General features: G+C 44.1%; 1 protein-coding gene across 7 annotated transcripts; it reads left to right on the top strand.

Moving 5' to 3' along the window:
* Positions 1–39,694: 39,694 nt before the first annotated feature.
* insig1 (insulin induced gene 1) lies at positions 39,695–110,785 on the top strand. Of its 7 annotated transcripts, none has more exons than XM_069914782.1 (6): positions 93,682–93,781; positions 95,322–95,708; positions 99,828–99,952; positions 101,815–101,981; positions 105,806–105,905; positions 109,828–110,785. In XM_069914782.1, exons 1-6 carry the CDS (start codon positions 93,697–93,699, stop codon positions 109,879–109,881), a joined length of 918 nt encoding a protein of 305 aa, XP_069770883.1. In that variant the 5' UTR covers positions 93,682–93,696; the 3' UTR covers positions 109,882–110,785. The 7 variants fall into 7 exon arrangements, with proteins under 7 accessions (XP_069770887.1, XP_069770883.1, XP_069770885.1 ...); XM_069914783.1 differs by lacking the exon at positions 93,682–93,781 and adding an exon at positions 94,532–94,776; XM_069914785.1 differs by lacking the exon at positions 93,682–93,781 and adding an exon at positions 94,997–95,096.
* The last annotated feature ends 33,394 nt before the right edge of the window (positions 110,786–144,179 follow it).

Raw genomic sequence — 144,179 nt, 5'->3', positions numbered from 1 at the left:
CCTGCTCCGCCGTTGGGATCATCATCTAATGGTGTTTTCGCCCGCGAGCTGAAGCAGTTTTCAGAGTATGGCACGAGGAGCCAACAAGTGAGAGATTTAGGAGATGAGTGAGGTCCACTGGTGCCTACCATCCCCACCTTAGTGAAGTGCAGATCTCAGCACCAAGGGTACTCCCTCTCCTCAGAGCTCCCTGCACCCCATCTTGAAATGAGGTGCTTGACTTCAGTCTTTTGTACCTTCTGCCCGAAGGCAGCAGTGAGAAGAGGTTATGATTAGAAAAATGGGGGTCCTTTATGATGTTAGCAGTGCGTTCAGGCATAGACAGAAGCCGCAAAAATTAAACCATGAACATTTGATATCTATCTATTTTATGTGTTTTGTTGTCCATTTAAATTTAAATAATTTAGTTTACTATCATCATTTTTTTTACAAGTACCTGTTCGACTGCAGGGAATAAGAATTGTGCTGCATTGTGTTCATTGTGCAATGTGAATGAGATGGGGAGATCGAAAATGTTGTTTTTGCATCTGTATTTACTCAGTAAATTGGCACAGACTCTATGGAAGCGAGGCAAACAAACAGTGAGGTCATGGAACCTATACGGATTAAAGAGGGGAGGTAATTGTTGTTTTAAGGTAACTAAAGGTGGATAAATTCCCAGTGCCTGAATAGACCTTCCCTCAGACCCTCAGGGAAATGAGGAGCCCTGACAGATATATTTAATATCGCCTCAAACCGTGCATCTTGGCCCCTCACAGTTTGGCGGGCAGCAACCTCCTTTGAAGAAGACCGCAGAGCCCACCTCACTGACAAAAGGCAAAGGAGGAAAAACCCAACACCCAACCCCAACCCACCAATTTTCCCCTGCAGCCGCTGCAACCGTGTCTGCCTGTCCCGCATCGGACTTGTCAGCCACAAACGAGCCTGCAGCTGACGTGGACATTTTACCCCCTCTGTAAATCTTCGTCCGTGAAGCCAAGCCAAAGAAAGAAGAAGACAGGAGTAAGGTGTCAGAGGATTGTTGTTCCGTTGTTTAAAAAAGACTCTCAAAATAATTGTGTTAATTGTAAGCCGGTGATCCTGCCATCGGTCATGGGTAAGCTATTGGAAGGTGCTCTGAGAGATCATATGTACAAGTTTTTGGATAGACAGGGACTAATTAGGGATAGTCCACATGGCTTTGTGCGTGGTAGGTCATGTTTGACAAACCTTATGGAGGTTAGCAGGAAAGTTGATGAAAGAAAGGATATGGATATTGTCTACAAGGACTTTAGAAAGGCCTTTGACAAAACCCTGCATGAAAGAATAGTCAGGAAGGTTCAGTCGCTCAGTGCTCATGGTGAGGTAGTAAAATTGGAGTAGACTTTGGCCTTACAGTAGAAGCCAGGGAGTGGTAGAGGATGATTGGCTCTTTGACGGGAGATCTGTGATGAGTGGTGTGCTTCAAGGATCAGTGCTAGGTCCACTGTTTTTTTTGTCATCTCGAATATTGACCTGAATGATAATGTGGAAAATTGGATCAGCAGGTTTGCAGATGATACAAAGATTGGAGGTGTGGTAAACAATGAGGAAAACTTTAAAAGCTTGCAGAGGGTCCTGAACCAGCTGGGAAAATGAGCTGCAAAGTGGCAGATGGAATTTAATGCAGAAAAATATGACATGTGGCACTTTGGAAGGCCAAACCAAGGAAGGACATGCAGGTATATGATAAATGAGGTGTGGGGTAAAGCGTAGGGATCTGGGAATAGATACATAATTCCCAGCAAAGATGCATACATCAGGATGGTCTTCATTAACTACAGTTTAGCATTCACATTATCATCCCCTCAAATCTGATCAACAAATTCTAAGACCTGGGCTCAATACCCCATTGCATTTGGATCCTGGATTTCCTTTCCTCCAGAACCCAATCAGTGCAGATTGTCAAGAATATCTCCTCCACAATCTCCATCAGCACCAGAGCTTCACAAGGCCACATTCTCAGCTATCTGTTCTACTCACTTTACACCCTCGACTGCATGACTGAATACAACAACACCACCATTTCCAAATTTGCAGATGATACCACAGGAGGGGGTTGTATAAAAAGGGGAATGAGTTGGAATGCAGTGGGAGATTGAAAACTGGGATGAATCAAGCACCAATATCAATCTCTCACTCAATGACACCAAAACCAAAGAGCTGATTGTGGACTTCAAGAAAACGAGAGGCGTATGATCCAGTATTCATTAGGGGGATGAGAGGTGGAGAGGGTGACCAATTTTAAATTCCTGAGAGTCACTATCTTGGGTCAGACATACTAATGTCAAGTGAAGAAAGTGTCACAGGTAGATTGGGTCGTAAAGAGATCTTTTGTCACATTGGCCTTCATTAATTAAAGCACTGAGTCTAGGATTTGAGATGTTATGGTGAAATTATACAAGACATCGGTGAGGTGAAACTTTGAGTATTGTGTGCAGCTTTGGTCACTAAACTGCAGGAAATACGGTTGGCATCGTGGATAGCACAACGCCTTGTCAGTAACAGCAATTGGATCTGGGGTTCGCGTCCTGCACTGTCTGTAAAGACTTTGTATGTTCTTCCCATGTCTGCTTGAGTTTCCCCTGGGGGGTTCTGGTTTCCTCCCACCATTTGAAACATACTGGGGATGTAGGTTAATTTGGTGGAATGGGCTCGTGGGCCAAAAGGGCCTGTTATCGTGCTATAAATAAAACAGCCAGTTTTAAAACATGGTCTGAATAAAACATATCAATTGCAGAGAAGATTTTCAAGGATGTTGCTAGGACTTGAAGAATTGAATTAGAAGAAAAGGTTAAATAGGTTAGGACATTTTTCCCTGGAGCATAGAAGAATGAGGGGATATTGATCGAGATATTTAAAGTTATGAGGTTAGGTGACATAAAAGCTTGAGGACATGAGTTAAGGGTGAAAGGAAAAAATGTAAAGGGAACATTAGGAGGAACTTCTTCACATAGAGGGTAGTGGGAGCATGGAAAAACTCAGCAGGTCACGCAGCATCCATACGGGATAAAAGGTGACCAAAGTTTTGGGACTGAGCTCTTCGTCGAAAATAAGAGCCTGAATAAAAAGGTGGGGTAAGAGGGAGAAAGGACAAAGGTGAAGGGGGAGGAGCACAGGCCAACAGGTAAGAGGTAATAGGTGGATAAAAGTGGGAGGGGAGAGGAGAAAAAAGTTGAGATGTGAAGACAGAGGGTAACTCTTTGAAAGGAGGGAAAGGGGGTGGGGAGAGGGAGGAAAGGAGACAGCGGTATAGGGAAAGAGAAAACTCGGGGGGGGGGTTAATGGAATTTGCTGATGTTAATGCCATCTGTTGGAGACTGCCAAGATGCCACAGTTTGGCAGTACTCGAGGCCATAGGCCATTCATGTCAGTGTGGCAATGGTCTGTGGGGACAGAATGGTTGGCCAGAGATGCACAAAAGCTGCAAGTCCTGGAATCTTGAGTGGACAAAGAATGGCCGTGTGGACTCAGCAGGTCAGCCAGCACCCTTGGGGAGAAATGGTTAGTCAGCGTCTCAGATCTGGACCCTTTATCAGACACATGGACTGACCATTTCTATGCATGGATACTGCCTGGCTTACTCTGTTCCTGCATGAATGCTTTGTTTGCTTTTTGGGGTTGAGTTCTGTTTAACTTCTGATTCTCTAGAGATGGAGCATCCCTCAGTACATCCCTCAGCTGAGGTGAACAACGATCAAACACAGAAGATCCGCGACTATAGATTCCCATCTTATTGTTCTCAGTTCACACTTTTGCAGCTCGTGTTTTAATGTTCACTTTCCATTTGATTCTTTTGCTATCAGCCTGGCTCTTGTTGGTGTTTACCACCCAACATTTCTTGTTCGTAGCTTTTTAGTTAATGATTTAGATTTGTTTGTTCTTTCCTCACATCATGGGAAACAGATAGGATCTCAGCACGCAGTGAGCTTGGTGCCTGTGCACTGGAGCCGTACACAAGGCATCTTAAACCAGAGGACATTGGATTACGTGAAAATTTCAGATATCAGATTTATTGTCGGAGTACAATTCTTTTTTCTGCCAGCGCGGCAGAATTATTGGTAGTGCGGGGGAAAAAACTGACTCAATGTACACATGTAAACAAACTGACTGCTACAGAGAGAAAAAAAGAGGCATGGAAGGTTTAGGTCAAAAACAAGAATGTTTTCACCCAGTTAATATTTGTAATTTGGAATGTACTGCTTCAGAGGGTGGTGGAGGCAGAGAAGCTCACAAAATTTACAAAGCAACAGGACATTGTATTACCAAGGCAAACAAAGCCGGTAGCAAATATCATCGAGCTTGAAGAGATAAAGTATGGAAACAGACTCTTCAGACTACCATCAACCACCAATTTGAAATCAGTCCCACTTGTATTCATCCCCTTATCAACTCCTCCAAGATTCTACCAGTTACCTACAAACTCAAGGCAGGGTACAGTAACCTATCCAACTGCTGGATAAAATCAACAGCATCTAAGGGAGAAATTTCTTCTGATTTTGCTACTTCCCTTCCTCCACCTAAATAAGCCCTTAAGATTCTTAATCTTCCTCCTGCCTTTTCTTACATCCATACATTCCAATCCTCACCCCAGACGTCAGCATCACCACCCACATGGGCATCCTGGGATGTACTATAGAATTGCCGCTGATAGCGAAATGTAAGTTAATGTTAATTTAAGCAATATAAACCTATTATGAGTGTTGGAGTAATTTGTTTTTGGTGTTGCCCATGCTTCTTTGAGAACTGTGCTGACATTTTCATCCTGCAAAGGCTCGCTTTGCCTGACCTCGCCAAAGTGAATGGCATCCTTTTCTATTTGCGATGTTGAAGTGTTCGATGTATATGTGTGTAATTGGCTCTCTCACAATAGTAAGGCTGTCGCCACACAGTGATGTGGTTGAGGAGCTGTCAGCTGGTGAAGCATCTGAGGCACTCAAACACCTCACAGAATAAATAATTCCATGTGCCACTTCGCAAAGTTGCCTGTGTCAGCTGCAGTAAATTTAACCAGATAGTTTCACAACACTTGCTTTAATTGAAGGATTATGTCGGCTCTCATAGTGACATCCATGGACTCTTTAAATAGGAGAAGCCACACCGGACAGATTAGACCATTAGGATTTAGGAACTGAATTAGATCATTTGACCCATCGTCCCTGCTCTGCCATTTGAATTGTGGCTAATGTATTTTTACTTTCAACCCAATTCTCCAGTTTCTCTCCCTTGCTAATCAAGAACCCATCAAACCTCTGCTCTAAATATACCCAATAACTTGTCTTTCACATCCATCTGTAGCAACGAATTCCACAGAAGAAATTTCTCTTCATCCCTGTTCTAAAGGATGCCCTTTTATTCTGAGGTTGTGTCCTTCTGGTCCTATGCTCTACTATTGTTGGAAACTTCTTTTCGCATTCACTCTATCTAAGCTTTTCAATATTCGGTCTGTTTTGATAAGATCTCCCTTGGTCCTTCTAAACTCCAGTCTAGAGCCATCAAATGCTCCTCATACATTAACCCTCCCATCCCCAAGATCATTCTCATAAATTTCCTCTGGAAACTTTCTCCAACGCTGGCTCATACTTAGATACAGTTATATGCCCCAAAACTGCTCACAATATGCCAACTGTGGCCTGACCAATGCCTTGTAAAGCCTCAGCATCACAACTTTGTCACCCCCTGAAGCAGTACATTCCAGACTGCAATCTGCTAGTTAACTTTTACAGAATCATGCTCTTGGACCCCTAAGTCTCTGCTTTCTCAATTATCTCCCCATTTAGAAAATCGTCTATGCATTTATTCAAAGTTTAAAGTTCAAAGTTCGGATTGATTTGCCAGAGGACATACATGACATCATATACAACCTGTGGGAGAGGCAGAATTACCAGAATTGATAGTGCAAAAAAACTGACTCAACGTACACATGTAAACAAATAAAGAAATGTAAACAAACTGACTGTGCAATACAGAGAGAAAAAAATCAATATAGTGCAAAAGTAAGAATCCATAAATGAACCTCTGATCGATTCAGTGAGATCAGAGCATGTGTTGGGTCGTGTGGATCCTTGATGATTGCTGCCTGCTCCCTGAAAGCAGCGTTCCCTGTAGATGTTCTCAATGGTGGGGAGGGTTTTGTCTGTGGTGTCCTGGGCTGTGTCCACTACCATTTGCAGAGTTCTTCACTCAGGCGTATTGGTGTTCTCATACCAGACTGTAGTGCAGACAGTCAGCATTCCTTCCATCGCTTCAGATTTTAAACCTTTTTTCCTGAAATGCTGAAAAAGGAGCGGGTATTCCTGATGCAGTATCTGCAACAATTCCCGGCCAAGCGAGAGGTATCAAAGGATGGCAAATGTTGTTCTGCTACGAGCCCAAAGGACCCCAAAACCCAGCAGCAATAGACATTCACCAAGACAAGTAGTTACTTAAACAAAAGTTGTTTTTAATTATCTTTAAACATAAAAACAGAATCAAACTTTAACTTATCTCTATTAACTTAACTAACCCAACTTAATCCCCTTCTAATTCTAAGTGCACGTGTATGTAATGTCTGTGTAAATGTAAGAAAAATTCTTTGGTTCACAGTTCAATCTCACTTCTCATTCTTCCAAGTTCACTGGTTGCAGGCAATTCTTATACTGTGCACAGAATTTAACATGTATAAAGTTCATCAGGCTTTGGTGCTCAAAAGGTAAATGTTTACCACTCAGGAAGGTTCTTGTAGGTTTGCAGAGAGAGATGTATTGTTCCAGGATGTCCACAACTGAGGTACCACAATTGGTCACCTTATTGTCTTGCTGATGAAACTTTCCCCATCAGGGTTCTCCAGATGGTAACCTCTTTCTTTCAGGCTACCACAGAGTTCCTTTCCGTTCCACTTATTCCAAGAGAAACATCTGACAGATAGCACTTCCAGCCATCCGCCACTCTGGAGCTTCTGTTTCAGTTCCAACAAGCTTCTCCTGCTTGTTTCAGCTGCGACTTTCTCTCTCCGTCTCAGATTCCAAACTCCCAGCCACATGTCCTTCTTTCTCTCACTTGCAAAAACCCCCTCCTTTTCCAGCAAATAATAGAAGTCAGTCTTCTGCTCCTGTTTTTAGGTAAACAAGAACCCAGGAGTGACCTTGCTGTGCACTCTGTCAAAACCCTTGCAAAGAGGTTTCAACAGCCAGTGTCTCCAGTCCATTCATTTCATGACATCATTTCAATTAGCACTTACATTTGAAATGTGCATAGCATTCTCCATAGTTTCTGTAAAGTCACTGAATATGAATTCTTCAGTATTTCAAATAAGATCTGTTTTAAAGTGTGTGTATCTATGTAACCGACTCTAATTTTACCAATTTATCTCCAAAATACATCTACAAATATTCCATCACAGTTCCATTGTTCAAGATAAGTAATAAGGATAATCCTGGGAATTATAGACCTGAGAGTCTTAAATCAGTGGTGAGCAGATTTTTCAGGACAGGATTTATAAATTTATAAGCATTTGGAGAAGTATCGCTTTCAGAATCAGAATCAGAATTTATTGCCAAGAACAAGTCATGAAATTCAATGTCTTATGAGGGATATTCATGCCTCACAAGACTAATTGAGTTTGCAAGGAGGCAACACAACAAATTAATGATGGTTGAGCAGAGGACTCGGTGTATGTCCATTTTAGTAAGGCATTCCATTGAAACCTGGCTGCATGGATTGGAAATTGGCTTGCCCACGGAAGGCAGATGGTGATAGTAGTTGGATCATCTACTGCCTGGAGGTTGGTGACTCATGGTGTTCTGCAGAGATCTGTTCTGCCACCCCTGCTCTCTGTGATTCTCATAAATAATGGAGTAGGAAGTGGAGGGGTGGGTTAGTAAGTCTGCAAATGACGTGAAGGTGTTGTGGATAGTTTAGAAGGTTGTCAGAGCTTGCAACAGGATATAGGCAGGGGGCAGAGTTAGGTGAGAAGTGGCAGATGGGTAAGTGTGAAGCGATACACTTTGGAAGATCAAGAAGGAGGAGAAAGTGGTTAATGCAGGATTCTTAGCAGCGTGAAGGAACAGAGATATCCTGCGGTTCAAATAATGAATGGACCCCACTACTTTGTGCACCCTATGAGTTCATCTGCCATCTGAAGCCAGTCCTCTCTCCCTTGAAAGCTGATTCCATATCTATTAACTGTACTGGATTAATATAATTCTATTAGCTTTTATTTTCACTTCACTTTCCTTAAACTTTAGGCAATGCACCTGGCACAGTGTGCTTTCCTGTCCAAAAAATTCTTTGCTTTGATGTCCTGCACAGAATACCTTTGAACACCCACCCCACCCCCCCCCCCCACCTAGCCTTTTAAATAAAGACAATGTTAGGAACATAGGAACATAGGAAGTAGGAACAGGAGTAGGCCAAAAATGGCCCATCGAGCCTGCTCCGCCATCTAATTTGTGACCTAACTCCACCTACCTGCCTTCTCCCCATATCCCCTAATTCCTCTATCATGTAAAAATTGATCTAACCAAATTTTAAATATGTTTAATGAGACAGCCTCAACCACTTCCCTGGTTAGAGAATTCCAAACATTCACTACTCTCTGGGAAAAACTATTTTTCCTCATCTCTGTCCTAAATCTACTCCCCCGAATCTTAAGACTGTGTCCTCTCGTTTTAGTTTCCCCGGCCACCTCAAAAAACCTTCCTACATCTATCCTATCCATACCCTTCATAATCCTATATGTTTCTATAAGATCTCCTCTCATTCTTCTGAACTCCAGTGAATACAATCCTAGACGATTTAATCATTCATCATAAGTCAACCCCTTCATCCCAGGGATCAACCTAGTAAACCTCCTCTGGACCGTCTCCAAAGCCAGTATGTCCTTCCTCAAATATGGAGACCAGAACTGGACACAGTACTCCAGGTGCGGTCTTACCAGTACCTTATACAGTTGCAACATTACCTCCCTACTCCTGAACTCAATTCCTCTAGCGATGAAGGCCATCATTCCATTTTCCTTCTTAATAACCTGCTGCACCTGTAACCTAACGTTTTGCAATTCATGCACAAGCACTCCCAAGTCCCTCTGCACAACAGCATGCTGTAGTTTTTCACCCTTTAAATAATATTCAGCTCTTTTATTTTTCTTGCCAAAGTGGATAACCTCACACTTACTAACATTGTACTCCATCTGCCAGACCTTTGCCCAGCAAGAATGCTCCCCTGTAGAAGTTTACAAGAGTCTTCGGTGACATAGCAAATCTCCTCAGACACCTCATAAAGTATAGCCTCTGGTGAGCCTTCTTTGTGATTGCATCAACATGGAGGCACCAGAACAGATCCTCAGAGATTGACACACAGGAATTTGAAGTTCTTGGCCCTCTCTACTGGTGAGCCCTCATGAGGACTGGGTCGTGTTCCCCTGACTTCCTACTGAAATCTACAATCATCTCCTTGGTTTTGCTGATGTTGAGTACAAGGTTATTATCGTTACACCATTCAACGAACTGATCTATCTTCCTCCTGTACGCTTCCCCATTGCCGTTGTGATTCTGCTGACAACTGTGGTGTCATCAACAAACTTGTGCTTGGCCACACTGTCATGGGTGTATAATGAGTAAAGTAGTGGGCATCCTTGGGGTGCGCCTGTGTTGATGATCATTGAGGAGGAGATGTTGTTTACAATTTGTACTGACTGTGGTCTTCCGATGTGAAAGTCAAGGATCTAGTTGCAGAGGAGGGTACAGAGGCCAAGAGTTTGTAGCTTCTTGACCAGCACTAAGGGAATAATGATATTGAAGGCTGAACTGTAGTCGATGAAGAGCAGCCGTATGTATGAATTGTTCTTTTCGAGGTGATCGAGAGCTGAGTGGAGAGGCAGACTCCAACCAAGCTATTGCTGCACCTACCTGCTGGTTGATTTGGTGGAAAGCACATAGGACAATAACTTGAACTGGGGAGCAGGAGGAATAATGTTTTAAATGTATTTGTCTTCTCTCATTCTAAATCCTCCCATTTTGTATGTTTTATGTTTCTTTGCTAAGAACACTACAGCACAGAAACAGGCCCTTCGTCCCTTCTAGTCTGTGCCAAACTAGTATTTTGCCAAGTCCCACTGACCTGCACCCGGACCATATTCCTCCATGTATCTGTCTAAATGTTTCTTAAATGTCAAAATTTGGCTTGCATTTACCAATTTACACACTCCCACCGCTCCTGGAGTGAAGTTCCCCCTTTAAACTTTTCCCCTTTCACTCTTAACCCATGTCCTCTAGTTTTTTTTTAATCTCTCCTAACCTTCCACTGCCCTCATTCACTTATCAATGGATGGTCCCATCGACACCTTACCTTACCTCACCCCATTGGAGGTACTGTCTTTGCCCTGTCCAACAATTCTCCACTCTCTCTGTAGGTTAAAACTTTGTTCCCTCATACAAAGGAAAAGAAACTTGAAGAAGGATTTTCCACCTGAAACACTTTTTAAAAAAATATATTTTAAAGTATAATTTAGAGATACAGCATGTTAGCGGGCCTTCTGTCCCACGAGTCCATGAGCTCCAAATACACCAATGAACCTACTAACCTTGCACATTTTTGGAGAGTGGGAGGAAACCTGAGCACCCAGAGGAAAGTCACACGGTCACATTGGAGACCATAAAAACTCCTTAGAGACAATGGAGAATGCGAACCCAGGTTACTGGCGCTGTAATAGCGTGGTGCTAATTATGAAGCTAGCCACGTTGGCCCCACTCCACCGACCAGGCTACTGCTGTTTCTCTTGCTGCCTCACCCTCTGAGTGGATCCAGTCTATTGTTTATGTAACTGAGATTCTGCCTCCTTCGTACAAATTTCTGTTGTCTCACGTCCAGACATAGGCAGCATTCTGCAGCTGAGGACCAACTAGAATTAGGTTATGTTCATAAAACCAAAGTTAAAAACAGACACTTTTACCAACACCACACAGTGAGTAATAGGGATTTTGTTTGTGGTGGCAACTTGAATTTTCCCTAAGTCTTTCTATGATCAATGAATCCCACCAAGCCCTTAAAAATCTTCACCCAGCTTGGCAAGGTACAGTTCAAGTGAAGTCAGGTCAAGTCCAGTTTATTGACATTTGACTTCACCAATATAACCTAGCTAAACAGTGTTCTCTGGTACTCAGTGCAAAACACGCTGACACAAAACATACATGACAGGCATGCGGACAGACAATGCATATAGAACATAGAACATTAAAGCACAGTACCAGCCCTTCACCCTCAATGTTACATCAACTTATATATTCCTACCAAAAAAAGTACTAAACCCTTCCTACCTCATAACCCACAATTTTTATTTTATCCATGTGCTTGTCCAAGAGTCTCTTAAATGCCCCTAATGTTTCAGCCTTTACCATGACCCCCAGCAAGGCATTCCAGGCACACACAACTCTTTGAGTAAAAAACCTTCCCCTGATGTCTCCCCTAAACTTTCCTTCCTTCACTTTGTGGAGATGTCCCCTGGTGTTTGCTATTCCTGCCCTGGGAAAAAGGCCCTGGCTGTCCACTTTATCTACGCCTCTCAGAATCATATAGACCTCTATTAAGTCTCCTCCCATCCTTCAAAACTCCCAAAGAGAAAAGTCCCAGCACTGCTAACCTTGCGTCAGAAGACATGTTCCAATCCAGGCAACATCCTGGAAAATCTCCTCTGCACCCTCTCCATAGCTTCCACATTCTTCCTGTAATGAAGTGACCAGTACTGAACACAATAATCTAAATGTAGTCCCACCACCAGAGATGTGTAGAATTGCAACATGACCTCTCTACTCCTGAATAAAATCCCCCATTAATGAATCCCAACATCCAATAGGCCTTCTTAAATTCCTATCAACCTGCACAGCAATCTTGAGAGAAGTATGGAATTGGACCCAAAGGTCCCTCTGTTCCTCCACACTGACCATTAACTCTGTGCTCAGCCTTCTGGTTTGACCTTCCAAAATGCATCACCTCACACTTATCCGGATTGAATTCCATCTGCTACTTTTCCGCGCAACTCTGCATCTTGTAACGTACCATAACCTTCAGCACCATCCACAACTCCTCTCATCTTTGTATCATCTACAAACTTACTGGGCCACTTTTTGCTTCTTCATCCAGGTCACATTAAAAAAATCACCAAGAGCAGGGATCCCAGAAAAGATCCCTATGGAACCCACTAGACACTGACCTCCAGGCAGAATACTTTCCTTCCACTACTACCTCTCCTTTCTACATGTAAGCCAATTTCTAATCACACAGCCAAGGCTCCACTGATCCCTACCTCATGACTCTCATGAGGGACTTTGTCAAATGCCTTACTAAAATCCATATAGACCATAGATCCTCAAGGTGGTGTGTGGGAATATTTTAGTGGGGCACAGGAATATTTTGGGAAATAATTAAAAAGTTGTTTTGAAAAAATAAACTCGTTATGTCGGTGTGAAAGCTGTGACATGGCAACACTATCAGGACAGCACAATCGTGGTAACTTCCACACTTTGTTCTTTTTATTTTCATAATGTGTTTTTGCTCTTCCAATGTTTCTCTGCAGTTTCTCTTATTTTGACTGTTGTTATCCTTGGTTAACATTATAATTATATTTTTTCTGACCAATCTTATTATCATCCATTCCAAATTATCTCATTGGCAACGAGGTTTCCAAATTATCTCAACAAGTCTTTGTCCATACCCTTTTACTTTTTCAGTTCAGTGGTGAGTGAGACTGTATCTGTATGTATCTTTGTGCATTAGTGTATTGGGGGGGTCGGGGGGAGGGTCCACCCCAGGCGCTAGCCTGAGAGAGATGCCAAAATTGGAAAAGATTTTTGTGCATTAGTGTATTGGGGTGGGGGTCGAGGGGGGGGGGGTCCACCCCTGAAAGTAAAGAACAAGACTAGCACAGTTTTGATGCAGTTTCTACGAGAAAAAATGTCAGAAATCGCACTAGTATTTTTTTTCTCATTTTTTTTAGGGTCAATTTTATTCTTTTGATTCGATCATTACTTTTACTAAATTTCTCAATTCTAAGACATAATAAAATATTGATTAATCTGTTGCAGGGAGCTTGTGCTGTTGTATTTGTTTCAGGGAGCTCGTGCTGTTGTATATTCAAAATGAGCAGACCAAGCAAGCAAAAGGTTTGTCATTATTCAGTGGAGTTCTTGAAGTTTGGGTTTATACCTGCTGTACATGATGAACTATTATGCCAACAGACTTTGCCAAATTAATCAATGAAAGCAGGCCATCTTGAAGCTCTTTTGAGGGTAAAACATCCTAACCATGTCAATTCAAAATTGGAATAACTTAAATCACGGAAAGAGAAGTTTGAAAATAGATCAAAAATCACTTTATTATTTGCTGCACAAACTACAGCTCTGAATCATACCCTTGATCTGCTGATACAAAACATGGGAAGAATCATATGATTGGGGAGGAACTGAAAAAAACCCACAATATCATTGTTTCTCAAAACAGTTCTGCAAATTGATGACAAAGATGTCTGAATAATGCCATTGAGTAATTGTACTGCCTGCAACAGAATAGATGACATGGGTCAAGATGTTGAAAAACAGCTTATTGAGAAGCTGAAATCATGAAAGTTCTCAATACAACTGGGGCAGTGAGGCTCTGTTATTGGCATACATGAGATATATTGATCAGGAAGAAATTCAAGAAGAGATGTGGAATCTTTAGAAACGACCACTGCTGCAGTTGATAACTACAGCAAGCTCAAAAATTATTTGGAATGAAAATGAAATACCAAAAGGAAACATTATATCTTGAGCTGCAGATGGTGCACCTCTATGATGGGTTAAAAAACAGATTGTTTAAAATTAATGAAGGATTAAAATCCAAACATGTCGATTGTGCATTGTGTTATCCTCTGAGAAAACTTTGTTGCCAAGAAAGTTTCCCTGTTCTACACAAGACACTGCATTCTGAGATCAATGCCATCAAAGCTAATGCCAAATGTGAATGTCTGCTTAAGCAGTTTTGTGTCAATAAAAAGGCAGAACATGTGAAATTATTGTTTCACACTGAAGTAAGATGGTTGTCAAAGGGAAACTGCTTCAAAAGATATATGAAACTGTTTGATCTCCTCAGTGAGTTTTTGAAGGACAAACCTGAAATGAAGCTCTTGCTAACAACAGATGGCAAAGCTCATGTGAGTTACTTGATGGATATTTTTGAGAAAGTAAGTACATTGAACAAGTAATTTCAAGTAGCAAATCGGATGCCCATTGATGCAAAAACAAAGATATTTGGATTCATGACACTTCTCGAATTATGCCAGAGGAATATTTCTGCAAGTAATTTCAGTCAATTCTATTGGTTGAATAAGTGTGAGGTAACTAATGCTGCTAAAAAGGTCATTGTTGACTATTTGAAAATGTTGATCCAACTTCAATGATAGATTTTGTGCTTTAAAGGCAATGGATTTTCCCTCTTGGTTAACTCAGGTGGTGGTGGACTTATCTGAAGTTCCAGTGTAATTCCAAGAGGAGTTATCTGAGTTGCAACATGATGAATCTGTGATAACTCTGTTCAAAGTGAAAGGAACCATGATGTGGCTGACTAACGAGATCAAAAAGAAATACCCAAACTCAACTACTTTAGCAAGGGAACTATTGATACATTAGAACGCTTCCACCAGCGTTGTCTCTGCTCCATCCTCAACATCCATTGGAGCGCTTTCATCCCTAACGTCGAAGTACTCGAGATGGCAGAGGTCGACAGGATCGAGTCCACGCTGCTGAAGATCCAGCTGCGCTGGATGGGTCACGTCTCCAGAATGGAGGACCATCGCCTTCCCAAGATCGTGTTATATGGCGAGCTCTCCACTGGCCACCGTGACAGAGGTGCACCAAAGAAAAGGTACAAGGACTGCCTAAAGAAATCTCTTGGTGCCTGCCACATTGACCACCGCCAGTGGGCTGATAACGCCTCAAACCGTGCATCTTGGCGCCTCACAGTTTGGCGGGCAGCAACCTCCTTTGAAGAAGACCGCAGAGCCCACCTCACTGACAAAAGGCAAAGGAGGAAAAACCCAACACCCAACCCCAACCCACCAATTTTCCCCTGCAGCCGCTGCAACCGTGTCTGCCTGTCCCGCATCGGACTTGTCAGCCACAAACGAGCCTGCAGCTGACGTGGACTTTTTACCCCCTCCATAAATCTTCGTCCGCGAAGCCAAGCCAAAGAAAGAATTTAGTAGAATGTGGCTTCAGTACTGTTAGTGATTCGCTACAAGCTAAGGGAAACCAACTGGAAATTACAAAACGTGGAGATTTAAGGTTGAAACTAACAAAATTAATCCATCAAATTAAAAAAAAATCTGCAGCCAGTGTCGGGGACAAGGTTCCCACTGAAGTGACGACAATTGTTGAATATGTGTTGGAGATGGTTGACATATTGAAGTAGTAGTTGAATATAAAATGTGTTCCAGAGTATTCCCAATGTTAATTGCATTGAAGTACACTTGCGGTAAATGATTTAATTGAAACTTGTTTGAATATATAACTTTTTTCCCATAATAGTGGGGCGTATGATTTTTGAAAAATTAAAGTGGGGCCTAGGGCAAAAAAAGGCTGGGAACCACTATTAAAGACCACATCTACCACCCTACCCTCATCAATTTCTTTTGTTACCTCCACAAAATATTCAATTAGGCTCGTGAGGTACGACCTTCCCTTCACAAGTCCGTGCTGACTAGCCTTGAGTAGACTGTACTTCTCCAAATGATCATTGATCCTATCCATAAGATACTCTGGTATTTCTTTCCTGACAGGAGCAACTGAAAGCTGAAAAATTCAAACTGAATAAGAGAAGGTTGGAAGTTAGACTAAACTGTGCAGTAAGTTGTTTCAGAAACATTTCAGCAGGGAGAAAATAGAACCAATTATTAGATGCCTGCAACTTAATTAAGTCATCTGATGTTTCAAATAATAAAGCAATCAAATATTTTTAAAAGAGAATGCCCAACAGTCCCTTTGTTCAATTTAACTCAGCATACAGGAATTGCTTTTCCTTTCTCTCTGCTTTTGTGGGTAAAACATTTGCTTCAGGTCAGTATTTCTTTGCAGGATATAATGGCACGAAATGCTATGCTGATTTGCAATATAAATCAGCCTCTTAATGCATTGCGAGCATCTCTTTACCTATGTGCATGGGCTCCAGGCAAATTGTGCTGTTGCGTTCAGATATGGCCAGCACCAACTGGAAGTTTTAATATTTTTGTCTGAGATTGCATCCTGGCTGATCAGATCTCTGAAGAGATCTTTTGGCACATTGGCCTTTATAAATCAAAGTACAGGAGTTGGAATGATATGATGAGGTTGGTTTGGCCAAATTTTGAGTATTCTGTGCAGTTTTGGTCACCTAACTACAGGATAGATATCAATAAGATGGAAGAATGCAGAGAAGTGCACCTTCTGCCTCAATTGATTCCCAGAATTGTATTTGCATTATTAACTACCTTCTCAACTGACCCTGCCTCTTTGATTGATGTGTGCACTGATGCACCATCAATAACTTACATAAGAACTTAAGTAATAGGAGCAGGAATCAGCCATTCGGCCCAACAAGCCTCCTCTGCCATTCAATAATATCACAGCTTAACAGATCATTGATTCAACTCCACCTACCTGCCTTTTCCCCATATCCCTTAATTCCATTTTTTATGTAAAAATCTAACTGAATGTTAAATATGTTTAATGAAGTAGCCTCAACCACTTCAAAGACTAGAAATTGTAGAGAACTGATGGGCTTTTATTAACTACAGAATGGATGTCCGTCCATGCTGGTCGACCGCCCTGGACTGAGGAGGGCGCTGTGGCACAGTCGCCTTTATTCAGGGGTCAGTGGGAGGAGCCTCAGGCACCAACAGCAAGGGGCGTGTCCTAGTACATCCAAACATATATACAGGGTATACCACATGCAATTTTTCTCCTTTTATTGTCGTTTATTGTCATCTCTTTGTACTACCCCACAAAACAGAGTCCCCTGGTCCTCAATGCAACACAACCAGACATACAAACACCATAACACACATACAGACAAATAATACATATGCTTTGTGCAAATGGAATTCTCAGATGCCTCATGAGAGCAGTTCCTTTGGTCGTTCAGCATTCTCACTGCCCGTGGGAAGAAACTATTCCTCAGCCTGGTGGTGTTGGCTCTGATACTCCTGTGTCTCTTCCCTGATGGGAGCAGTTGAAAGATGATCTGTGCGGCCTCTTCAGACATGATCCCAGTAGATCACATCGATGGGGGGTGGGGGGGAGGAGGGAGACTCCAGTGATCCTCTCTGCCACTCTTATGTTCCTGTGGATTGACCTCTGAACTATATCTCTGCAGCAACTGTATCGCACTGTGATGTAGCCAGCCAGGACGCTCTCGATAAAGCTCCTAAGGAAGGTTGACATAATGGTGGCTGGTAGCCTTGCCCACTTCAGTCTTCTCAGGAAGTGCAGACCTTCTCAGGAAGTGTAGGCCTTGCTGACAAGTGAGGAGATGTGGAGTGTCCATGATAGGTCACTAGTTAAGTGAACTCCAAGGAACTTGGTGCTCTCCACTACAGAGTTGTTGATGTGTAGTGGAGGGTGATCATTCTTGGTCCTCCTGAAGTTCATGATCATCTCCTTTGCCTTGTCCACATTGAGACTCAGGTTGTTACTCTCGCACCATATCATGAGATTTTCCACCTCTTCTCTGTAGTGCGACTCATTATTGTTGCTGATGAGGCCGACTACTGTTGAGTCATCTGCAAACTTGATGTCACTGTTGGAGCTGGATCTAGCGGTGCAGTCATGGTCAGTAGCGTGAACAGGAGTGAGCTGAGCACACTGCCCTAAGGTGCGCCAGTGCTCAGCATGACAGCATTCAGACCCTAGCAGACTGTTGCCTTTCTGTTATGAAGTCCAGGATCAAATTACGGAGAGGAGTGTTGTATCCCAACGAGGACAACTTCTCCACCAGCCTCTGGAGAATGATCGTATTAAATACTGAGCTGGTCAAAGAACAGTACCCTGGCATATGATGTGTTGTTCTCCAGGTGGGACAGGACATCGTCTGTGGAACGGTCTCTTCTATAGGCGAATTGAAATGGATTCAGCAACTCTGGGGGCAGCATCCTTTATTTTATATTGTCTCTCCTCTTTCTTACCAACAAAATGCATTACAAGTATGTTGATAGGACCTGAGGAACTAAGTTACAGGTTAGGACTTCATTCCCTGAAACGTAGAAGAATGAGGGGAGATTTGATGGAGGTATACAAAATTATGAGTGGTATAGATAAAGTGAAACACAAAAGTCGACAGAGGCTGTGATTGTAGTAAAAACAGACAGAAATGCTGGAAGAGCTGAGCTGGTCTCACAGTGTCCATAAGAGATAAAGATATATTACTGATGATTCAGGCCTGAGCTCTCGCACAAGGAATAAGCAAAGAACAGGAAGGCATAACAATAAAGAGATTGAAGATTGGCCGGGGGGAGGAGTCCAGACCAACAAAAAGTGTTAACTGGATATGATAAGAGGAGAGATGAGAATTGATTTTGTCTCTGTGAAAGGGGACAGAACTGGGAGAAAGGCAGCAGGGGGAAGAAGAAAGGTGGTGGGGCGGGGCAGTTAACAGAAACCAGAGAAGTCAACGTTAATGCTATCCAGTTGGAGGGTGGTCAGATGAAAGATAAGGTGCTGTTCCTCCAATTTGCAGGTGATCTCGGTCTGGCAGTGCATGGGACCATGGACAGGCATGTTAGCAAAGGAATGAGATGGGAAAATGAAATAGTTGGCCACTGGGAGATCCACACTATTGCGTTGGACAGAGCTAAAACTTTTGTTGGTCTGGACTCCTCTCCTTCAGCCTCTTTATTCTTATGCCTTCTTGCTCTTTGCTTATTCCTTGAAAAAGAGCTCAGGCCCGAATCTTCGGTAATATATCGTTAACTCCTATGGACGCTGTGAGACCAGCTGAGTTCCTCCAGCATTTCTGTATATTGATAGAGTAAATATAATTAGGTTTTCTTTCCACTGAGTTTAGGTGAGACAAGAACTATAGGACTAGGTGAAATGTTTAAAGGGAACACAAGGGGAACTTCATACATAGAATGGTGAGAGGGTGGAACAAGCTGCCAGCTGAAGTGGTTACTGTAAGCTTGATTTTGCCATTGAAGAAAAAATTAGATAGGTGCATGAATTGAGGGCTTATGGTCTGGGTGCAGGTGAATGGGACGAGGTGGGATAATCCTAGCTGGGGCAAAGGGCCTGTTTACATGGTTCTATGATTTTAATGCAATCTTAACAAGGACCACATTGGTCAAACACAATGTAAACAAAATTAAAGATAGACTGTGAAAGCCCATTTTTAATTCACGCAAATGTCGCTGGAATTTATTATCAATCCTTTATTGCCCTTGAAATTATGCAATTAAGACCCTCTCTTAAATCACTGTAATTCTTGCTCATGAAGCTACTTCAATGGTCCTGCAGTGGAAAGGAGTTTACGGATGTAGATCCAGGCATTAGACAGGGCTGCGCGCTTACACCACTGCTGTTCGTTACGGTGCAGCTAAACGTAGCTCAACAAGTTCGCTGAGGGCATGACCGTGGTGGGCCTGATCAGCAAGAATGTGGAGTCAGCAATGCAGAGATGGGGTGCAGTCACTAACGGACTGGTGCAGAGCCAACAACCCGTATCTGAACGTTAATAAAACAAAAGAGATGGTTGTCGACCTCAGGAGGGCCCGGGGGACCATGCTCCGCAGATCATTGATGGTTCAAACATTGAGGTCGTCAAGATCATCAAGTTTCTTGGAATGTACTTGGCGGAGAATCTCACCTGGACCTTTCACGCCAGTTCCATAGCCAAGAAAGCCCAGCAGTGCTTTTACTTCCTGCGATAGCTGAGGAAAGTTCATCTCCCACCCTCCATCCTCACTACATTCTACAGAGCATGTATTGAGAACGTCCAATTGAAGCTGTACCACCTCAGACCACAAGACTCTGCAGAGGATGGTGAAATCAGCAGAAAGCACCATTGGGGGTCTTGACATCTACCACACTCAATGCCGGCGAAAGGCAATAAGCATTGTGAAGAATGCCACACTACCCTCATGAAAAACTGTTCTCCCTTCTCCCATCTGGTAGGAGGTACCATACCACTCAGGTCGTTATGTCCAGATTGCGAAGCAGTTTTTTTCACTCAAGCCATCAGCTCCTGAATTCCCAGAACAAATGTAGATTGTGTACCATGGACCTTTACTGTATACGTCTTAATATTTTAATGTTTCAATGTGTTTAACTTCTATTCTAACTTATATTTACATAAATATGCTCCATGATCCTGGAGAAATCCTACCTCATCTTTACTGTGCCAGCATGGTATGAACGATAAATAAAGGTGACTTTGCTTGACTTGACATCAGAGGTCATGGTGCCCGATTGTACTTCAGGTTGGAGGAAGGTACAATTGCATTCTACGGGGATCAACTTTTTTTTTATCAGCATTAGTAACTTGGACATAGGTAAAAGCCAGAATTTCTAAAATTGTGGACAATATAGCAGCAGCCGGTGGTGGGGGGAGGTGGGGGGTGGGGGATGGCGGTGGCAGCGGGTCTTATCGTTCCAATCATCTCTGTGATGCCGGCTGACTACGAGTCCCGGCAGCCCGTGCTGAGATGGCACTGGACCCCTTCCACCTCGGGGACGAAGCCCGCGGGCTGAGAAACGCATCGGGAGCGTCATGGTGTCATCTCTGGTTTTGGAACAGCTGAACCAGAAGTGACTTAAAAGTGGTCTAAAAAAGAGATTAAATCAGCTTTTTGCTGATTGTGTGAGTCAGTGTTTTCTTTTGCAGGCTCTGCCTTGAAAGGCACCACAATAATGACACCAACAAGTCATGTGAATTAAGAGGATAATTAGAAAACTGCAGCAGTTTTTAGCAGGCTGGTGCCATTGGCAGGTACACGGCAGATGAAGTTCAAGGTGGGGATATGTAATACAAAGTGTTTTGTTAGAATGAGCGAGAATATAGAAAAAAAGGATGCTTTTCTAAAAGGAGTACAAAAGGTAAAGATTCTATCATAGCCACATTGTGGCGGTGTACATAATTGATGGTCAGATGAACCTGTTCCGTGTGTCATGCACGTGCATCAGCGGTGCAGCCACATCAAAGATGGCGCTGTGGGTTCATCTCCTCCAGCGGAGGCTCCGGGTCCACATGAGCACGGGCCACGCTGTGGCATCACAAGGACGCAGTTTCCAGCGTAAGGGGTGGGACTTTCCTGTGGCCTTAAAACACAGCACGCGAAAGTAAAATAAACTTTAGAGTGAAGACAAGCCCCATGACTCCTGGTCTTTTTTGTTCGTTCAGCAAGCGCTCCGCTACAACATTATACTACCTTTTAAAATGTAGCAAGTAAGCCAGAGAGTCCCACTTTGTAGGTGCACAGGTCAATCAAAGAGGCAGGGTCAGTTGAGAAAGCAGTTAATAATGCAGTCACAATTCTGAGACATTAATTGATGCATAAGGTGTTAAAGTAGGAAAGTCATACAGAATAGATAAACAGTTTTTAAAAGCATATAATGTATGTACTTGTGCAATAGTTAATCCCTTATAATAGTCAACCCACCCACTTTCGCGGTCCAGAAATTGCTTGTTTATCATATGACCTGTGTAAAAGTCGACCCACCCCCCAATTTTGGCCCCGAGTTCCCGACACCCAGACACCCTGCCCACCAGAGCTCCCGATGCCCTGTTCACAGTTCCTTGCCTTGGCCACCCGCCCATCCGAGCTCCCGACACCCCAAAAGCAGATGCTCGCCCTGGCCGGCTGGCCACTGGTGCTCCCGACGCCCTGACCAAGGATGTACCACACAGTCCCAGCCATCTGAGCCCCTGATACCTTGAACGATGCAGGTACTTGCCACGGTCAAAAGTAAAAGTCAAATTTGACTTGAAAAATTGGTCCAAAAAACTCAGTCATTTCCTTTATTATCTGAGGCACTTTTTTCATTTCAAAATAAATTTTATTTTCAAAAAATACATAAAATTATCAAAAAAAATGCATGGCTTTCTTTACATTTGTCATGTCATTCAGTCTATACATTCATTCTCAAATTATTATCAAATCAATGTATTCGTAGTGTGACCATATTCTGCGTCTAGAACACCATCACACTGATGGCAGTGGTCAGGGAGGTTGTGTTAAAATGTCGCACACCATGGTACTGGATAGAGGGCAGAAGAGATTTGTTCGAAAATTGTCTGACCTGGAAATTTGTAGCTGTGAGGAAAGATGAGATAAGGTGGGGTTATCACCTCCCAAACACAGTTGCCTGGGGGTAAACTTCAGTGAGATGAGCATCAATAGGGTAACTTAGAAGGAAGAGGAAATTTGATGGAAGAATTGAAACGAAGTTGAGGAAACTTACATTCCATGAAGTTTCAGGAATGGAGGTGAGTCAGAATTCAACAGCACAGAGCCAGGGCCTTTGGCCTCTTTGGCTTGGCTTCGCGGATGAAGATTTATGGAGGGGTAATGTCCACGTCAGCTGCAGGCTCGTTTGTGGCTGACAAGTCCGATGCGAGACATGCAGACACAGTTGCAGCGGTTGCAAGGGAAAATTGGTTGGTTGGGGTTGGGTGTGGGGTTTTTCCTCCTTTGTCTTTTGTCAGTGAGGTGGGCTCTGCGGTCTTCTTCAAAGGAGGTTGCTGCCCACCGAACTGTGAGACACCAAGATGCACGGTTTGAGGCGATATCAGTCCACTGGCGGTGGTCAATGGGGCAGGCACCAAGAATTGAAACGAAGTTGAGGAAACTTACAATCCATGAAGTTTCAGGAATGGAGGTGAGTCAGAATTCAACAGCACAGAGCCAGGCCCTATGGCCCACTATATCTATGTTACACCTTTTAGCCCATCCCATTTGCCCACATCAGGGTTGTATCCTTCTATGCCTTGCCTACTTAAGAGTATATCTTAGTTGTTCTTAATCTTTTTTTCCCCCACTAACGTACCACCTAAAGTAATCCTTACTAACCAATAGGATACCATAGGTGTCTGTGATTAGTAAGGGATTACTTAAGGTAGTATATGAGAGTGAAAAGAAGATTGAGAACCGTTGGTCTATCCAATCACCTTTTCAACACATTAGCTATATCTGATTGCACCACCTCCTCTGGGAAAGTGTTTGAGATAACAATGACTCTCTGTGAGCATCCAAACCGCTTCAAGATTTTGACAGACTGATATCTAAAATATTCTTTCCCCAGAATGAAGGGGAAGAGGAGAGTGAGGTCACAACTGCCATCACCAAGGGAAGTTTTCTTTGAGGACTCAGTGATGGAAAATATGCACAATTGTTCACAAAAAAAGAAAGTAAAATTAAACTTGTCAACCCAACATATCCATACTCAACTAATGAGAGTGTCTGGTACAACATCGATGCACTCTCGAGGGTCGAATTTGAAGGTGAAGTATGTGTATAATGGCAGGATTCTTAACAGAGTGGAGGAACAGTGAGACCGTGGGCTCCAGGTTCATAGTGTCCTCAAGGTTGCCACGCAAGTTTTTAGGGGGAGAATTAAGAAGGCATATGTTGTGTAGGCCTTCATTATCTGGGGAAATGAGTTCAAGACCCGTGAGATAATGTTGGAGCTCTATAAAACTCTGGTTAGACCACAGTCCTGGTCACCTCATTACAGGAAAGATGCAGACCTTTTGAAGAGGATGCAGTGGAGATTTACTAGGATGTTGCTTGGAATGGAGAACAAGTCATATGAAGCACGGTTGACAGAGCCAGAGCTTTTCCTTTGGAGCGCCGAGGAGTGAAAGATGATTAACTAGTTTGATAGGGTGGACAGTCAGCACCTTTTTCCTGCAGAAACAGTAGCAAGTACCACAAGACACTGGTGTAACTTGAATGGAAGGAAGTTTAAGGGAGATATCAGAGTAATGTTTTGTTGTTCAGAGAGTGATGGGTGCCTGGAATGCATTGCTGGGGGTGGTAGTGGAGGCAGGTAGAATATGGACATTCAAAAGACTCTTAGATAGGCACAAAATGTAAGAAAAATAGAGGGCTGTGGGTGTGAGGTAGTGTGACAGATTTGTGCTAATATTAATCTTTAGGTATATATTACATATATTTCTTAGTAAGGGACACAGGAACACACACTCAGAGAATAATTTGAAATGGCAGCTGGCAGGTATCGGAGATCATTTAACTGCAAATCCATTGTTCAGTAAAAGCTGTATAAGCATGGCATGGAATCAAAAGAAAGGTTAATTGAAAACTAAAGTCACTTGGGTACACAAAAAGGATTGCTGGTCAAACAACAGGCCATCTATCTATTTGATTGCTCATGTTTTTAGAATTGAAACTTCAAACAAAACAGCCACTTGATTCTGGGTCTAAGTGGACGGAAATGAAATCATATGCTTTTAGCTAAAAAAAATAGCAATGAGGTCATGTCATGTGATGAGACATTTGCAGAGAACATATTACTGCAACGGAGACATTTTTAAATCAAAAGAAGCTGCTTGACCATCCTGTAAGTCACATGGAATTGAAATGGAGTAGCCTCCAGTCAGAGAGACACTGTATGTGTTGTATTCCCTTTGTCAAGGGAGGAACACAGAATTTCATTGGCTTCGGAAAGGACGGCCACTTTGCTGCTTCTCTTGGTCAAGAGGGTGAGCAGTGCTGTGGTGGCATTTTAAATGGCCACTTGTGACTGACCCAATTCTGGGTAAAAGAAAGCAAGATCATTCTTGTTTCTGGACTGTTAGGCGCTATCAGTAGGCCCAACAATTACTTGGACAAAGACTGAGGGGAACAACAGGTTTTATTGAATTAGAGACTGTTGGCCCGGGTCGAAGGCTAGGAATGAGCGGGAAGGAGAGGGGACTTGACATTTATGCCTCAAGGTCACAAGGGTAGGACTAAGGGAGGAGCCAAGGCAGAAGGACACCCGGAAGGATGGCCAGCCAGCATATGCATTCATATCACTACATTCACCCCCCTTTAAAAAAAATGGAACCCACTGGAAAACAATCAACATATAAATCAAAAATGATAAAAGTAATTCAAAAGGGTCCCCACAGTGTTTGAAAATTTGAATTCAAATCAGAAATTGAGCATCGAATCTCTAAATTTAAACATGACATAAAGTCACATAGACGTTGAGCATGTATTAGGCGGGGTAACCTTCCTCCATCTGAACAACACCAGCTGAGATGGAAGGATGCTACCCCACCTTATCATGCTCAATGGGTAGATAACATGGATGGCATGGAATGCCTGTTTTCATGATGTAAAATTCTGATTCTATAACGTAGACAGTTGAGAGGGGATTTGATAGAGGTGTTTAAAATTATGAAGGGAATAGATAGACTAGATGCAAGTAGACTCTTCCCCCTGAGAGCAGGGGAGGTTGAAACAAGAGGACACAAGTTGAGGGTAAGGGGGCAAAATTTTAGGAGAAACATTAGAGGATGATTCTTCACTCAGAGAGCGGTGACTGAATGGAATAATCTTCCGGAGGAAATAGTTGAGGCAGAGTCAATTCTTTCATTTAAGAGGAGGCTGGATATATACATGGATGAGAGGGGGGTTGAAGGGTTATGGGCGGAGAATAGGCAGGGGGATGTAGCGGAGTTGTTTGAGTGAACCGGCGTTGACTTGAAAGGCCGAGATGGCCTGTTTCCATGCCATAAACTGTTATATGGTTACAACTGGGGATGATACAACAACCATAACAGCAACAATACAGGAACACAACAACAGCAGAACAAAACACAGCAAACCAGGGGTGGGAAAAGCAGACACCTACCCCCCCCCACCCCCCACCCATTAGCTAGACATTAAGCCGCTCAGACGACCTCCTCTGTCTGCCGGACCGCCATAGGGCCGGCGTGTCCGTACGGTGCTCCTCCCAGGAGGGGGCCAACAGGGGAGTGACCACTGCAGGGACTGTCTGAAAAGGGGAGTCAGCGGTGGAATCCCAGAGTGCTGGGAGGCTCTCCGCTGCTGCATGGCGGGGTAGATGCCTGGACAACTGGTTGCAAGGCAGGCAGCTCAGGATCCGGGATCATGCTCTGATAAAGCACAATAAAGTCCGTGGCATGGTCAGTAGCCGGCAAGTAGGTCTCAGAATCTCCAGCTCTTGCCAGGTCTCATATTGGCACAGTGTCCTCGTGGCCATCCAGGTACCTCACAAATGCATATTGAAGGTTTGCATGTATGAGGTGCACCGCTTCAACGAGTGGGTCCATCTTATGGCCCCTGAGGTGCTTCTGAAGCAGAACTGGCCCTGGGGTGGTCAGGAACCATTCACCGATCTCCGAGGAAAAGCAAAGAGGCCTTCATGTGGGGTGGTGTTAGTAGCGGTGCATAGTAAAGACCAGATGGTGTGGATGGCTTCGGGCAAGATGTCCTGCCAGGGGGATATTGGCAAATTCTTAGATCTGAGGGCCAAGAGCATCGCCTTCCAGACTGGCCATTACCTCTGGGCTTATAGTTGATGGTCTTTCTGGTGGCTATGCCTCTAGCCAAAAAGTACTGTCACAGCTCCTCACTCATGAACGAGGTCCCCCAATCACTATGGATGTAGTCAGGGTACCCAAACAGAGTGAAGATACTGTTCAAGGCCTTGATGACTGTAGCCGAGGTCATATCCGGGCAGGGGATTGCAAAGGGGAACCTGGAGAATTCGAACACCACTGTCAAGAAGTAGGCATTCCTATTTGTGGCTGGAAGGGGGGCCTTGAAATCAACACTGAGTCATTCGAAAGGGCGGGTGGCCTTGATGAGGTGTGACTTTTCTGGCCAGTAGAACTGGGGTTTACACTCGGCGCAGATTTGGCAGCATCTGGTCGTGGACCGGACATCCTCTACGGAATACGGGAGGTTTCACGTTTTGACGAAATGATACAACCACATGACTCCGGGGTGACATATGGTGGTCATGTAGGATTTGGAGAGGGTCGAGATGCATGCTGGCGCACGTCCCTCAGGATAGGACATCTGGGGGGGAGGTCATTGAGCTTACCCAGCTGGTAAAAGATGTCATTGTTGTAGGTGGACAATTCAATCCTCCACCTCAGAATCTTGTCGTTCTTGATTTTAACATGTTGTTTGGCACTGAACATGAAGGCCACTGCTCTATGGTCTGTCAACACGGTAAATTTTTTACCGGCCAGGTAGTGCTGCTAGTAATGCACTGTATCAACGATAACTGGGGCCTCCTTCTCGATGGAGGAGTGCCGGATTTCAAGTGTGTAGAGTGTGGGAAGTAAATGCTACTGGCCTGCCTGCCTGGTTTAATGTGGCGGCCAGTGCGACATCGAAGGCATTACTCTCCACTTGAAAGGGGTCTTAGCGATGTCTCCTCTAATTTATTCAAAAGCAGCCTGGGCCTCCGCCAATAATGGGAAGGTGGTTGTACGAATTAGGAGGTGGGCCTTATCGGCGTAGCGGGGCACCCATTGAGCATAATACGAGAACAGCCCCAGGCATCTCTTAAGCACCTTCAGGGAGTTTGGGACAGGGAGCTCCATGAGGGGTCGCATTCGGTTTGGGTCGGGGTCACCATGTGCCACGACGCATCCAAGAAGGGACAGGTGCTCCATGTTGAACACACATTTGTCCTTGTTGTACGTCAAGTTGATGGACTTGGCCATATGCAAGAACTTTGCGAGGTTCGCGTCGTGGTCCTGCTGGTCATGACCACAGATGGTGACATCGTCAAGATAGGGGAACGTCGCAGTCAGCCAGTGTTCCTCCACCATCTGGTCCATCACTCTCTGAAAGGCAGAAACACACGCAGGAAGTGAAAGAGCTTCCCGCCCGCCTCAAAGCCTGTTTATATTCGATCACCTGGATGGAGGGGGAGTCGATGGTAGGCTGACTTGAGGTCAATGGTCAAAAGAATTCTGTACTTAGTGACCTTATTGACCAAGTCAGCTATATGGGGAAACGGGTACACATCCAAATGGGTGAAGCGGTTGATGGTCTGACTATAATCAATTGCCATCCAGGGCTTGCCCGCACCTCTGACCACGAGGACCTGTGCCCTCCAGGGACTGGTGCTAGTGACTATGATTCCCTCCGCTAGGAGTCGTTGAACTTCAATCAGATGAACTGCATGTCCTCCAATCTATAGGACCTACTTTTGGTGGTGATCGGTTTGCAATTCGGGGTGATGTTCACGAACAGTGACGGGGGTCACTGAAACCGTCCCGGTCATGGGTTGGACCAGGAAGGAGAGTCTCTGGACCACGTCGGGGTACACGAAGCTTTCCAAGATGCCACTATCGAAAATACAGCTTGTTTTATGCCCATTCACCTCAATCCGCATCATGGAGTTCGAGATTGGGTGAGAGCTGGCTTGATTCAGGGTGATTGATGCCAGGATAGGTATCCTTTCATCATCGTCACCGGAGGGGAGGCCATCCCAAGATGGCGACCTCCATGTTGACCACGCAGTGTTCGATGAAGAAGAAGGCAGAAGTGGTGTCGTGGCGGTCGGAAGTGACGTCATCAGGGCGGTGGGCCGAGGTGCTGAGGTTGGGAGCGATGGTCGACAAGATGGTTCTCCCCTTACCGCGCACGCGGTCAGCACCAGAAGTTCCTCTGGAACACGCGCCGTGCTGCTCCCGGACTGTGGTTGGGACCTGCAGACGTTCTGGTAATGGGCCCTCTTCCTGCAGCCTGAACATGTAGCCACCCTCGCGGGGCAGAGGCGTCTCAAATGCTTGGACTGCCCACAGAAGTTCCATCTTAACGATACCGTCAGCATGATTGCAGCCGTGGTCAGATCGGTAGCGCCCAATACGGAGTCCCAGGCTGAAGGCCCTCGTGGTGGAACATATGGAGATGGCCCGCTTCTGCCCGCGATCAACACCGCGTGGCGCTGGGCCGAGTCTAATGTTCTCATTAAGTCGATAGCCTTTTTGAGTGGGAGTGGGTCCTCCTCTAGGAGTCATTGCCGGATGTAAACCGACCTCAGACCCAACACACAGGCATCTTGAATCAGTTCTTCCATGCACTGGGTTAGGGTTATAGTGGCTGTGGGTTCTCCAAGACAGTCTTTTCCCAGTGTGAATAGGGACCAAGTGAACTCTTCAGTGGACTCACCTGGCAGTTTTCTGGATGCCAGCAGGTAACAGGAGTATACAACGTTTAATTTAGGCTTGTACAGTGGCCATAGCTCAGCCATCGCCTCAATCAAGGGCCTTGGATGGTCAGGAAGGCCCTCTAGCCGATTTGTGCCTGAAGGATTTTTAACTTCTCGTCGGAGTCGACCACCTCAGCAGCAGCATCGAGGAAGTTATTGAAGCAGTTCATCCACTGCTCAAAGAGCACCGAAGCACCTGGGGCTTGGGGGTCAACTTCTAACCGTTCTGGGCGCAGGAATTTCTCCATTACCGGAGACCTCCAAAATCTAGTACAATAAATTGTTGGGAGCTATCAGTAGGCCGAATAATGACTTGGACGAAGACTGAGGGGAACGATAGGCTTTATTGTACTAGAGACTGCTGGCCCAGGTCCAAGGCTAGGAATGAGCGGGAAAGAGAGGGGACTGATCTTTATGGCCCGGGGTCACAAGGATAGGACTAAGGGAGGAGCAAAGGTAGAAGGACACCCTGAGGGAGGGCCAGCCAGCACATGCATTCATATCACTACATGGATCATAACCATTGGAATGGTTACTTTGTCAGATGTATACCTAACTTTGTGAAATCCTTGTGGAAGAAAACACAAGTTATGTAACCTCCATGCAAGAGGGGGAAACCAGTTGTATGAAGAAACAATTCTCTGAAGACTACTCTACAAGAGGGAAGTCTGAGACCACACACCTACTCCATAATTGGTTTTGAGCAACAATTTAAAGAACCTGAGTTTCAAAACAAAACTGATTGAAATTTTAAATTATCACTTGAAATTATGCCTAAACTGCAGTGATTTTGGTTTTGGCCCACGTGCATATATACATTTACGCACAGTGGAGTTAAGTTGGAGCTAAGTTTAGAGTTAAATAAGAAGTGTTATATTATTGATGGTTATAAATCAAAATTATTATTTTGAAGATACTATTGATGAATTTCTATTGCTGCTGGTCTGGTATGTAACAGGTAGGTCAAAATTAGAAATTTGCAGAGTAGGTTTACATAGGTCAGCATAGCATTGTGGGGTGAAGGCCTGTATTGTGCTATGATGTTCTATTTTTTATCGTATGATACCCTCAGGTTATTGTATACAGATGTATATCCATGATTGAAAGGAAAACAGGTTTCCTCATCAGTGTAACACACATTCCAAGAACAAAAACTAAACTTTTAGATGACTAATTAATCCATTTTTTCTTTCAGTAAATTACATTTGATTTTGTACAATCAACATGAAGATACTGTCTTTTGCGAGTATGTTAGCCATAGTGTCATTCCCCTAGTGTTCTCCGATAAATTCACTAGCAGTTCCTGAGAGTGGATGGCCTTATGGACAGTTGTCTGGTTCACACATCAGAATACCTCTTGTATTCGTTGACATGAAGCAAACATACTTGTTGGTCATGGGGTGATTCATTATGTGCCAATGAGATTATGCTTTGCATAACACAGAACAAACACTCCAGGACACAGACACCACGTACTGAAGTTAAAAACAATCTACTGGAGGATCTCAACAGGTCAAGCAGCGCCAGTGGAAGGGAAATGAGTTTCGACATTTTGAGGCAGAAGATATCAGTCTTGAGGAAGGCCCGAAACACTGACAATTCCATTTATCCCATTGATGCTACAGATTCCAGCATCTGCGGATGCTTGTGTTAATGCAGTACTGAAGTTATCCCAGGATGCACGATTGACACAGACTTCCTCTGTTCTCTATGCAAAGGACCCCATCTGCTCTGGTCAATTCTGCAGCCGATGGAGCTTTTTTTCAATTTGAATCTAATCTGTAATATATCTATTGCACAGAGGGAATCCTTGAGAGCTACAGGTAGTGGTAGAGGGGATGCAGGGAATGTGAGGGAGTGAACGGGAAATTCAGAGGACATCAACTCTTAAAGGGCCACAGCAGTAAACCCAAGAGGAAGGCCATTGAAGGAAACAGAATCATGGAACGAACTGCAGAAAGAGACCATTCAACCCATCTTACCTCTGTTGAGCCTCTAGAAAACCGGCTTAATGCACCACAGTAACATGCTTAACTCCCTGTATTCTGCATCATTTTTCCCTTCAAGACCTTTCTCAGACCATTGTATCTGCTTCCTCTGCCCTTTCGGACAATGCATTCCAGATTTCAGTTATGTGGTCTGCAACAACATTTATCCTTGTGGCAAATTGCTATCATCTTTTTTTGTTTTGCTCGTCTGCCTCGGGAAAGCATTGCCCCATGTCTGCTCCTTCAAAACTATTCATGGTTTTAAAGATTTCAATAAATCTCCTCGACAATCGCTGTTTTAAGGAGGCAATGTTTAAGAGCATTTTGGACGGATACATTGACCAGATGGGTTGAGAGGGATGTGGGCCAAATGTAGACAGGTAGGACTATTGTGGGTGGGACATTTCAGTCGGTATGGGCAAGGTGGGCCAAAGAGCTTTCTATAACTCTGTATGACATTCGGAGCCCAAGATAAGGATGTGGCCAATAATCCAGTAGTGTGGGCCCATCAGTCAGAGAGAGAGAGAGAGAGAGAGAGAGAGAGAGAGAGAGAGAGAGAGAGAGAGAGAGAGAGAGAATTCAGTTGGAGTTCTGGTGACTTTCGAGTCTGCAACATGGCAAGCTGGCAGTCTTGGTTGAAAACCCCACTTTGAAGACGGGTTGTGAGTTCTGAGTTCAGCCTGTTGAAAAAGCCCTTGTAGTCCTTACAAGAGGAAATGGCTGGCTCGAGTGTTTCTCCTTAAATAAGGGAAACAAGAGGAACTCTGTAATGGCCTGGAAGAAGAGGTTATCACTTAGAAAACCCTGATGGGGCAAGTTTCTTCAGTAAGACACTGAAGTATTGATCATGGGAAATCAGTTTGTGTGTGTCCAACTAGCAAAAAATCTCATGCTGAAACCGACTAGAACCTTCCTGAGTGGTAAACATTTACCTTTTTACTAGAGCCCGGTGAAAATTCATAAATGTTAAATTCTGTGCACAGTATAAGAATTGCCTGATACCAGTGAACTTGGAGGAGTGAGAAGTGAGATTGGACTGTGAATCAAAGGACTTTCCTGATCATATACACACATTACATACACATGTGCTTAGAATTAGAAGGAGGTTAAGTTAGGTTAGTTAAGTTAGTGTGATTCTGTTTTCATGTTTAAAGATAATTAAAAGCAACTCTTGTTTAGGTAACCATTTGTCTTGGTGAACTTCTATTGCTGCTGGGTTTTGGGGTCCTCTGGGCTCGTAACAGTAGACTTTGAAATGAACAACAGGAGGCTGCATCACAGTCTGGTGTGGGGACACCAATACCCCTGAGCATAAAGCCCTGCAAAAGGTAATGGACACACCCCAGGGCATCACAGGCAAGCCCCTCTCCACCATCAAAGAACATTTACAGGGACCTGTTCTCACCGTTACCATCAGCAAGCAGGTATAGGTGCCACAAGACTCGCACCACCTGGTTCTGCAACATTTGCTATGCCTCCACCATCAGACAAACTCAATCAGGACATTTACTTTTGCACTTTATTGATTTTTTTTTTACCTATCTAAATTGCACAGTCAGTTTGTTTATATTTCTTTATTTGTTCACATGTAAAGAGAGTACTGTTTTTTTTTTCGTACTGCCAATAAGAGGCATTTCTGCCTCACCCTCAGGAAAAAGAATATTGGGTTTATATGTGATATCATGTATGTACTCTGACAAATAAGACAACAGGCTGTCACATCAGTGTATGAGTCAGTGGTAACATCTTTGATGCATTTACACCTGAGATTTACTGCAGTTGAACTTCCGTTCCTTGCTTCCGCATTCTCTGATTGCTGAAATATTTCAATGAACTCCCCTGAAATTATTGAATGTCCATTGGTTGATTCGGTTGACCACTCATTTTCCTTCATGTCTGACAACTTAAATGAATACTTTCCTACAGCTTTAATTATTTTAAAACTGGCATGCTTTGGAAACACTGGACAACAAACTTTTTCAAAAGATTTGCTTCCTGAAAAACATTGGGGATTATGACAGACAACTTCAAGCTGAACATAAAGATAATTTCAGATTTGCTGTATCACGTTAATGATGGAGAAATATTGGATTGACTTTTATTGAATTTAGGATGTTTAATCACATAATGATGGTGACACATTGCGTTAGTTCAACTGACCTTAAAATGTTTTGCTGCTGAGTTTCATTTGTACCCAGCATCTGATGCCTCTCCTGTCAGTGTCCAGCAATAATCGGCCATCATTGATGGATTCCAGTGGCCTTGATACCATTTTTCCATGGTCACAAAGTCCTTTCACCGTGTACAGCGCCAAGATCACCAGGGAAGAAGTCCAAGTGTGAATGCAGAAAATGAACTTTCAATGACATGTTTTACTTCATAGTTTTGTGTACTTGAAATAGACTTAAATATGACAGGAAATCACACAAATAGGTGATATCTAAAAGATAGTACATGATAGGAAAATGTTTTAGTGATTTCAACAGCCAAAAATCCATAAAATACTCCCAAATGTGTTCAGGAAGCAAATTCTTTCATTGCGCAATGAAATAGGAACAAGTCCATGAAAGCCCTCATTGCAGATTTAAGCCTGGATTTTAAGCACAGAACATTTAAAGGCAGCATCAAAAGTGGTGCCATGGTTAGCATAGTGGTTACTGCAACATCATTAAAGTCCCAGCAACCCAGGTTCAAATCTGGCACTGTCCGAAAGGAGTTTGTATGTTCTCCCCATGTCTGCATGGCTTTCCTCCGGGTGCTCCAGTTTCCTCAAAACTCTTGGGGGTTGTAGGTTAATTGGGGTATTTGGGAGCCACAGTCTCATGGGCTGGAAGGGATTTGTAGACCTGATTTTAATCCTGAACTTGGTTGCTCTCTGCGTGGAGATTAACTGTTCTTCCTGTAACCCTGTAAGGTTTCTCCTGGGTGCTGCAGTTTTCTCCCAGTCCACAAAGTTGATAAATTACTACAAATTTCCTCCATGGCGGGGTGTGAACTAGTGAGGTGAGTTGATGGGGATGTGAGAGAGAAAGTAGGATTAGTGTGGGCAGGTGTTTGATAGTTGCATCCACACCGTGGGCTGAAGGGCCTGTTTCAATGCTGTACGGCTCTGTGATCATTCAGGAAACATCATGTTTATGGTGGCACAGTTAGCGTCGAGGTTAGTGCAATGCAATTACAGCACCAGTGGCCCCGGTTCGAATGCACCACTTTCTGTAAGGAGTCCATTCATTCTACCCGTGGCCATGTGGGTTTCCTCCAGTTTCTTCCTTCGTTGCAAAGAAGTTTGTGGGTAGTAGGTCGTATGGGTGTATTTGTGCGGCGTGGGCTTGTGGGCCAGAGGGATCTATAACCATGGTGTATTTCTAAATTTAAAAAATAAAGATGCATTCTAAAGTTAACATAGTTTTGAGAAAGTCAAATCATTCTTGACTAATTTATTGAAGTTCCTTGAAGAAGCAACATGTGCAGTGTATAATGGATAACTGATGGATGAACTGCACTTAGATTTCCAGAAGGCAACTTTGTACTCCATCGATGGTGTTTGCAGAAATCAATCTGCGTGCATGAGGTAACACAAAGACATGGATTGATGTTGGCTGGTTAACAGAAGATAGAAGACAAAAAATAATAAGCATTTTGTGCTACAGGGGTTGTTGCTGAGGTCACATTTTACAGTTTATGTAAATTAATTGAACAAAAACATTGAAGGTATAATTGCTAAATTTGTGGATGATACTTCGAGTCACAAAGTCACACACCACAGAAACAGAATCGGTGGCTCTCAGCATTCATGCTGATTGCCTGGTACCCACTTTTAACCAAGAAAGCAAAGAATATAGAACAGTATAGCACAGGAGCAGGCCTTTTAGGCCACAACATTTGACCAAATACTGACCCATCTGCCTGAAAATGGTCCATCTGCCTCCATCCCTGCCTGGTCATCTGTGTGTCTAAATGCCTTTTAAACATTCCTATTACATCCTCGTCTATCATTTCTCCTGTCAGTCTTCTCCAGGTACCTACCATTCTTGGTGTAAAAAACTTACCTCTTAAATATCCTTTAAACTTTCCCCCCCATCATCTTAAAACTGTGCCCTCTCATATTTGACATTTCCACCTTGAGGAAAAGCATCTGACTATTTATCCTATTAAACCTCTCTTTAATTAGGTCGCTCTCAACTTCCCATGCTCCAGAAAAATAATCCAAGTTTGTCCAACGTCTCTTCATGGTTAATGAATCAGAATCAGGATTTATTGCCATGAACAAGTCATGAAATTCAGTGTTTTCCAGCAGCGTCACAGGGCAAAAGTACATATTATAACCATCTTTCAACATTACTATATAAAAAAGCAATAAAAATACACAAAAAGTAAGGCAGTGTTGTCTTTCGTTCATTGATTATTCAGGAATCCGATGCCAGCGGGGAAGAAGCTGTCCTTGTGTTGTTGAGTGCTTGTCTTTAGGCTCCTGCACCTTTTTCCTGATGGTAGCAGAGTGAAGAGGGCATGACCTGGGTGGTGGTGGGGTGGTTGGCGGGGGGGGGAATGGGGCTTTTGAGGATAGAAGCTGATTTTTTTAAGACACCTCTTCATGTAGATGTCCTCCATGGAGTGAAGTCTGGTGCCTGTGATGCCGCAGGCCAAGTTAACAGCCCTTTGTCTCTATGCTCTCTAATCCAGGCAATATCATAGGGAACCTCTCCAAAGTCTCCTGTACCTGAACTGCACACATTACTATAGAGGCCCTCCAACCAAATTTAGTACAGCTGCTTCCTGACTTCATATTCAACACCCTGACAAATAAAGGCAAGGATGCTGTATGACCTCTTTACCACCAAATCTACTCTGTTGTCATAAGCCACTCAAGATCACTCTGTATAGTGATTTCCCAAGGGTCATGCCATTTATGGTATGCTTCCATGTTACATTTGACCTCCCAAAGTGCAACAATTCACTCCTATCCTGATTAAACATCATCTGCCATTTCTCTGCCCACATCTCCAGCTGTATTTTCATCAGTATTCATGTAGGGTAAGGGCACAGAGAGGTGGAAAGTAAGGAAATAGTGAGGTTATGGAACCTAGACAGATTAAAGGGGAGGAAGTGCCTGCTGTCTTAAAGCAAACAAGAGTGCATAAATCCCCAGGGCCTGAAAAGATATTCCCTTGGACCTTGAGGGAGGCTAATGTGGAAATTAAAGGGACTCTGGGAGAAATACAGTACATTTCCAATTAAGTGGGCCTACAGGGAATCAGTTTTGCAAAGGAGACATTTGTCCACAGGTTACACAAAGGATACACAGGTTACACAAAGGATAGCACTGATTATTTATTTATAAATTGTAATTTTTTTTGCCATGAGTTACTGCAACTTTGTGAGATTATGCATTGCATCAACTGCCCGAGCAGCAATCTCCCCCTGCTCACACACCAGAGTAGCACTGCCACTCTCTCCCAGCTCATCAGCCTGAGCCATGATTTCTCCCTACTCGCTGACCCGAACCGTTCCCTCTCGCTCGAGCTGCTCCATCTGTCAAATACCCTTTCAGCAGGGTCGCTGAAATTCTACTGGAGGACAATCCCTGTGCAATCTCCTACCACCCTACACATGAGTTAAAACCTCGGGCTCCCGGGCAAAAGCGGGGAACTCGGGCTCCCGGGCAGGATTTGTAATGGGGGTGAGTAGTTGTCGGGGATCGGCGACTGCATGGGGAGGTGCCAGGGATTGACGATACCCAAGACAAATATTATCCTGATGCTACTGGGGTGCTTTAGAGAAAATTCACAAATATCCGAAAAATCCACTTAACCGAGATAGGTCCCGTCCCAAGCATAGAACATAGAACAATACAGTACAGTACAGGCCCTTTGGCCCTCTATGTTGTGCTGACCCATACATTCCATCCTAAAAAAAACCCTCCCTACCCCATAGCCTTCTATTTCTCTTTCATCTATGTGTCTGTCTAAGAGTCTCTTAAATACCCCCAATGTTTCAGCCTCCACCACCATCCCCGGCAAGACATTCCAGGCACCCACCAACTCTCTGTGTAAAAAAGCGTACCCCTAATATCTCCCCTAAACTTCACTCCCTTAACTTTGTATAGATGTCCTCCGGTATTTGCTGATCTTGCCCTAGGAAACAGTTGCTGCCTGTCCACCCCTAGCTATGCCTCACATAAACTTGTAGACCTCTATCAAGTCTCCTCTCATCCTTCTACGCTCCAAAGAGAAAAGTCCCAGCTCTGCTAATCTTGGTTCATAAGACTTGTTTCCCAATCCAGACAACATCCTGGTAAATCTCCTCTGCATCCCCTCTATAGCTTCCACATCCTTCCTATAATGAACACAATACTCTAAGTGTGGTCTCACCAAAGATTTGTATAACCTCTCTACTCCTGAATTCAATCCCCCATTAATTAATCCCAGCATCCCATAGGCCTTCTTATCTATCCTATCAACTTGTGTGGCGACCTTGAGGAAAGTATAGATTTGCACCCCAAAGTCCCTCTGTTCATCTACACTCTTAAGTAACTGGCCATTAACCCTGTACTCAGCCTTCTGCTTTGTCCTTCCAAAATGCATCACATCACTCTTATCTGGATTGAAATCCATCTTCCACTTTTATGCGCAACTCTGCATCCTGTCTATAACCTCTTGTAATCTTCTTCTCCATACATAACTCCTCCAACCTTTGTGTCATCCACAAACTTACTGAACCATCTTTCAGCCTCTTTATCCAGCATTTTGGGTCATTGGAAATCTACTGTATTTAAAATGTCCATGAGTGTGGAGCCAGCGGATTGGAAGGTAGCTTAAATTGTTCCGTTGTTTAAAAAAGGCTCCAAAAGTAACCCTGGTAATTATAGGATGGTGAGTGTGATGTAGGTTGGAGGTAAATTATTGGAAGTTTGTCTAAGAGATTGGATATACAATTATTTGGATAGCCATGGACAGAATAGGGATAGTCAACATGGCTTCTTGCATGGTAGTTCATGTTTAACCAATCTTATAGAGCTTTGTGAGTAGATTACCAGGAAAGTTGACAAAGGAAAGGCTGAGGATATTGCCTACATGGACTTCAGTAAGGCCTTTGACAAGGTCCCACATGGGACGATAGTTAGGAAGGTTCAGACAATAGGTTTTCATTGTGGGATAGTGAACTGGATTTGACCATGGCTGAACTGGAGAAGCCAGAGAGTAGCGGTGGATGATTTCTTCTCAGACTGGAGGGCTGTGACTAGTGGTGTGCCTCAGAGATCGGTGCTGGGATCATTGTTGTTTGTCATCTATATCATTCATCTAGATAATAATGTGGTAAACTGGATCAGCAAATTTGCGGGTGACATTACGATTGAAGGTGTTGTGGATAGCAAAGAAGGTTTTCTAAGCTTGCAAGAGAGATGTGACCAGCTGGAAAAATGGGTTGAAAAATATCAGATGGAATTTAAAGCAGACACGTGTGAGGTGTTGCATTTTGGAAGGACAAACCAAGAAAGGACAGTTTTGATTACTTATCTACAGGAAAGATACAAAGACAGCAGAGAAGATTTACTATGACATTGCCCGGACTTCAGAAACTGAGTTACAGGGAAAGGTTAAACAGGTTAGGACTCTATTCCCTGGAGCATAGAAGAATGAGGGGAGATTTGATAGAGGTATTTAAAATTCTGAGGGGAATAGACAGCGTAAATGTAGATTTTTTTTCCACTGAGGGCAGGTGAGATATAAACCAGAGGACATGGGTTAAGAGTGAAAGGGGAAAAGTTAAGGGGGAACATAAGGGGGAACTTCTTCACACAGAGAGTGGTGAGGGTGTGGAATGAGCTTCCAGCTGAAGTGCTGAATGCGGGCTCAATTTTAACTTGTAAAGGATTTGGACTGGTACATGGATAGGAGAGGTATGGAGGGCTATGGACTGGGTGAAGATCAGTGGGACTAGACTAAAACAATGGTTCTAAATGATTTGCCAAAAGCCGGTGTGTAGCCACAGCAACTAAGCTGGGAATCTGAAAGAATCCTCTTGTTTATTGCAAAGAGAATTAAATGAAACAGTTGGCAAGCTATGTTTTAATAATAGCTGGGCATTGCTGACAACACATCTGGAGTTTTGTGTACAGTTTTGAGTTCCACGTGTAATAAAGTGAGTAAATATATTGGAAGAAATCCTGGATTAATAGCCAGAATGAGTGAGTTTTTTTTTATTACCAAAGAGTGGATTGATTTGGATTATATCTTGCGGAGTTTGGAAGAGTGAGAAGGGTTTTCATTGAAAAGATCCTGAAGAGCCCTGGCAAAGGTGTATGTTTCCTGTTGCGGGAAAACCTAGAAAGGATGACAAATGTGGCCACTGCAGGCTCCAATCTCCCATCCATTTTCGACCTCCGCATGAAGTGCTGCCTCAAGAAGCAGAGAACATCATAAAAGGTCACCATCACCCTGGTCACAACCTCACAGCTCCAGGTTCGAGGACTTTCTTTCCAACGTCCATCAGGCTTTTGAACCTTTCCTTATTGTATTAATCATGGACTGCTCTGACAACACAAGTGGACTGCCTACGCTATTTTCATGCAATTCTTTCACACACGATGGTAACTGAATATTTATTATCTATCTTTTGTCGTTTTTATCTCTTTTTCTCTCTACTTTAATATATAGCATTGCAGTTGCGTTTTATAAAGTACCTGTTCAGCTGGCAGCAAGTATGAATTTCAGTTCATACGTACATCACCAAGTCCAAAAATATCCATATATAAGTTATACACCAGTTGCTGCAGTAATACCCAAGGTCCACTTTTAAAATTATAGCATTTTTATTCTTTCTTTTAAAAATGTTTAAAATGCGGCATAGATATTCCAAAAACAATGACAAGGTTAAAGCGCCCAACCTCCTTGAACAAAAGGGCACAAGTTTGAATATTCTAACCACTCAGAACTCAGGACATAGAAACAAAGCAGCTGGCTGTTATTTTTTCAAAGCCTTTATTTTGCTTGGATTAAAAAAAAAACATAAAGCAAGAAATAATCCTGAAATTTGCATCAAGGAAATGAAATTAAACAAAAGGAGCCTTTTGCTCAAGGAGTATTTAAACTGGCAGACAATTCAAATGAGGATTTAAAGGATTAGTCAGGAACCGAACCCAGCCACAGTAACAGAAAACAAGACAAAAAACTGGGTTGGTTTACTTCACCAAACATGTCGTTGACTTCAGAGAGAAGGAGAAAAGTCACAGAAAGCAAAATCGATTTTGCAAAATCAAAATGCATGGTGAAACATAATGAGCACATGAGGAGGAACACTGCCTCACCCGAGGAGCAGTTACAAAACACAGAGAAAGGCCAGCATGCGTTTCCATACAAAGAAGACAGCTTCAGAGGTAGTGGTGTGTATCGAGAGCACAGCCAACAGCAGGAAGCCTGCCTTTTGAAAAGCTTCAGGCTACAAACCTCGTATTCAGACAGAAGCTTAAGATTTGCTTGCTGAGGATGTTTCCTGCCTCCATTTCCAGGATGCAATCAACAAAGCTAGAGAATTCATTGCTGGCTGTTTTAGAGCTCATTCAGATCAAACAGGCATCTGCCTTCGCCCACCAGAGGCCAAAGGTCACATGTTTGAGGTTATTAGCGGTGGAGGAGGAAAAGACCAGCATGAATGAACATATCGACCGAAACCTGCGGTTCAAAGAAAACAACTCGTTCATTAATATTCCTTGGGGAAGGAAACTTACTCTTCTTGCCCAGACTGGCTAATTCATCACTCCAGTCCCACACTATCTCCTAATAGTCCTCTGTGGTGGCCTAGCAAGACACTTGGCTGTATCCCAGGGCAACTAGAGGTAGGCAATAAATGGCAGCCTCTGCTTGGAGCAGAGGGGGAGGAAAAAAAAACAGGCAGGATCCATTCAGCTTCTCACTGGGAGATTACAGTCAGTATATTTTCTGAAATTTTTGAAAAAATTTTTGAAAAAAAATTTTGAAACAATATCTTCCTTCTCATTCTCCCAACTGCAGAAATGTTTGGATGATGATATGATGACGTGAAAGTTATAACTACCATACAATGTACAGATTCCACAAAATTCTTGCTCGCTGTAGCTACCAGGGGATGTAAAACCTCAACAAACAATAAGAATAAATTAAATTAACACAATGTTAATGGTGGCACGGTTGGTGTAGCGGTTAGCGCAACACTATTACAGCACCAGCGAGCCAGATTCAAATTCAACGCTATCTGTAAAGTGTTTGTACATTTCCCCCCCACCCCCCATGTTCCTCTTACCCTTCAAAACCTACAGGAGTGGTCGGTCAATTGGGTGTAATTGGGCAGCAGGGGTCAATTACCATGCTGTATGTCCAAATTTAAATTTAAATTGTGCCATAAGAAAAAAAAGAACATAATAAATATAAAAATATAGATAAATATTCACAATGGCAGCTAATGCGAAAAATGTACTGTCTTAAAAGTATCGTCAGACCTTTGGTAGACCAGGAGTAGTATAATGGTTAGGGAAGTAATGGAAGGTTTATGAGCCTTATGGTAGTGTGAAAAATATCATAGCAACACTGGTATCAGAGCAAGGAGGGAAAGTAGTTCACAAGTAGCAACAGCCGATGACTGAACCAACTGCAGTCTGGGCTTACATTGAATGGTCTGGAAGCCAGGAGAGTGGATAAGGCCACACAACCCACCAGAAAGAGACAAAGGAGAATGTTTTCTGCCAGTGGCATCGCTAGGGTTGGTGTCACCCAGTGCGGAAACTCAGGGTGTCACCGCCCCCACCTCCCCGCTCCCCGTGTACCAAGCATAGAAGAAACAGTGTGTTGCTTGTATGGCGGCGGAGCTGAGCGGGTGGGGGGAAGGTGGCGGTGGTGGCGCTGAGTGAGGGGAGGGGGCACATTAGAAGGTTCAAAAAGTGAATGGGCATTGAGTTTTAGCCTTGTAAGTATATTGATAGATGTAAGTAGAGGTTATGAAAATTGTTTTTGCTGTTATAACTAACTATCGGGATATTTTTATAAAAAATAATTAATTTCTGCAGAAACACTGCACATAAATTTTATAGAGAGTCATTTGGTGTCACCCCCTCTGATGATGTCATCCAGTGCGTTCTGCACACCCTGCACACACACCCCCCCCCCCCCCCCCACCGCCCCCAGTGACGCCAGTGTTTTCTGCTCACTTTCCTGAGAGGCCCTTTCTCAGTAGCTACTGCACATATTTAGAGTACGGAAGTCAGGAGAGAGTTAGCATGTTGCACTTGACATTTGGGCTTCCTCGGCAAGAGAACAGAGGAGCTCAAGTTCCATTTGAATCCTTCAAGGCATAACAACTCAAGAGTAAACTACCAGAGACGTGGGCTCTGGGAGCTTTACAGTATGGAAACAGTTCCTTCATCACAACCCATACTGGCCAAGTTGTCTACCAAAGTGAGTCCCTTTTGTCTGTGTTCAACCAATCTTCCTTTCAGCTTTTCTTATCCATGTACCTGTCTTAATGCTTTTTAACCTCAACCACATTCTTTGGTAGATTGTTCCATATACTCACCACCCTCTGTGTGAAGAAGTTGCCACTCAGATCCCTTTTAAGACCTTCCACTACCACCTCAAATCAATGCCCTCTCTTTTTAGATTTGCCTTATCCTGGGAAAAAGTATGACTATTTAAATTATCTATTCCCATCATCGCCTTATATCATCTAAAAGGTTACAAAAGGCAAAGTTTGAGAGCTACCCTCAGTCCTCTCACCCTATCACAGCTCAGATTTTTCACCTCCCCTCCCATCACTTGTTAAAGTGGGCCTGAGGTTTTTCCAAAGAAAACGCCAATACAGCTGCAAAAACAACTTTTAGTCACTTTGCAAAGAGTGAGCACTCTGTTACAGCAAGAAGCATTGCCATGAGCAGCTAGTTTATTACAAAGGAGACTGACTCATGACTTACAATATCACCTTATTTATAATTTCTTTTTTTATTTTATTTATTAAATCATGAAGCATATATTGAAACATACAATTAATGAATAAAACAAAAACAATTTTAAAAATATATACATATTTTCAATAAAATAACCCCCTCCAACCTCCTCAACCCCCTCCCTAACTCACCCATCCAACTCCACCACCCCCCCCCCCACTAACCTACCCCAAAGAAAAAAAGGAAAGAAAGAAAAAAAGAGAAAGAGATCAATCATAAGAACAGAATTAATCAATTAATTACCATGGATTTGAGTAACACCACTACTCTGCGGCCAGGGGGTTCAAAAACACAAATCCAAATAAGGGCTCCAAGTTTAATGATTTAAAAAAAAATAATTATCACACAAATTATATGTTATCTTCTCCAATGGAACACAAGACCTCAATTCCATATGCCATCTCTAAATACTCAAATCAGTCTCATTTTTCCAAGTAATTGCCAAACATTTTCTAGCTACAGCTAATGCCAATCTCAAAAATGCAATTTGGGATCTATTTAAACTTAATTCTAAACTCAACCTCTTAATGTTACCTAACAAAAATACTAAAGGATCTAATGAAAATTTCACTTACAAAATAACTTCTAAAAATTCCTTAAGTCTATTCCAAAATGGTTTTACTGTTTCACATAGCCAAGTAGAATGTAAAAGATAGTCTACGTCCTTAAGACATCTAAAATATAAATCTGATGAAATAAAATTGTATCTCTTTAATTTTTCTGGAGTTAAATATAATTGATGAATAAAATAATAATGAACTAATGATATATTACATTTACAATTTTAGTCATACTATCCCTACATAAATTCAGCCAATCATCCTGAGGAATACGTATATCTAAATCTTTCTCCCATTTCTATCTAGATATAAGTAAATCCAATTTTATTCTGTAATAAAGTTATAAATCTCTTCTTACCACCCTCAGTAAATAAAATTTCACTTCGATCAGCTAGGTAACCATAAAGATTGCCCAAAATTATCCAACAATAAAACTTTAATTTGATAACAAGAAAAAAGAGTATTTGAAGATATATCACATTTCCCTTTCATTCTTTGAAAAGAAATAAAATATCTTGCCTCATGACAATCTTGCACATATTTAATACCCTTTTGATCCCATAACTTCAAAAGCTGATTATTGAGTGTAAAGGGGAGTTTACCTGAAATCTTACCTTGAGTACATATGGCTTCATTCTTTTATACCATAAATCCATTAAGGGTTTCAAAACAAGTAAATTGTAACTACTCAATACCTTAGGGTTCCATCTATAAACAAACTGATCTGTTTTCTTCTCACCAATTTGAAATAATTCAATATTAGCCCATATCAAAGGTTTGTCCATTTCAAACATCCTATTAATAAATTTCAATTGGGCCTCATCATAATAATTTTGAAAATTTGGGAGTTGCAAACCTCCTAATTCATATTTAAAAGTTAATTTTTGAAAAGATACCCTTACCATTTTATCCTTCCATAAACATTTCCTCACCAAAGCATTTAAATCCTTTAAAAAAATTTGAGGAATCTTACAAGGAATAGATTTAAATAAATACTGAAATCGAGGAAAAATATTCATTTTAATACAATTAACTCTTCCTATTAATGTAATTGGTAAATCTTTCCATCAATTCGAATCATGTTTAATTTTAGACAATAATGGCAAATAGTTTATTTCATATAAATGACTATAATTACCATCTACCTTAACATCTAAGTACTTAATCTGATCCAACCATTTGAATTTCACAATATGCTTATAACAAGAATAATTTGTTTCGCCCAATGACATAATCTCACTCTTTTCCCAATTGATTTTATAACCTGATACCTCACCATACTGTTCCAATCTGTCATGTAGATACTTCAAAGAATTCTGAAGGTCTGTTAAATATATCAAAACATCATATGCAAATAAATTAATTTTAAATTAATCAGATTTCACCTTAATACATTTAATATTACTGTTCTGTATAATCATCAAAACCAAAGGTTCAATAACTAATGAAAATAGAACTGGTGACAAAGGACAGCCTTGTCTAGTCGATCTAGTCAATGTAAATGGTAAAGCTAACTGTCCATCTGTCACAACTCTAGGAATGGGTCTTCTATATAAAGCTTTAATCCAACCAAAAAAAAAATTGGGCCAAATTTAAATTTATCTAAAACTTTAAATAAAAAATTCTACTCTACTCTATCAAAGGCCTTTTCTGCATCCAATGAAATAACCATTGATGGGTTAAATTCCTCCCAAGAAGTGTTAATCAAAGAAATCAACTTCACAATATTATCTGCCGATTAATGATTTTTAATAAAGCCCACCTGATCTAAATGAATTAAATATGGCAAATAATTAGCCAATCTATAAGATAGAACCTTTGTTATAACTTTATAATCAATATTCAATAACGAAATTAGTCTATAAAACCCCGCTTTCAATGGCTCCCTATCTTTCTTAAGAATAACTGTAATAATTGCTTGAGAAAATAAGTCTGGAAAAGAATGAACCTCCATTGCCTGTTTCAATACTTCCATCAATAAAGGAATTAATAAATCATGAATTTTTAAATAAAATTCAGAAGTAAAACCATCATCTCCTGGAGACTTCCCATTTGGCATCTGTTACTTCTTTATCAGTAAAAGGAGCATCCAAATCTTTAACATCCTTACCACTCAAAAAGGTAAATCCAGATCAGATTTTAAACATTCAATTTTAACCTCATCCTCCACTTCTTCAGAGGTATATAATTTTTCATAAAATTTTCTAAACATCATTAATCTCCTGAGGTTTATATGTAATCATTGAGTCATCCATAATAGAATTTATTGTTCTAGAGACTTGTTCCATTTTTAACTGCCAAGCTAAAACTTTGAGATCTTTCCCCTAATTCATAATACCTTTGTCTATTTCTCTGTAATAACCTCTCAAACTTATGTCTGTAATAAATTATATCATATTTTCATATTAGTTAAACATATTTTCTTAACCTCTGTTGAATTCTGCTGTAAATCTTTTTCTAAAATCTCTATCTCCTTCTCTAATTTAGTTACATCAACTACATGTTGTTTCTTAATTTTAGCAGTGAAACTAATAATTTGTTCCCTCAAATATGCTTTTAAAGCATTCCATAAAACAAATTTACTGCTAACTGAGTTCATATTTATTTTCAAAAAAAACTATATTTGACCTCATAAAATTACAGAATTCTACATTTTTCAACAACAAATAATTAAATTCCCATCGATATGTATTATCAATTCTCTCTGAACCTGTACATGTTATTAATAACAAAGAATGATCAGACAAAATTCTACTCTTATATTCAGCCTTCAATACACAACCTTGCTGATACCAAAAATAAATCTATTCTGGAATAAGAATCATATCAAAATGAATAAAATGAAAAATCTTTCTCTTTAGGATTTAATCTCCTCCATATATCTACTAAATTCATGTCTTTCATTATCGGTATCAACTGTTTAGCTGTTTTAGTCTGAACTACTGCTTTTGGAGATTTATCCAGTAATGGATCCAAACAACAATTATAATCACCTCCTACCATAATTTTTTCATATGCTGGATTTAATTTAAGAAAAGAATCCAACATAAATTTCTCATCCTCTATATTAAGAGCATAAATATTCATTAAAATCCAAGATTCAGGAAACAAATTACAATTAATAACTAAAAATCAACCAACTGACTCAATAACTGATTCCAATTTAAAAGATAACTTTTTATTAATGAAAATAGCTAACCCTCTTGCTTTTGAATTAAATGAAGACACTCTAACTTGAATCTCCTTCTCAGTCAAATGTGTTTCTTGCAAAAAAAGGAACATCAACCTTCAACTTTTTAATATACCCCAATACTCTTTTTCTCTTAATCTGATTATTAAGCCCATTAACATTAAAAGAAGCAAAATTTAAATTAGCCATCATTCCAATTCATTTTGAAAACCACCTTACCACACATGATAGAACTCTTCTCTATGGCAACAACACAAAGAAATCTAGAAAATCTCCTCAAAAGAAAAAGAAATATAGAAAAACAAAACAAACAAAGGAAAAAATACTGTATTACAGTATTACCCCCTCAATTATGTGGGAGTGACCAATGCCACAAAGTGGCCAACAACTTCGGAAGAGTCAGTAGTCAAACCACAACCCCCACCCGAACAGAGCAAACAAAAAATCAATAATCAAAAAGTCATTTCAAGTAGGATCTGCTTCACGGAAAGAGAAGATAAACAAAATATAAAATGGCTACGCTGAACTATATGACTTTAAATATTAATGGAATACATAACCAAATTAAAAGGAAGAAACTACTAAATTTACTGAAAAAGGAAAAAATAGATATAGCATTTGTCCAAGAAACACACTTAACTGAATTGGAGCACAAGAAATTAAAGAGAGATTGGGTAGGACATGTAACAGCAGCATTGTATAATTCAAAAGCAAGAGGAGTGGCTATATTAATTAGCAAAAATGTGCCATTTAAAATAGAAGAGGAAATAATAGATCCAGCAGGGAGATACGTTATGATAAAATGTCAGATATATTCGGAGCTTTGGAATCTACTTAATATATATTCACCTAACGAAGAAGATCAAAAGTTTATGCAAGATATCTTTTTGAAGGTAGCTAATACGCAAGGGAACATTCTAATAGGAGGGGATTTCAATCTGAATTTGGATCCAAATATGGATAAAACGGGGAAAAAAATTAACAGGAAGAACAAAGTAACCAAATTTATAATTAAATCAATGCAAGAAATAAAACTTGTGGACATATGGAGGAAACAAAACCCAAAAGAAAAGGAATACTTATACTACTTGACTAGACATAAAACATACTCAAGAATAGACCTATTTTTGTTATCAGCTAGTATGCAGGATAGAGTAAGAAAAACAGAATATAAAGCGAGAATGCTATCGGACCATTCACCCTTAATACTGACAGTAAAGCTAGAGGACATCCCTCCAAGAATGTATAGATGGAGATTAAACCCCATGCTACTTAAAAGACAGGATTTTAGAGAATTTATTGAAAAACAATTAAAAATGTATTTTGAAGTAAATACGGAATCAGTGGAAGATAAGTTTATACTATGGGACGCAATGAAAGCATTCATTAAAGGGCAAATAATAAGTTATGTAACCAAGATGAAGAAGGACTATAATCAGGAAACAGAGCAGTTGGAAAGGGAAATAGTAAACATAGAAAAAAAATTAGCAATAAAGGAAGATACAACCAAAAGAAGAGAATTGGCGGATAAAAAAATAAAATATGAAACATTACAAACATATAAGGTGGAGAAGAATATAATGAAGACAAAACAGAAATATTATGAACTAGGTGAAAAAACACACAAAATCTTAGCATGGCAGCTTAAGACAGAGCAAACTAAGAAAATGGTATTGGCAACAAGAAAAAAAGACAAACAAATTACATATAATCCAAAAGAAATCAAGGAAAACTTCAGAGAATTCTATGAACAATTATACCGAACTGAAAACGAAGGGAAAGAAGGGAAAATAGATGAATTTTTGACTAAAATTGAACTACCAAAACTACAAATAGAGGAACAAAATAAATTAACAGAACCATTTGGAACAGTAGAAATACAAGAGATAATAAAAAAATTACCAAATAATAAGACACCAGGAGAGGATGGACTCCCAATAGAATTCTACAAAACATTTAAAGACCTATTAATACCGCCCCTCCTGGATGTAATCAACCAGATTGATGAGACACAAAACTTACCAGATTCATGTAAAACAGCATTAATTACAGTGATACTAAAACAAGGGAAAGATCCACTCTCACCAGCGTCATATAGACCAATATCTTTGCTAAACACAGATTATAAGATAATAGCTAAACTATTAGTAAACAGATTAGCAGAACAGGTACTGAAAATGGTAAATTTAGACCAAACTGGATTTATCAAAAAAAGACGCACAACAGACAATATTTGTAAATTTATTAACTTAATTCATGCAGTAGAAGGAAATAAAGCACCTGCAGTAGCAGTTGCTTTAGACGCAGAGAAGGCCTTCAACAGAGTAGAATGGAATTATTTGTTCAAAGTATTGCAAAAATTCAGTTTACCGGAGAAGTATATTAATTGGATTAAAGCATTATATAAGGGACCGTTAGCGAAAGTGACAGTAAATGGACATGTATCAAAGCAATTTAACTTAAGCAGGTCAACGCGGCAGGGATGCCCACTATCACCATTATTGTTTGTGCTAGCTATAGAACCACTAGCAGAATCGATAAGAATAGATAATAATATAAAAGGAATAAAAATAAAAGACAGGGAATATAAAATCAGTCTATTTGCGGATGATGTGATAGTGTACTTAACAGAACCAGAGCTATCAATAAAAGAACTATATAAGAAATTGAAGGAATATGGAGAAGTGTCGGGATACAAGATAAACGTAAATAAAAGTGAAGCAATGCCTATGAATAATGCGGATTTCTCAAAATTTAAGAAGGAATCCCCATTCAGATGGCAAATGCAGGCAATAAGATACCTAGGTGTACAAATAAACAAAAATCTAGGCCAATTATATAAACTCAATTACAATCCACTAATGAAAAAATTACAGGACGATTTAGAGCATTGGAAAGAGCTACCACTAACACTGATAGGAAGGATAAACTGTATTAAAATGAACATTTTTCCAAGGATACTATACTTATTTCAGGCATTGCCAATACAATTGACAGAAAAATTCTTCAAAGAGTTAAAGAAAATAATAAGGAAATTTTTATGGAGAGGGGGGAAACCAAGAATAGCACTAGATAAATTAACAGAATGGTATAAACAAGGAGGCTTACAATTGCCAAACTTTAAAAATTATTATAGAGCCGCACAATTAAGATACCTATCAGATTTTTATCAAACAAGGGAAAAACCAGACTGGACGAGATTAGAATTAGATAAAATAGGGGAAAAGATACCTGAACACATATTATATAAATGGGATGAAAAATTGGTACAACATAGAACTTCTCCAGTATTACATCATCTCCTCAATATTTGGAAGAAGATTCATGTAGAAAGAAATAAAACAAATTATCAATTACCAAAACTAATATTGACGCAAAATAAGCTACTCCCTTTTACAATAGACAACCTTTCCTTTAGAAAATGGGAAAAAAAAGGGATTAAAAGAATAGAAAATTGTTTTTCAGGAAGTAGATTCTTATCCTTTGAACAAATGAGAGATAAGTACAATATAACTGGAGATACAGCGCTGGCATATTACCAACTGAGATCCTACTTGAAAGATAAATTAGGAAGCAATTTGAGTTTACCAGATGGAAGTAACCTTGAATATGTGATTACAGATACAATGTTAATCAAAAGATTTATAACAAATATGTATATTAAACTGCAAGAAAAGGAGAATGAGGAAACAAATGGTAAAACTAAACAAAAATGGGAACAAGATTTAAATATAAAGATAAAAAAGGAAACATGGGAGAAATTATGTTCTGGAACGATGAGAAATACAATAAATACGAGGCTGCGTATGATACAATATAATTGGTTACACAGACTATACATTACACCGCAAAAGTTAAATAAATGGGACCCAACAGTATCTGATAGATGTTTTCGATGTAAAAAAGAAAGGGGAACAACAATTCATGCAATCTGGACATGTGAGAGAGTAGAAAAATTTTGGGATGATCTCAATCAGATATTAAATAAAATAACAGAAAACAATATACCAAAGAATCCAGAGATCTTTCTCCTAAGTAACATAAAAAATAAAGAATTTGGAATTGACTTGGAAGATGCACAAAAAAGATTTGTCAAGATAGCCCTAGCCGTAGCAAAAAAATGTATTATGTCAACCTGGAAATTGGAAGATAATTTGAAAATACAACAATGGTATATAGAAATGAATAAATGTATTCCATTAGAAAAAATAACATATAGTTTAAGAAATAATATTGAAATATTCGAACAAGTATGGGAGCCTTACATTAAATACAATAGCGAAAACCTACCGGGAACAAACATTACCTAAGTTGATGGAAGGAGAAGAAAAGAAAAGAATGGACTCAGTAGAATTTCTGGTGTATTTTTGTTGAATGACAACATTGTCTGACTGGCTTAATGCAACCTAGATTGTATACCTAAAATGGATGAGAGGGGGGGTGGGGGGGGTGGCTTGGGAGGAGGGGGGGGGAGAAAAAGTCACTGTATATGTGTGAAAAAGAAAAAGTGTATATCATGGCTAACGTGATTTATGGTGTGAAAAATAAAAAATTTATAAAAAAAAAGTAGGATCTGCTTCCTCCAGATCTCTATTAACTTGATCATCATCTATATCAATTTCAACAACTGCTGAGATTCCTTCTGTCACCCTCCATTCTTCTTCTCCTTCTGGACTGATGCAGGCTGTTGAAAAAAACTTTCCTGACTTTTCATCTGTATCTGTTTTCATTCTTTATCCGGTAAAGAATTAGCAAATGTGAAAGCATCAACATCATCAATGAAAAACTGAAATTGAAAGTCTCCATAAAAAACTTTAAGGATTAGTAGGATACAGAAAAGCAAATTTGTATCCTTTCTTCCACAAGACAGCTTTAGCTGAATTAAATTCTTTATGGCAATTAATAACAACTTGACTCAAATCAGCATAAAAGAAAACTCTATAATTCTTAACTACCAGAGGACCTTGAATACTTCTTGCATTTTGTACAGCAACTTTTAAGATCAATTCTCTATCTTGATAGCGTAGACATCTAATTAGGATAGAACTTGGAGCTTGACCTGGAAGAGGTTTCCTTCTTATCGCTCTATGAACTCTTACCAATTCCAAACTATTCGGGAAATATTCTTTCCCTAAAACTTCAGGAATCCACTTCAGGAAAAATTGAACTGGGTCCTGACCCTCAAAATCTTCGGAAGACCAACACTTTTAACATTATTCCTTCGAATTTGATTCTCCAACGCATCAATATTCTTCAATAAATAATTTCTCTGAATTTCCCAACCAGTGAATGAATCCTCTATCTGACCCATTTTTTCTTTACATTATTCCAAATTATACTTTCAGTCATGAAAATCTTCTTCAATCTTCTTAAATTGTACCTTATCCACCAATTTCACACACTTTTCCACATCCATCTTAACAGATGATATCTCCCCCTTCATATCAGTAAGTTGTTCCTTCATAAATGAAAAACTTTGATCCATCTGACTTGCCAAGTTTTCTATCATTTTGACTTGCTGGGTCTGAATAGTGAGGGTCAGATTTAAACTTCATTGAAACCTGTTTAGCTATGGATGACAGTTTCTTCCTCCTCCATACTTGGATAGATTTCTTCTTCTTCCAGTCCCCCTCCGATGTCGCCTTCTTTCTCCTCTGTCGATGCAGATAGCATTTCAGTCCCACTGTGTGTTCGGATCCCTCCTTGCGTCAGCCCAGGATCGCTGGGCCAAAAGAAGTCGAGCCTCCCCCCACAGTTTTTATTGCTTGTGCTTTTGTTTTCCTCATAATTGCTTTCCAGAGTATATTAACTGTATATCCAATACTTTCTAAAAAGTTATAAAAATTTTAAAGTTGGGTTTTTAATAGTTCTGCCAGGGAAGGTGTATTTCCACATCTTCTCCCTACGCCATCACACCACACCACCCCCACCCCCATTTATAATTCCTAATCTCAAATTTTCCAGAATATTTGAACTGACTGTTCCTTATGAGTACATACTCTTTAAGGTTCTCTCGGGATTCATCAGTTAGTCGCACATAACCCTATCAACTAAGGAACTTCTTATCTGCTCCCAAGCTGATTACAAGAAGGGAATGCAGCCCAAAAATGCAGCCCCCTTCTCCTTTCCATCAACAATTAAAAATTACATTTTTATTCCTTCTAAAATCTATTTTCTCACTCTTAACCCGTTTGTCTGTTCTTCTCCCCTTCTTTTTCCTCCATCCTCTCCTTTAATCCTTCCCCTCACTCCCCTTCCTTTAGGTGAGAGATGTTCAGCATGGACTAGAAGGGCTGAACTGGCCTGTTTCTGTACTGTAATTGTTATATGGTCACCTTTCTAATTCCGGCATCCTCCTCTTTTCCTGCTGCCTGACAAAGGGCTGAGACCCGAGACATCAGTTACCCTTTACTTCCTATGGATGTTGCCTGACCTGCTGAGTTTCTCCAGCACTTATTTGGGTTGCCGCTGACTGGCCATTCAGTTTTGCTTCACTACTATTTCAAGTGGCGCTTATGTGAAATACAGGGAAGGGAGGCTGTGCGTGGGTTTGACATGTGATAGTGATGTCACATCTGGAGGCTGCCACATCTTCTGTGTCATTGGGTTCAGTGGGAGTGAATAGCAAGTAGGGTTCATTTTCATGACCAGATGGAGTTGCATCAGGTATAAATATGGCCTGAACATCAGAGACCATTCCTGGCTGCTCTTGGAAATAATCTGGGGCGATACTTACGTCAGCCTGAGAGATCAGATAGTTTAACATATCATTTGAACATCACGAGTGTGAAATGACAGCTTTCCCTTTGAATAGTGGTTTAATTAGGGCTACCTTTACTTCACATTATATATCCTAATAACAATGCCAAAGCAGGCCATTTGGCCCATTAAGTTGATGGCAACACGCAGCAGAGCCCTCATACCCTCCTCATTTCCCTATCCTCTTGAATGTACTCCTTGTCTCTTGTGCCCCTTTGACTCTTCTGCCGTGACACACAAGAGATAAATTACAGCAGCTAATTAGCCTACGAGCTTGCCTTTGTCATGAGAGAGGAAACAGGAGCACATGGCAGAAATCTACACACTTACGGGGAGAGTGAAACCCTACATAGGCGGCAGCTGAGGTCAGGAGTAAACCCTGCAGTATTAACTGCTTCACCACCATGCCCTTTACCCTGAGTTTAGATCCTACCTATGCTCTAGGTGAAGTTAAAACAAGAGTTAGGCAAGCACCATGGCCGTAGCGGTTAATGCAATGCTGTTAAGGCACCAGGGACCTGGGTGCCAATCCGGCGCTGTCTGTAAGGAGTTTGTACATTCTCCCTGTGTCTGTGGGGGTTTCCTTCAGGTGTGATGCACAATCAATTACACAAAGATGGAAGTTGCCGAGACTGAAGGCTTTTATTTTATGGGCAGCATCCCTGTGTTGGTCGCTCACACTGACCTGGGCTCGAACTGGGCCCAGGCTTTAAGGGGAAGAAAGAGGGAGGAGTCATGAGCTGGCCAGTAAGAGGAAGGTCAATCAGGAAAGATCATGGCATTTTCATATATACAATATGGTTTCACCACAGGGTGCTCCAGTTTCCTCCCACCATTCAAAAGCGCTCAGGGATTGGCGCATTTGCAGTGCACAGGCTTGTGGGTCGGAAGGGCTTGGGTTATTATGCTGAACATCTAAATTTAAATTTAAATATGGTGTGCAAATTGGTCATGGTGACTGTGAAACTACCAGAGTGTTGTAAAAATCTACTTGATTCCCCAAATATCCTTTAGGGCAGGAAATTTCGAATCCTTACCCAATCCGGCTCACTCCACTATTCCATCTGAAATGGCTGAGCAAAGAGTTAGAGTTGTTAGGTGGTCTTTAGAGACAGCCTTGTCCTGCCAATATCCCCTCTACTCTATTAACAAATAAATAAAAATGATGTTGCACGAGAAGTAAGCTTCACTCTCAGCTCTGGGCCCAGAAAGGACAATTCCGGGGATTAGTTTTCTTTGAGCCTCACTGTTGCTTCCCTGTGCTGGGCTATGACATTTTAATGAACAAAGCATGAGTTGGAATTTGTGCTTTATCAGAAATCAGCACACAGAGCAAACACAACAACAGCTCAAGGGATTTTATCGACATGGATCTTGTTAGTACACGTAGCCCAGTCAACTCTAGCATTGAACATTCAGACTTTGTAAGGTAAATCTAAGAACACAACATATAATAATAAAGTCGCAGAGTTCTGCAGCATGGAAACAGGCCCTTCAGCCCCAGGTGTCCATGCTGTACATGCTTGTCCCATTTGCTTGTACTTGGCCCATTTCCTTCTAGACCTTTCATGTACCTGTCTAAATGTCTTTTGAACATTATAACTGTGCCCTTCTTCTACCACTTCCACATACCCACACCTTCTGTGTGAAAAGGTCCTTTTAAAATCTATCCCCTCTCTCCTTCAATCTATGCCCGCTAGTTATAGATTCACTTACCTTTTGCCTGATTTCTTCCATTCCCTTATGAACTTCCACTAATTCCTCCTTTTACCCCTTTGTCCTTTCCTTATAAGTCAGGTCCCCTAGTCCCAGAATTATTATTATTATTTTTATGAACTTTTTCCATCATAATGATACAATGCAGCTGGATGACAAAATTCCAAGTGTGGGCTCACCAAAGTCTTGTACAGTTGTAACGTGACAACCCTGCTCCTGTACTCAATGCCCTGACCACTTGTGTTTTTTAGGTAGAATTTGCATGATTTTACTGGTCTGAAGAATGTCTCGGCATTGGTTGTTCACACACGAATGACCAAAACACGAAATCTGTTTCCTTACGCGAGTTTCGACAGCATACCAGAAGTACGGTAACTAAAGAGGTGGGACTTCCAACATGCGTCATTAGTCCATTGTTCACAGAAAGCCTGCCACTAACTTTGACTGCAGGTGTTCCGGGAAATTTACTCGGGGTAAAATACTGGAAGGGGAATGGCACCCTCATTCCCGTTCTGACCTTTTTACACAGCATGCGATCCAGGAAAATGGCAATAATTTCCTGGAATGCAGTGGCTGTGAAAAAACATAAATGATGCCAAGCGGCTTCATCACCTGTCTACCTGCATTCCCGTTCTAATAGAACTATGTGCCCGCAACCCCCAAGTCTCTTTGTTCTGTAACACGCTCCAGGGGCCTACCATTCACCGTGCATGTTCAGCCTGGGTTTGAACTACCAAGGTGCAACACCTTGCATTTGTTCGAATTAACCAGGGTGGTACGGTTAGTGTAGTAGTTAGCGCAATGCCATGACAGCGCCAGCGATCGGAACCAGGGTTCAAATCCCATGCTGGCTGCAAGGAGTTTGTACGTTCTCCCCGTGTTTGTGTGGGTTTTTCCCAGGGAATCAAGTTTTCTCCCACCATATACCTGGGGTTGTAGGTCAATTGGGTGTAATTGGGCGGCACAGGCCTGTAGCTGAAAGGGCCTGTTAAAATTAAAATGCCATCTGCTAATCCTTGGCCCACTTGGCCCACTTCATCTTGATCTTGTAATCTTATGTACCCTTCTTCATTGTCGACTACTTTGGTATGATCTGCAAACATACTAATTGCATCGTCAGCCAATTTGTTAATAAAGTGGACACATAACAGTGCACCCAGCGCCAAACCATGCAGCTCTCCACTGGTCGCAGGCCTCCAGTCTGAGTCAGAACCATCCGCTACATCCTCTGTCTCCCACCATCAAGCCAATTCTGCATCCAATTGGTGAGCTCTCTCCAGATCTAATGGGATCCGACCTTCCAGATCAGTCTTTTTATTTTTGCAGGGCCTTGCTAAAGTCTGTGTAGGCAACATCCACCGCATTGTCCTTCTTGGGCATCTCATCAAAAAACTATCAAGTTCATGAATCATTTCCCACACACAAAGCCATGCTGACTGTCCCTAGTCAGTCCTTGACTTTCCAAGTGCAAGTAGATCCTGTCTCTCAGAACCCCATCATTAACATAGCCATGATTGCTAATATGCACACTGGCCTATAGTCCCCTAACAGTATTACAATCCTTGTTAAATAAAGGCACAACTTTGCTGCCCTACCATCTTCCAATACCATACACATGCTCAACAATATAACCATATAACCATATAACCACTTACAGCACAGAACAGGCCAGTTCGGCCCTACTAGTCCATGCCATAGCAAATCTCCACCCTCCTAGTCCCACTGACCAGCACCCGGTCCATACCACTCTAGTCCCCTCCTATCCATGTAACGATCCCGTCTTTCCTTAAATGTAACCAATGATCCCGCCTCGACCACGTCTGCCGGAAGTTCATTCCACATCCCCACCACCCTCTGCGTAATATCTCTGCCAAGACTCCTGAATTTTTTTCCCTTGCTCCCCATTGGAAACATTTGATCAGACCTGAAGATTTATCAGCCTCTATGTATTTTAAGACCTCTAGCACTTTCACTGTGTAATGTGGACTCTCTTCAAGACATCAATACTTTCTTCCTTGAGTTCCCCAGCCTCCATGCCTTTCTCCACTCTGTGTGTAAGGAGTTTATACTTTATCCCCACATCTGCATGGGTTTCCTCCAGATACTCCAGGTGTGGTGATATGACCACCAGCCTAGTGCAGTGGGTGGCGTTTGTACCTTCAGGAAGACCACCTAGGAGGCTGACTCCACCTGTCAATCAACCGACCTGGATTTAAACCTGAGCTGGCCTTTTCTGGGCCAGTCACTCGTGGAGCCATCGGGACTGAAACTGGTGTACAAGACTTTAAATGGATTAAAGCTGTAGTACAGTCTTTTCTGGGGTTTTGAGTCTGCTTGCTGAACCAGAGCCCACCACAATTTAATCCATTTAAAATTTTAAAAGCGAGACCATGGAGAAGTTTCTAACTAGCGGAAGCCTGGAAATCGACCCTCAACACCCGGATGCCCCGGCATGCTTTGAGATCTGGAAGCCCACGATTGAGGCGATTATCCAGCTGCAAGCTGAGGTGATCAGCATGAACCAGAAGTGACTCCGCACCAAGCTGGGCCCCTGCGCTTTCCAAGCCATCAGAGACTGCACAAACTATGAATCTGCGATGGCCATTCTGGAGAGCATGTACAGGCCCCCGACGAATATGGTCTACACCCGGTACCTGCTCAGCATCAATGTGCGGCAGCCAGATGAGACAGCAAACACCTCTCTGGGGACTCTGCGTGAGTTAGCTCGCCCAGGCCTAACTGGGGTGACCAAAGGGGAGGTGGAGCGACTGATCCAGGATGCCTGTGTGTGAGGGCTACGATCGAGGGGATGGAAGAGAACATTGCCTCACTTACCAGAACAATGGAGATATTCTGCTCCCTGGAGGCTGCAGAACATTATATGGAAGTTTTCAATGCCTGACTCCCCCAACCTTCTGCCTGGCCAATGCAGACAACCGCTGAGGAGCCCTACGTGGAGATGATCGCTGCTGCCGACACAGCCCACTGCTGCATGTAGGGTCCCAATGTGGGTCAGACAGGTGATCCCGCAAAGGCTGAACAGCGAGGAACTCACATTGCTCTTGATGCGGTAAGAAAGGCCTCTTCGCTAAGGTGTACCTTTCCAGACCCGCTGGCCCTCCATGACCAGCTGGGAGCCCATCCAGATGCCGCCACATGCCAGGACCGGGCAGTGGCATTACTCACCCCACCACTTTGCCCGAAATGCCAACCTCACTTCCAGACCAGCCGCCCGCCCTCACCGCTGCAGTGTGCTCACCTCGGATGCAGCCATCATCCTCCGGACAATTTCCGCCCGCACTGAAAAACGTCATGTCCACCTGCACCAATGACGTCACCTCCAGTTTCACTTCCTGTCGAGTCGCCCAACCGCATCAATGCCACATGCGTCCACCGGGTGCCGCCATCTTGGGCCAGTTGGTCCCCGACTGCTGCAATACACTCACCTTGTAGATGGGACGGCGTGGTAAACATATGCGCATACACGATCACGCACCTGAAGCAACCCACTCCCCAGGAGGAAGTCGCTGGCTGATATTCACCACAACCATCGGGGAGCAGCGACTCAGACCCCAAGATGGTCCACCACGCTAAAGAGGGGTATTCCTCATGCATTTGGGCTCTCAATGATGGACATCGCTGTCAACGGGAAGGTAATAAAATACCTGTTCGATAGTGGCAGTACTGAGAGCTTTGTGCACCCGAATATGGCCCAGATGCTAAAATTAAAAATTTACCCCACAAAATTTTTGATCGCTTTAGTTGCCTAAGATCACTCTATCACGGGAGACATATCAAGGGTTCAGGCTCCTGGTCATGCCCCAGCTCTGTGCCCCAGTCATCTTAGTGCTAGACTTCCAGTGCCACATCCAAAGCCTCACCCTTTCCTTCAGTGGCCCTCTCCCCCCGCTCACACTCCACAGTGCACAGCCCAGCGACCACCCCCAGTCCACCTGCAGCCTCTCCACACTACGGGTATCCCTTCCATCCCTCTTCAACTACCTGACGCCAGACTGCAAACCCATAGCTACCAAGAGCAGGTGCTATTGCACGACCAACAGGGCCTTCATTAAGGCAGAAGTGAGACGGCTTCTGGCGATAGATATCATAGAGCCCAGGACCAGGGGGCACCAAACCGAGGATGGTCATCGATTATAGTCAGACCATCAACCGGTACATCAAGCTGGACACCTATCATCTACCTAGAATAGCCGACATAGTCAACAAGATAGCCCGCTATGAAGTATTCTCAATGACTGACATGAAGTCAGCCTGTCACCAGCTCCCCATCCACGCCTGGGATAAGCCCTATACCGCCTTTGAAGCAGAAAGACACCTCTACCAGTTCTGTTGGGTTCCCTTTGGGGTTTCTAATGGGGTTTCCATCTTCCAGCAGGAGATGGACCACTTGGTAGAACGGCACAACCTAACAGCGACCATCCCATAATTGGACAATGTCACCCTCTGCAGCCATGACCAGCAAGACCACGATGCCAATCTGGAGAGGTTTCACCAGATGGCCGAGGAGCTGAACCTCACTTACTATAAAGAGAAGTGCGTGTTCAGCACCACCCACCTCTCCATTCTGGGGTACATTGTGTAACATAGTGTCATCAGTCCCGACCCCGAATGCATAAGTTTACTAATAGAACTGCCCCTCCCCCACATGATCAAGGACCTCCGTGTGTGCTTGGAGCTCTTCTCCTACTATTCCCAGTGGGTTCCCCATTTTTCAGACTAGGTCTGCCCACTGGCCCAAGCCACCACCTTTCCCACCCCCCCCCCCCCCCCACCCCGAGGCGCAAGCAGCATTCGCTCACATCAGGCAGGACATCGCCGATGCCTCGATGCAAGCCTTAGATGAGACCACCCCATTCCAGGTGGACTGCGATGCCTCTGTTGTTGCCCGTGCTGCCATCCTCAACCAAGGGGGCCGACACGTGGCCTTCTTCTCCAAGACCCTCCACGTTTCAGAGCTCAGACACTCCGCCATTGAAAAGGAAGCCTAGTCGATCAATGAAACGGTCCGCCATTGGTGCCACTACCTGGCAGGCAGGAGGTTCACTCTCCTCACTGACCTACATGCAGTCGCTTTCATGTTCAGACCACCCACAATGGGAAGTTCAAGAATGATAAGATCTTGCGTTGGAGAGTCGAGCTGGCCTTGTTCGGCTACGACATCTAATACAGACCGGGGAAGTTCAACGACTCTCCCCAAAGACCTGTGCCAATGAGCAGTCCAACCAACTGCAAGTGCTGCACGACACCCTTTGCTACCCGGGCGTCAAACACCTCTATCACTTCATTAAATCCCTGAACCTCCCTTTCACCATCCAAGGAGTCGCAACCATGACTGAGTCAATCAGGGTCTGCGTGGAGTACAAACCATGCTTCTTATGCCCGCCACAGGCCCATGTCTTCAAGGCTACTCGGCCCTTCAACCAGCTTAGCATCGACCTCAAGGGCTCCCTGTCTTCCACAAACAAGAACGTCTACTTCCTCTCTGTCATAGACAAATACTCCCATTTTCCCTTCACCATCCCTTGCCCTGACACCTCCACAGCCACCGTTATCAAGGCGCTAACACAGATCTTTACCATGTTCGGATACCCAGCATTCATCCACAGCGATCGGGGGTCCAGATTCATGAGTGAGGAGCTGTGCCAGCACCTGGTAGCGCGAGGCATTGCGGCTAGCCGCACAACTAGTTACAACCTGAAGGGCAACAAGCAGGTGGAGCGCGAAAATGGAGTAATCTGGAAGGCAGTCCTCCTGGCCGAGGTCTGGCAAGAGACCCTACCCGAAGCACTCCATGCCATATGGACGCTCTTGTGCATGGCTACCAATCAGACCCCTCGTAAGCATCTTTTCTCATTCCCCAGGAAATCGGCGACAGGTGTCTCCCTCTCAACATGGCTAACGTCTCCACAAACAGGAATGGACCCACAAATCCGAACCCCTGGTTTAGCAAGTGCTCTCGCTCCATTCAAACTAGAATTACGCCTACATTAGGTACCCCAATGGACGTGAGGACAACATCTCGACCAGGAATCTGGCACCAGCAGGGGCCCCACTCCCCCAATACCACGAGTACCCAGCTCAACCTCTCCATCATGGGTACCCTTGGCTCATTCAGGATTCAGGAGCTCACTTCCTCCCTCCACCCGTCCAGAGGTCCCCACTCCTCGAGGACCAGACCTGCCCTCACACCCACCACAGACAGACACCACCCTGCCCACACTGCCGTCTGCCCGGCCAATCCCACTCTTGCTGACCTTTGACTAGGAGCCAACCCTGCGACGGTTTCAGTGTCAGGCGGCCACCAGACCACCTGAACGTAAATATCACCCGGCACCATTCCACCCCTGCCCCCCAAGAACTTATTTTAAGAAGGGGGTGAATGTGGTGATATGACCACCGGCCTACTGGGGGCAAACGTTGTACCTGCAGGAAAACCACCAAGGAGGCTGACTCCACCTGGCCGGCTGTCAATCAACTGACCTGGCTATAAACCTGAGACGGCCCCTCCTGGGCCAGTCACTCGTGGAGCCATCGGGACTGAAACTGGTGTACAAGACTTTAAATGGATTAAAGCCTATAGTACAATCTCTTCTGGGTTATTGTGTCTGCTTGTTGCACCACAGTGCACCACACAGGGGTTATAGGTCAATTGGGTGGAATTGGGCAGCATGGACTTGTGGTCCAAAAGGGCCTGTTACTGTGCTGTATGTTTAAAAAAATACAAAGGAGAAGCAAGATCTGAAACCAAAAGCCAAGCTGCCACTTCCAGTTTTAACAGAGTGAGATGTGGGACTGACCTCAGAAAATATTTAAATCAGTGGTTTAAAATTATCCTGGATCAGACGGATTTTTCAGACTTTAGCAACTCTGTCAGTTGAAGGAATGTGGCCATGTTTTCAGATTATCTGCTCGTTATCTCCTGGAGCTGGATGCCAAACCTCCCATCCCTTCCGATTTTCCACAGCTCGAAGCTGAGCCTAGCCCCTGGGAACCTAAACTCTTCAAATATAACCCCCGTTTCACAACTCTGATCGTTTGCCCGTAGAAACCCAGTCAATGCCCAACAGGATAGGCACAGGGTGGGTCATGCAAAATATGGCTCACAAGCGCAGCAATTAGCGTAGTGCCTTTAGAGCACCAGCGATCAGGACTGGGGTTCGAATCCTACCCTGTCTGTAAGGCATTTGTATGTTCTCTGTGTGCCCACATGGGTTTTCCCCGGGAGCTCCAGTTTCCTCCCACTGTTCAAAATGTTCTGTGAGTTGCAGGTTAATTGTGTGCAATTGGGCGGCACAGACTTGGGGGCCGACATGGTCTGTTACTGGGCTGTAAATCAAAATTTTTTTTAACGAAAGAGCTACGGGCATGACTATGGAGTGACATGGAGAAAGGTGATAAATAAATGACACCTGTGTAAATTGATGAGATCAGTTTTCTCAATGGGTTTTATCAGGTAACCTCTCATCTTCCAACTACTGCAGATGCAGGAAATCTGAAATGACCATGGGAAATGCTGGAAATATTCAGTGGGACAGGAGATAAAACAGAGTTCATGCTTCAGCAGTCGGTATCAAAATGCTAGATATGATTCCTTTCCCTTTATTTCCTCCGGATCGTCCTCCCTTTTCTCTCTGCTCTTTCCCTCCTTTCTTTTCCTTCCCTCTCACCACTCCACCCCTCCACAAACAAACCCTCTCCCCATTAAACCCCCTCCCCTCGTTCTCCCTTCTTCTTCCATCCCCTCCTCCCATTGCTTCGTATTCTTCTGCTCTCAATCCCATCCTCTCCTTCCCCATCCTTCTCCTGTCTCCTTTCTCTCCTCCCCAAATCCCTTTATTATCCATCCTTCACCAATCCCTGCCTTTACCGCTTCTCCCCATCTAGAAAAACGTTGGGGAAACCCTGTCATAGATGAACACATCTCATGTACTGTCAAACCAAGACCACCCATAAAATGGAGGAGCAACACCTAATTTTCCAGTTGGGCGCTCTCCAACCGGATGGCATGAACACTGACTTCTCCGGTTTCTGCTAGACCACTCCCCGTTCTCCCTCCCCATACCTCTGCCTTCTTTCCTCCACCTCTCCACCTCCTTCCCTCTCTGTTCACAGACCCAGACCCCTTCCCCTTGTTCGCTGGAGTGCCCTTATCAACATATTACCTCCTACCAGTGGGACTATGCTCCTCCCCCTGGACTCCACCCCCCCCACCCACCATTTTGTGCCTGTCTGCATTTTGCTCATATCTCGATGAAGGGCTCAAACTCAAAAAGTTGGTTATGTATCTTTGCTATATAAAGGACACGGTTTGACCTGCTGAGTTTCTCCAGCGTTGTGTTTTACTTCAGTCATGGTGTCTTCAGACTTTTGTGTTTTAATCGTAGTTAAACCGAAGATGGGTCTTGGAAGGCTGAGAGCAATTGTTTCAGTTCAAGAGACTCTTTGCTTAGGCCTCAGAAGAGCAAGTGTTGTCTCCACGGAGTGTTTGCTTGGAATGGGGCAGCTGATTCAGGAGTAAATCCTGCTTCAATTTAATTGATTGTGCAAGAAACATCCTGTAGATCAGTTATATAACACCCTTATTGAAGCAATTCACAGGCATTGCCCTGAACAAAATTGAAGGCGACTCCTGGGTAAGCCCCACAGGATGTTTGGTCAACATGAGAAAATGGGTGCAGGAGTTGGTCACTCAGCTCCATCAACCTGCCCCATCAATTAGAAATGATAATCAGCAGGCCTCCACTCTTCTTAAATTTAAATTTTAAATGATTTTAAATTTTAAATTTAGACATACAGCATCGTAACGGGCCATTTCAGTCCACGCACCTGTGCTGCCCAATCACACCCAATTGGTACGCTTCGAACAGTGGGAGGAGACCGGAGCCCCCTGGAGGAAACCCACGCAGACTTGGGGAGAACGTGCAAACTCAGGATTCAAACCTCAGTCATGATCGCTGCGCTTTAACAGCATTCCGCTAACCGCTATGCAACCATGCTGCCCCTGTGGCAGTTCCCCAACGCCTCCAATAGGAGTCATAAAGTCATGGATTCCTTCCACAAAGAATTTTCAGCCCAATTAATTCATGTCACCCAAGCTGACATTCTGGGCTAATTCCATTTGCCTGCGTTTGGACCATATCCTTCTAACCTCTTCCCATCCATATATCTGTCTGGATGTCGTAATTATACTTTACTTCTATACCTTCCTCTGGCAACACCTTCCAGATATATCAAGTCATCTGCTTGCACAAGTTCACCCCAATGAAGCAGCGTTCTCCACTCCTCGGTGCAAAGCAGACGTGGCGCACATTCAGGCAAATAATACATGTGCAGGTGTTACGAGCCCAGAGGACCCATAAACCCAGCAGCAATAGATATTCACCAAGACAAATGGTTACTCAAATAAAAGTTTCTTTTAATCATCTTTAAACATGAAAACAGAATCACACTTTAACTAACCTAACAAAACCCCCCTTCTTATTCTAAGCGCACGTGTATGTAGTGTGTGTCCCAGTTCAGAAAAGTTCTTTGATTCACAGTCCAATCTCACCTCATTCCTCCAAGTTCACTGGTTGCTGGTAATTCTTAAGCTGTGCACAGAATTTAACATTTATAAAGTTCGCCAGGCTTTGGTGCTTGAAAGGTAAAATGGTTACTGCTCAGGAAGGATCTTGTCGGTTTTCAGAGAGAGATTTGTTGTTCCTGGACATCCACAACTGATTTCTTTTTAATCAGCCTCTCCAGTGTCTTGCTCTTGAAACTTGCCCCTTCAGGGTTCTCCAGATGATAACCTCTTTCTTTCAGGTCACCACAGAGTTCCTTTTTGTTTCGCTTATTACAAGTGAAATATTAAAAAGCCAGTCCTCTCCTCTTGCATGAACCACAAGGGCTTTGACCAGGCTGAAATAAGAACTCACAACCCATCTTCCAAATACGATTTTCCACAAGCTTGCCAGCTTGTCCTGTTCCAGTCCCAGCTGTTGTTGTTGACTGTAACTCTGTAGAACTGATCTCTCTCTCTCTCTCTCTCTCTCTCTCTCTCTCTCTCTCTCTCTCTCTCTATATATATATATATATATATATATATCTCTCTCTCTCTCTCTCTATATCTCTCTCTCTCTCTCTCTCTCTCTCTCTCTCTCTCTCTCTCTTTCTCTCTCTCTCTCTCTCTCTGAGAGAAAGCCTGCTTTTGCAAAGGCTCCTGACACCGACATGTCTAGCATTAGCAAAGCTCCAGTATTTTAAATAAGATCTGTTTTAAAGTGTTGTATGTGACCTACACTAACAAACCCTGCCCCAAAGTATCTCCAAAAAAACATATCTATAGACTCTGTCACACAGGACATATATGTTGGTATATACAAATAAATAAATAAATATTGTTTCATGAATATGAGTCTCTGATGTGAGCAGTTCCTTTGGTCGTTCAGCCTTCTCATTGCCCGTGGGAAGAAGCTGTTTATCAGTCTGGAGGTGCTGGCTCTGATACTCTTGCATCTCTTCCCCGACGGAAGCAGCTGAAAGCTGCTACGTGAGGGGTGGGTTGGAAGAAAGGGTCCTCAATGACTTTGCTCGCCCTCTTCAGACAGTGATCCTGGTAGATCACATTGAAACCCCATTGTCATTATGGTCTACCCTTTGGCTGAAAAAGTTGCACCTCAGGTCCCTCAATCTTCTCCCATCTCACCTTAAACTTAGGTCCTCTGATTATCATCTACCCCAGAAGAGAGACTCTGAACATTCACTTTAGACATGCCACTCATGATTATGCCAACCTCTAAAAGGTCACCCTTTACCTTCCTTTGTTTCAAGGACTAAAGATCCAGCCTATTCAACCTGTCCCTTTAACTCAAGCCCTCAAATTCCAGTAACATCCCTTCTGTACCCTTTCCAGATTAATGGCATCTTTCCTATAGCTGGGAGACCAGATTTTGAACCAAGACCACCAATTCTCCACAGATCCCATTGCCCTCATTTCCTCAATCAGTCCTTAAAGTGGCATGTTCCACACAAATTATATAACACCCGCTGTGGCTTTGGAGTAACAACATTGTGACCTAGAGCTAAAAATGAATCATGAATGTACCGTCATTCTGCTGAGAAAGCAGTAAACTGGGTGAGCCTGAATCAAGCAGACACTTTCTGGAAAAAAAATATTATGACCAAGGGAAATTAGAGTGGCAGATGATTCTAGTTAGATAAGAATAAACTATGATTTCACACCTATGCTGTTTTCAGTTCCCCACTGACATCCGGCTGATTTCAGTCCCATTGAGTAAACAAACATGAGAGAAATCGTGGCTTGTTGCTTCTCCTCACCCTGGCCCAGTTCTCCAACATTGCAAAACTTGTCAGTTCTTCTCTATCAAACCTAAAAGAGGCAAAAGCATTAAACCCAAGTTAAAAACATAGAACATTGCAACACAGTACAGGCCCTTCAGCCCACAATGTTGTACTGACCTAGGTAAACCTACTCCACAACAATCTAATTTGTATATAATAACCTGAGTATATCATATCATGTGACTTCCGATGCCTTATTAGAATATTATAGCATAAAATGTTGTTCTGACCTATGCAAACCTACTCCACAAAAATCTTATTTCACATACATAACCCTCTATTTTCCTTACATATATATACCTATCTCAGAGCCTTTTGGATGTCTGAACTGTACCATCCTCCATCACCACCCCTGGCAATGCATTCCGGGCACCCACTATTAACTGTATCAAAAAAAATTTACCTCAGACATCTCCCTTAAACTTTCGTCCACTCACCTTAAACAGATGTCCTCTGGGATTTGATATTGAACCCTGGGGAAAAGGTGCTGGCTGTCCAGCCTATCTAAACCCCTCATAACCTTCAGACAGTGATCCTGGTCGATCACGGTGAAACCCCATCGCCGTTATGGACTACCCTTTGGCTGAAAGGGTTGCACCTCAGGTATATAGGTATATTCAGTCACCTCTCAACTGGAGTAAAGGGTTGGAAATGCCTCAACAGTATTAACAAGGATTTTTTTCGCATTGGTGATGCAGTGCTTAACTTGATCAATTTTAATCTTCCCCTTTCTCCCAAAAGGGTGATTGCACAATTAACTCCTGAAATCACCAACTAAATAGAGCTTCATGCTTCTGGGAAGCCCAGGTCTGGAGGTGATTTACTTTGGGAGCAAGTGTTACAAAAGCATCCAAAGGTCTTGACCTCCCAAGAATAATCCTTCTCTCATTAGGCCTTTTTATGGTGCAACGCCACATTAAAGGTGGCCCACCGGAAAAAAAGAGGGTGAATTTGTAGCGGGCCGAGTGGCCACATAACTTAGCGGGCCGAATCTCCACCCATACAACAGCCGTGCAATGCCACGGGCCTGATCACCACTGGTCCAGCTGGCCGAATGTCCATACAACAGCACAGGCCAAATCACACTGCACAGGGCAGTTGGGGACTTACCCATAAGATGGTGCGGGTGTCCGGGCTGGAAGTGACTGAGTAGCAGACACCACAAATTTACCTTTTTATGGAGAAGGCCTATAAGGATGATCCAGCATTGCCTTTTTACTGAGCAATGTCGAGAGCCGTCTTTTGGAGCTGGGGCGGGGGGAGCGGACGAGTGGTGCAAAAGTATCGCCCATTGCCATGACATCAAACATATTCGCCAAGAAAGGAAAGCGGCCTATACCCGAAGAACAGATAAGAGCGCTGATGAAGATATGTTCAAGTAGTCTTAGGACTAAGGCAGATCTCCTGAGTAGTGAGTGTGCATACAGGATCTTAAAAATCGCACTCCTGGGCCTCAAGTTGACGACATCAACACAACGACATCAGTCCGCCCCTTTGCAGCCACTTTCAAAGGTATTGCCTTCACGGACCTTGCCCAACCTCTGAGTGTACCCCTCTAGGTGGATTGGAGTTCACCTGCTGAATCCACCCTCAGAGCTTTCTTCAAGGTAAATGAAGCAATGTAAAGGCAGAGAATATCCACTTTTACATTCACTTCTTTTTCACTATAGAAAGGCCAACTGAGTCACTGTTTCCTGCTATTTCTAAGTTCTCATCACCTCTAACTGCAGTGGCAATTTTCATAGGTCCATAGGACCATACAACATTACAGCACAGAAAACAGGCCTTTCAGCCCTTCTAGTCTGTGCCATTCTATTTCTCTGCCTAGTCCTACTGACCTGTACCCAGTCCATAGGCTTCCATACCCCTTTCATCCATGTACCTTCCAAATTTTTCTTAATCGTGAAAATTGAGCCCTCATTAACCACTTCAGGTGGCAGCTCGATCCACACTCCCACCACTCTCTATGTGACTACATCCCCTCTAATGTTCCCCCTAAACAATTCCCCTTTCACCCTTAACCCATGTCCTTTGGCTTGTATCTCACCTACCTTCAGTGGAAAAAGCCTAACTATATTTACTCTGTCTAAACCCCTCATCTTAAATAAATGTAATTAGGGACCCTCAACAGCTTAGCGATGTTCGACCTGCTGACTTCCTCCAGCAGATTATTTGCTGTACTCTCTACTGCTTAATTTGGAAGAGAATTCCACAGAGTCTGGAAGAAGCAGATCCTGCTTTTCTCTGCCTTAAGTATTCTCTATTGTGTCTTGAAGCTATGTCCCCTAATTCTACAATCACCTGAGAATAGAAATTACCTCTCTATTTCTATCCTATTTCTATCCTATTTCTATAAGGTCCTCCCTCATCTTTCTAATCTCTAATGAATATAGTTCCAGGCTACTCATTTGTTCTGCATAGACTAACATACGTACGTACACATATAGACATACAACAGCACCAAGCCATTTCGGCCCATGAGTCCATGCCACCCAAATACACCAAATTAACCAATAACCCCCAGTACATTTTGAAAGGTGGGAGGAAACCAGAGCGCCCGGAGGAAACCCACATGCACATGCAAACTCCTTACAGACAGTGCAGGATTCGAATCCCGGTCCTAATCGCTGGTACTGTAACAGCATTGCGCTAACCGCTATGCTAACAGCATCGTCCTCATTTTCAGGTGAACCTCCTCTGCTCCATCTCCAAAGCCAGTACATACCATCTCTTCCAATAGTTAGGAAGACAGATGAGAGATTCTGTGGAAGAGATGGCATGTTCCCTCCACGGTGCCAAGGTCTAGGATATCTCAGATCGAGTTCACAACATTCTTAGGTGGGAGGGTGATCAGCCAGATGTTGTGATCCATGTGGTAGGGAGGGTGAGGAGGTCCTGCAAGGAGAGTTCAGGGAGTTAGGTGTTAAGTTGAAGAAGAGGACCTCCAGGGTAGTGAGCTCGGGATTACTTCCCATGTCACATGCTAGATTGTTTAGAAATAGGAGGATAAGGGCAGCTTAACATGTGGCTGAGGACATGGTGCAGGAGGAAGGGCTTCAGTTTCTAGATCTCTGGGCTCTGTTCCAGGGAAAATTAGATCTGCACCGATGGGGTGGATTGCGTCTGAATTGGAAGGGGATTAATATCGTTGTGGGGAGGTTTGTTAGTCTGGCCCTGATCTGTTTAAACTAGATTTGCAAGGGGGAATGGAACCAGAATGTTAGAGCAGTAAGTGAGAAGGAGGAGGATAAAGGTGAAGCGAGGACTTCATGTATAGACAGAAATCAAAGGTTTGTACATGGTAGAAATTTTCTCAGGTGTATTTATTTTAATGCAAAGAGTATTGTTGGAAAGGCTGACAAGCTTAGGGCATGATTTGACACATAGGATTATGATATTATTGCTATTAGTGAGACTTGGTTGCAGGAGGGGCAGGACTGGCAGCTCAATGTTCCACGGTTCCGTTGCTTCAGACGTGATAGAGGGGAAGGGATGAAAGTGGAAGGAGTGTCATTGATAGTCAGGGAAAATATTTCAGCTGTGCAAAGTCAGGACAGCCAGGAGGGTTTGTGTACAGAGGCCATATGGGTGGAGTTGATGAACGGGAAAGATGTGACCACACTGATAAGGTTGTATTATAGACCACCCAATAGTCATAGAGAATTGGAGGAGCAAATCAGTAGAGAGAGAGCAGATGTTGTGATAGGAGGAGATATTAACGTTCCAAATATTGGCTGGGACTCCCATACTGTAAAATGGCTGAATGGCTTGAAGTTTATCAAATGTGTTCAGGAAAGTTTTCTGAATCAATATATAGAGGTACCAATGAGAGAGGATGCAGTACTGGACCTAATATTAAGGAACCAGACAGGTCAGGTGACAGAAGTATGTGTAGGGGAACATTTTGGGTAAAGAGACCAAAAGTCATTAGTTTCACGTTAATTATGGAAAAGGATAAGTCTGGTCCTCCTGTTGGGATTCTAAATTGGAGAAAGACCAATTTTGTGGAAATGAGAAAGGATCTAGGAAGAATGGATTAGGATGTTTTTTTCTGGCAAGGGTGTGTTCAGTAAGTGGAAGGCCTTCAAAGGCAAAATTTTGAGAGCGCAGAGTTTGTATGTTCCTTTTTGGATTAAAGGCATAGTTAACAGGCATAGAGAACCCTGGATTTCAAGGGACATTGGTGATCTGGATAAGAAGAAGAGGGAGGTGTATAGCAGGTATAGGGAACGAGGGGCTAATGAGGTACTTGGAGAGTACAGAAAATATCAGAAAATACTCAAGAAGGAAATCAGGAAGGCAAAAAGAAGACATGGGGGTGCTTTGGCAGATAATGTGAAGGTAAACCCGAAGGGTTTCTACAAGTGTATTAAAAGGGTAATAAAGGACAAAACGAGTCCCCTAGAGGATCAGAGTGGTCAACTATTTGTGGAGCCTCATGTAATGAGGGAGATCTTAAACAGTTTTTTTGCATCAGTATTTACTCAGGAAACTGGCATAGTGGACAAGGAAGAAAGGGAATCAAACAGAAGAGACATGGAACATATGGAGATTAAGGAGGAGGAGGAGGTGATCGCTGCCTTACAGCAAATAAAGGTAGATAAATCCCATGGGCCAGATATGATATTCCCTCGGAACTTGCAGGAGACTAGTGTAGAAATTGCAGAGTCCCTGTATGTAAAATGTCTTTATCCACGGGAGAGCTGCCGGAGGATTGGAGGGTAGCTCATGTGGTTCTGATGTTTAAAAAAGCTCCAAAAATAAACCAGGTAATTATAGGCCAGTGAGCCTAACATCAGTAGTAGGTAAATTATTAGAAGGAGTTCAGAGAGATAGGTCATAAATTAGATCAGCCATGATCGTATTGAATGGCGGAGCAGGCTCGATGGGCCATTTTTGGCCTACTCCTGTTCCTACTTCCTATGTTCCTATGTTCCTAGGTATTTGGACAGTCATGGCCTGATGAAGGACAGTCAGCATGTAGAGTTTTTCAAGGAGGTTAACAGGAAAATAGATGAAGGAAAGGGTGTGGATGTGGTCTACATGGTCTTTAGTAAAGACTTTGACAAAGTCCCACATGGGAGGTTAGTTCAGAAGATTAAGACATGTAAGTTAAGAGGTTGTAAATTGGATTCAAAATTGGCTGTGTGGGAGAGTGAGTTGCTTCTCAGACTGGTGTGCCTCAGGAATCTGTGTTGGGACCATTGTTGTTTGTGGACTATATCAGTGATCTGGATGATAATGTGGTAAATTTGATCAGCAAGTTTGCCAGGAAGATTTTCAAAGCCTGCAGGGGATCTAGATCATCTGGAAGAATGGGCCAAAACATGGCAAATGGAGTTTAATGTAGACAAGTGTGAGGTGTTGTACTTTGGAAGGGCAAACCAAGGTAGGACATACACTGTAAATAGTAGGGTACTGAGGAGTGCAAGGAACAAAGAGATCTGGGTATACAGATACCTTGTTCCCTCAAAGTGGTGTCACAGGTAGACAAGGTTGTAAAGAAAGCTTTTTGGCATCTTAGCCTTTAGAAATCAAAGTATTGAGTATGTTATGCTGAAGTTGTTTAAGACATTAATGAGGCTAAATTTGGAATATTGTGTGCAGTTCTGATCACCTAAGTACTGGAAGGATATCAATTAGATTGAAAGAGTCCAGAGAAGATTAACTAGGATGTTGCCGGCTCTTCAGGAGTTGAGTTACAAGGAAAGATTAAACACGTTAGGTCTTTATTCCTTGGAGTGTAGAAGAATGAGGGGAGATTTGATAGAGGTTTACAGGAGTATGAGAGATATAGACAGAGTGGATGCAAGTAGGCTTTTTCCACAAGATTGGTGAAGATAAATTTGAGAGGTCATAGTTTTAAGCCGAAACAGGAAAGGTTTAGGGAGAACATTAGGGGAAAGTTCTTCATTCAGAGAGTGGTGGGAGTGTGGAATGAGCTGCCATCTGATATGGTGAATGTGGGTTCGATCATAAGTTTTAAGAATAAATTGGATAGGCAGCCCCAGATAAAGTTTGTCACTTCTCTCTTTGACAAAAGAGACAAACCTTCATGGGTGGAAATTGAACTGCACTAAGTCGGGGAGAGAGCAACAGAAGATCCACTCTTGCCTCTTTTTACTTTTCCCTTCTCATCTTCACTTGCTCTCTGTATACTGACCCATTCCCCAAATCTATTTGCTCCATGTCTCCTTCATGGGCAACTTCACGACGTCTCTTGGTGCTTTGCCATTTGTTGAAGGTCATATTGAGGTACTCATGGCTGCCTCTCACAATTGCAATCCCAATCTCAATGAATCCAACTCTTTCACTTCTTCCTCCAATAATAAACAATATCTGGATCACCTGGATGCGGATGCTTGTATTAATATGGTGGCTTTGACAGATTTGGCTATTGGAGGATGATAATTTTCCCTTAAGCCTACCTGCTTTACATTATCTTCCATCATTTGGCCCATCAAAATCACCATTTACCACCAATATTTATTTTTAAAATTAAATGTTTACATTATATACAGCACAGTTGAAGCTGATTGCAGTCATTTAAACCCATGCCATCCAATTACACCCAAATTAATCAACAACCCTGTTCTCTTTCTTTGGCTTGGCTTCGCGGACGAAGATTTATGGAGGGGGTAAAAAGTCCACGTCAGCTGCAGGCTCGTTTGTGGCTGACAAGTCCGATGCGGGACAGGCAGACACGGTTGCAGCGGTTGCAGGGGAAAATTGGTTGGTTGGGGTTGGGTGTTGGGTTTTTCCTCCTTTGCCTTTTGTCAGTGAGGTGGGCTCTGTGGTCTTCTTCAAAGGAGGTTGCTGCCCGCCAAACTGTGAGGCGCCAAGATGCACGGTTTGAGGTGTTATCAGCCCACTGGCGGTGGTCAATGTGGCAGGCACCAAGAGATTTCTTTAGGCAGTCCTTGTACCTTTTCTTTGGTGCACCTCTGTCACACGATCTTGGGAAGGCGATGGTCCTCCATTCTGGAGACGTGACCCATCCAGTGCAGCTGGATCTTCAGCAGCGTGGACTCGATGCTGTCGACCTCTGCCATCTCGAGTACTTCGAAGTTAGGGATGAAAGCGCTCCAATGGATGTTGAGGATGGAGCGGAGACAACGCTGGTGGAAGCGTTCTAGGAGCCGTAGGTGGTGCCGGTAGAGGACCCATGATTCGGAGCCGAACAGGAGTGTGGGTATGACAACGGCTCTGTATACGCTTATCTTTGTGAGGTTTTTCAGTTGGTTGTTTTTCCAGACTCTTTTGTAGTGAAAGGCATTTGCATAGATGTATGGACTGGTCAGTCCAAACCTACCTGACCTTCCCTAACCCCTCCCTGAATCCTCCCCGGCTGTCCCAATAAAGGCAGGTGTGCCCAGACTTGCCCCCTCTTGCTCTTGTACCTGGAACCTGGCCAAGTCGTGTATCAGTAATGCTCAGGTTTTTGGTAATTAAAGCCATTTAATCACTCCGTCATGTTGACATCATTATTGTGTGCACCACAAACCACGTACATGTTTGAAGGGTGGGAAGAAACCAGAGCACCCAAGAAAAAACCCACGCAGACATGGCAAGAACGTACAAACTCCTTACAGGCAGCACCGGATTCCAATCAGCTGGTTGCTTTGCTGTAATAGCCTGTTGCTAACCGCTATACTAACCGTGTCACCCAATCTTGCCTCAGTCACTCCCATTAATTCTGTAGGGGTTCATTTACTGCATCCAGTGCTCCCAATATGGCCTCCTTTACATCAGAGAACCTGGACACAGACCAGAGGATCACTTCATTGAGCAGCTTCGCTCTGTCTGCTGCCACAGCAGGGAGCAGCAGTGTCCAACCATTCTGTCCCCACAGACCATTGCCACACTGACATGAATGGCCTATGGCCTCGAGTACTGCCAAACTGTGGCATCTTGGCAGTCTCCAACAGATGGCATTAACATCAGCAAATTCCATTAACTCCCCCCCTCCGTTTTCTCTTTCCCTATCCCGCTGTCTCCTTTCCTCCCTCTCCCCACCCCCTTTCCCTCCTTTCAAAGAGTTACCCTCTGTCTTCACATCTCAACTTTTTTCTCCTCTCCCCTCCCACTTTTATCCACCTATTACCTCTTACCTGTTGGCCTGTGCTCCTCCCCCTTCACCTTTGTCCTTTCTCCCTCTTACCCCACCTTTTTATTCAGGCTCTTAATTTCGACGAAGAGCTCAGTCCCAAAACTTTGGTCACCTTTTACCCCGTATGGATGCTGCGTGACCTGCTGAGTTTTTCCAGCATGTTTGTGTGCTGCACTCCCAGAGACCCTCTGCTGCCCTTTACTTCTTTGACCCTCTCATTTCTCTCTGTTCCTCCCTCCACTGCCAGCCATATCTTTAGGCAGCTCTGACCTTTCTCCTTCAAAAACACATGGACAAATCCCAGGGACTTCTTTGTCTTTGGGATTCCATTGGCTAATCTGGGTCATGTTCCTTCCCATTCCCCCACCATGCATTTGGTTCAGCTTCATCAATGGGAATAGACCAAAGTCAATCCAGTGCCACCTGGTCTCTGTGTGATACTGGAGTTACATAGAAACTGTAAAATCAATCTCTGTCAATTAATTTGCCACTGACTCAGGAACAACATGAAATAAAAGCACTTTGGTGGAAATTTTAAGAACCATTATTTCAAAGCTACCCTGTTTGTCCCAAATGGGCTCACAGGGCTCAGGCCCAAAACATCACATTAAACAGACAAATTGTTACATTGTGAAAGCAATCTATCTTATTCCTATTTGAATAAATAATTGGTAATTGCTTGCACCATTACTCAAGGCAATCGGTCAAATGGCCGGTTTAGGCCCAAACTTCTCCAAAAGCTGAGAAATGACTCGACAGTCTGCCCAAAAGATGCCTTATCATGGTTAATACAAAGCAATCAGATCTCCCTTCAACCTAATCTAGTTCAGTATCGAACTTCTAGATTACACATCACAGCCCAATCGGTTTATTCCACTCATCATCCTGCCTGCTCTCTCCTTTGTTTGATTCATCTTAGTTAGCGTAACATCCTTACAGAGCCAGTGATCAGAACCAGAGCAGAGTTCGAATCCCATGCTGCCTGTAAGGAGTTTGTATGTTCTTCCCAGGACTGGTTGGGTTTTCTACGGGGGCTCTGGTTTCCTTCCACCATTCAAAATATATTGGGGGTGTAATTTAATGGGGGGGGGAAATAGGGCGGCACGGACTCATGGGCCAAAATGGCATGTATGTCTAATTTTTTTTAAAATTCCCTTACTTTTAATCTCTCGCTCTCTCTCTCTCTCTTTCTCTCTCTCTCTCTCTCTCTCTCTCTCTCTCTCTCCTCCCCCCCCTCCCCACCACTCTCTTTCTCTTTGCTCTGTCACTACTTGCCATCTCATTTCTGCCCACATTTCAAGGTGGTGTCATTTATGTTTCCCTTGCCTTATTTACTGCCCCCTTCACTCTCTTTCAAATATATAATTTATCAATTCACCCCTCAAAAAAAAACCTCACCCTTAACCTCTCTGCCCTGTGAAGCCATTTTATTTCCTCAACAATCCTTGATCTTGTTCTGAAGACTGTCTATTTTGAAAATTATATCCCTCCCTTCGCAGATTTCTGCCTGAGCTATCAATCTGTCGAAATGTTCCTCTAACTCTTCAAGCACTCTGGCATTGCTCCAACACTAGTGTCTTGGGCACTCCCTCTACCTCTACCATTTTGCTAGCGGCGTGTTTTCATGAACTCTAGCATATGGGGCAGCACGGTTGGTGCAGCAGTCAGCACCAGCGATCGAGACAGAGGTTCAAATCCCACGCTGCCTGTAAGGGGGTTTGTACCTTCTCCCCGTGTTTACATGGGCTTCAGTTTCCTCCCACTGCTCAGAATGTACTGGAGGTGTAGGTTAATTTGATGTAAATTGGGCGGCACGGACTAGTGGGCTAAAATGGCCTGTTACCATGCTGTATGTCTAAATTTTATTTAACTAAATAAACTTCTCAAGATTAGAATTGCCATAAAATATACTTCTGAGCAATCTAGTCCACCTTAATATCAACTACATAGAATTACTGCAGCACAAAATATCCTTCAGCTCACTGACTGGCAGACAGCTCTCTGTAGAGCCATCTGGTCAGCCATATTGCCCTGCTACATATCCCTTCAGTGTCCATGCAATACCCCACTGAGGTCATTGTTCATCTGCTCTCCCTCATAGACAGCTAATTTCAATTCAGTGTGCCAATTATTTGTTTCATTGCATTCCTATAAAAGATCACTGGGATTTTTTAATCATGTTTAAGCCAGTTAAATCCAGGTTGTTGCATTTTCTTGGACTGTCCTCTGGATCCAAGATGACTGAACAATCCAATGTGGGATTTGTAGGCTCTGCTACTGTCAAGTTAAGCCAAGCCAAGTTTATTGTCATCTGATTGTGGAAGTACAACCCAAAGATACAGCGTTCTCCGGTCCTTGGGGTAAAATACACAGACATACAACCAGACATAAGTCACATACAGACAAACAATACATATGCAGGACAAGTATTTTATCCATGCAAATAAATAAATAAATATTGCTTCATGAATATGTCAGTTTCAAATGGTTGCTGTGAGTTTTTCCTTTGGTCGTTCAACATTTTCACTGCCCGTGGGAAGAAGCTGTTCCTCAGCCTGGTGGTGCTGGCTCTAATCCTCCTGTATCTCTTTCCCAGTGGAAGCAGCTGAAAGATGCTGTGTGCAGGGTGGATCAAGTGGAGCTTGAGATTGCTGGTTAGTTTTTTTTGTAAGATCTTGATCCTTTTGTCTCCTTTTGTGTTTGACCATGGCTCCTGTATACTTGTTTAAAGATCATTGAGATGATTAATTCTTTCCCCAATCCAACTTCGACATTTTAGCTGGTCAGCAGGGTGGGATTCCAATATTTCTCCAGGGGACTTCCATAATGTGCTCGAAGCAAGGTGGTAGGTAGTGATCCGCATTATCCAGGGTCCCACCGTGACCCTTCGTTGTTGGAAGCAGTTCAACACAGTGAGGTCAGGCTGGTAAGAGAAAGTTGCCTTGTGGACATGCAGCACAACCTCTCACCTTTCAACAAACACGTTGGAGTTCAGCTCCCGAGCCTCCACAAAGGAAAGTATCATTTATCCGTGGCTTGACAGTTGAAATTATCTTTGATGCTTGAATCCATTGTCTGCAGGTTGAATAATTTCCCATTAATTCTGCAGATCAGCTCCACTCCCACAGGAAGTTTGTCGATGCTGAGGTGCTATACAGCAGCATGAAAAATTGAGAATAGCATTAGTTTAGTCCTTGTTCGATGCCAGTCTTCACTGAGATTGGTTCAATTGTGGTCATTGCTTGAAACAATGTGCCACGATGGTGCAAAGGTAAAATGGAGATAAATTTCTGTGTGCAGCCACATTTGAGGAGGATTTCGCAAAATGCTCCCGATTGATGGAGTCTTTGTAGAGGTCAATGAAGACCTGGTGCTGCTTTTGCTATTTCTCTCATAGCTGTTATATGGTGAGGATTACATCCACTCTGAAGCTGCCCTGTGATTCGAGAACTTCTCTTCAGCCATGGGAGGGAACGATTAAGATACTTGGTATAAGATTCCCGTGAAGATAGCCACAATTAGACTATCTCTGCACTCCCTTCTCAGGTGAGGCTGATGGGTTCGTGGATTGTGCCTGAAGCTCTTCACCATTGAAGTCCTGGACTTCAGCATGGGCATGAGGATGTGAAGCGAGGAGGGACGAAGTGGACTAGGACCAGCATCTGAGCCCCCACACATATGTGTGAGTGATTGAGGGTGCAGGTGCTTAGTGGTAGCTATACTTGTGCCCATCTCTCAGGGAGCACATACAGGACCCCAGTTATCTTGTTTCCCCCTTGCCAAGACTACACGTTTCAACACTACATTCTTGTCAACACAGAAGAATCTTGTTTATCAAGACTCCATGGTTTGGACTGAAGGCTGTTTGGCTATGGAGGCTGCGGGAGCACTGGAGGCAAAGCCATGAACATTCAATGACTCAGCTTTTGCTTCTCTTTCTCTGGCTGTAATTTTTGCTGATAGTGAATCTTTTTCTGACTTGTGATAGACTAACGGAAATTCTGTATAATATCACATTTTCTGTTTTATTACATGACAAAAAATAATCTTGAAATCTAACAACCTCTCCCTTAAAAATATTCCACACTCTCCTTTCCCTGTTCTTTAATAACAAGAGTATTTTTTTTTAAATCAGCCATGCATGTCTAAGATAAAAATATAAATCACCTCATCTCTGTCTTGAATGGGCAACTCTTTCGTTTTTAAGTGATGACTGGTTTAAATTTTCTTTCAAAAGGAAGCATCCTTTAAATCTGCCTGTTCACAACTGGTCAGGGCCTTTCAATCAATCCCCTTTCGTTCTTATAAATCAGTGCTTCTCAACCTTTTCCATTCCACTCACGGACCACTTTAAGTAATCCCTATGCCATCAGGGCTCTGTGATTAGTAAGGCATTGCTTAAGATGGTATGTGAGTGGGAAGGGAAGGTTGAGAATCACTGCTCTAAACCCAAGTGTTACTAATATACTTTGCTTGAGAAAAATTGTCATTGGCCCATTTCCTTTGGAGTTATGAAATCATGCACATAACGAGTCAATGAGGCACGATTAAAACAGTGGCTTTCAAACTTTTTCTTTCCACTCACCTTAAGCAATCCCTTACTAATCACAGAGCATCTATGGAATAGGGAATACTTAAAGTGGTATGTGAGTGGAAAGAATAAGGTTGAGAATTACTGATCTAAACTCACAGAGTAAAAGCTGAATTTATCCATACTTTTCTCAGAAGACAACCTATCTCATCCACATAGTACAGTAGGTCTTCTCTGAACTCTTACCAATGCATTTAAAGTTTGTGTTCAAATTTATCATCATCTGACTGTATACAACCAGACAAAACAGCACGTTTTCGGACCATGGCACACACTCGTAATGTCTTCTTCTTTGGCTTGGCTTCGCGGACGAAGATTTATGGAGGGGGTAAAAAGTCCACGTCAGCTGCAGGCTCGTTTGTGGCTGACCAGTCCGATGCGGGACAGGCAGACACGATTGCAGCGGTTGCAAGGGAAAATTGGTGGGTTGGGGTTGGGTGTTGGGTTTTTCCTCCTTTGCTCGTAATGTACAACACATAATAATCACATGCAGTTACTCCCCAACATACGCCCATGTTCCATTCTGGTTGACCGGTCCTATCTCGGAATGGACGTATGTCAGAATTGCATCCTTACCTTGTTAGTCGACATCTTGGAGTCCTTAGGCTGGGTTGTGGCCATCTTGATTTCTGTGCGCATGCCCAAGTCTTCGGTAGGCGCATGAGCGGTGGGTTTGTGTATTGGAGTTCAGTTGGCATATGCGCAAGAGTTAATCACCTTAACGATATTGAATTCATGCATTTAACTTTTGTATGTACACATAAATATCTTTGGCTTGGCTTCGCGGACGAAGATTTATGGAGGGGGTAAAAGTCCACGTCAGCTGCAGGCTCGATTGTGGCTGACAAGTCCAATGCGGGACAGGCAGACACGGTTGCAGCGGAAAACTGGTTGGTTGGGGTTGGGTGTTGGGTTTTTCCTCCTTTGTCTTTTGTCAGTGAGGTGGGCTCTGCGGTCTTCTTCAAAGGAGGTTGCTGCCCGCCGAACTGTGAGGCGCCAAGATGCACGGTTTGAGGCGATATCAGCCCACTGGCGGTGGTCAATGTGGCAGGCACCAAGAGATTTCTTTAGGTAGTCCTTGTACCTCTTCTTTGGTGCACCTCTGTCACGGTGGCCAGTGAAGAGCTCGCAGCTGGATCTTCAGCAGCGTGGACTCGATGCTGTCGGCCTCTGCCATCTCGAGTACTTCGATGTAAGGGATGAAGTCGCTCCAATGAATTTTGAGGATGGAGCGGAGACAACGCTGGTGGAAGCCTTCTAGGAGCCGTAGGTGATGCCGGTAGAGGACCCATGATTCGGAGCCGAACAGGAGTGTGGGTATGACAACGGCTCTGTATACGCTAATCCTTGTGAGGTTTTTCAGTTGGTTGTTTTTCCAGACTCTTTTGTGTAGTCTTCCAAAGGCGCTATTTGCCTTGGCGAGTCTGTTGTCTATCTCGTTGTCGATCCTTGCATCTGATGAAATGGTGCAGCCGAGATAGGTAAACTGGTTGACCGTTTTGAGTTTTGTGTGCCCGATGGAGATGTGGAGGGGCTGGTAGTCATGGTGGGGAGCTGGCTGATGGAGGACCTCAGTTTTCTTCAGGCTGACTTCCAGGTCAGATACAGCAATGAGCTCTCTGAACCCTTCTCAATTAACAATGGCGTGAAGCAAGGCTGTGTTCTCGCACCAACCCTCTTTTCAATCTTCTTCAGCATGATGCTGAACCAAGCCATGAAAGACCTCAACAATGAAGACGCTGTTTACATCCGGTACCGCATGGATGGCAGTCTCTTCAATCTGAGGCGCCTGCAAGCTCACACCAAGACACAAGAGAAACTTGTCCGTGAACTACTCTTTGCAGACGATGCTGCTTTAGTTGCCCATTCAGAGCCAGCTCTTCAGCGCTTGACGTCCTGTTTTGCGGAAAACACATAAATATAATGTACAATAAATACGCATAAATATTTCAGAATTATTAAATAAGAGTCCCTAGGTTATAGAATACCATTCATCCATCTCACATCCTATGGAAAGTTATTTCCCAGCCTGGCAGTCCTGATTTTGATGCTCCTGTACCTCCTTCCTGATGGTAGTGGGCCAAAGGTACTGCGTGATGGATAATTTGGATCCTGGATAATTATCTGAATCCCTATTTAAGCAACGCTCCTGCTGAATGTCACCAATAGAGGAATAGGAGACTCCACTGATCTTCTAATCCATAGCTGGTACATAGAACATTACACCACAGTACAGGCCCTTCAGCCCACAATGTTGCGCCAAGCTATATAAGTATACTAAAAAACCTAAGTGTTCCCTCATAACCTTCTAGTTTATTTTCATTCAGAGTTGACGTAGTCAGTTATGGTTTGTCGACCCTGCCACATGTACCTCGTGTTCCTAATATCACACAGGTGTCTGTGGATTATCTGTGTGTACCCTTGCTTATCCTTCATAATTGCAATGGAGAGTTCACCCTTCTCGTCACCCGACCTGAAGGCAGCGTTTCAAGCTCTGAACAATGCCCGAACCTTCACACCTAGCCACGGTTTCTTATTTGCCTTGACTGTGTAGCATTTAATTACTGTAACATCCTCAATACACTTACTTATGTAGCTATTCACTGGACTGACATATTTATCAATGCTGATATTGTAGCGGCGACTACATTGCTAACTGAAGGCTCGCCCAACCAGACGGGTTGAGCTCAGTGAGCAAAACTGATTTATTGCAGGCTGCCTGGCTGGTCTTATATTTCCAGCCTGGACCTGGCTGAGAACCGCGCTGGGGGGCCCCGACGTCAGCGGGGTATTATGTGGGTCATCAAGCACAGGCTTCTGAGCCCAGTGCTAAGATTGGGAGGAAACCCCCAATACCACCATTTTGGCCGGCTGCCCCGCCATGTGCATGACAAGCGGGGCCGGTTCACCTGCCTAATGGTGAACCGCCACACAGCCCACCCCAGAACCGGCGCCAATGTCCTTTTCTGCCGGGCGGCCTCACTTCTTGAGTTGGGCCACAACTACTGGCTCGGTGGGGTCTAGGTGGGCTGGCTTTAACCAGTTTCCTCTTTCCACCGATGTCAAAGTGGATCCTGAATGCTGGATGACTTTATACGACCCTTCATATGGTTTTTGTAGAGGTGTTGTGGATGGGCCCTGCCTGATAAAAATGTACTCTGTGGAGTAAGATGCCCGTGTTCTGTGTCTGGGCAGTGATGGGGGTGTGAAGGAGTCTAACTGGGCCCGGAGGTGGGGAAGTAGACCGTGTGGTGACTGCTGGGGTTTGTGAGGTGCGTTGACAAACTCACTGGGTAGGGCTAGTGATGCACCGTAGACCAGCTCGGCTGATGACACCTGTAAGTCTTCTTTGGGTGTCGAGCGGATGCTTAGGAGCACCCAAGGCAGCTCATCCACCCAGTCGGTGCCAGTGAGGCAGGCCATAAGTGCCGACTTAAGGTGGTGGCGCAATCGCTCGACTAGCCCCTTGGCCTGTGGCTGATAGGCCATGGTGTGGTGTAGCTTGATCCACAGCCTGTTGGTGAGCTGTTCCCAGAGCACAGAGGTGAACTGGGCACCCCAATCACTGGTGAGGTGGCTCGGGATGCCGAACTGGGCAAGCCAACTGTTCAAAAGCGCTCGGGAGCAGGAGTCCTTGGAGGCATCTGGCATCGGGATCGCCTCGGGTCAACGAGTGGTGCGGTCTACCATTGTTACCTCAGGAAATGGGTAAGGGTCCGACGATGTCCACATGATTGTGGCTGAACCGTTCCCGGACATGTTCAAAATCTTGTACAGGTCTCTGGTGTGCCTGTGTACCTTGGAAAGCTGGCAATGGGTGCAGGTTCTGGCCCAGTCCGCAATCTGCTTCTGAAGCCCGCGCCAGACAAAATGTTCTGCCACCATATGGACCGTGGACCTGAAGGAAGGGTGGGAAAGGTCATGGATATGGTGGAAGACTTGCCTGCGCCACTGCTGGGGAACCACTGGTCGCAGGGTGCCCATGGAGACATTGCACAGGACCGTGCCCTCACTGTGAGGAGTCGGCAGGACCTGGAACTGCAGGCCCGTGATGGCAGTCCTGAAGGCCCTCGTCTCCTCGTCGGACTTCTGGTCCCGGGCAAGCTGGTCGAAGTCGAGGCTGGGAGTCAGCTTGCAAATGGCCGGTCGTGAGTGTGTCAGCGACCACGTTGTCTTTCCCCAATTTGTGCCGAATGTCGGTGGTGAACTCTGACACGAAAGAGAGGTGATGCTGTTTGCAGGCTGACCAGGGATCTCTTGTCATAGTGAGTGCCTGAGTGAGGGGTTTGTGGTCGGTAAAAATGGTGAAAGGCCTCCCCTCCAAGAAATAGCGGAAATGACACACCGCCAGGGTACATGCCCAGCAACTCACGATCGAAAGCACTATACTTGCGCTCTGGTGGGTGAAGAAGTTGGCTAAGGATGCCAGTGGTTTCCACTGTCCATTCACCTGCTGCTCCAGGACGGCGCTGATACCTATGGCAGAGGCATCAACAGAGTATGCCATATGTAGGTCGGTGCGTGGGTGGACGAGCAGGGTAGCCTTCGCGAGGGCATCTTTCATGGCTTCGAATACCCTACTGGCCTCTGGAGTTCAGGCGAGTGTCTTGTCTTTGGCCGCGATGAGGCGAAGAGCGGCTGCATGATGCACGCAGCACCTGGAATGAAGCGGTTATAGAAATTGACCATACTCGCAAACTCCTGTAGCCCCTTGAGGTTGTCCAGGCGAGGGAACTCCCTGACTGCAGCGACCTTCATAGTGGCAGGTGAAGCTCCTTCGGCCATTATGGTATGGCCCAGGAACTGCATGGACTCTTTCCCGAACTGGCATTTGGCCGGATTGATCATTAGGCTGAAGTCAGCCAGTCGGGAGAAGAGGGTGCACAGGTGAGACTTGTGTTGTGCCCAGTCTCTGCTGGCGACAAGGATGTCGACCAGGTAAATGAATACAAAATTCAAATCCCTGCCCACTGTGTCCATAAGGCGCTGGAAGGTCCAGGCAGAGTTCTTGAGCCTGAATGGCATGCATAGGAACTCAAACAAGCCAAAGGGGGTGATGATGGCCATTTTGGGATGTCCTCGGGATGCACTGGGGTTTGGTGATACCCACGCACCAGGTTGACCTTGGAGAATACCCTCGCGCCATGCAGGTTGGCCGTAAAGTTCTGGATGTGAGGGATCGGGTAACGGTCAGGTACTGTCGCATTGTTAAGCCGTTGATAATCTCTGCAGGGGCGCCAGCTGACAGAGACTTTCAGGACCAGGTGGAGTGGTGGAGGCCCAAGGACTGTCGGAGCATCAAATGATCCCCAGCTCCTGCAGATGCGAGAACTCTTCCTTCGCTATCTGGAGCTTGTCCAGCGAGAGCTGACGTGTGGACCGGCGGGCCTTGGGTGGGGATGTAATGAAACACCCCGTGGCGTGGTGAGGTAGCAGAGAACTGCAGCTTGAGGAGGGATAGGAACTCATCCAGGATATGCTGAAACTCGTCCTTGGGCGTGCTGACCATGGCCATCTACAGCTGCTCTGTGCGGGAGGCTTGAGGCGAATGGATTGGAAGGTACGGGTATCTACCAGTCGCTTACCTTGAATGTTGACCAGGAGTCTGTGGGCGAGGAGGAAGTCGACACCCAGAATGGCGGTTGGGAGGGACGAAACGGTTAACCTCCACGAGAACTTCCGCTGGCCGATCTGGAAGTGGATGGTCTTGTCTCCATACGTTTGGATCTCCATCGAATTGGCTGCACGGAGGGGAGGTCCTCGAAGCCGGTTCCAGGACTCGATGGCTGTGGCCTGGTTGAAGCTGATCTGAGCCCCGGTGTCGACGAAAAAGTGTCGGCCGCTGACTGAATCCCACAGATAGAGAAGGCTGTGTTCTTGCCCAGCCGTTGCAGCCATTTACAGTGGCCGGCCTGCCCATTTCCCTGCAACGAGCAGGGCTGATGACGCTTCCAAGCCTTGGCTCCCCAGCGCTGGTGGAAGAAGCAGAAGCCTGAAGTGGATGACTTGCTTCTGGCTATACTCTTTGAGGCCCCTGCAGGGGCCGGGTGTTCCACCGCTAGAAGAAGGCTTGGTGTGGTCATGCCCATGACTCGTAACCTGCTGGACTGCTGAGCCCTCCAGGAATCATTCGAGCCATAGCTCCTGAGCCTTTTGAGTGATCTTCCTAGGGTCGACGAAGCTCTCCTGGGACAGTAACAGCCGGATGTCTTCAGGCAGATGGTCGAGGAAGATGCGCTCGAAGAGTGGGCAGTTGGTGTGATCGCCCATGAGCGCAAGCATCTTGTCCATCAACTTGATTGGAGTTCTGTCCCCCAAGGCATTGAGGTGCAGCATCCGAGTGGCACGCTGGCGCCTGGAGAGGCCGAGGGAGCCAGTGAGCACCCGCTTGATGGTTCCATATTTATCTTCAGCGGGTGGGTGCTAAATGAGGTGCAGCACTCATTTAGCGGTGGCCTGGTCCAGAGCAGCGACCACATGGTAAAACTTGGTCAAATCCAATGAAATCTGGAGGAGGGGAGCCTCTGTGTGGCTGAACCAGGTCTCCGGCTCCTGAACCCAGAAGTCAGGAAGCTTGATGGCTATAGTGTAGATCGAAGGGTCTTTCATGTCGGGTTCAATAACGTTACACTCCTAACTGAAGGATCGCACAACCAGACGGGTTGAGTTTAGTGAGTAATACTGATTTATTGCAGGCTGCCTGGCTGAGAACCAGCCCGGGCCTGGCTGAGAACCGCGCTGGGGGTCCCGACGTCACCGTGGCGTCACGTGGGTCGCCAAGCGCGGGTTTCTGAGCCCGGTGCTGAGGTCAGGAGGAAACCCCCGACAGCACCACTTTGGCCGGCTGCCCCACTGCGTGTGTGACAAGCGGGGCTGGTTCGCCTGCCTAATGACGTACCGCCACAATGTGGTGATTGTAGGTTGCCATCTCCCTGAATTGGCTCCAAACTGTGCTTTGAAGCAATCCTGCAGCACTGCTGTGGCATCTTCTGGCCATGTCTGAATCAGAATTAGAATTTATTGACATAAACAAGTCACAAAATTTGTTGTTTTGCAGCAGTATCACAGTGCAAATCATTAAATAAACCACCTTACAACAATAAATAAAATTAGTTCACAAAAAGTCAAAGTGAGTCAGTGTTTGTGATTCATTGATTATTCAGGAATCTGATAGAAGTGGAGAAGAAGCTTGTCCTTGTGCCGTTGAGTGCTTGTCTTCAGGTTTCTGTACTTTTTCCCCCGATGATCGCAGAGTGAAGAGGGCATGGCCTAGGTGGTGGGGTTTTGTGGATAGAAGCTGTTTTCTTGAGGCACCGCCTCATGTAGATGTCCTTGATAGAGTTTAGACTGGTGCCTGTGATGTTGCAGGCTGAGTTAACACCACTTTGGAGTTTTTTCTTGTCCTGAGAGTTAGAACCTCCATACTTGAGAGTGATGCAACCAGCCAAAATGCTTTCCACAGTACACCTGTAGAAATTTTCAAGAGTCTTTGGTGACATACCGAATCTCATCAAACACCTCACAAAGTCTAGACCCTGGTGAGCCTTCTCATGATTTCATTGATTTAGAGGCTCTAGGACAGATCCTCAGAGACACTGTCACCGAGGAAGTTGAAGTTCTTGACCCTCTCCACTACTGAGCCCTTCAATGAGAACAGATTCATGCTTTCCTGACTTACTCCTTAAATCCAGAATTGTCTCCTTCATTTTGCTAACATTGAGTGCCAGTTTGTTGGTGTGACACCACCTGACTGCCCTGAGAACCAGTTTAACTCACTTTACCAGTGGTTTATATATATATATTATATATATTGTTTGACCCTGGTGTGGAGCACATCTTGTTAATTGTCACTTTCTCGCACCAGGACGTAGTCCAGGAGGTGCCAGTGTTTGGATCGGGGATGCATCCAGGTGGTCTTAAGGCTGTCCCTCTGCTGAAAAAGGGTGTTTGTAATGACAAGCCGCTGTTCTGCGCAGAGCTCCAACAGGAGGCGCCCATTGTCGTTGCACTTGCCGACGCCATGCTTGCCCAGGATTCCTGACCAGGTTTCTGAGTCTTTGCCGACACGAGCGTTGAAGTCGCCCAGGATGACAACCTTGTCGGCTGTAGGGGTACGTTGGATGAGGTTGCGCAGGTCGGTGTAGAACTTGTTCTTTTCTGCTGGTTCCGCCTGGAGGGTTGGAGCATAGACACTGATGAGGGTGATGTGACGCTTGTTTTGAAGTGGGAGTCGCATGGACATGATTCGGTCCGAGAGGCCTGTCGGAAGGTTTTCGAGTTTGGAGGCAATGAAGCTCTTGACCATGAAGCCTACACCAGATAGGCGTCGTTCATCCGAAGGCTTGCCAGACCAATAGAGTGTGTAGCCCGCGCCGCGTTCTTGGAGGCTGCCTACATCTGCCAGGCGGACTTCACTGAGAGCGGCTATGTCGTGTGCTCCACACCAGGGTATAACAAGATGTGCTCCACACCAGGGTCATGCCTAGCGCGGAATGCCACACTGACCACCGGCTGGTTCGCTGCAAGCTCAACCTTCACTTCAAGCCAAAGCCCAGGAACAATAAAGCCCCCAGAAAGAGGTTCAATGTTGGAAAACTGCAGTCAGACGAAGCGAGAGGAAACTTCCAGGCAAACCTCAAAGCAAAGCTCGACGTTGCAACCCGCCTCACGGACCCGTCCCCTGAAACCCTCTGGGATCAGTTGAAGGCTACCATACTGCAATCCACTGAAGAGGTACTGGGCTTCTCCTCCAGGAAAAACAAGGACTGGTTTGACGAAAACAGCCAGGAAATCCAGGAGCTGCTGGCAAAGAAGCGAGCTGCCCACCGGGCTCACCTTACAAAGCCGTCCTGTCCAGAGAAGAAACAAGCCTTCCGTCGCGCATGCAGCCATCTTCAGCGCAAACTCCGGGAGATCCAAAATGAGTGGTGGACTAGCCTCGCCAAACGAACACAGCTCAGCGCGGACATTTGCGACTTCAGGGGTTTCTACGAGGCTCTAAAGGCTGTGTACGGCCCCTCACCCCAAGTCCAAAGCCCGCTGCGCAGCTCAGACGGCAAAGTCCTCCTCAGCGACAAGATCTCCATCCTCAACCGATGGTCAGAACACTTCCAATCTCTTTTCAGTACCAACCGCTCAGTCCAAGATTCCGCCCTGCTCCAGCTCCCTCAACAGCCCCTAAGGCTAGAGCTGGATGAGGTTCCCACCCTGGATGAGACATATAAGGCAATCGAACAACTGAAAAGTGGCAAAGCAGCAGGTATGGATGGAATCCCCCCAGAAGTCTGGAAGGCTGGCGGCAAAACTCTGCATGCCAAACTGCATGAGTTTTTCAAGCTTTGTTGGGACCAAGGTAAACTGCCTCAGGATCTTCGTGATGCCACCATCATCACCCTGTACAAAAACAAAGGCGAGAAATCAGACTGCTCAAACTACAGGGGAATCACGTTGCTCTCCATTGCAGGCAAAATCTTCGCTAGGATTCTACTAAATAGAATAATACCTAGTGTCGCTGAGAATATTCTCCCAGAATCACAGTGCGGCTTTCGCGCAAACAGAGGAACCACTGACATGGTCTTTGCCCTCAGACAGCTCCAAGAAAAGTGCAGAGAACAAAACAAAGGACTCTACATCACCTTTGTTGACCTCACCAAAGCCTTCGACACCGTGAGCAGGAAAGGGCTTTGGCAAATACTAGAGCGCATCGGATGTCCCCCAAAGTTCCTCAACATGATTATCCAACTGCACGAAAACCAACAAGGTCGGGTCAGATACAGCAATGAGCTCTCTGAACCCTTCTCCATTAACAATGGCGTGAAGCAAGGCTGTGTTCTCGCACCAACCCTCTTTTCAATCTTCTTCAGCATGATGCTGAACCAAGCCATGAAAGACCCCAACAATGAAGACGCTGTTTACATCCGGTACCGCACGGATGGCAGTCTCTTCAATCTGAGGCGCCTGCAAGCTCACACCAAGACACAAGAGAAACTTGTCCGTGAACTACTCTTTGCAGATGATGCCGCTTTAGTTGCCCATTCAGAGCCAGCTCTTCAGCGCTTGACGTCCTGCTTTGCGGAAACTGCCAAAATGTTTGGCCTGGAAGTCAGCCTGAAGAAAACTGAGGTCCTCCATCAGCCAGCTCCCCACCATGACTACCAGCCCCCCCACATCTCCATCGGGCACACAAAACTCAAAACGGTCAACCAGTTTACCTATCTCGGCTGCACCATTTCATCAGATGCAAGGATCGACAATGAGATAGACAACAGACTCGCCAAGGCAAATAGCGCCTTTGGAAGACTACACAAAAGAGTCTGGAAAAACAACCAACTGAAAAACCTCACAAAGATAAGCGTATACAGAGCCGTTGTCATACCCACACTCCTGTTCGGCTCCGAATCATGGGTCCTCTACCGGCACCACCTACGGCTCCTAGAACGCTTCCACCAGCGTTGTCTCCGCTCCATCCTCAACATCCATTGGAGCGCTCACACCCCTAACGTCGAGGTACTCGAGATGGCAGAGGTCGACAGCATCGAGTCCACGCTGCTGAAGATCCAGCTGCGCTGGATGGGTCACGTCTCCAGAATGGAGGACCATCGCCTTCCCAAGATCGTATTATATGGCGAGCTCTCCACTGGCCACCGTGACAGAGGTGCACCAAAGAAAAGGTACAAGGACTGCCTAAAGAAATCTCTTGGTGCCTGCCACATTGACCACCGCCAGTGGGCTGATAACGCCTCAAACCGTGCATCTTGGCGCCTCACAGTTTGGCGGGCAGCAGCCTCCTTTGAAGAAGACCGCAGAGCCCACCTCACTGACAAAAGGCAAAGGAGGAAAAACCCAACACCCAACCCCAACCAACCAATTTTCCCTTGCAACCGCTGCAATCGTGTCTGCCTGTCCCGCATCGGACTGGTCAGCCACAAACGAGCCTGCAGCTGACGTGGACTTTTTTACCCCCTCCATAAATCTTCGTCCGCGAAGCCAAGCCAAAGAAAGAATATATATATATATATATATATATATATAGCTAACAAAATGGATATGTGGTCTGAGTATTAAGGTGGAGCCTTATATGCTCCAGGAACGGGTGTAGACCAGATCAAAGATATTCTCATTTCTGTTTGCAAAGTTGACATGTGGTTGAAACTTTACCAGGACTATTCTTAAGTTGGTGTGATTTACATCCTCCTTTAAAAAACCACAATACATAATACTTCATCCTCATTAGTGCGAGAAGTAGCCTGAACCATACCACCCCCCCCCCCCCCACTTTTGTATCCAATATGGACATAGAACAACCTGCAACACAATACATGCCCTTCAGCCCAGAGTGTGGTACCAGCCTAATCACTTACTCTAACAGCTGCCTAGAATTTCCCTACTGCATTACCCTCCATTTTACTTTGTTCCATAGTCTCTTAAAAGATCCTATTGTCCTTGTCTCCTCCACCACTGCTGACAGCACATTTCTTGCACCCACCACTCCCTGTGTGAAAAAACTTGTGTCTTACATCCTCCCTTGTACTTAATCCCAAGCACCTTAAAACTATATCCCCTCATGTTCGCCATTTCAGCCCTGGGAGAAAGCCTCTGGCCATCCACACAATCAATGCCTCTCATCACCTTGTACACCTCTATCAGGTAACCTTTCATCCTCCATCACTCCAAGGAGAAAAGACCAAGTTCACTCAACCTATCCCCATAAGGCATGTTCTCCGATCCAGGCAGCATCCCTGTAAATCCCCTCTGCACCCTCTCTGTAGCATTTGCATCCTTCTTGTAGTAAGGTGACCAGAAACAAATACAATATTCCAAATGGGGTCTAACTTTTTTTACTTTCTGTATTGCACAGTCAGTTTGTTTACATTTCTTTATTTGTTTACATGTTTTTTTTTGCACTGCCAATAAGTGGTAATTCTGCCTTGCTCACAGGAAAAAGAATCTCAGGGTTGTATGTGATGTCATGTATGACAATATATCTGAAATCTAATAAAGTCTTACACAGCTGCAATGCCACCTCATGACTCTTGAACCCCATTCATGTGTGAAAGAAAAGGTTTTACTAATATGCTTATAAATATGCTTATAATTTACTAAGGGTTAATGGATTAGGTAAGGATACTTGTGCAAAAGTGGGAATATAATTGCCTTGACATCTGTGCCGTAGTAAAATAATAGCTAACTTCACAAGTATGTCAACATTGGGTTCAAGATACCTTGACTTTCCCAGAACATTTGAAAACATTACAAGGGAACATGTAATGGTGAACACAAAATGCAGGTGCGTGAAACTCATGAGAAACTTGCCCAAGTTGTGTATAAATTTACGAAGAACACTCAATGCTTTGAGTGTGTGAGGGGTCAGTGTAGAGAATGAGCCACTGAACTTTTTCTTGAATTTCCTCACTTCCAATAGCATTAGAAAGGGTTAATAAGGCTATTGTATGTTTACTTGGTTCTGATGTGTTTTCTGCTCTTTGTTCTCTTATTTTAACACATGGTCAATGAAGGCTTCAAGCTGTCAGGCAATTCCTCCAGCAGTAAATATGTCTATTCTATTCGCGTCCTAACTACTTGTTGTACCAGCAGAATAGCCTTTTGAAAAATTGTACCCTTGGTCAGTTTTATCATTCTGTCCCTCAGACCTCCATAGTCCATCACTATTTAGATAAAGCTTTATTTTTTATTACTTCCTAACCTGAACTAATTTCCTGTTGCTAATATATGTCTGCCTGTGCATTTGGTGGGTGTGACCTTTCAGGTGATGCAGAGTACAACTGCACAAGACATTTAACTGATGACAACATAGACTGGGAATGATTCTTGGGGAATTCCTGCAGTTCAGCAAGATCAGGAAGTTGCAAAGCTGAAAATCATTCCTTCATTTACTATAGAACATTTACTATAGAACAGTATAGCACTGAAACAGGCCATTCGGCCCATCTGTGCTAAACTATTATTCTGTCTAATCCCAATGACCTGCACCCAGACCATAACCCTCCATGCCCCTCCCATCCATGTACCTATCCAAATATTTCTTAAATGTCAACATGGAGCCCGCCTTCACCACTTCAGCTGTCAGCTCATTCCACACTCTCGCCCTTCTCTTTTATAGCAGTTCCCTTAAATATATCATCCACTTCTGAGAATCCCTTGTCCGTGACCTCTCAAATTGGAGGCGATGCATTGGAAAACCAGTGCATCGTGAATCTCAAAGAAAATGGCAGAAGAAGTAGACCATCTCGCAGGCCACCATCCTTGTTCCTATATTTTCTGTGTGGGCCATCTATAGCAAACCCAGGGACCATGGGGGGTGGGGGGGTGGGGGGATGGTGGGGGGGGGGGGGGGGGGGGTTTGCCTTGGGAAGCTTGAGCTGCTTCCCAGAACACCAACAGGATTTTAGTTTTGCTTTGGCAGGTAAATGTTTTAAGAGTTTTCGGGGGCATTTTTTTGTTGTCAAATATATTTACATCCTTGTTTACATCTTATTTCTTTCAATAATCATTAATTTATCCTCCTCAGCGATTATTGCCTGTAACAAACACGTTGAGAAATCCTGCTCTTGGCCATAACAAACTGCTTGGCCTGCCGAACAGCCTCAAAGTATCTGAGCAGGGAATAAACTTGGCCTGCCGAACAGCCTCAAGGTATCTGAGCAGGGAATAAACTTGGCCTGCCGAACAGCCTCAAAGTATCTGAGCCGGGAATAAACTTGGCCTGCCGAACAGCCTCAAGGTATCTGAGCGGGGAATAAACTTGGCCTGCCGAACAGCCTCAAGGTATCTGAGCAGGGAATAAACTGCAGCGTCATGGCAAAATAGAAAAAGGGGGCAATACATATACGTGCTGGAGAGACTCAGCAGGTCAAGGAAGCAAAGGGGTCTAACCAATGTTTTGGGCCTGAACCCTTCCTCAAGGTATGATGGGGTTGTTCTGTGGTTATCTAGCATGGATTTGATGGGCTGAATGTTCTCAAGTCAAGTGACGTCACCTTTACTTATCATTTATACCATGCTGGCATGGTAAAGATGAGATAGTGTCTCTCCAGGACCACTGAGCATATTTACATAAGTTAGAATAGAAGTCAAACATATTGAAATATTAAAATATTAAGATGTATACAGAAAAGGTCCATGGTACACAATCCACGTAAGTGCTGGGAATTAAAGAGCCTGACGGTTGGGGGCAAAAATCTTGCCCAATCTGGACGTAATGACCTGAGTGCTAGAGTACCTCCTACCAGATGGCAGAAGGGAGGACAGTTGATAGGGGGTGTGTGGAGTCCTACACAAGGTTTATTGCCTTCCGCCTGCATCGAGTGTTGTATGGTAGGAAGAGAGCCCCTACTGATCTTTTCCGCTGACTTCACTATCCTCTGCAGGGTCTTGTGGTCCCGAGGTGGTACAGCTTCCAAACCAAGCAGGGATGCATACATCCTCTGTAGAATGCAGTTTAGCTGGGTCACGTAGAACATAGTTTGGATGGAAGGTGGGAGATGAACTTTCCTCAGCCTTCTCAGGAAGTAGAGGCGCTAATGGGCTTTCTTGGCTACGGTGCTGGCATTAAGGGGGCAAGGTGAGAATCTCCGCCAAGTGCACTCCAAGGAACTTGATACTCTTGACTACCTCAATGGTCGAGCATCAATGGTCAGCGGAGGGCGATCCCCCCTTACCCTCCTGAAGTTGACAACTATCTCTTTTGTTTTATTAAGGGGTTCAGATACAGGTTGTTGGCTCTGCACCAGTCTGTTAGCGAGCGCACCTCATCTCTGTACTCGTCATTCTTACTAACAGTCAAAAAGCAAGTGTGCACACCCTAACATCGTCTCTCCTTGTCTTCTTTCTCCGTGTTGCGTTTCTATGATGTTCTCTCGCTTTGATTTTGAACTCTGCCCCCCTTCTGGGGTGGGGTGGGTTCTTTCCCTCTCGTTCCTCTTTGAATGTTTGGTTTCGTGGCCAGCTCGAGTTGCTGCGGACCCCGTCGGGCAACTCCAGTCGAAAGGAGGATCCGACGTTCGGACGGGTGATGCCCTGGCGAGGGGCGGCGCAGTCTAACTTTGGCAGGAGGAAAGGCAACTGGGAGTGGGGAGAGTGCAGCCAGTGGTGTGCCCGGAACGTCATATCGGCCGCTCCGCTGCCATTGGCTCCACCGCGCTCACCAGACACATTGTTTTGACCGCTCGCCTGTCTGCGCCGCATGAATAGATCGGTGCAGGATGTGACCTAACAATGTAGCGCAGCGGAACACATCGACCCAAACTTAGGCATTACATAAACCTTCGCTGAACGCAGGCTTCAATGGTGCTGGATGTATCCCTCGATCGGTAGGTCTACGTTCATTGAATTCATCCCCAGGATTTCCTTGCTGGAACAGCGCGGGCTCTACAATGGGCTGCGGGCATATGTTTCTTGAGAGAGGATTGGATTGGCCTCGCCACTCTGTAGAGGGATCAGCTTTTAACCACGGTTGTCTTTCCCCCACCCCCCCCTCACCCCCCTCCCACCCCTCCCTCCCCCCCACTCCCACCCCCCCCCCCCCCCCTCTACTGTGGCTGCCCTAGAAAATGAATTGAAACTGGCGCCAGTGGTGCTGAACAGGTTCTCGATGAAGGGCTCAAGCCCATCTTTATCTTTGCTCCATAAAGTAAGACCCGCCGAGTTTCTCCAGCTTTGTTGACACCACTGTGTCTGCAGACTTTCGTTTTACTTTCGGTCACGTTCTTTCTTGACATTGAACTTGCAATTGAATTGGTTTTAAGAGTCTGTGTGCTTTTGTTTTAAATTAAGTTGGGGGTTTGGATTTGGGACCTTTCGCCGCGTCGGTGAAGTCGCGCTAATTCTGCCCTGTTTGTGTGTGTGGTCACCGAAGGTGATTCCAGGACAGATCCACGCCAAGAATTCCCCTGCTGGACCAGATGTCAAGGATTGAGCAGGCGTGCTGGACGCGCAGCCTGCAGCCGGGCTCGAAGGTCTAAAAGTGTTCCCAGCAGCAGCCACACGTTGCCCGTCGCCAAGGTCCACGAAATGATGACCCTCCTGACCTCGGTCCTGGCGAGTGCCTACGGCTCCCTCGCCAGCGGCCACACCATGAACTTACTGCGGCGGGGACTGGTGCTCTTCACCGTGGGCGTCTTCCTCGCCCTGGTGTTGAATTTACTGCAGATCCAGAGGCACGTCACCCTGTTCCCCGAAGAGGTCATCGCCACAATCTTCTCCTCCGCTTGGTGGGTGCCACCTTGCTGCGGCACGGCTGCAGGTAAGGGCGAGGAACGGGTGTGTGCTCCGGCTGGAGTTGTGGGGAGAGGGCCCTCTGTCATCCAGCAGGACTCTGCACGGCTTTAGACGTGTGACGTTTTGGGGGGAAAAGTTTGAAGTTAGAACTTTGACAGGAAAAGGAAGCAATTTCTATTCACTCCTGTTCCCATGTATAATATTAACAGGAACATGTTAGGAAATGCTCAGCACTTTTGGTTCTAAAATGTTTCCCTCGTTAATCTTAATATTAAATAAAAGTTTACTGTTCCCATGTATAATATTAACAGGAACATGTTAGGAAATGCTCAGCAGTTTTGGTTCTAAAATGTTTCCCTCGTTAATCTTAATATTAAATAAAAGTTTACTGTGTCCCATCAGCAGTTGCTGGGGGGGGGGGGGGGTTAGAAATTTAAAGTGAAAAAAGTATTTCTCATGTAGTCACTTTATCAGATTCAAACAATTCCCGTTAAAATGGGAACCCAGTAGGAGTTTCAATCGTCTGCGATAAGAATGCAATTTCTCGCAGGTATTTTTCTCCAGATCTCTACTTTATTCTTGTTGTTGAAGCAGCTTCGATTCCGCTCCAGCCACGAGTGGCCTGAGCAAAGATTCCCTCCACTCCAGAATCCTCCCCGTTACTTCAAACAATGTCGAGAGTAAACTAAATTGATATATTCACAACTGTTTCGTTTTTGGATGTCAACACAAACTTAAGGCTAAAAGTCTTTAAAAAAAATCCTTTTCAACCATAAGACAAAAGAAAATACAACAATGCATCTGTGCGCGTCATCGTGCATTGATTGACCAGCCGAAAAGGGTGGTGTGTGCGCGGTTTCCACCTTTGTTGTGGTTCGCGGCACTTCCATTTCATTGCCTGGTTCAGCATCTGATGTTGGGGTTTCTTGTTTCCCGCCACGTGTCACTGAATTTACATGAAATTGCAACATGTTGGAGGGGCGGAGCTTAGTCCAAGGCGGAGCCTTTTTGTCATTGGTCCAGCTGAAACTGGTGAGCGGGGATATTCAATCGTGGTTGGTTGCTATTAACAACATGCCACTGCACTTGAAAAGAAGAATGAAAACTCGGAAGTGAGGTTACCCGGGAGCCAAGGTCCCTTTCAACATTTGAGAGAACAGCTGTCAGTATTCTTTCTGTCCACGTTCCCCTGTGTTATCACCAATGTCTCTAACATTCAGTAACCTTAATAACTCGTGTATTTAAAAAAAAGGTGGTGGGGAAAACAAATCTTTTTATAATGAGTTGATCCCTTCAGGGCCAAAAACAGTATAAAATTAGAATTTATATCAAGGCTTTACCATCACAGGACACTCAAGTGCTGTCCAGCCACATTTTGAACAAGCACTTTTTGAGTGAGCCAAACAGCAATGGCTGTTTTTTCTTGTGGTCTATTCACGTGGCATGCTGGAAAGAGTTGGGTACGATCTTACTTTTGCTATTTTAAACTTGCATATTGCTATTCTTATTTATTTTCCTTTTTTGTTGGCCGGTTGCTTGAATTCCAGATACCAAGGGTTTTACTGTGGTATGCAGATATTACAGATATAATTAACAAGTAATGTGCAAAACAATGAAGTAAATCTGACAACAACAAAAAAATAAACAAAATTTCACTCCAAAACAAAAATCTTGTCTGTGATCTGGGAAGGGCTTAGAGCTCACCAGCCCTCCGGCCACCTCCGACAAGGTGATGTACTTTCTGTACCTAAGATACACTTAGTTAACGGAGGTTGATTAGTTTAACTCTTGGGATCAGTAAAGTCGGAGATTAATGGAGCTGAGACCCCTCCTTCCACCCCCCCCCCCCAAGAGAGGTGATTTCACTGAAATGCAAGACTCTGGGAGGCTTGACAGAGGAGACAAGAAGCTCTTTTTTTTTCCCCTCGACCAGATATTCTAGAAACAAAGCCTGAAGCTTCAGGCAAGAAGGTAGGTGGCCGTTCTGAAGAGAGATGAGAAACCTTTTTCACTCAGAGTTGTTGGTGCTCAGGGATGAGATGGGTAGATTTTGGATACTTGGGAAATCCAGAGAGATTGATCCTACTTTCGTAAAGTAGGGAATACCTGTTCTGCCTTAATAACGGGACAGAATTTGCTGGGGCTGCATTGAAGGCCAATCTCCCTTTAAAAGGAACACTTGGGAAGTAAGCTCTTTCCCTAAGCATTGGCCTTTTCTGATTACCCCTTAATGTTTGCTCCTTTTATGGCAACGATGCAAATATTTTGAATACATTTTTTTTTAAAACCCAGTATCTGGCACCTATTGGCATTGGTAGATGCAGAATAAGTGTATTTTCTGGATGCTTGAGGTTGTGTGATTGGCGAACTAAAGGCGAGGTGCCCCAATTTTAAACTTGTGTAGTTGTTGCCTAATAGTATTTCTTTTCCTTTTTTTTTGTATTGATTATTTTAATTCCGGATAACAGGGGTTTTACTGTCATTTGTTCACACAACATGGGTGCCTCTGACAAGCTGGCACTTATTGTTCATCCCTCATTGAACCTTGAACTGAATGATTTGCCAAACTACTTCAGAGGGTAGTTAAAAAGTATAACACAATGGTGATATACAGGAGTATCAAATGTGTCAGGCCAGATGAGGGTGTCAGACCCCTTCCCCTAGAAGGGTTTGGGGGCATTATGATAGTTTTCTCTGTTTTATTCCTCCATTTGAGAGGTGACCTGATAGAGGTGTACAAGATGATGAGAGGCATTGATTGTGTGGATGGCCAGAGACTTTTCCCTAGGGCTGAAATGGCTAACACAGACTTTAAAATGCTTGGATTAAGAACAGGGGGAAGTCGACAGTGTGTGGTAGGTGGAAGCTGCAGGTACAATAGGATATCTTGAGAGACTATTAGATAGGTAGACCCATCTGGAAAAAAATGGAGGGTTATGCAGTAGGGAAATTAAAGGGAGATGCTAGAGTAGGTTATTAGGTCAGCACAACAATGTGGACCAAAGGGCCTGTGCTATGTTCTAACTCAAATTTAAGTTTTTCATCTGATGTGCTGGGATTTAAATTCTAGTCTCGGATCAATTGTATGCTAGTCCATAAGATATAGGGGCAAAAGTGGGCCGTTCAGCCCATCAAGTCCTCTCTGCCCTTCCATCGTTAACTGATCCATTTTCCCATTCAGCTCCACTCCCCTGCCTTCTCGCTATAGCCTTTGACAACCCGGTAAATTAACCACTATACTATGCACAGTAACTCTTCAAAAACTTATTTGAGCAATTATTTACCTGAGATGAATCTGTATCGTAGCCACAACATCAGTTTCACTGAGTGTCGTCTGGGCTTTTTACAGTTTAAAAAAAAACCTGAGTTTGGAAACCCTAATGGTCTGACATTCAGCTTATTCATTGGACTGGAATGGGAGCCAGAGGCCCAGAACACAAGCAGGTTGCACGACTAGGACAGGGTGAGGCAGGCGTGCGGCTGGAGCCAGGGTTGGGAACACCATTGTCAGTAGGTTTCCTTTTTGAATAATTTTAGTGCATCTGAGAATTTGAAAGCTATCACTGGTTTTAGAAAAGGACACTGCGGCCACCTCAGATGAAGTTGAGCGAGGTCCGGAAGATGGAAGTCAGTATTTTAGCTGGAATGTTTTCCTCTTGGGGTTCGATGTGGCAAAACTCCTTATGGGAAACAGTAGGACAGTTTTCATTCCAGGGTCTCGTGAGGTCCGGTTCCACCTCCCAAGTGAGCGGGAAAAAATTATGTTACACTGCAACCTGTGAAATAGGGTTAGGATTAGAGTTAGGCAAGTGTTTGAGTAGCATCCAAGAGTCCAGAAAAATGAATTGAAATTTTTATTGTCCAGAGCAATGAAGTACAGAAGAAAAACTTTATTTTGTGTGTATCCAGACACGTCAAACCATGCTGGTGTACAACAGGTAGTCCTGCTGATCCATCACCACCAGCATGGTTCCAGATTGTCATTTTTTTTAAAACACTTAAATGAAATCAAGGAATCTGTGCAGGAGACTGGTTCTGCGAGAGAAGACGAGGCGCTACTTATTGAATGGTAGAATTCTAAGGATCTTCGTCACAATTCCAGTTTATGACCCTATTTTTTTTTTTATTTCTGTCCTCTGCACAGCTGTAGTGGGTCTGCTGTACCCCTGCATTGACAGCCACCTCGGAGAGCCGCACAAGTTCAAAAGGGAATGGGCAAGCGTCATGAGATGCGTAGCGGTGTTTGTCGGCATTAATCACGCCAGCGCTGTATCCTTCCAACTGCTAACGCCTCAAGTTCCTGCCAAGAGCCACAATCCTCACTGTTATCACAGAACATCATCTGCAGGTCTCTGCCAAGTAGTTTTGCAAAACTATGATGTTGCCTGGATTTTGAAGTCTGTTTAACTTGTTGTCAATCGGTCGCAAATTAATCATGGAGTTCTACGGCACAGAAACAGCCCATCTAGGCATCTCATTTGCTTCTGTTAACATTATATCCTTCAGGGCCTTGCCTATTTAAGCATCTGTCTAACTGCTTCTTAAATGTAGTACAGTCGTCCTCCCTTATCCGCGGGGGATACGTTCCAAGACCCCCAGCATATGCCTGAAACCGTGGATAGTACCAAACCCTTATACAGGTATGTCCACGAAATTAAATGTGCAAACACCATATTATATACTTAAGAAAACGACATGGGATATTGTAGTGTACCTTAAACTTTTTATTTATAAATAGGGATCATGGGGCTGTGGGGAGAGGGAACTCTTTTTCTAAAATGCTGCCCACTTGCTCGCCATAACAGAATAATTATGGGACCACAGACGTATATGCAGTCAGACGTTGCTCGAACGGATAGTTTTTTTAAAATTTTCTTTATTAATCACGATAAACTATACAACGAAAAAATACAGTTGAAGAAAAAACAGAATACATACATGATATTTTTATGTAAATAATGCCACCTATCCCTCCCCACCCTCCTCTAAACTACCCCCAAAAAAGGGAAAGAAAGAGATCAAATAAAATAAAACTCATCAATTAGTTGCCATGGTTCGGAGCAAGAACACTAATGTGTGGAAAGAAGATTAATAATTCAACCCTATATCACTGAAATACAGACTCCAAGTTTTAACAAAAAAAAACTAATCTTTTCCAATGGAATATAAGATGTCATTTCTAAATGCCATCTCTGAATACTCAAGTTAGTCTCATTTTTCCAAGTAAATGCCACCGAACGGATATTAAGCGGCACATACCTGTACTTCCTCAAGTAAGGAGACCAGAACTGCCTGCAGTACTCCAGATTCGACCTCATTAGTCTCTTGTACAGTTGCAGCATAACCTCCCTGCTCCTATATTCAGTCCCTCCAGCAATGAAGGCCAACATTCCATTTGCCTTCTTGATGGCCTGTTGCCCCTGCAAACTAACCTTTGATCATAATCCATCGAAGCCTGATTCTGTGGTTGACTAATCATTTCTTCCCATTGTTCTAATCTGTCTCCAGTTTTTTTTTCTCTGGAAGTTGAGCCAAAATGAGGCATGAGTATTGACCACAACTTTTTGTGGACTGCCATATGTCTGTGTCTCATTCTGAAGGCAGTGTCATCTGATGGTGGGATTTTCTGAATGAAAATACAACTTGCTTACTGTGGCACCAAGGAATTTATAAATCTCATTAAGAAAGTGATAGATGATGTCCATTGTAAAAGGACATAATAAAAGTGGACTCGAGAAATTCAGGGAATTTGTTAAATAAACTGATGTCCATCCACCATCTGTTATATTTTTAGTTAATTGGTTTCAAAGGTAGGGAAAATTGTTAACAGATGGTCACTGGTTCTGTTTCTTTAACACTTGTTGGTTGAAGGTTATTCCCTTCAGAAATTTTTAATGGAATCAAATTAAAAGTTGATTTTGGTAATGGAACACTATCACTGATTCTATTTCAACGTCACAGTTTCTGCAACAACACTTTTTGTATCATCACAGATGAGTTAGTTATTGTCATTTACAAAATATCACATTGTATTATAAATTGGCACGAGGTGCATGTGATACCTGGTCTGAAATCTGATTTTAAATCCATGGATGCTTTTGGCTCTTTCCTTAATTCTGGCGTTTAATCAGAAATTAGATTTTGCAAATAACATGCAGTTGTCCTTGACCCTGGCGGCCCTCTCACTGGGTCTGTGGTGGACTTTCGATCGCTCGAGAAGTGGATTTGGACTTGGTCTTACAATAGCCTTTGTGGCCACCTTGGTCGCTCAGCTTTTAGTGTATAACGGCGTCTACCAGTAAGTACAAGTGTTTGCATTGGTATATTGGACACCCCATCACTTCCCAGTCATCCTCGACATCCATGTACACTGTTGCTTCCTGAAAAAAAAAATCGGGGGGCGGGGGGGATTTATGGAAGACAACTTCAAGCTGAACTCAAAGTATCATGTAGGGAGTTGGAGAAACATTAACTTTGAACTTAGCATGTTTCATCTCATACTGATGCTGTTAGTTGTAATAGTTCGACTGACCTAAAAATGTTTTGCCGCTGATTTTCATTTGTACTCTGCATCTGATGCCTCTCGTGTCAGCGTCCAACAAGAGTCGGCCAGTATTGATGGATTCCGGTCGTCCTGATTTCTCTTTACCACGGTCGCAATGTCCTGGTGAAACCTTTCACCATGTTTGTCACTGACTGCACCAAGATCAGCAGGGAAGACGTCTAAGTGCGAAGGCAGACAATTAATTTTCAACGACACGCTGCACTTCCTGGTTTTGTCTGTGAGAAATGGACTTAAAATATGTCAGGAAATCACAAAATAGGTTATATCTTTAAAAAAAAATTTGAGGTGATTTTGGTGATCAACAGCCTAAAATATACATCCAAAAGTGTTCAGGAAGAAAAACCTTCTTTGTGCAGTGTTATAAATGTCAAACAAGTTCCCACAGCCATCATAAAATCCTCCCCACCCCCTTCAGGAAGTGCTTAAATGTGCATCCTCAGAGCAAGATTTTGGACGTTCCCAAGTATGTCGGTCCTGTTAACACAGCATAACTATGCCACCCTATGAAATCCTGACCCTTTTTACAACAGTAGTTCATTTTCTTTTCCAAACATTTGTTATGTAGACAATAACTCGGATTATCCAAAATTGCATTATCCTAAATCCTCATTTATCCAAAACTTTTTTAACCCAGAAGTGAAAATTTTCGGATACATGAGGGTATCTAAAACAATCAAAAATCCTCATTTATCCAAAAAAAATTTCGGAGCCAAACTGACCTCACAGATTGGGAGAGAAAATAATTCACCTGACATGAAATTAGAACGGCAATACCCTCCCCTCTCTTCATTTCTTCTTTACTTTCCTCTATTGACTTTTCTCTCTGAATCTCCCTCTCAAACTGTGTGCCTCTGTCTCCCAGCCCCAAGCAGTCAGAAGAATCCCTTGTCCCAGTATCATCAAGGAGAGTAGTATCCCAAGAAGGAGCGAGACCATGATGTTCTCTCCCTCCTCTCCCCATCCCTCCTTCCTCTCTCCTTCCTTACCTTTCTCCCCTTACCTCCCTCCCTCAGCTCACCAGAGCTCCTGATGCCTACTACTGCACACCGGAACTCCCGACACTGACTCTCAACCCTCCCGGATCTCCAGTGCAGGCCGAGGGGAGGGTTCAGAGTTGGGCATTAGACGCTCCTGTGAGACTGCTGCAGATGCCGTGGTTTCAAAGTTGAGAAATATGCAGTGCGGGAAGGTTGTGGGGTTGGGCACTGCAGGGCTAAAAATGCGGGGAGGGAGGAGCGGGGACCTCGGAGGGGGTGTGGGCGGAGGTTGGGAGGGGGACTGTGCACAGGCAAAGACTGGGTCTGTGCCGGACTTCAACATTGAGAACCAGGACGCGAAGCCGGAACAGCCTCTGGGAGATAGGAGCCTGCTGACTTGCTAGTGAGTGTTCCACTGGCCCGGGAAGCCTCCCCAGGGATCAGCGGCAGCGGTGGCGACATGTCGGGGATGGGTGACAGCGGTTGGAAGGTCTCGGTGATCGGCAGTGGCGTTGGGGACGTGTCGGGGATCGGCCGCAGCCATCATTTTGTTTTTTGGTGAGAATTAATGCTTAAAAAGCCTTGTTTAAGGTTGTTTTAAAAAGGTTGTTTAAGCATTGATGCAAGTGATTTGCTGTTGCTTCTGGGCTGTTTTTTAAAAAATGACCAGTTGTCTAAAAAATTCAGTCATCCAAAATAGGTCCAGTCCCAGCCATTTCAGATAATTTGGAGTGTCAAAGTTGACGCCCCTATTTTTGGCCCTGGTTGCCAGCCTATTCCAAGCTCACAACGTAACCCCCACAGACTTACCACCCGCCCAGCCATCTGAGCACCCGACTCCCAGAAAGCAGGCTCACCACCCTTTACCGGCTGCCCGCCGCCCATCTGAGTTCCCGACACCCCCCCCCCCAAACAATGTAGTTACTTACTGCAGTCAAAGGAGTGTGTGAGAGATAGCCAGCCCCCTAAATTTTACCCCAAAAATTGGTCCACTAAATTTGACTTGCATGCATATGTCTGGTATTTGTACTTTTTGATTACTAATACAAATTACCATTTTAAAAACTACATTCATGACAAATATGATGATGTACACGTATTTAATATTTTGTAACAAAATGTACATGTAAGAGTAAAAACATGTATATAAATTTTTCATGTTTTGTGACTCTCAAACATCTGAAGTTTATCATATGTGGCTCTTGCGTTAAGCAAGTTTGGCCACTCCTGTTCTAGATTCTCACACCATGGGAAACAGCCTTTCTACATCTACTCTGTCCATGCCTTTCAATATTCAAAATGTTTCAATGAGATCCCACCTCATTCTAAATTCCAACGAATTATGGAGGCAGTATCTACTAATGTTTTCCTCACTTAGTGTTAAATTCTGGACCAGACATTATTTCTCCCCACATTCTGGTTCCTTGTACACATACTGCATAAGCACAGCAACATGTGTAGAGCAAGAGACCATTTACCATTCTATATACTGAAAAGGCCACTGGCTCCTTCACAACCAATTGTAATGTCTTAACAAAATAGGCTCTGCAGTGAACAAGGAGAGGAGAGGGTGACAAGCTTCCACTATCTTCGTCATGAGGCGGGATGGTTGACGTAGCAGTTAGCGTGACGCTATTACAGCACCTCAACATGGGTTTGAATCCAGCGCTGTCTGTAGGGAGTTTGTACTTTTGCCTCGTGCCTGCGTGGGTTTCAGCCAGGTGCTCCAGTTTGCTCCCACCCTCTGGCTATTTTTACCCTTTTGTCATGTATACTCCCGACTGGATCCACGGGTAAACCTTTTGCAGTATTAAAGTACAGTACATGGTTGGGTATAAAACCAGTCCCAGAAAACTGAGACATGCAGTATCTGCATTTGTTGGTAGACCCGGAAAACCAGGACACAGAATCCAAAGCATTAATTAGAGGATTTGTAGGGCACAGACTCGTGAGCTGGAAGGGCCTGTTACCGTGCCATATCTCTGGAAAATATTTTGGTGGAACGGCCATGTGTTGTGGGAGAGCAAAGAACCCACCCCTGGTGTGGTTTCTGGTCAGGTGATGAGGTACTCCTGCCACCTAGAGTGGCTTTGATGGCAGTAGCATTAGCCATCGTTCATTGTCCCTGGAGTGACCAGAGGTAAGATCCTCCTCTTCTCTCAAAACCTGTTCATATCTGCTCATGCAGATGTATCCCAGCCTGGAACAACCAGAGACTGGGGATCTGAGGTGGAGCAGTAATGGAGACCTTTCCTGAAAGACCGCATACACGAATTGAAATGAAAATCAAAACGGCCACTGTATCTGCAGTAAAAATAGGGGCGGCTGGAAACACTCAACGGGTTGGGCAGCACCTGTGGAAAAAGAAACCAAACTAGTTTCAGGTCACAGCAGAGAGCAGAACCCCTCTGGTAAAGGATCTTCAAACTGAAACATTATTTCTCTTCCCTCAGCCTTTTCTGTTTTCACCTGAGAGTCAGTGACTCCCTCCCTATGTGGTTACCATTGCGATGTTCTGCTAATGCAGCTGCTCTGTCTATGAGCAAAGAGCTAAGGCAAGTCTGTGTCATGTTGCTGCAGGTACACCTCACCAGACTTCCTCTACATTCGCTCCTGGCTACCCTGCATATTCTTCTCGGGCGGAGTGACAGTGGGAAACATCGGGAGGCAGCTGGCCATGGTAAGTAGTTCCAGTCAAACTGACCCTTCTCACGCCCAAGATGCTGATTCACGCACAAATTCACGCTGGAGAAACTCAGCCTACCCAATGTTGCGGGCATGAGCCCTTCTTCAAGGTACGAGCATGAAGCAGGCAAACGCCTGAGTAAAAAGGTGAGGGGGAGGGAAGAAAGAGCAGGTGGAGGAGTACAGGCCAACAATAGACAATAGGTGCTGGGGTAGGCTATTCGGACCATCGAGCCAGCACCGCCATTCATTTAGATCCTGGCTGGTCTTCCACTAACAGTACCCTGTCCCTGCCTTCTCCCCATAACCCTTCATTCCCCCGTCCACAAGAACCTTATCTAACTCCCTCTTGAACTGATCCAGAGAATAGGAGGGCAGGAAAGAAAAGCTCTCTTGACAAGAGGAGGAGGGTAGCTCTGTGAATGCAGAGCTGGAGGAGACATAGGGATAAGTAAAGAGAGAGATGGGGGGGAGGCTAAAGGAAACGAGAAGTTGATGATAAATGTGAGGTTATCCAGTATGGAAGAAAAAATGGAAGATCGGATTATTATTTAAATGGCAAGCGATTACAGCACGCTGCCATGCAGAAGGACTTGGGAGTGCTTGTGCCTGAATCGCTAAAGGTTGGTTTGCAGGTGCAGCCAGCTATCAAGAAGGCAAATGGAATGTTGGCCTTCATTGCTAGAGGGATGGAATTTAAGAGCAGGGAGATTATGCTGCAACCGTACAAGGTACTGGTGAGATGGCACCTGGATACTGTGTGCAGTGCTGGTCTCCTTTCTTGAGGAAGGATGTACTGGCATTAGAGGCGGTGCAGAGGAGGTTCACCAGGTTGATTCCAAAGATGAAGAGGTTGGCCTATCAGTTGAGTTGTCTGGGACTGCACTTGGTGGAATTTGGAAGAATAAGGGGATCAGAGAAACTTATAAAATTATGAAAGGCATAGATAAAATAGGCAAGTTGCCCCCATTGGTGGGGGAGACTAGAACCTGGTGACATAGCCTCCGGATTCTGGGTAGTAGATTTAGGACGGAGATGAGGAGGAACTGCTTTTCCCAACGGATGATGTTTGCTGCCCATTGAAGCAGTACCTCAGTAAATATATTTAAGCAAGGTTAGATAGATTTTTACATAGTAAAGAAATTAAGGGATACAGAAAGTGAGAGCTTGTAGGTGGAGATGAGCCTATCATCAGATCAGCCATCACCTCAATGAATGGCAGAGGCGGCTCAGTGGGCTAGATGGCCGACACCTGCTTCTAATCCTTGTGTTCTTAACTGCGCTTCCTGTTGTTCCAGTGCGATGCACTAACATTGCACGTGCAACAGTGATGATGTCACCAAGAGGAGTGCAGCAGCTGGCTGGTCCAAGAGTAGGGTGTCACCAAACGTACATTTTAGCTACCACTCTTTATCTACATGTGACCAGGAACCCAAAGCTGTCCCCTGGCACAAACGGCAGCCTGCCTTAATGAAGCCACTACATTTTGACAAAGGTGAAGTTGGGGGGGGTGGGGGGTGGTCGATGGCCTTTGATTCCTGCGGGCGACGCTGAGATGGATTCGGATGCAGAGTCGGAGAGCTGTGCAGCCCTCGAGCACGGAAGCAGCCTATTGGACCCACCAAATCTGCACCAACCCATTTACCTGAAGCTCACTTTATTCTCACCACATTCCCATCAACGTCACCAAGATTCCAGCCCTCCTCTGCCCACTGGAACAGTTTACAGTAGCCAGTCAGCCAGCCAATCTGCAGGTCTTTCAGAACAAACTGGAGTAAGGGGCGCCACGGTTAATGTGGCTGTTAGCGTGATGCTGTTCCAGCATCAGCGACCCAGACCCAAATCTGACGCTGTGTCTGCAAGGGTTCTCCCTGGGTGCTCTGGTTTCCTCCCCACCCCCCCCCCCCCCTTTCAAAACATGTAGGGTTATAGGTTAATTTGAGTGAAAATGGGTGGCGTGGGTTTAAATGGCCAGAATCTGCTTCTACTGTGCTGTAAATCAAATTTAAATCGAACCCCCACCCCCCCCCCCCACCACCACAGTCACATGGAGCACATGCTCATTGCACACGGGCAACGTTTTGGAGGTCAGGTTCGAACCAGGGCTCTCCTGACCTGTGAAACAGTAGCTCCTCTGGCTGCTCCACTGTCCCTTCCATTTGTGATGGATGGATAACATTGAAGGATGAAGTTCTGAATTGTACAGGAGAGGAGACAGACAGCAGATGCTGGAAGCTCCATCTAAAAGCAATCTGCTGGACGAACTCAGCAGGTCGAGCAGCATCAGTGGGTGTAAAATCATGGTCGGCTTCAGGCCAGCACCCAGGGTTTCAACTCAAAATGTCGACCACCGACGCCAGGTCACCAAACTACAGGGAAACCTATCAGCAAGATTGAAAGAGTGCAGAGGTTTATAAGGATGTTGCCAGGACTTTCGGAACTGTGATTACAGGAAAAAATTAAACAGGGTAGAATGAAGGGAGACTTTGGTCAAAACATTGGGTGTATTTGAGGCAGAGGTTGACAGGTTCTTGATTAGCCAGGGCATCAAAGGTTATAGGGAGAAGGCCGGGCAGTGGGGCTGAGTGGAGAAATGGATCATCTCACGATTAAATGGCAGGGTAGACTGAATTAGTTGAATTACCTATTTCTGCTCCAATGTCTTGTGGAGATTTAGACCTGACATGAACATACATACAGCACGGTAACAGGACATTTCATCCACCAATTTACACATAATTAATCTACACCCCCCCCCCCCCCCCCCACGGTACATTTCGAGCAGTGGGATTAAACCGGAGCCGTTCCCCCCACCCCCCAAATGGGGCAAACCCACAGAGACATGGAGAGAAGATAACAACTCCTTACAGACAGCGGAGGAGGTCAGTCAAAACGACGTGGGTTAAGGGTGAAAGGTGAAATGTTTAAGGGGAGCATTCAAGAGAACTTCACGCAAAGCGTGGTGAGTGTGTTGAATGAGCTACCATCTGAAGTGGTGAATGCGACTCAAGAAAAGTTTGGATAAGTCCATGGATGGGAGGGCTATGATCTGCGTGCAGGTCGATGGGACTAAACAGAATAATAGTTCAGCAGGGACTAGATGGGCTGAAGGGCCTGTTTCCAAGGGCCTGTTTTGTGGTTCCATGATGTTGCTCAACCCGCTGAGTTCCTCTGCAAGACTGTTTACAGGAGAAAAGGCCATTTGTCAAGCCAGGCGCGTGCCAGCTCTTTGAAAATGCCATTACTATGAGTCCCCTTCAACCTGCAAAATTAACTGCTTCAAACTTCATGAGTGGTAGATTTGTGAGTCGAGGCTATTCAGCCCACCCTGACTCTGCCAACCAAAAAGAGACTAGGTTAAATCCACTTCTCAACTCTCGATCAGCAGTCCTTCAAGTGCTCACTAAGGTACAGTTTAAATATGCTGTGGGCTCCTGTCTCCATCATCGGAACCTCCGTTGCTTTTTGAGTGATTTTTTTTTTCCCCCCCATTAATTATCCTTCTGACTGTCAGTGACCCTGGGTTCCCCATCAGTGAATCTCTTAATTTACCTCCCCCACCCACAATGACTCTGCCCTGGGAAGAAGTCCTTTCAGTTTATTCTGTTTTAGCCTCTCTCATAATCATTTGTCTCATGGGTGTATTTGGACAGCGCGGGATTATGGGGCCCGCAACTGTGCTGATTCGTTAGATTAGATTGACTCATTTATAAATCTCAATTATACAAAAGGTCATCCAGCCAAAACTTCAACGTCCATTTCATTCCACATATGCGCTCCAGTTCGGTTTTTTTTTTGCTCCAAACTCCTGCATGTATAATCTCTTGTGGTTTCCCCTGGCCAGATAGGCTCCCCTCGTAACTAATTTCAACCTGAGCCCCACATCCTCCTGAATCTGTTCTGTTCTCTTTTTGCAGGGAGTCACAGAAATTGCACACAAGGACTGCCTTGATAAAATGCACAAGGACTGAACGATTGAGTGTGATCCAGAGGAGAGATGGTGATAGGAGTATAGATGCTTTTGTGTGTGAGTGTGGCCGTATATAGACCAGCGAGACCCTAGGGTCCATCTATGTTGGAGCATGATATTCATAAAAGGGAAGATTTGCAATCTGTGATTGCCTTCATACAATTGATTCGTTTCTTAGTGTCAAAGTTTTATGTCTGCAGTCTGTCCAAACTGTCCGATGGGTACACATGACCTGCAATGCCATTCCCACTATCGCTACAACAAACCTAATCGGCGAGTATTAGGTCAGAAAGATGAAAGTGCAGTGTTCACAAGTTTGTTGTATATCGCAATTTGTTTCCTTATTTATTTCTCCTTTTTGAGTTCATTGGTGGCATAAAAATACGGCTGGACTTCCTTCCTCTGTGTTCCATGTTGGGGGTGGGGGGGGGGGGGTAGTGAAATATGACTTCTTTTCTCGGAGCTCTTGCTCGGTCAGCACAAGTGACATTAGTATTCATCAGACTTGCTCCTGTGCCACCGCATGTCCAGAGTATGGATGTATGCACGGACCTACAATGGGAGGGACGTGCACAGCACCGAACAAAAGGAAACGATCCTTCTCAAACTGGGAGGGACCAGCATCAGGACCGTCACAGAGTGAAGCATTGCGCCAACCTCTGAATTCTCCAGTGATACGGTAATCCCAACACTCTTGGCGGTTGAATGAATCATTTCTGCTGCTCCACTCATAGACTGAAATGATTTTTATTTTTGTATGTTGATCCAGTGTTTTTAATCGGAACCAATCATTTGCACACCTGCCAATAGGATGATTTATCTGATTTTGTACATTAAATGCATTTTGGGTTTTTCCTCCTCCCTCACTGTTCTCAATAAAAATGTTCAAGTGATTATCAAACCGAGTTTATTTTGTTGGGCAATGTTTTTTTTGACAAAAGGTGTGTAGAGATGCAGCTGGACTTTACATGATGATGTTTACCTTAAGCGAAAAGGAGACGATGAAGGGACTCAGCGGATCAATGATCATTTCGGGCTGGGACCCTTCCTCAAGGTGAAAGTGAGAAGGGGAGATAGGAAGCAATAAAAAGGGAGAAAGTGCCAAGCAGAGATACCGAGGGGGGGGGGGGTGGGGGGATTTGGAGAGTCGGACAGAGGAAGATAGCACAGGTAAAGAACGGACAGTCACAGAGGAACTGAATCTGGGTGGGGATTACCTAAAACTGGAACCCCCCCTAGTGTTCATTCCTAGTAAAACCAAAGTCTGCAGACACCGTGATTGAAGTAAAAATGCAAAGCTGGAGAAACTCAGCAGGTCAAACAGTGTCCTTTATGTAGCAAAGATAAACATCTGTAACCAACGTTTCAGCCTTTGGATCTAGGGGTACCTGGGAGATATATGATTTGTTTGACTTTGGATGAGTTGGGGGAGGTAGACGTGTCTGTATGGGAATAGTGGGGAATTAACATGGTCAGCAACCAAGAGTTTGTAGCGTGAATTGTGGAGGGTCATGTGGCCTCTCCATCTGGAACGTGGTGGGAGTGTGGATTGTGAGGGCAATGTGGCCTATGGAATCTGGAATGTGACATCTCTGGAGCCTAGGCAGAAGTCACCTCCTGCCAGTTGAGGGTTAGATCTGCCCACAGGTGAGACTGACACACAATTGGTCCTCGCAGGTCACATGGACCTGTCTTGCATTGAAAAAGCTGAGCACGTGCAGTCACTGGCCCTCTCTTTGTTGCTACTGCATGGAGATTCCAGGCTGCAGCTCTGGAGGGGCAAATGCAATGGGCTGTCCTGGATCCTGAGCCATGGGCAATGCTAGAGACCAGGTTCATTTGATATAATTAGTTGTAATTGATTTGCTGTTTGTTAGTGTTCTATGGGATAGAATTGATTAAAAATGTCCAGCCTTGATTCTCCTTGAACCTATTATTGAACATAACATTTGGCATTGTAAGCAGGGTTCAAGGAGTTTTGACTGGACCAGTGTGATGGAGATGATTAAACCCAACACCCAACCCCAACCCACCAATTTTCCCCTGCAGCCGCTGCAACCGTGTCTGCCTGTCCCGCATCGGACTTGTCAGCCACAAACGAGCCTGCAGCTGACGTGGACTTTTTACCCCCTCCATAAATCTTCGTCCGCGAAGCCAAGCCAAAGAATACTAACCAATTGAACCTTTCACCTGGCCAGGGGAGAAAAGTCTGTAGCGCATGATCTGGGAAAATGTGTGGGTGGTGCCCCGTGACATGCCCTTACTGAGAGGCGGTCAGGGGGAGCAGTCTGTGGTCAGGTGAAGCATCGAATCTCCTAACCAGAGAAGGGGGTAGGTTTGAAGTACACGGACTGGGAAATATGCAATGGGTGGCGTTACCAGGGGAAACAGGAATGACTTGTCTACACGCCCACACTCAGACTAACCCCAAGGGAGTGAGTTTTACCTTCCTTCACTGGATGATTTACCTGCAGGCACTGGAACCAGGATTGGAGGCACTGAGCGGTGGTTAGAAACATGACTGATGATTAGGCTGAGAGCCAACAGCTTGTCCACAACCGAAGGACTGCCACGAACACTGATCCCTGTTGACAATGAAACATTGAGACTCGAGGGGGAGGGGGAGGGGGAGAGCTGTTCAGTTCTACGGGTTTTGATATTCCTGTGCTGGGAAGGTAAGGATCACCAACCAGTTTTGCCCCACGCCAATAACAGAGCACATCCAGCTTCCCGATGGGGTGGATGGCCTGGGACCAGGTCTTTCTCAGTGTAAAATCTGGCCAGTACAATGTCCCAACTCTATGATCGGGTCTGGGGAATGTTTGTGCAGACGGTACAGCCAGCACTGCTCTGGGCAGTCGGTGGGAGTGCGAACAGGAACAGTACCCTGGCACGAGAGGGTCCGCAGCTCAAAGCCCAGGCGTGTGGGGGCTAAATGGTATGTCCAAAATGACCCCCGGTCACCCATGGGATGGTACAGCATCTGCTCTCTAGGATGTGTGCCACCCATACGCTTCCTAAATCTGAAGGTGTGCCTCCGTCATGGAGGTGGCTGCAGCAGTTCAGCATAAGGAGGATTCAGGATGGCCTTGGACCACCTGCTCGTAGACACAGGTGTTACCGGTGCTGTTGTTGGTAAGAAGACGGGCATTTACATTCCAGGCCAGTAAAGGAATACCACTCGCTCTTGACACATGAGAGTCAGTGAACAAATTACACGAGCCAGGGACCAGTCCCTTGGTCACAACTCCCCATGGGGAAGCTGATGGGGCTTAGGGGTGGTGGAGAGGGGAGGTTGGCAGGTCATCAGTGGGTATGGGTGGCGTGTCATGTAGGTACAAGCCTGTAAATGGATTCACATAAGAAATAGGAACAGTCGGCCATCAGGCCCGTCGAACCCGCTCCACCATTCAATAAGATCATGGCTGATCTGATCATTGACTCAACTCCACCCGCCTGCCTATTCTCCACATCCCCCAATCCCTTTTTAATGTAAAAATCTATCTAACTGAACCTTAAATATGTTTAATGAAGTACCCTCAACTGCTTCCCCAGGTAGAGAATTACACAGATTCACTACTCTCTGGGTAAAAATGCTTTTCCTCACCTCCGTCTTAAATTTACTCCCCTGAATCTTGAGGCAGTGTCCCCTAGTTCTGGTAGGTATGGTAACTTCCAAGGGGTGCAATATAGTGTTAATTGTGGAGGGTCTTGTAGCTTCTCTGGTGAGAGTGTGGATTGTGAGGATAATGTGGCCTCTCTGTCTGGAATCTGGCAGGAATGTAGATTGTGGAGAGTCATGTGACCTCTCTGGCTGGAGCATAGAAGTCACCTCAACTACCAGTCAAGGGTTAGATCTGACCACAGGTGAGGCTGACACACAATTGGTCCTCGCCAGTTGCGTGGATGGGTCTTGCACGGGGAGTCTCTGCCCCCTCTCTCTGTTTGTTTGCTGCTCTTGCCTGGAGATCATCACTGAACTCCAGGCTGCAGGCCTCAGACAGCTCTTGAAGGCTGAATGCAATGGGCCTGCCTGGATCCTGATCCATGGGCAATGCTGGAGACCAGTTTCATTTGATTCAGATGTAATTAATTTACCATTTGTTAGTGTTCTGTGTCTGCTAGAGATAGAAGCCCCTTTCACACTTCTGTCCCACTAAATTGGCTGTTCAATGTCCTGGGATAGGAATGGGGGTTTGGCTTTTCACACTTGACCACTCCTAACTGGGACAGTGAACACTTTCACACTTGCAAGGAGCCAGCACCTTTTTCCTAGGGCCAGACTAGCAAACACCAGAGGACTTGGGTACAAAGTGAAGGGAGAAAGTCCAGGGAAGACATTAGGGGCAAGTTTTATGCACAGAGAGTTGTGGGTGTCTGGAATACCTTGCTAGTGATGGTAGTGGAGTCTGAAATATTTAAGAGACTTTTAGGCACATGGAAGAAAGAAAAACAGACTATAGGGAGGGTTTAGTATTTTTTGGTGATATATAGGACGGCACAACATCCAAGGGCCTATATTGTGCTGTAATGTTCTATGTTTATCTTTCCACTGGTGCTACTTGACCTGCTGAGTGTTTCCAGGATTTTCTGTTTTTTTGTCTGATGCCCATAAACAATGTGCTTTCTAAATTTGGCACAGAACAGCTTCAGTGTCAGATATGCACACTCCCTTCCTTAAGACAGAAGTTCTGAGTTCAAACCCCTCACCAGAATTGTGCCATCTAGGCTGACAACTGCACTCCATTGCCTGAAGTGTCAGCTCTCAGGGTGTTAAACCCTGGCGATCATTAGAGATAATCCGTAATGTTGGAGAAATAAATAAGATTCAGAAATGCAAGTGATCATTGGGGGATCAGGGTATGCAAATATGGAGAGGGTCAGCAAATTTAAGTTCTTGGGGGTCACTATCTCAGAGGATTGTACCTGGACCCAACAAACAAAAAGCATCCTACAGAAAGCACATCAACGCCTCCAGTTCCTCAGGAGTTTGTGGAGGTTTGGCATGACACCAAAACCCTGGCTAATTTCTACAGATGTGTGGTTGTGTGTTGGAAAGTGTGCTGACCGGCTGCATCACAGTCTGGTATGGGTATATCAATACCCCTGTGAATGTAAAGCCCTGCAAATGGAAGGAGACACAGCCCAGGACTTCATAGACAAAATCCTCCTCAACATTGAGAACATCTACAGGGAATGCTACCGTCAGAGAGCAGGATCCATGCCACCCAGCATACGCCCTGTTCTCGCTGCTACCATCAGGAATGAGGTGCCACAGACTCGCACCACCAGGTTCAGGAACAGCTGCTCCCCCTCCACCATCAGACTCCTCAACAACAAACTCAGTCAGGGACTCATTTAAAATCTATTACTTTATTGATTTATTTTCTCTCAGTTTGTTTATGTGTCTTTATTTGTCTGTACTTGTACAATGTGAACAATTTCCTTTGCACAACCAACATGTCATAATTCTGCCTTGCCTACAGGAATAAGAATCTCAGGGTTGGAAGTGATTTCGTACATATTCTGACAATAAATCTGAAATCTGGTGAGCTTCTCTGCTGAACACTAGAGGGTGCACCAGAGGAAGGGGTGAAGGGCACAGAATCCAGTCTTCAGACTACTGGAACTAATGTACCATTCATGGATTGGAAATTATAAATTCCAATACTTGACTTGCATTGATCTCATGTATCATTGTTTATTTATTTTCTACAAGATCTGAGCATGCTGAGCTTAGTATTTATTGCCTGTCACAAATCACCCCATGCACCAGTGATTTGCTGGGTTATTTTTAGAAGGGAGTTAAGATACAGCCTCATTGTGGGTTCTGGAGTCACATATACCAACAGAGAGCCATGCAACACAAAAGAAAGGCTGTTCAGCCCATCAAGTCCACACCAGTCATCCTGCACTCACTTGTACTAATCCCAGACTTTCACTCACAGGGCGGGCAAGGTTTGCAGAATGAGCAAGCATTCTATTGCCCCTCGAGAAGGATGCAGTGGGCTGCCTTCTTGAACCTCTGCAGTCCTCGAGGTGTGAAACACGAAAGTCGGCAGACACCGTGATTGAAGCAAAAACACAAAGCTGGTGAAACTCAGTGGGTCAAACAGTGTAGTTAATGTAACAAAGGTGAAGATACACACCCAACACTTTAGGCTTGACCCCTTCACAAAACAAAAGAGTGTGTTAATCTACAGTACAGTTGGGAAAGGTTCCTTCTTACATTCTCATCAATTTCTGCCCAATCCTGCTACTCTCCTGCACATACACTGGGGGGGGAGGGGGGGGGGCTTGGCGCAGCCAATGCAAGAGTTCTGAAGGGAAGGACCACTGTCTAGGATCCTTCTACCACTGGGCGCTGTGGGGCTGAGGCCAGTGGGGAAGCCTCTCAAACAACTGAAGGGGGTGTAACCCTGAGAGTGGAGTGGGGCACGTTGGTGGCAATGGTGACAAATGTAAATACAGCACAGTAACAGGCCCTTTTGGCCTACGAGTCCATGCCTCCCAATTCACACCCAATTAATCTACATCCCTGGAACATTTTGAACGGAGGGAGGAAACTGGAGCACCCAGGGAAAGCCCACACAGACACGACGAGAATGTACAAACTCCTTACATGGGAGTTGAAACCTGGTCCCAATCGCTGGCACTCCACTAACCGCTATGCCAACCATCCCGCCCTAACCATGGTGCTATAAGGGTCAATGTACAATAAAGAACATAACAAAGAATGTTTAAAAAAACTTTGCACTGATTTTTCCTTATATTTGTACAAATGCGACATTATGTGCGTCCATTTTTATTGAGAATAAAGTCTATTTTCAAATCTTTAAAAAGGTTTCAAATTTTTGAAAGGTTTTCAATTTTTTAAAAGGTGGGCACACAGCCACCGACACCATTAGGAGGGAGTCTTGATGCTGTAAACTTGGTAGGATTTTGCCCTCAGGCATGTGTTGCAGGTACCTCAATGAGGCCGAATTTAAGAGAACAGTAGCTCATGCTACTTTGCCCTTTTCTTAGAAAAATCTTCAGCTTCAATGACCTTTTCTCCAATATGTTGAACAAGAATGTAAGAAGTAACAGGAGTTGGCCACCTGGCCCTTTGAGCCTGCTCCACCATTCAACAAGATTCTCCAACCGAATTCCCCCATTATGTGAAGTTATTGCTGTGTCTTAAATATATTTATTGAGGCAACTTCTGCTGCGTCCTTGGTCTGCAAATCCAGTTTCAAAACTTTCCACAATGGTGTTTGAGCTTCTGGGTTACTAGTTCAGTACAATAAACATAGTTAACAGATACATGGTCAATGGTAGGATACTTAACAGTGTGGAAGAACAGAGGGACTTCAGCATCCAAAACCATAAATCACTCGAGGTCGCCACACAGATTGATAGGATAGTTAAGAAGGCCTATGATATGCTGGGTTTCATTAGTTGGGAGATTGAGTTCAGGAGTCGTGAGGTGATGTTGCAGCTGTATAAATCTGTGGTGAGACCACACTTAAAATATAGTGTTCAGTTCTGGTCATCTCATTGCAAAAAGGATGTGGAAGCTATGGAGAGGGTGCAGAGGAGATTTACCAGGATGTTGCCTGGATTGGAAGATAAGAGTTAAGGTTAGCAGAGCTGGGACTTTTGTCTTTGGAGTGAAGAAGGATGAGAGGGGACGTAATAGGGGTCTACAAGATTATGAGAGGCACACTTGAGGTAGACAGTCATCACTTTTTTCCCAGGGCGGGAGTAGCAAACACCAGAGGACAACTTTACAAGATGAAAGAAGGAAAGTTTAGGGGAGACAGCAGGGGTGAGATTTCTATACAGAGTGTTGTGGGGGCCTGAAATGAATTTCCAGGGGTGATGGTGGAGGCTGAAACATTAGGGACATAAAAGAGACTCTTAGACGGCGTATGGATAAAAGAAAATTAGAGGATTAAGAGGTAGGGATGGGTTTTTTTACAACATTGTGGGCTGAAGGGCCTGTACTGAGCTGTAATGTTCTATAATTAGTGCAATGCTATTACAGCACCAGCGACACAAGTTCGAATCCGGCGCTGTCTGTAAGGAGTTTGTACATTCTCCACGCATCTGCGTAGGTTCTTCTGGGTGCTCTGGTTTCCTCCCACCCTCCAAAACACATGGGGTTGATAGGTTATTCAGATTTCATGGGTGGGAATATCGTTATATAAAAAACATAATGCTGAACACAGCGCTATGTTGGAAACATTTGGAAAGTAGTGTGTCTAGTTTCACAGGACTGAGGATTGTTCCAAAAAGAGAGGATAATCTTGGCACTGAACACATTGTGTTTGAAAATCCATTGTGGGATCACTTCATTTAATTGTTTATTGTGTTCTTCTGTTATAACATTATTAACCCATTTGCTTCAACGAGCTAAACAGTATCTTTAATAAAGCAGTCAGACATATTTCACACAGTTTGCTGACAGTTGTATGGCAAGGATCGTGAAACACACGTTAGAAACAATCAACAGGTCAAAGCGATTGGAAATCAAAATCATGCAGGTGCTGCAAACCTAAAATAAAACAGAAATGCTGGAAATACTCTCAAACTGTATCAGTAGGAAGAGAAACAAAATTAATGTTTCAGGTCAAGGGCTCTTCATCAGAATTGGGAAGGAGAGAAAAGAAGCTCAATAACCTGTTGGAGGGGTGGGGAGGGGATATGATTGATAGGCTAAAACAAGGATGACCGTGGCATAAGCAAGGCTAACTCTTCAATGTGTGAATGGGAGCAGTTGCAACCCACAGGGCTGTGTACCTAGTCCCTTGTTCCACTTGCTTTACACCTACAACCACATGGCTCAGTACAGCAACAACACCATTTACAAATTTGCTCACGATACCATGGTAGTAGGTTTTATAAAAGGAGCGATGAGTCAGCCTACAGGAGGTAGATTGAAAACTTGGGTGAATGGTACACCAACAACAACAACCTCGCAATCAATGTCACCAAAACTAAGGAGCTAATTGTTGACTTCAAGAAGGGAGAACCAGAGGTGTAATTTCCAGTGATCCTTGGGCGATCAGAGGTGGAGAGGGTGAGAAAATTTAAATTTCTGGGAGTCACTCTCTCGGAGGATCTTTTCTGGACCCAACATACTAATGTCAGCAAGAAGACCGCACATAAACGCTTCTATTTCTTCGGGAGTTTGCGGACGCTCAGTATGACATCAGAAACCTTGGCAAACTTCTACAGATATGTCGTGGAAGGTGTGTTGACCGGCTGCATCGCAGCCTTGTACAGGGCACCAATACCTCTGAATGAAAAGCCCAGCAAAAGGTTGTGAGCACAACCCAGGACATCTCAGGCAAAACTCTCCCCTCCATCATGAACACCTGTGGGGATTATCTTTCCTCACAGCATTAATAGTTCCTGATGCTTGTTCTGCTTTAAATTGGCAGGCCAAAACTTTATGAGCTCTGTCCCCTAACTCATAATAACGCTGCTTAGATCTTTGAAGCAAACGTTCAAATTGGTATGTTTGTAAAGTATTATATCGTAAACTTCAATTTTGTCAAAACTACCTTATTATCCTCTGTACAATTCCAGAGGTGTACTTTCCAGTGATCCTCGGGTGATCAGAGGTGGAGAGGGTGAGAAAATTTAAATTTCTGGGAGTCACTCTCTCGGTGGATCTTTTCTGGACCCAACATACCAATGTCAACGGGAAGACCGCACATAAGCGCTTCTATTTTTTCGGGAGTTTGCGGACGCTCAGTATGACATCAGAAACCTTGGCAAACTTCTACAGATATGTCGTGGAAGGTGTGTTGACCGGCTGCATCGCAGCCTGGTACAGGGCACCAATACCTCTGAATGAAAAGCCCAGCAAAAGGTTGTGAGCACAGTCCAGGACATCTCAGGCAAAACTCTCCCCTCCATCATGAACACCTGTGGGGGATTATCTTTCCTCACAGCATTAATAGTTCCTGATGCTTGTTCTGTTTTCAATTGGCAGGCCAAAACTTTATGAGCTCTGTCCCCTAACTCATAATAACGCTGCTTAGATCTTTGAAGCAAACGTTCAAATTGGTATGTTTGTAAAGTATTATATCGTAAACTTCAATTTTGTCAAAACTACCTTATTATCCTCTGTACAATTCCTCTAAAATTCTTTTTCCAAATCAACTATCCGTTTTTCCATTGACCGAGTCTCTGCCAAAAATTTCTTCCTTTCCTTTGATAAATAGCTGATAATTTGACCACGTAAAAACACCTTCAAACCATCCCATACAGTAAAATTACACTGAACTGTTTTCCTATTCAAATCTAAGAAAGAAACAGTTTGATCCTTAATAAATTTTACAAATTCCGGTTTTTTCAATAACATTACATTCTTCTTTGGCTTGGCTTCGCGGACGAAGATTTATGGAGGGGTAAATGTCCACGTCAGCTGCAGGCTCGTTTGTGGCTGACAAGTCCGATGCGGGACAAGCAGACACGGTTGCAGCGATTGCAGGGGAAAATTGGTTGGTTGTGCATGTACCTTGATCTTGAATGCAATTTGTACTACCAATAAGTAAAAATTTTGCCTGGTTCGTAGGAAAATTATTCTCAGTGTTGTTTGTGATGTCACAAATGTACTACGACAATAAACTTGAACTTTGAGCTTTGGTCATGTCCTTGCAAGCAACCGGTCCACAATCATTGATTAACATTGTGCAAAGTTATTTCATTGCGAGCGACCTGCATTCGAATCTGCGGCAATTTGTAAGGATTCAAGATTCAAGACATGTTTATTTTCATGTAACAGTACAGAATGTAATATTTCACAAAAATGCCTTCTGCCTGCCATAAGGGCAACAAAGATTCACCATTAGTGTCACTTGGGGGGGGGGGGGGGGTCCTCACAGAAAGAGAAGGAATCGAGAGTCTGTTCAGAGTCACTGAGAGTCCGTGAATTCACCTCCAGAGTTCCCGCAGCCTCTACAGCTGCACAGACGCCTGTTCGATCCATCGGCAACCCGAGCTCCAGATCCAAACCTCCAACGTCTTCAGCACCCTTTGTGCCCTTAGCCCCTCCTGAATCCCGGCTCCGAAACCTGGTTCCCTCGATCCAGTTTCCAGTCGCCAGCAGCATGCAGCCTGCGTGAGTCTCCCAACTGCAAGTCACCCGCAGACTTTGTGCGTCCTTCAGCCGCTGAGCCCTCGCTGTTCTGCTGACTTGAACACCGTCCTGTAGGATCAGCTCCTCTGCTTCTCCTTCTCGAAAAGGGTTTGTCCTTCCTGTTCCTGGTGCCCTGCACCAGTTCACTGCTCTCCCGAGTCTACAACCCCCCATGGCTGCTGCCAAGCATAGGCGACGACATCTTGGGCACAAACTTCCGTGGTTGCAAGATTTTAGTTGAAGAGCCTGTGCAGTCGCCAGCATTAGGACTGGGCAGTTAAACCCTTTGGAGCAGCACTCTGTATCCACTCTCTGTTCTCCTGCATCCACACCAGAGGCAGCGCTGCCATTACAGCAGCTCTGGCAATGCCACCATATTTTTTAGACCTGAGAACATTGCAGCACAGTACAGACCCTTTGGCCCACAATTACACAACAACCTATATGTAGCTAAAAAAAATCTAAACCCTTCCTACCACATAATCCTCTATTTCTCTTTCATTCATGTGCCAGTCTAAGAGTCTCTTAAATCTCCCTATAGGTCTGACCAGAGATTTATAGAGCTGAAACGTTGCCTCACGACTCCTGCATTCAATCCCATGACTAATGAAGCCCAGCATGCCATAAGCTTTCTTAACTATCCTCTCATTTTATAGTGACTTTGAGAGATCAATGTATTTAGACCCCAAGGTCCCTCTGTTCTCCCACACTGTAAAGTATCCTACCATTACCCATGTTTTCTGCCTTCAAGTTTGACCTCCCAAACTGTATCACCTCACACTTGTCCAGATTGAATTCTGCCACTTTTCCACCCAACTCTGTATCCCATCTATATCCTGTTGCAGCCTTCAACACTATCACATCATCTCCATCCTTCATATCATCCACAAACCTACTGGCCCATCTCTCTACATCTTCGTCCAGATCATTTATAAAAATCACAAAGAGCTAAGAGATTCCTTGTGTCTGAGTGGGTTTCCTGCAAGTGCTCCAGTTTTCTCCCACGTCCCAAAGATGTATGGGATTAGTAGGTTCATTGGTCACATCGGTGTATTTGAGTTGCTTTCAACCCAGATCTGATGCATGAAGGTTGCCTTGTGAAAGGATTATTTTAATGTATGGTGGTAGTTTGCCAATTGACAGAACTGGATCTTGGTGTAGCAGCAAGAAAGTCCAAAACAAATGGCGACCAGGTTTTGCAGCACACACCTATGATGTACATGTATGCACAAGTGTCTATTCACTACCATCCTCACCATAGATTCTGACCACACTCCACTAAATAATCAATAACTCTGTAGTGGAGAGAGTGGAGAGCACCAAGTTGCTCAGAGTTCACTTAACTAGTGACCTATCGTAGACACCCAACATCTCCTCAGTTGTCAGAAAGGCACATCAGCGACTGCATTTCCTGCAAAGACTGAAGAGGCCAAGGCTACCGGCCACCATTATGTCAACCTTCTGCAGGAGCAAAGGTCTGGCAGATGGAGTACAACATTAGTAAATGGAAAGTCATCCACTTTGGGAGGAAAAATAGAAGAGCAGATTATTATTTAAATGGTGAAAAACTGCAGCATGCTGTAGTGCAGAAGGACTTGGAAGTGCTTGTGCATGAATCGCAATAAGTTGGGTTGCAGCTATTAGGAAGGCAAATGGAATGTTGCTCTTTATCACTAGAGGAATTGAATTCAAGAGCAGGGAGATCGCGCTGCATCTATACAAGGTACCGGTGAGGCTGCACCTAGAGAACTGTGTGCAGTTCTGGTCTCCGTACTTGAGGAAGGATTATACTGGCCTTGGAGGCAGTCCAGAGGAGGTTCACCAGGTTGATGTTGGAGATGTGGGAGTTAACCTATAAGTAAAGACTAAATCGTCTGGGATTATACTCACTCGAATTCAGAAGAATGAGAGGAGATCTTATATAAAATTATGAAAGGGATAGATAAGATAGAGGCAGGAAAATTGTTTTCACTGGTAGGTGAGACCAGAACTAGGGGACACAGCCTCAAGATTCAGGGGAGTAGATTTAAGATGGGGATGAGGAAAAACTGTTTTTCCCAGAGAGTAGTGACTCTGTGGAATTCTCTGCCCAGGGAAGCAGTTGAGGCTACTTCATTAAACATATTTACGATTGAGATAGATTTTTACATTAAAAAAATGGAATTAAGGGATATGGGCAAGCAGGTGGAGTTGATCAGATCAGAGCACTTATTTGGACGAGATGGGGTTAAAATGTTGAATTCCCTAGAGCTTGAGGTGGAGGTGTTGCTTTGATTCGTGTTATTTGTGTTTTTCGTGGTCAATCTCCTATTCTTCCTTCTTTCTTTGGGATTTAATTGGCGTGGGAGGAGGGTGGGTTATGTGGGATTGGGGTTGGTGGAAAGGAGGAGAGGTAACCCATTTATTGGTATTGTATGTTCAAATTTTTAAAATAAAATATTCAAAAAAAGATGATCAGATCAGCCATGAATGGCGGAGCAGGCTCGATGGGCCGGATGGCCGACTCCTGCTCTTATTTCTTATGTTCTTATATTCTTATCTCTGGCAAGAGTGTCCTGGCCAGCTGCATCACAGTGTGGTACTGCTGCAGAGAATTGGATCGGACGTTAAGAGTGACAGAGAGGATCACTGAAGTCTCCCTCCCCGCCCCTCCACCACCACCCCCCGACCCCCATCATCTTGATCTACTGGGATCGTTGTCTGAAGAGGGCATGCAAAATGATAGAGGACCCCTTCCACCCTGCACACAGCATCTTTCAGCTGCTCCCGTCGGGAGGATCAGAGCCATCACCACCAGGCTGAGGAAGAGCTTCTTCCCGCAGCCAATGAGAATGCTGAACGACCAAAGGAACTGCTCATACTATCCATCCGACTTTCATATTTATGAAACAATATTCATTTGTGTGCACGAATACTTGTCCTGCGTATGTATTGTTTGCCTGTATGTGTGTTACGTCTGGTGTGTCTGCGTGTTTTGCACCGAGGATCGGAGAACGCTGTTTCGTTGGGTTGTACTTGTGCAATCAGATGACAATAAATTTGACTTGAACTTGTCCATTAGTAACCAATAATGCAGCAAGCTCTTTAATTGTGCACCCTGTGTATTTCCCAAGCTATGATACTGTGCAAATGTTTCAAAGTAGTCTCGTCTCATCTCTCCAGTTTTTGGAATTTCAACATCATCTGAGAAATACTTCAACACTGTTCAAAACCATAGCCAGAATTTTTCTCAACCAATATTTACCCCAGTCCCAACCAACATCATTAAAACAGTGTTAGGATCGCATTGCTGTGTGCAGATTGACTCTCGCGATTCCCACCATACCGCACACCGAAGTAGTTTGCCCATTGTAAAGGGCTTAAGGGCATCCCGAGGTCATGAAAGGCGCTATGGAAATGCAAGTGTCCTTTCAATGGCCCTTTGTGCCACAGGCCCTTGTTATTGACACCGAATGAAAACCGTGGTATTTCAGGAACTGCAGTGCAGCCAGTCAATTAGTCGGCAATTGAATCTAAAACCTGAGAGCGCAGGCAGAGAATCCGCCCTCGTGATCTGGGGATATAACTGACAGCATGTGGAGAGGAACAAAAGTGCTGGAAAATGTTCCATTCTTCAATACTGTCAATCCTCGCATTGGTGAGGAGGCAACTGTGACAGATGGTAACTCTTTTATTCAAAATATTCAGTGAATTATTGATTTTTACACTAATTCTAATGCTTTTCAATTGATATTTTTAGAGGGTTCCCCCCCTCGCTTGAACAACCATTATATTTTCATCAGAACTGTGCATAATGTTAACATCATTGGAAAACTTGATTTGGAGGACTTACCGACTCTGACAGTTGTGAGACAGCTGAATTATCACCAGTAGGTATGGTCAAAACCCCAGCATGGTTCAAAGAGCTTGTCATTTAAACAGTGCATATTATATTCATCTCTGTCACAATTGGAGCTGTCAACAGCAGCAAATTCCAAATGGGATTTACCATCAGGAATAGATTAGACCTAGATTGTAGATCCCATTTAAATACACAAAGTCCTGTTTATATTTATTTTGTCTTGGTGGAGTGACATTGTGGAAACGAGGTCACAGTGTTTTGAAATTGATTGGCAGTCTCCACCCGAGCAACTCTTCACGGCACTCTTGGTTTTACATAGAAATCTGCAGCGCATGGGGCGGCACGGTGGGCGTACCGGTTAGCGCAACGCCTTGACAGCGCCAGCGATCGGGAACGGGGGAAATCGAATCCTGCACTGCCTGTAAGGAGCTTGTACGCTCTCCCCGTGTCTGCGTGGGTTTTTCCCGGGGGCGGGCTCCGGCTTCTTCCCACCCTTCGAAACATACCGCGGGGGGGGTGGGGGGGAGGTGTAGGTAAATTGGGAGGCACGGGTTCAAGGGCCAAAATAACGTGTTACCGTGCTGTACGTCGAAATGTTTTTAAAAATTAAAAATAGGCCCTTCGGTCCACATTGATGCGCTGACCTAACAAACTACTCTAACAAATGCCTCAAATTTCCCTATTGCATAATGCTCCATTTTTCTCAGTTCCATCTATCCAAATTGTCCCATTGTACCTGGCTCCTCCACTGCTGCCGGCAGTGCATTCCATGCACGCATAACTCCCCGTGTGAGAAACATAGCCCTTAAAAAACCCCTGCCCCACCTCAACCCTCCCCCGTATTTACGCCCAAGCACCTTAAAACTGTGCTCCCTCATGATAGCCATTTCAGCCCTGGGACAAAGCCTCTGTCCATCCACACAATCAATACCTCTCATCGTCTTGATCACCTCTGTCTGGTCACCCCTCGTCCTGTGTCAGTGCAGAGCGAAAATACCTAGTTCACTCAACCTGTCCTTATGAGGCAGGCAGCATCCTTGCAAATCTCCTCTGCACCCTCTCCATAGCATCCTCATCCTTCCTGTAGAGCGCTGACCAGAACTGATCACAATATCCCAAGTGGGGTCTAATGAAGGTCATACTGTACATAACTGCAACATTACCTTACTTCTCGGAAACCTTATCCCTCAGTTAATGAAGGCCAACGCACCATACATATTCTTAACAACACTGTGCAGCAGATTTGAGTGTCCTGTGGACATGTAGGCCAAGATCTCTCAATTCATCCACACTGCCACATCTCCTATTAACATTGTATTCTGCCTTCAAATTTGGCCCACCAAACTCCATCCAGTGGCGTAGCTAGGGGAGTGTAGCAGGAGTATTTTTAAATGTGTCTTTCCCCACGCCCCCACCCCCACCCCTGGTCCTGTCCAACAGCATTGCTACCACACCCTCCCCAGTCCATTCTGATCCCATTGTCACCCCTCCCCCCCCACCCCGATCTGGTCCGACACCGCCAAAAAATCAGTGCAGCCCACCATTCAACCACAGACTCACTATCTGGCATGTGTCATGGCACCTTTTTTATGTGCTTGCTTTCCCTAACTTTAGAAATGGCTACACCTCTGATTCCATCTGCCACTTCTCAGCCAAGCTCTTCACCCTATCTGGTAACCCTGCGGACTATCCAACCTTTATGTCATCTGCAAGCTTACTAACTCATCCTGCCACTTCCTCATCCAGGTCATTTATCTAAATCACAAAGACTTGGGGGGGCTCGCAGAACAAATGATGCCTGTGGAACACCACTGGTCACTGACCTCCATACATTTGGGCAAGAAAGGTGTGGAGGTTTATGGGCCAAATGCGGGTCAGTGGGACTAGGTGGGTGACGATGTTAAGCACAGACTAGTAGGGCTGGACTGGCCTGCTTCTGTGCTGTAAAGACTTCTGTGGGCAAGCCAATTCTGTATCCACAAAGCAAGACCTCCTTGGATTCCATGCCTGTTTACTTTCTGAATGAGTCTTGCTTGGGGAAACTTATCAAATGTCTTAATGAAATCCATATACACTACATCCACCACTTCACCTTCAGCAATGTACTTAGTTACATCCTCAAAAAATTCAATCAGGCCCTGAGACATGACCTCCCCCTGACAAAGCCATGCTGACTATCCCCAATCAGATTTTGCTTCTCTAAATGCTTGTAAATCCTGTCTCTCAGGATCTTGTCCAATGGTTTGCCCAGCACTGAAGAAAGACTCACTGGTCTTTAATTTCCTGGGTTATCTCTACTCCCTTTCTTGCACAGGGGAATAGCTTTTGCAACCCTTCAATTCTCCAGTATTTCTCCTGTCCCAAATGATTGTCATTGTCGGTGGCTCAGCAATCTCCTCCCACAGTAGCCTTGGGTAAATCTCATCTGGACCTGGTGACTTATTTTTTTTTAAATTTATTTTATTTAAATTTAAATTTTTAAACTTATGAAGAATGGGAGGAAACTGGAGCCCCAGGGGAAAACCCACTCAAGCATGAGGAGAACGTACAAACTCCTTACAGACAGCGCAAGATTCAAACCCCGGTCCCAATCGCTGGTGCTATAACAGTGTTGCACTATCCTACGCCAACCATGCCTAATTTCATACTTTTCAAAAGCTCCAACATGTCCTCTTTTCTGCTCAAATGTTTCAGTCCGTTTTAAGACATCCTCACAATTGCCAAGTTCCTTTTCTCTGGCGAATACTGAAGCAAAGTATTCATTAGGGACCTCCATTGCCTCCCCCAACTCCATGCACCCATTTCCAATATCACCCCTGACTAGTCACATAACTCTTGTTCTTGTGGAACACCTTGGGGTTTTCCTTATTCCTGCCTGCCAAGACCTTTTCGTGGCCCCTTCCAGCTCTCCTATCTTCTTTCTTAACCTTTCCTGTAATGACTTCCAATTCAACTCTTTTGATTTTGTCACTTGTAGTCATATTGATGCAAAAGAAGTCCATAAAGGAACTACAGTATTTGTAAATATTACGATTACTATTCTACTACAAGGTTTTAATTAATGATTTTATTTGTGTACAAATTTTCCCAAGAGCTTTCTTTCATTATTTAATCTCGTCAACATGAAATAATAACATAGTTCGGCAATTTTTTGACAAAATCAAATAAATGTTTTTTTACATATAAATGGCCTTACATCAGTAGTGTTATGATATGGTTTATTGTATGTACTGGCCAATACATGCATGGGCTGGCCCACCCTCCTGATGACATCCTCTCCTAGACTCCTCCCTGGACTCCTCCTCTGTGACCTGGGCCATAAAAGTCGAGTCACCTCTTCCTTCCCTGCACTTCCCTAGCTTGGACCCAGGCCAACAAGTCTTATGTGTAATAAAGCCTATCGTTCCCCTCAGTCTTTGTCTCTGTGATTACTGGGGCATCTGGTAGTGCCCAACAAGTAGTCAGGACATTTAGGGAGAAAATTCAAAGGGAAATTATTTATAAACCCTAAGCAAGGCAGGGTTTGAGCAGAGATAGTCAAAATGGCTTTGGGGGAAATCCTGCCACACTAATTTGATCGAGTTTTTTCAGAAGGTTACAAAAAAACCATGAAGGTAGAAGGGTAGACATTGGAATGACATTTGACAAGGTCCTTCGTGACAAGACGCCCAAAAGGTTAATGCACACAGTGTCAAACTGGCTAATTAGATCCAAAATTGGATTGGTGACCAGAAAGAATGGGTGGTAGAAGGTTGCATTTTGGATTTCTTTTGGAATAATTTATTTAAAATGTTCTCCATACTTGCAGTAATCAGAATGAATATATAAGTACACAATCCTTTATCCGGAACCCTTGGGGGACAGTACTTTCCGAATTTCAGATTTTTCTGGATTTCGGAAAGCCCACCCGAATTGTGCTGTCATATCCACCCCCACCCCCTTCCAGTCACCCGGACGTCTCCCCCAACTGCGGTCCCTCAGCCACCCGGCAGTTTCCCACGACCGCAGTCCCTCAGCCGCCTCCCCCGGCGCGGTCCCTCAGCTGTCTCCCCCGACCGCGGTCCCTCATCTGCATCCTCTGACCACAGTCCCTCCGCAGCCCAGCAGTATACAAAAAAAAATTAAAAGTTACATACATGATGGTATTCACCTCCCTCCCAAAACCCTCCCTCCCAAATCCCCCTCCCTCAAAATAGTCAATATAAAAGATATAAATGTAAAAAGTAAAGAAAAAAGAAAAAAGAACATTTTCAGGATTGCACAGAAATGTCATCTAACACACATAAATAAAAATTTTTCAGTACAACTCAGAGGAGAATCTCGCAGGTCAAGAGGACAGAAATATTTGGGCATACGGGCACCAAATTTGCAAAAACACAGTGTGGCCACTGGAATCACAGTGGGCACAAAGAAATAACCATGCAAGGTATTTTTAGAGTGAATCAAACAGATTTACTCTTTATCACCTGTGCAACCTTTTAAAAGCCCAAATCACACCCTTGACCAGTGCTGATGTCATCATGCACTGACATCACATAGCCGGTTTGATGCTTTCTGGGAGTTGAGGTGCCACCATAGCACTGCTATATGACCCCACCCCCCCCCCCACCCACCCAGAACAGACAGAAAGGTTTGTCTGTCTTTTAGGTGGTTGACCTCTGCGATGGACTGTTGGCTGCTGCAGAGGGAAAGACTTGTCCACATGAGCTGGTTTAAACCTATCAATAGTGAAAGAAAGTGGCTTCCCATCAATGTACAAAATACATGTCGACCTAGTTTGTCTGAATATCCTATAAGGTCCTTCATAGGGCATCTGTAAAGTTGGCCAATTGTTCCCCCTCACATGAAGACATATTCACAGTTTTTGAGGTCTGCAGGCACCAAAGGAAGAGTGTTCTCCAGGTGACGATGGTGGTACAAGGGTCAATTTTCCTACAGTCTCCCTTAGCCTGCTCAACAGTTCCTTATGATCATCGCTGGAGTTGGAATGGTAGGGTCGAACTCCCCTGGAACCACCAATGGTTCGTCATATACGAGCTCTATAGATGAAGCTTGGAGGTCCTCCTTTGGAGTTGTTCTAATGCCCAGTAATACCCAGGGCAGCTCATCATCCCAATTCAAGCCGTCCAACTGAGCCATCAGGGGTAACATGAGATGTCGATGAAATCTTTCCACCGTTCCATTGGCCTGAGAAGTATAGGCATTCGTATGATGAATTGCTGTATCAAGCAAGCAAGACAAGGACATTCACAGGGAGGAAGCAAATTGTGGTCCTCTATCAGAAGTAACATGCGCCAGTAAACCAAAACAAGACACCCAGGAACTGAGGAATGCCCAAGCACAAGTGTCTGCAGTAGCATCTCCCAAAGGCATGGCCTCGGCCCACTGTGTAAACCTGTCTATTACTGTAAAAAAATAATGGTATCCTCTTGAAACAGGAATTGGACCAACAATGTCCATGCAGGCATGCACAAAATAGCAAATAACTGCTGGGGATGATTGAAGTGGTGCCTTAGTGTGCCGCTGAACTTTTGCTTTCTGGCAGGACCTCACCATTTGTGTAACGTCTTTTTTAAGACGGAGCCACATGAACCTGTCGGAAACCACACGAATAGTCGATCTAATCGATGAATTTGAATACTCGATGTTTCCATGATGCCAGAACTACTGGGCATGGGTGTCCCATCGATATATCAGAGAGAAGTAGTTTGCTATTAACTCTAAAATGGACATCTTTCAATCAAGATTGCAATCTGATAAGCATTCCTCTTATGGTCATGTTCTTGAGCTGAGGCCAAATCTGTGCAGTCAACACCTTGATCTACAGACAAAAAGTTGAATGGAGCAGAACAGGACAGTGCATCAGCTACCACATTGCCTTTTCCAGAAATATGAAGTATTTTGTGGAAAATTCTGAAATTATCATTGCCATTGTTGACGCGTTGACCAGGGCTCTGCGAGCTTGGAAAATGCAAATGTTAAGGGCTTGTGGTCAGAGTACATAGTAAAATCCTTGCCCTCCAAAAAAATAATGAAAGTGTTGAATAGACAAGTAAATGGCCAAGAGCTCCTTATCAAAAGCACGAAGATGGTGGCTGAAGAATCCTAACAGTTTCCATTGCCCGTTGACATATTGATGAAGTGGACCTCCTATGGCCATACTGGAAGTATCTGTAGAAAGGGCAGTGGCTGCATTTAAAACAGGGGAGCTGAGCATAGCGGCTTGAGTCAGCAAATCTTTCATTTTCAAGAAGGCATTATTTCCCTCTTCAGTTCAACGGATGGCTCTAGCATTTCTGGACAGTAATTCGAAAAGAGGCTTCACGATATGAGCTGATCCTGAAAGAAACCAATGGTAAAAGGTTTTCTGTAGGCTTTTAACCGTGGCAGGTTTTGAGTCCTTGGTAAGGGCCTCAACTTTGGATGGCAGCTGAATCACGCCTTCCTGAAATCAATAATTTCTTGTCCAAAACACATTTATCTGGATTGATGGTCAGTCCAAAGTTTTGAAGACGAATAAAAAATAGATGAAGATATTTCCAAATGTTCTTCCTTAGCCCACTGACCACTAAAATGTCATTGAGGTAAATGAAGACATTGGTCATACCATGTCTTAAAGAAACCATCACCTGTTGAAATGACTGAAATGCATTCTTTAATCCAAATGACATTCGTAAAAATTCAAACAACCCAAACGGGAATGTTTTTGGAATGTCTTCTGGCTCGACAGGTACTTATTTTGTACACATCAAGTCTATTTTGGAGAAGATCTTCGATTCATGCAAATTAGCCAAGAAATCCTGACTATGAGGTATCGGATATCGACCCGGAATGGTTGCGTCATTAAGCCGCCTGTAATCTCCACATGGTGGTCAACCTCCATTGTGTTTGGGACCATGTGTAATAGAGATGCCCAGGGACTGTCGGACCTACGAATTATGCCTAGTTCCTCCATCTTGGTAAACTCTTCCTTAGCTAAACGCAGCCTCTCTGGAGCCAAGTGATGAGCTTTAGAATGGATAGGGGGGGCTTTAGTACAAATACAGTGAGTAACACTGAGCTTTGTAGTGGAGGCAGAAATTGTAGAGTAGTAATCTCAGGGAAATCTTCCAACAGCTTGGAGAATTCATCCACTGGTTTACTCAATGTTTGAAGGCACAGAGCAGAGGTAAAGGCATCTGCCAGAGGAATGGTCTGAAAAGTAGTTGCATCTATTAGCTGACACCCTTTTAAGTCAACAAGGAATGAATGAGCCCGAAGAAAATCTACATCAAGCAAAGGTCGGGATACTGCTGCAATAATGAATGGCCAAGTGTAGAGATGATTCTTGAACTTGACATTCATCTTCCTGGTGCCAAAGGTCTGAATGTTGGAACTGTTAACTGCTCATAGTTGCAGGTCCGGGGTAGGATGACATGTGTCAAAACCGGTGGGTGGAAATATTCTAACTTTGGAGCCTGTGTCCACCAGAAGTTTTTGCTGGGACAATTGGTTCCATACATACAATTGGCTTGAAGGTTACTCAGCAACCCCCGCAGCCCTTCCTGGTGGTTGGCCTGGGTGTTTACCACAATCACTTGTGGGCATTTACTCCCCAACACCTGTGATAATAACACCAAGATAAAGTGTCCACAGGCTGTTTGCTTTTGTTGGGGTATTGCCTGCTTGTTGGGAGTATTGGGCTAAGAGCTCAAGATTGTGACATGGGGTCAATATCGGAAGGGTTGGTTGTGCATACTTGTCTTTCCTCACTGTGCTTTTTAGCCAGCCATAAAATGCCTGCCTCTGCTGCTACAGCCCTTTGTCTTCAAATTAACACTTGGATAACAAGTGCCTAATATCATCTGGCATTCGCTTTAAAAAGAGCTGCTCGAATAGCATATTTGGCCTTTCGCCAGCTGCCAAGAACAGCATTTTATCCATTAGTTCTGAAGGGGCGCAGTCTCCCAACCCATCGGGATGTATAGTTTGGCTGCCCTTTCCCTATGGAATGTACCATATACAACGTAATAAAAGTGCTTTTAAAGCATCGTATTTGCTGGTACGTGCTGGATCTCGTAGAAAGTCACCGACCCTCTTAGCGACGGCCTGGTCCAGGGGCACTGACTAGATGATAATAACGCGTAGTGTCCAACTCAACTTTCCAAAGATGAGATTGTGCTTCAGCCTGTTGGAACCACAGTTCGGGAAAATTGGGCAGTAATTTGTCGGATGGAATTTAACCCTGACAAGTCCAAAGTAATGTTTTTTTTTGAGAAATGCATATGGGGGGGAGGGGGGGGTAGGACATATGCAGTAATTGGCACTATTGATGATCCAAAGGACCCGAGGGATCAAGTCCATTATTCTCTGACAGTGACAACACAGGTCAATGGAGTGGTGGAGGAGGCAAGCTGAGTGGTTTCCTTCATAGATTGGGACATTGAATATAAAGGTTGGGACATCCTGTGGCAACTTTACCAAACACTGCTTAGACTGCATTTGGGTTATCGTGTCACATCACGATGAGGAAGATGTGACCATGCAAGGAAAATTTACCATGTGTCTTTTTTTACTCCAGATTGGAAAGATGTCACCTGGAGTATCCCAAGAATTGCTCCTTCGTCATCTAGATTAATGACTTAGAGGAAGAAGCAGTGTAAGGTATTTCTATTAGCTAATAACACTAAAATAGCTGACAGGTTGTAATGTGACGAGGGTATTTGGACTCAGCAACAGGATATAGACAGGTTGAGAGAGTGGGTGAAAACTTGGCAAATGGAGTTCAATGTACAAATGTACGAGATCTTGCACTTTGGAAGGAAAAAGTAAAAATCAAACTAATCTAAATGGAAAGGGGCTAAAAAATGAATGAGGCCCAGGGGAATATATTCAGATCCGTGAAATACATAAAGTAAATATGCAGATGAAGCCAAGTCATTAGAATACAAATAGCATATTTGCTTTTATTGTTCATGAGTTGAATTTAAAATAGCATAATTATTACAATTGTGTAACACGTTGATATGGCTGCATCGGAAGTTACTTAAGAAAGGATATACGGCGGGAGGATAGCGGATGGAGTTTGGTGCTGATGGGTGTGGGGTGCTTCATTTTGGAGGGAGTGGTCAGAGCAAGACGTGTGTGGTAGGTGGGAGGGCATTGGGGAATGCAGTGGAGCAGAGGGATCTGGGAGTGGCGGTGCATTGTTCCCTGGAGGTGGGAGCGCATGTGGATGGGGTGGTGAAGAGGTCCTTTAGTATGCTTGCCTATATAAATCAGTGCATAGAATATAGGAGTTGGGAAGTAATGATGGAACTGTACAAGGCATTGGTAAGGCCAAATTTAGAGTACTGTGTGCAGTTCTGGTCACTGATTTATAGGAAGGATATTAACAAGATAGAGAGAGTGCAGAGAAGATTTACAAAATTGTTGCCTGGGTTTCAGCATCTGAATACAAGGAAAGATTAAGCAAATTAGGTCTTTATTCCTTGGAACGTAGAAGGCTGAGAGGGGATTTGATAGAGGTGTTTAAGATAATGAGAGGGATAGATAGAGTTGATGTGGAAAGGCTTTTCCCATTGAGAGTAGGAGAGATGGATACAAGAGGTCATGGGTTGAGAGGTGACGGGCAAAGGTTTAGGAGTAACGTGAGGGGGAACTTCTTTACTCAGAGAGTGGTTACTGTGTGGAATGGGCTTCTGGGAAAAGTGGTGGAGACAGGGTCAATTTTGTAATTTAAGAAAGAGTTGGATAGGTATATGGATGGGAGGGGGATGGAGGGATATGGGCAGGGTGCTGGTAGGTGGGATTAGAGGAGGGTACTTGGATCAGTGTGGACTAGAAAGGTCAAAATGGCCTGTTTCCGTGCTGTAATTGTTATATGCATATAAAACGTAATCTCAAAGAGATTTGTCAGGCTAATTCCTGGGATGGGTAGGGTGCCCTATCATGCCATCAAAAATAATTAAATCTGTATTCTTTGGAGTTTGGAAGAATGACGTGTAAGCTAATTGAAACATAAGATCCTAAGGTGGTATGACAGGTGCTTTCACAAAAGGGAGAGTCTTGAACTAGATTTCATATTTATAAGATAATGGACAGACATTTAAAATACACTGAAAAAAGATTCAAGGTTCCTTTTATTGTCGTGTAATAATACATAAACACATAAGTTACTTGATATACTTCACCTTTTGTCTGCCATAAGGCAAACAAAGTCACCCTTAACAATAAGAGAAAGAGAAGCTAAAGAGAGTCCCTTCAATGTCCGTGGATGTGCCTCCAGAGCTCCTGCAGTTCAAACCATTGGCAACCCAAGCTCCACATCCAAACCTCCAATATGGTCAGGAAGCCTTCAGCATCCGAGGCCCGTCGAAAGCCCTTCCTGCCCTCAGTTCCCTCTCGAATCCTGGTTCTCATACCTGGTTCGCATGAACCAGTGTCCAGCAGCGCGAATCCTTCAACCACAAGTCTCCAGCAGCCCCCAGTCTGTGTGGGTCCTTCGACTGCAAGTCACCAACTGCCCAATGCCTTTGTGGATTCTTCAGCAACCGAGCTCCTCACTGGTCTGCTGCTGTGATCACCTTACCTGAAGGGTCATCTCCCATGCTTCTCCTCCTTTTCACTGGGAGGAGGGAGGGGGTGTTCTCCCTATTCTGGTTCCCTGCACTTATCCACTGCTATCCCAAAGTCTGCAACCCATCTTGGGCACAATCCTCCATGGTTGCAGGATAGAAAGGAAAAATGCTGGCTCCCGTATAAAGGGTGAATGATCACAAGAATTCTTGAACTCAAAGCATTGTGGTTGTAGAGGTAGATCACTGAAGATATTGAAAGAGAAGGTAAATACATTTTGAAAGATCAAAGAACTAAGAACCCTTATGGAACTTGCACGGAAGTGGAATTGTGGCCTGGAGTAGATCATTTTAAATCATATTGAATGGCAGAGTGAGCTTGGAGACAGGTGTCCTTATGGTCTTTTTGAGTTCTTGCAATGGGACCAATTGTTAAAGCGACCTTCAATAAGAGCTGGGCCTGCCAATGAAGGGGCTTGGGAAAGGAACGGAGTTAGTGTTAAGGTGTAGGAATTAATTATGTTTTCTTTGACAGGCCAATTACTGCCCTTCTATGTCTTCTACGCTGCTAGATTCAATAATGTCATCACACAATCTTTGAGCAGGTTCTCAATTGGAGATCTATTGCCTGACAAGTCCATGGATGGACGATTGAATGGGGCCATTCCCAGATCCCAATGAATTAGCCCTTCCCAACATTAGTAAGGAGAACATTGTAATGCCTCAAACCTCCGATTCGACATCATCAGAACCTTGACCTCTCCATTAAACAAGTGGTTATTGCAGACTAATTATATTCAACAGAAAGCAAGAGCCAAGTAACGTGAGATACATTTTTTTAATCTAATTGCAGAGAATCGAGCCTAGAAACTGATTTTTGGTTAAATTTGAAATGATATGTAATGACCTCATTTATCACAAGAAGATCGCCAAAGCCCACATAAGAAATGTTTAAAGCTCTTTAGTTTTACTAAAATAAATTGATTTTGTAAGTTACAATATTACAATAATCAGAAATATTTTGTTTACCAAAATATTTTGATCATATTGGCAGGTGCAGACCCAATGTCTTTATCTGTCTACACTGCTCTCCAAACTACTGCTCAAGAGGAAACAGGGGAGAGCCACTGGGGGTTTGAGCCATTGTGTCAGGTAGGCAACTGAGGATTCCCTCTGTTGTTTCCCTGTTACAATAATCTACTCTACAGCTGGACTTGTGACCTTTCTGCCCTTGCTAGCAGTGGAGTGGCTCATTAACGGCTCGAGATACATCAAAAGATCATTACTGCTTGTGCATCCCAACTGCCTGGGACTAATCGAAAAATATAAGTACATTCACAGGAAACATGTGTTACGTGATTGCACTCTACAAGTTTGCAGTGCCAGATTTGACATAAGAGAAATAGAGATCTCTTGTAACTTTCTGAGGAGCGCAGAACTGCAGTTCCTTGGTGACTCAAGTGGTGAGATATCAACACTCTGCAAATCGAGGAACTTTGAAATTAGCAAAGGAAATTATTTGTGAATTCACTATGAGAACAAAGTGTCAACAGAGAGTCATATGGTATATTAACCAAAGGTAATAAAGGAGACAACTGGAGTCAACATTTTGCCTTTAACAGTGGGCATTTTGCTTCACCTACACACTAATATTGGAAGAATTGATGAAGGTGAGGTCATTTTGTCATGAGCAGTGCTTCTACGTCAAACAATATTTAAAAGCTAATGATTCACACCTTTTCCTCTACACCGCTTTATCGTGAACTCTAAAGCACGTGAAATGCTGAAGGCACACTGTAGACGGTCTGCCATCCAAATATAGCACAACGGAAGTTGACTCAACAAGTCAAATCGTGATTCTCTAAGTGCTCTAAGTGCTTCCTTATCAATGTATTCCAGCATTTACCCCAACAATTATGTGAGACTGAGCTATCTCCCATTTTCATTCCCTCACCTTTCAACATTTGCTCATGTCTTTTCATTCAGTGTACACTGTGTTACCAGTAGCACTGCTGTTGTCACATAGGAACAAAAACACCTGTCCACGGTAAGATGCCAACCCCACCAAGTTAGTTAAGTGGCCAGCTCTATTTGTTTGTAGGTTGAGACTGGGGGACATCAGAAGAAATCCATTGCTGCTGTGAAGATTGCAGGCAGGATAGTTTATTCTGGTCTGAGAGAGTGAAATGCAAACAGAGAGTTAACATAAACGCCTCTCTCTAAAGATAGCAGGCCGTGACATTGAAGTAATCCTTCAATTGTGCAAGTTGTATCCTAGACTTTGTTCTCATTCATTATCAATAATCCCAAGAACAACTTGTTTTTCATTCATTTGTCAGGTTATGGATATGACTGGCAGTCATTTTCCCTTGGGAAGCAGTCTTCTTGAACTACTGCAATCCATCTGCCGTGTATAGCGATCCAAGAGCTCCAAGTTGCAATAAAGATTGATGATGTATTTCAAGATCTGGACGGTGTGCAAATTGAATGAATCTCGTGTCTTTCTCAATGGTAGACTTCTTGGGTTCAGGGGTGTTTTTGAAGTCGTCTCAGTGAGTATCTGCGGTAGGTTTCATAGAAGACAGACATTTCAAACAGTATCTGCTAGCAGTGGAGGGAATGAAGGTTTCAGGAGACATACAGTGTGCAGATCAAGCAGGCCTAGAGAAAAGCACGGCAGTCTGCAGATGCAGTGAATTGAAAGAAAAATCACAGTGCTGGAGAAACTCAGCAGGTCAAACAGTGTACCGTAAAACAGAGAACATTACACCACTTCTGGTCTGTGCTGAACTACTATTCTGCCTAGTCCCAATGACCTGCACCTAGTCCATAGCCCTCCCATCCACGTACCTGCCCAAATTCTTCTTAAGTGTTCAAATTGAACCCACGTTCACCACTTCAGCTGGCAGCTCGTTCCACAGTCCCACCACTCTCTGTGTTCAGAAGTTCTCTCCAGTTTTCCCCCTAAACTTTTCCCCTTTCACCATTAATCCATGTTCTCTAGTTTGTATCTCACCTACCCTGAGTTGAGAAAAATGACATACATTTATTCTGTCTATACCCCTTATCATTTTAAATACCTCTAACAATTCTCCCCTCGTTCTTCTATGCTCCAAGCAATAAAGTCTTAACCTGTTTAACTTTTCCTTGTAGCTCAGTTCCTGAAGTCTGGACAACATCCTAGTAAATCTTCTCTGCACTTTTTGTAACTTATTGATGTCTTTCCTGTAGTTAGATGACCAAAACTGCCCACAATACTCCAAATTTGGCTTCACCAATGTCTGAAATAACTTTATCATAATATCACAACTCCTGTACTCAATACATTGATTTATCAAGGCCAATATGCCAAAAGGTCTCTTCACCCACCCTATTTGCCTGTAATGCTACTTTCAGGGAATTATGCATTTGTATTCCCAGATCCCTCTCATCTGGCGCATTTCTCAATGCCCTCCATTCACCGTGTATGTCCTTTCTTGCTTTGTCCTTCCAATATGCAACACCTCACATTTGTCTGCATTAAATTCCATCTGCCATTTTTGCAGCCTACTCTTCCAGCTGGTCCAGATCCCTTTCCAAGTTTTGAAAATGTTGTCCGCAACACTTCCAATCTTACTGTCATCCACAAACTTGCTGATCAAATTTATCACATGATCATATCACACATCCATGACAAACAACAATGGTCTCAGCACCGATCCCTGAGGCACACCACTAGTCTCAGGTTTCCAGTCTGAGAAGCAGTCATCTACCACCACTCTCTGGCTTCTCCTTTCTAACCAATGGAATTCAGTTTACAACCTCAGCTTGAATACCAAACATCTGAACTTCCTGACTACACTCACATGCGGGACCTTGTCAAAGGCATGTAGACAACATCCACAGCTTTTCCTTCCTCAGCTTTCCTGGTAATCTCCTCAAATCCAAGAAAACTAAATACAACCTACCACGCACAAAACCATGTTGACTATCCCAAATCAGTCCCTGGATATCCAAGTAATTGTATATCCAATCTCGTAGAACACCTTCCAATAATTTACCTACTACTGACATACTGGCTTACAATTTCCAGGGTTATCTTTGGAGCCTTTTTTAAACAATGTGATCCACCCTCCAATCCTCCAGTTTCACACTTGTAGCTAAGGAAATTTTAAATATTTCTGCCAGAGCCCCTGCAATTACTACACTGGCCTCCCTCAAGGTCCAAGGGAATATCTTGTCAGGCACTGGGGATTTATCCACCCTTAATCACTTTAAAACAGCAAGCACCTCCTCCTCTTTAATCTGTATAGGTTCCACGACCTCACTGCTTGTTTTCCTTACTTCCCTAGGCTTTGTGCCAGTTACCTGAATGAATACTGACAACAAAGAAAAATCATTTGAATATCTCCCATCTCTTTTGGCTCCATGCAAACCCAACCACTCTGATCTTCGAGGGGCCCCTACTATTATTTTGTTCTCAATATACCTGTAGAACACCTTCAGATTTTCCTCCATGTTGTGTGCTAAAGCAACCTCATGTCCTCTTATAGGCTTCAGCAATTCTCTCCTGAGCTTTTTGTTGCATTTTAATGCTCCTTAAGTTCCTCAATTGCTCAGCATTGCCTATACCTGCTATACACCAGATACCCAAAATCCCTTGAAAACCAAGGTTCCCTATGCCTGCTAACCTTGACTTTAATCCTGACGGGAACATACAAACTCTGTACTCTCAAAATTTCACCTTTCAAGGTCCTCCACTTACCTCACACATCCTTGCCTGAAAACAACTTACCCCAATCCACGCATTCTAGATCCTTCCTCATTTCCTCAAAATTGGCCTTTCGCCACTTTAGAATCACAACGCGAGGCCCAGGCCTTTCCTCCATAATTAATTTGAAACTAATGGCATTATTATCACTGGACCCAAAATTTTCCCCTACACATACTTCTGTCACCTGTCTTGCACGTTATGTGGCAATAAAGTGTACGTTATATAGGAAAGATAAAGATCAATAGCCAACATTTCAGTCTTGAGCCCTTTATCACGGATTGAGCAAAATGTGTGAAGGCACCTTAATAAAATGTTTAAATAAATAAATAGAATGTATTCCGATGCCTAGCCACATTTTGCTCATACCGTGATAAAGGGTTTAAACAAGAAACATTGGTTATGTATCTTTCTTTTCTTTGACTTGGCTTCACAGACGAAGATTTATGGAGGGGTAATGTCCACGTCAGCTGCAGGCTCGTTGGTGACTGACAAGTCCGATGCGGGACAGGCAGGCACGGTTGCAGCGGTTGCAAGGGAAAATTGGTTGGTTGGCGTTGGGTGTTGGGTTTTTCCTCCTTTGTCTTTTGTCAGTAAGGTGGGCTCTGCTTGAAAGGAGGTTGCTGCCCGTCGAACTGTGAGGCACCAAGATGCACGGTTGGAGGTGATATCAGCCCACTGGCGGTGGTTAATGTGGCAGGCACCAAGAGATTTCTTTAAGCAGTCCTTGTACCTCTTCTTTGGTGCACCTCTGTCTCGGTGGTCAGTGGAGAGCTCGCCATATAACACGATCTTGGGAAGCCGATGGTCCTCCATTCTGGAGACGTGACCCACCCAGCGCAGTTGGGTCTTCAGCAACATGGACTCTGCCAGCTCGAGTACTTCCATGTTGGTGATGAAGTCATTCCAATGAATGTTGAGGATGGAGCGGAGACAGCGCTGATGGAAGCGTTCTAGGAGCCGTAGGTGATGCCAGTAGAGGACCCATGATTTGGAGCCGAACAGGAGCGTGGGTATGACAACGGCTCTGTACACGCTGATCTTTGTGTGTTTCTTCAGGTGGTTTATCTTTGCTAAAAAGGTACGCTGTTTGATCTGCCTAGTTTCTCCAGACATTGTGTTTTTATTGGGCCTCTTTGTCCTGGATGGTGTTAGGTTTCTTGAGTGTTGCTCTTGAAACTGCATTTGTTCAGTCAACAAAGTTCAAGATGACAATGTACTTTCCCTCCTGTCTTGTTTAATTGTCCATGACCATTTGCAATTAGAAGTGGCAGAACTGCAGAACTTGGATCTAATCTATTGAATTCAGATTCAGATTTCAGACTTATTATCAGAATACACACATGACATCACGTACAACCCTGTGATTCTTTTTTCAGTGGGTGAGGCAGAATTGCCACTTATTGGTAGTGCAAAAACATGTACTCAATGTACACTTGTAAATAAATAAAGAAATGTAAACAAACTGACTGTGCAATACAGAGAGAGAAAAAAACTCAATCAAATGCTTAAATGAATCCCTGATTGAGTTTGTTGATGAAGAGTTTGATGGTGGAGGGGTAGCAGCTGTGCCTGAATCTGGTGGCACCTCTACCTCTTTCCTGATGGTAGTAGTGAGAACAGAGCGTGTGCTGGGTGGTGTGGATCCTCGATGATTGCTGCTGCTCTCTGACAGCAGTGTTTCCTGTAAATGTTCTCAAAGGTGGGGAGGATTTTGCCTGTGATGTCCTGAAATGTGTCCACTACCATTTGCAGTGCTTTAACCTCAGGGGTACTGGTGACCCCATACCAGACGGTGATGCAGCCGGTCAGCACACTTTCCACCACACTTCTGTAGATATTTGCCAGGGTTTCTGATGTCATGCCAAACCTCTGTCAACTCCTGAGGATATAGAGCAGCTGATGAGCTTTCTTCACGACACCATTAGTGTGTTGGGACCAGGAAAGATACGGTGAGATAGTGACTCACAAGAAATTATATTTGCTCATCTTCTCCTGATGAACACCTTTGGTTTTTCCCCTCCTGAGGCCAACAGTGTAGGTTTGCTTCGGTCTCTCATTTGAACCCTGTTTTTATTGTTGACCAAACATGCTGCATGTTGGAGCTTTGCAACTGTTAACTCCTCATCTTGAAGTGAACCCAGTGCTTCTCCCAGTCTACCTTCTGTGTTTCTCAATGACCAAAGGATCACCTACTGGTTTGGTAGTTGTGGTGTAGCAAGGGCACATGGGCAGGCCTGGAGACCACATGTTGTGGCAAAGTACATTTCTGCTGATGCTGGTGGTACATAGCACCTCATGGATCTGTTTATCTATTTAGGGCTATCCAACACAGTGGAGGATGGCCTCGATATATTGTTCAAATAATTTTACCGGTCCTCATAGAATCACAGTGAAGAGGAGCAGGTGTAGGCAATTCAGCCCCTCAATCCTGCACCATATGATCGTGGCTGATCATGTGACTTCAGTCCCCTATTGCTCTTTTCACTCTATATCCCTTGATCTCTTTTGCCATAAGGACCACACCCAACTCACTTTTGGATATAGCTAACAAACTGTCCTCATCAGCTTTCGATGGCAGAGAGTTCCACAAGTTCATAACTCTGGGTGAAGAAGTTTCTCCTCATCTCAGTTCAAATGACAACCCTTTTCCTTAGACTATTAAGGGAATTAAAGTGGATCAAGAAGAATATAAAATTAATTTATTTGCTGATGATGTTTTGGTTTATTTAAACTGATCCTTACAATTAGAGATAAGATTGAAAGAATATGGGGAACTCTCTGGTTATAAAGTTAATTGGGGGAAAAGTGAGATTATGCCCTTAGCTGTGGGTGATTATAGTGATTGCAAAATAGTTACCAAATTTAGGTATTAGAATTGATAATGATTTTTAAAATGTATATAAATTGAATTAGTTACCTTTGTTTAATAGAATTGTTTGCTGATTTTAAAAATTTTAATAATTTACCTCTTACTTTAATTGTTAAACTGTGTTAAAATGAATGTTTTTCCTAGAATTCAATATCTTTTTCATTTAATTCCCTTTCCAATTCCTTCAAAATTTTTTAAGGATTTGGAAAAATTGACTTGGAAATATGACTTAGGGGGTTTGTGTCTTCCTCATTTTAAGAATTATTATAAAGCAGTTCAATTGAGATTGACAAATGTATTGCTTAATTTAGATTGAATCCTTATGCTAAATTGGATGCAATATGGGATATAGATCCCCAAGATTATATTTATAAATGGAATTCTAAGCTGTTATTTGGAAGTAGGGAATCATTTATTTTGAAACATTACTGGAACAATATTGATGATGAAATTGGTAGGAAAGGTTTAATATCTAGAAAAATGCCTCTATGTCAAAAGGAGCTTATTCCTTTTTCAAAGGATAAACCAATTCTTGAGGATTTGGAGACAGAAGGGTATTAATAGGATTGAAGATTGGTTTTGAGGATGGGAGATTTATAACATTGGAAAGAATGAGGGAAATTGTTAATGTACCTGGTAATACTTTATTTTATTACCAGGTTATCTGGGAAAAATGGGTCTACTTTGATGTTACCTAATCAAAGTGGATTTGAATTACTGATTTCTAACAATACTGTAAATAAATTTATTTCATTAATGTATAATTTACTTCAAACTAAGGCCCCCAAAATTAGGGTGCACAAATCAAGATTAAGATGGGAATTAGATTTAAATACTCAAGTAAGAGAAAAGGATTAGATGGGTTTTATGTATGAATAATATGACTAAACGTATAAATGTAAGATATAGGTGAGTTCAATATAAATTTTTGCATCAGTTGTATTTGACTCCGCAAAAATTAAATAGATTAAATCCTATCGTTTCAGATTTATGTTTTAGACTTAGATCTGAGGTTGGAACCTTTTTTCATTCAATGGCAATGTCCTAAAGTTAGACAATTTTGGTTAGGAGTAGGTAATTTTTTGAGACGAATTACTGGGATCAAATTCCCACAGGACCTGATGTTATTTTTACTGAGTGATATTA

This window comes from Narcine bancroftii, chromosome 1 (assembly GCF_036971445.1).
Source record: "Narcine bancroftii isolate sNarBan1 chromosome 1, sNarBan1.hap1, whole genome shotgun sequence".
In the NCBI taxonomy this organism is placed as follows: domain Eukaryota; kingdom Metazoa; phylum Chordata; class Chondrichthyes; order Torpediniformes; family Narcinidae; genus Narcine; species Narcine bancroftii.
This window is presented reverse-complemented; position numbering and strand designations above follow the sequence as displayed.

Bases quoted from the DNA above. Each gene is read 5' to 3' on its own strand.
- insig1 (XM_069914782.1), top strand. From the start codon at position 93,697: ATGGCAGAAGGGAGGACAGTTGATAGGGGGTGTGTGGAGTCCTACACA. The intron at 99,953-101,814 runs GTATCCTTCCAA...GCGTTTAATCAG, and splicing joins GCATTAATCACGCCAGCGCT to AAATTAGATTTTGCAAATAA. The intron at 101,982-105,805 runs GTAAGTACAAGT...ATGTTGCTGCAG, and splicing joins GTGTATAACGGCGTCTACCA to GTACACCTCACCAGACTTCC.